At 42.7% G+C, this 117967-nt stretch overlaps 4 protein-coding genes and 3 long non-coding RNA genes across 8 annotated transcripts; 3 read left to right on the top strand and 4 right to left on the bottom strand.

Annotated features, from left to right (window-relative positions):
* Nucleotides 1-6124: 6124 nt before the first annotated feature.
* Nucleotides 6125-8315, bottom strand: LOC146444975 (high affinity choline transporter 1-like). The gene is made up of 3 exons (XM_085064981.1): nt 8153-8315; nt 7078-7295; nt 6125-6646 (listed from the first exon to the last, which is right to left on the bottom strand). Exons 1-3 carry the CDS (start codon nt 8313-8315, stop codon nt 6125-6127), a joined length of 903 nt encoding a protein of 300 aa, XP_084921107.1.
* Nucleotides 8316-12265: 3950 nt separating this feature from the next.
* Nucleotides 12266-14829, bottom strand: LOC146444974 (uncharacterized). The gene is made up of 3 exons (XR_014853181.1): nt 14439-14829; nt 13379-13498; nt 12266-12370 (listed from the first exon to the last, which is right to left on the bottom strand). It is a non-coding gene; the product is annotated as an uncharacterized LOC146444974 (long non-coding RNA).
* A 3725-nt stretch (nt 14830-18554) lies between these two features.
* On the bottom strand, nt 18555-33936 carry LOC146444973 (transmembrane 4 L6 family member 1-like). Its single transcript, XM_085064968.1, has 6 exons — nt 33785-33936; nt 30593-30772; nt 27020-27085; nt 22037-22182; nt 21078-21264; nt 18555-20572 (listed from the first exon to the last, which is right to left on the bottom strand). Exons 2-6 carry the CDS (start codon nt 30761-30763, stop codon nt 20552-20554), a joined length of 591 nt encoding a protein of 196 aa, XP_084921094.1. The 5' UTR covers nt 30764-30772; nt 33785-33936; the 3' UTR covers nt 18555-20551.
* A 6079-nt stretch (nt 33937-40015) lies between these two features.
* Nucleotides 40016-47645, top strand: LOC146444972 (uncharacterized). The gene is made up of 5 exons (XR_014853174.1): nt 40016-41156; nt 41656-41887; nt 42573-42610; nt 44277-46317; nt 46445-47645. It is a non-coding gene; the product is annotated as an uncharacterized LOC146444972 (long non-coding RNA).
* Nucleotides 47646-48255: 610 nt separating this feature from the next.
* On the top strand, nt 48256-82081 carry HEPHL1 (hephaestin like 1). 2 transcript variants are annotated; one of them, XM_085064929.1, is made up of 20 exons: nt 48256-48483; nt 56825-57069; nt 57849-58061; nt 59866-60045; nt 61011-61265; nt 62263-62431; nt 63101-63237; nt 63393-63524; nt 65983-66194; nt 66610-66760; nt 67944-68156; nt 70670-70883; nt 72454-72593; nt 73661-73801; nt 76818-76924; nt 77395-77617; nt 78338-78477; nt 79097-79256; nt 80557-80646; nt 80725-82081. In XM_085064929.1, the coding sequence occupies exons 1-20, from the start codon at nt 48314-48316 to the stop codon at nt 80925-80927; spliced, it is 3495 nt and encodes a 1164-aa protein (XP_084921055.1). In that variant the 5' UTR covers nt 48256-48313; the 3' UTR covers nt 80928-82081. The 2 variants fall into 2 exon arrangements, with proteins under 2 accessions (XP_084921055.1, XP_084921064.1); XM_085064938.1 differs by lacking the exons at nt 48256-48483; nt 56825-57069; nt 57849-58061 and adding an exon at nt 58137-58223.
* LOC146444971 (uncharacterized) lies at nt 68424-72043 on the bottom strand. The gene is made up of 3 exons (XR_014853173.1): nt 71709-72043; nt 71245-71334; nt 68424-69209 (listed from the first exon to the last, which is right to left on the bottom strand). It is a non-coding gene; the product is annotated as an uncharacterized LOC146444971 (long non-coding RNA).
* Nucleotides 82082-85160: 3079 nt separating the features above from the next.
* On the top strand, nt 85161-110319 carry PANX1 (pannexin 1). The gene is made up of 5 exons (XM_085064916.1): nt 85161-85454; nt 94952-95091; nt 103983-104206; nt 105648-106318; nt 108002-110319. The coding sequence occupies exons 1-5, from the start codon at nt 85274-85276 to the stop codon at nt 108085-108087; spliced, it is 1302 nt and encodes a 433-aa protein (XP_084921042.1). The 5' UTR covers nt 85161-85273; the 3' UTR covers nt 108088-110319.
* Nucleotides 110320-117967: the final 7648 nt, after the last annotated feature.

Below are 117967 nucleotides of genomic sequence, written 5' to 3'. Positions count from 1 at the left end.
ATGTCACTGATTAACTCAACTTGTGTTGTGGTGTTAAAAATAAAGAAAATAATAATGCAATTCCAGTTAAATAGAAAGAATTATGTTCCAGTTTGGACACCAGGAGGTCAATCATTCATGTAACCCTTCACCTCACATCAATGTCCTAACTTACTGTCTATTGCCTAAAAAAAAAGGCTTGGTTAGTGTTATACCATACACATATCTAAGAGGAGCCTTTATAACAGGTAAGATTTATCTGACCATTTTCCAAGTTTCTAGTTCTACTTTGCTGACCGATGGTGTTTATCTGTTGTTCATTAGCAGTATGAATATTTTCAATTCAATTCAATTCTGCAGAATTCAGCAGAGTGAATGGCATGTCTACCTACTGTGTGTAGAATGAAAACCATCTCAAACAGTGGCAAATGCTAAAGGGTCTTTTGTGTCTTCTCTTTTTCCATTTTTTCTCTCCCCCCGCTTTTCTCTCCATTTCTCTCCATTACCAAAATAGCACAAGCTTTTTTCATCTCAAGTCTTGGGATGCCCCAGGTGCTCAAGCCTGTTTCCCATCTCTGATTTGGTCACTGTCCAAAGATGCAGGAGTACTGATTTTTACGGACTGGGCAACAGCTTAAGTAAAATTCGACATGAGTAATAATCAAGCAAAGCAATAATTAAGTGTGATTAAACTGGTCTAGTTGAAATGGATGATTTAAATATTCACACTTTAGTCTCAACTGCACTTTTTATGTGGATCACCTGAACACCTCTCCAATTCATTTGGCCTAAATTTGGTGCAAAGAGTTTACTTTGAGCTGCCCTGTCAGCACAGCTGTATCCTCGTGTGGTCTAAGCTGTCAAAACCAGAACTCTTTTTTTCTACCACAGATGAGGCTCACTCTGGGTTTGCTGAAGCACCAAGCAGGGGATGCCGCAGGGTCTCTCTAGAGAGCCAGGCTTGATGCTCCTTGCTGCAGGCAGCCTCCTTGTCTGTGCTGGTTCCCAAGTCTGTAAGGCAGCTGGGTGTACAGAGCACTGAAAGGAATTGAATCAAGCCCATCCAGCCCTGCAGAATGGCTGCTGAAGCATGTCAGGCATGTGGCCTTTCAAATAATGACTGTGATTGAGCAATGGTGGTGTAATTGTGGTGTCTCCCATGGAAACAATTATGGCTAACTCAGGGCAGTAACAGCTCAGACCCTTGCACAGGCACCGTGGGTGGTTTCCCCCTGGAGCACCACAGACGTCACAACACCAATTATAGCCTTGGCCTCATGCCCCACCTCAGTCTGTGTGTGTGGAGGACTTAGGAATTGCTCTGAGCACACCAGAGATGGAAACTTCATTGATTTTTCAGTGCAGGATGGGTAGATGGCTGCTGGAGGAGGTCGTGCAGCACCATCACTGAGAGAAGGAGACCTTCTTCCCTCCTCTCTGAACAGACAACTTGGGGTCTAGTATACAGAGAGGCTGCTGATGGAGGACCCGGTTTAGATTTAGAAATCCAAATCACAGTTGTCTTGACTTCTCATTGTTGGAGTTCAAGAGTGGCAAGCAGGGCTCTGAGCAATGTCAGCATTAAGGTAAAAGTGGCAGTGGTTACCTCAGTGGTACCTGATTGCTCATCTCCAGCAGGGCTGGGAGAAGTAAGGAACAAACAACATCACTGGGATTTGTCAGTCTGAACCCTGGGCTGGACATCAGATACCCTAGGGCTACACTGAATGGATTCCTCTTAAAACAGGATAATTTTCAGAAAAGCTTCCAGTTTCATTGTAGCATTTTCAGTGATGACAAATCCACCTCAGTCCTTGCCAACTTGCTCTGTTTAATGGACTTTACATTTAAAATGCTGAACCTCATTTGTAGTCCTAATTTGTCTAGTTTTAACTTCCAGACACTGGATGTTGTCATAAACCCTGCCTGTGAGGAAAAGAAAAACAGACAAAGTAGCAGGAGCATGCTCTGGGTAAGATTGATCTCACCCAAATCTCAACATTGCATAGGGTAGCATCACTCAGACCTTCTTTTGAGGACAGCACAGGCAACAGTTGGTTTTAGACTATGATACACTTGATCTGTCTGTAATAGATTGTCCTGCGTTAGACTGTCTATGAGCCCACAGTGACCTGCAGCTCGTTTGACCAGCCGAGCACACGATGTGGACTGCTCCTTATTGCCCCCCCAGTGCAGCTCCATAGCACAATGCCAAGAATCAACCTCATTAGAGATACCGGATGGTAATTTCCTACTTGTAATTACATTTCAAACCTGTCAGCCAGCTGTTAATCTATCTAATGTACATGGCATTGATTTTGTGTTGTTCTTTCTTAATCAAATTTCTGTCTGATAACATCTCGGATGCTCCACAGATGAACTATCAAAATGTTAAAGAGAAGCATGACAGTGGAAGCCTCAGGGTATCTCAGTGGATCCTGCCAGCTCAGGCAACAACAGGGTGCTGCCTGGATGCTGGTGTTTGCTGCTTTGAGTAGCAGCTGTTTAGGCTGAGAAAAGTTACAGAAACTGTATAGAGTCATTAGCATGGACACTTCTAAGGGTCAAAGGAGGTAAATCCACATGTGGAGAGGTAAGCCAGGGCCCTCCAGTGACCAAGTGAATTTTTTATATAGGGGGGGAAAGAAAAATGAAGGAATACTGAACTGGAGGTGATAACCCATGAACAAAATGGTTTCATAGGAGCTGGGTCATTATCACCCATGCTAGCATCATGTCATGGCCCTTGGGTCTGCTGGACTGGAACACCTAGGCATTTGGGCATTAAGTATAGGACAGAATTACTTTTGTATTTATTTTACTTGCAGCTAATTGCTTTCAAAACTTTGCCTGACCTTGATGAATGTTTTCTTTTTAAGCTTGCTGGGGGATGTTCTGAGGAGAGAGTCTTACAAGGATGGAAAATGGTAAACATTCAGGAGAGTTACAGTAATTGTATCTTTGCCATTTTCCTCTCTTCACACAAAGCAGAGTGCTTTTAGTGGTATGAAATTTAGGGAAGCTTTGCAAGGGCCAGGTATGGCTGAGTGTGCCAGATACCCCTAAGAGCACTAAGACTCCTGTTTGAAGTCTCTGTGAGTTTCTGTGGTGACGCTGGCTGGTGACATGGTGGTGGTGGTGACACTCTGCAGCAATGTCCTTTGCTGCTCTCCCAGGAAGCTGTGGATCTATTGATTGGCACACCAAGCCTGTTAGCACAGAAAGGCTTTAATGTTGAATTTTGGGTCTCTGCAGGGTAAAAGCAGGAGAAGTTGAGCACACCAGTGTGTTGAAAAGGTATCTCCAGATGTAGGCATTTGCCTGTCAGAGCTGCTGTGTGGGATGCATCCTGGGCTGCATTAAAAGCAGCATGGCCAACAGGGCGAGGGAGGAGATTCTGCCCCTCTGCTCTGCTCTGGTGAGACCCCACCTGCAGTGCTGCATTGAGCTCTGGGGCCCCAACACAGGAAAGATGTGCTGAGTCAGTCCAGAGGAGGCCAAGAGATGATCAGAGTAATGGAGCACCTCTTCTTTGGAGACAGTCTGAGAGATTTGGGGTTGTTCAACCTGGAGAAGAGAAAGCTCCAGGAAGACCTCATTGCAGCCGTCCAGTACCTTAAGGGGGCTTATAAAAAGGAGGGAAGGGGAATTTGTATATGAGCAGATAATGACAGGACAAGGAGCAATATTTTTAAAATTAAAAAGGATATTTTTAGATTAGATGATAAATTCTTTACTCAAAGGCTGGTGAGGTACAGGAACAGGTTGCCTGAAGAAGCTGTGGGTGTCCCATCCCTGGAAGTGTTCCAGGCCAGGTTGGATGGGCTCCTGAGAACCTCACCTAGTTAGTAGCATCCCTACCCATGCAGGGGGGTTGAAACTAGATGATCTTTAAGGTCCCGTTGCAAGCTCTTTAACATTCTATGAATCTGTGGTCAGAAAGCAGGATGCTGACCTTGGCATGAGGATATTGGGATTTCACTCTTCTCTGGGCCATGCAGCAGATCTTTGCCCTGGATCAAGTGCAGCATGTCAGCTTTGGCCTGCTCCACATAGCGGGATGGACATGTCCCCAAACTAGGTCACCCCTAAATCTCTCAGGGGAGTATGCTTGAATCAGCATACAGCAACTGTGGTTTAACAACAGCCCTGCTCTCCTGGCACTGAGGTAATTACAGCTTTGCTGCCTCCCTTGGCTAAGCACAACTTCACACACTCCCACTCAAATCATTGCCGTCTGAAAGACTCCAGTGGGTGACTGCCTAGGGCCACAGGCAATGGCAATGCTTTTAATTTTGAAAGCAGGGTTTTTTCCTTTTCTAGACACATTATAATTAATATTTAATGGCAGTCTCTAGAGACACAGGAGAAAACTTCTGGTCTTGATTAACAAAATATATCAACAGGACTTCTGTGCATAGGAAGGTTAGCATGCTCAAGTGTTCACCAACACTAGCACAAAACATAAGGTTATGTGATATTTTTCTGATAAGGAGCAGAATCTCCACCTTGCTGAGGATGGATATTTTAAAAGATATGAATGATCCCCATAGGGAGCAGAGTAATCAAAACCATATCTAGAGCTAACAGTCCTCGTCCTGAGCCACAGCACTTGCTTTGGTACAGTTCAGAGTGTCTCATGGCTCCTTGCTGAGCTTGTTGTAGCCATGCATGGTGGCACCAGCAGACCTTCTCACCTTGTGCATGCACATGCTGGAGGTAAATCATGGAGCAGCACCTTGTTTTCACCTCAGCAGCTCACTTGGCAGTGAGGGTTGCTCTGCTGCAGGGTATTAGTTATGCCAGTAAATATCCTCCTTTCAACAGTGCCAGGTGCTTCCACTCACAGCAGCTCCCACCACCACTTTGGAATGGTGCTGTGAGTGTGGTTCGTGCTGGCTGCTGGGGGTGGATTGCAACTGCCCCTGGTGAGATGCTGCACAGCTTCTGGGGGAAGTATAAAATGACAGCCGTCTGTGAGCCATTACTACAGAATCCTCCTGAATCTTTAATTCAGCTCACATCTTAATGATCCATCTCACCAGGGGATGTTCTCAGTCCATCAGACTTCAGGCTAGAGTCCAGACTCACTATTTAGTTTGGTTCCTTGTCTTCCAAGCTGTTAAGTATTTATACAAGCAAGGTATTGTACTCATTTGTGCCTTGATTCTTTTGGGATCTTGCCTTCAGGGTTTTGTACTCCTGCAGGAAAGTTTAGGATCAGTTTCCAGCACCTTTCTGTCATCATAGTCCTCTGATTTCTCACACAACAGTTTGTGTATCTAACACAACATCCTATTGCTGAGCTGGGGTAAAACCTTGACACAAGTGATTTACCAGGTGTTTTAGAGAAAATTCATCCAATAGTGTCTCTGGCACCTCTGTTTTTACATCTGGTTCAGTTTTTTTAAGTAGTGGCTATGTAAAACTTTCTTATCAAATAATTAAGGGCTGTTGCTTCATCTTGCTCATCTGCTGCTGCCCTAACAGGTCATACAAGAAAGGATGTCTTACACATTCCCGGGCTGTGAGATCCACTGGGAATACTGCAATGCGGAGGGATGTGCAAAAGCTTTTGCAGTATGAAGGAACGCTTTGTAAAACTTACAAGGAATGGTGCGGAACTGATATTACTGCTGGACTGCTGTGGCTGTTGCACTGCTCTCAGTAATTTTTGTTTTCAGAGGTTTGATGTGCTCCTGGGAATGATTATGCTAAAACCCTCACTGTGTAATGGAAACAGGTCTGCTCACCTTTGGTTTTTTTTGATCAAGAATACCCAGTCTATCAAATATTGTCTCCTTTCTGGTGAGAAAAGTATGTGACTCAGGAACGCCCTAAGTATTAGTGCAGGACTTACAGCTTTGCTTTCTGGTGGAGCACCAGGGCCATCTAAAAGCAACCACTGCTGGGACCCAAGGTGTCCTGTGGTCACCACCACAAGATTGTGCTCCATCATCATGTGACTTTAATCACTGCTAACTTGAAACTCACACATTCTCCTTGGATGAACAGAATACCTCTTTATTTCTCTGTGAGGACTTTAAATAAATCAGTAGTGGAGAAAGCAAAGGGAAGAGCGACCCTGTTTGTGCCATACTGTAACTGCTGGATGCACCGTGGCCTTTCAAATGAAGCCTCACATTTAATTGTGGTTCTCTTCCAGTGCAGTGGTTGGCAAATGCTCCTGTTTCTCCACCTGCTGCAAGGGGATGAGGATGCCAGTTCCCCCCATGATATTGCAAACATCCCAGCTGCAAGGGAGGAGTTTTCTCTGAAACAAAGCCTTGGCCAGGTATGAAACAGCAAGGATCGTGCTCAAGGTGAGAAGCACAGTGAATGTTTTAAAGGGGAAGAGCTGGCTGTAGGTGCCATTCTCCCAAGAGCAGGCTGGGTAGCGGATGATGGGGGGGATGCTCAGGGCAGGCTCCCCTGCCAGTAGCCTCAGCAGGAGCCCAACCAAGAAGCCAGCAGCTGATCCATAGGTGTTTGTGCTGGGAGCAAAGAGAGCACAGCAGAGCTGGGGGAAGAGGAGGGCATACACCAGCTCCCCGCTGAGGAACCAGAGGTCGTAGACAGAGCTGGAGTAAAAAGCCAGACCAGCAGCCCCAGCCCCAAACACCAACATGGAGGTCCTCATGGCCCACAACACCTCTGTCTCTGAAGCCTGTAAAGCAGAGATTGCAGCATTACAGACACAGCATTTTCTGGCAGGCTGGCCAGCATTGCTCTGGTCTGGGCTGGTTCTCGCCAAGCCCTTGATGCTTTCAGGCACTACTTGCCACCAGCAGCCAGGCAAAGCAGGCACCCCTGGAGGTGTGCTCTGATTTTAAGGGTCATGGTTTTATGGTGTTTCCATTAATATCTTAGTCCAAATTTTGTAGTGGTCATGTTAGAATGAGCAACGCTCACCACTGTGGGTGTTGGCACCCCTACCAAGGATGTGAGCACCCCTGGCTTATGTTTGGATCTCTATTTCCAGAAATCAGTTCAGCAGCTGAAGGACACACACCTCCAGTCACAGACTGGTTTAGAAATAGCCTTGACACAAGACTGTCTTTCCTGACACCAAAATTGCTGAAAGCTGCAAACAGGTACCTTTTGTCTCAGGATTTTCCTGTAGATACTGTGAGCAAACATGGAGCCAGCGGAGAGGAGAGCTGAATCTGCAGAAGACATTGCAGCAGCAGCGATGGCTCCCAAACCAGCAATGGAGATATATGCTGGGCAGAGATGGTGTAAAACAAGTGGTAGTACCATCGCTGACTCCCCTCTCTCAAATGGACTTGGAAGACCATAGCTTGTCTGATTCCAGTCTTTAAAACAAAAGAAGGAAAAGTCACAACAAATCCTTTGTGGATGTTTCTGCTGTCTTTGAAGTTGCCTTTCACAGGGGCCAGTCACAGAAGGGCTAAGAACTGAGGCCCACTCAGTATTTTAGGACTTGGATTGATTTTTGGGGTTCTTTTGGGAACTTTTGTGATTCCACTTAGCATGCTGCAGCTAGATCAAAGATTTCCCTTTTCCTCAACAGCATCTATAGAAATAGCTGTGCATTGTGTGTTTCCAGAGCTGGGACAGCTAAAGGTCAACCTCTAGACACTGCTCATGAGGATAAGGGAGTTTTACTCTGATATTCTTAATGACAGATGAACTCATGATTTCAGCTGATTTCCTTAAAAGTTCAGTGATCTGGTTGCTCTTTAGCCCGCACTCATGGCCAACACAGGACTGATCTCCTACAAGGAGGCTGTGAGTTTGCAGGACTGAACTTCTAGATTCCTTCAATTGAGAACCTTATTAACAATCTGCAGTAATATTGCTAGGTCTTATATGTCTAAGGCATTAACAGAAGGAAGCATAAAATTTCTTCTAAAATAGGATTATACAGGGTTTTGCAGAGTCTGCCTTCATCTTTCCTCAACACAAGGTCCATGAAAAATCATTTCATCAGAAGGAAATAGATTTAAACAGGTCTTGGGGTTATTTAAATGTCTTTAGGTAGTTGTGCACTGGACCCCAGTGAGCTCCACATCTGGTACAGATCACCTATTTTGGTGTCTAGGGCCATGGGACTGGGTAATTTGAAGTCTCTATCAGGAGTTCTTTGGATCCCATTTTAATCACCTTTGCCAAAAACGTTGATTGTTCAGAGACAAATGATTTGTTTTACCTGTTGATGCTGCGACTGCCCCAATGAGCACCGAGGGGATGGCCATTGCAAAGCACCCGAGTCCAGAGAGGTAGGAGATGAGCCTTGCCTGTCCTGTCGAGGCAGCAGAGAGCACCCTTTGGAAGTAAGTCTGCCATGGGATGCTCCCAAGCACCTGAAACATTCATAGGTTACCAGTGGTACCCACCAGGCTGCTGGCTGTTGTAGGGCATTATCCATAATAATCTTTAGTGTTATCAAATTCTCATGTCAAATGCATGAATGTTGCCCAGCTCTACCTCTTGAGGATATTCTGATAGTTGAGAATTCCTTTTTCCTTTGTTTTCATTGTGATGGATGTGAAGTTTTAGTGAAAAGAAGTTAATGGTTTGGCAGATGGAGAAAACTGAAAAGTGGTTGCGTGGAATGGTGAATGAGGCACAGAAGAAGGGAAAAGGAAGCTTTTCAGGAATGCAACTTTTGTAAATAGATTTCCCAAAATTAGATATTTTGCATTTAAAATGAAAAATAAAACTGTAATTTTCACTTTCTTAGCACAAAAAATTAATTAGATAAAATCTGAAGAGTCTGTCCTCACCAAACAAGATTCTGTGCATCCTTATTATCAGTTTAATAAGAGCAGAACCACCTCCTGTAGTCTTGGCTGTACTGGTAACTCAAAAGTTGTGTTGTGCAATGGAGTCAATGGCACTGTGCTTGCTGATGACCTGCAGTCGTGTAATTTTAATCTATTAGTTTTTTTCCAAATAGAGGGAAATTTACGTATTTATGTTAAAACCACACCATTGATGCTGCAAGACCAGTGTCTCAAAAGGTAGGAAATGACTCATTTAGGTGCCAGGAGAGGAACTGGCTGCCTGGATGGTTTTACTCAAGAGGTATGTTCCTCCATGTGGGTAAAGGATGGAGTGTCCCTACTGCTTCTGTTCATCCTACAGCTGAGCCTGGATCTCCTCAGTGTGTTTAGTGTGCTGCAGGGGGCTGAGAGAAGGTTTTACACATCATCCAGCCCCTGTCAGCTGGCCTTGTGATGTCAGGCTCCTGGCTGGAAGAACCCACAAGCTTTTCAGACAGAAGTCCCTGTACAATTCCACCTCCCAACCACTTGTCCAACAAATACTCCATACCAAGTAGAAGAAGTCATCCAGCCACCTTCCAAGATACTGTTTTTCTATCTTCCCAATCCAGGGGTCTTGGTAAGATTGATGGGTTGCAGTGTAATAAATACTTTCTGTTGCAGAGTTCACGAGGGCAAAGGGGATACAGATCCACTAGGATAGAAATGGAAGTAGTTAACCACTGGGAACAGTGTCCTTGTTGTTGGAGAACAGATATTTAAATTAAGATAGATGTAGAATGTAGAGTTACAAAAGATTAAACCCAGACTTAGAGTCTTCCTTGCTCTAAATCTACATGTTTCTGGTTCATGGCATCAAGAACACGAGTCTGTTATTCAGGTCAATTGATCCTTTCTGTAGACAGATCTCTCTCCATTCAAGATGGTTCTGGACAAGCTCTGCAGAGTTTACTTTTGTGCAGACCTTTCTGTCTAGCAAGGCCAATGGATATTTGAAATGTGCAAGGTGCAAAGACTTAGAAAGACTGTAAGATTTTTCAGGCAATCTGTTCTCCTAAAGAGGAACTGTGGGTCAAAGAAGTTATTTTTGTTCTGAGACATACTGAAAAGAAGATTGCCCCCTTTAGTTAGAAAACTGGTAACAAAGAAATGCACAGGACTTGCCAGACTCAGGGTGATGAAAACCATCTGGATGACATCGGTGTAGGCAACAGAGTAGAGACCTCCCAGCAGAGTGTAAAGTATGACAGTGCATGCTGAGATGATGATAGCCAAAGAGCCTCCAATATCCAAGATGACCCTCATTGTTGCTCCTGCAGACAAGGACCACAGTAAATTATTTTAAGACAGATTTCATATGTGCAGAGTGCAGAATAAATAAGGATATGTTATGCCTGTGGTGTTGGTACAACATACTGTGTGGAAAATGCAGTCTACAGAGAGTGTGCAGAGTGGGAAATCGGGAGAGCCCATGTTTCCTTCCTGCTCTGCTTGTTGCATGGCCATTGCTAAGGCTCTTTGCCTTTTTACATCTGCTCTCCCACAGGCAAGAGGAAGGTACAAATTCACATTGCCAGACTTCTCTATTATAATATAACAAAGACATATATAACTGTCAGTTGTTTTAAACCTAAAAACATAATTTCCAGAAATGAGAAATGCTTGTTCATCTTGCAAAAGGAGACATGAAGCATAGCTGTCCATAATTCCCAAGTGTGTACTACACTCTGACAATCCACATGACCTTTAACAAATATAACAGGAAAGCAAGGATTTACCCAGGGATGCCAGGATAGCTGCAAACCAGAATACCTCTCCTAGCAGTGGTGGAATGAAGAGTAAGGCTCCCATCATGTTCCCATAAGTTTCTTGAAGGGGATCCATCACTGTCACATAATTCTTAGCTCTCATTGGATTTACAAAGAAGAAACCACCTATCAGAAGATAAGGACATTTTGGTAGAATTTTGCATGTTTCATATTTTAAGAAAAAAAAAGAGGTGAGAACAGTATGGTATTTGCATATCAGACCCACCTGGTGAGTGTGGAATTCTTACATATAATGGACCATAGAAAATGATACAGCCAACCAGACACTGGGGCTTAAATTCACTCGCTGATTTTGGAGTTTCATCCATTTGAGAGGTCCCAGTCCATAAAGGATATCTGCTTACAACTGAAATGTATGACCATCCACTTTTGGCACACCTGCACCTTTCTGGAGTGGCTGCTGGTGGCCAGGGAGGACCCTCTATGGCACCCCAAATAGTATAAAATACCTGTGTGACTGTAATAGGAACTTAGCTCAGAGGATGCCCATATATAATCTCTCCATCCCCATAGACCTGCTAATCTGAGACACAAAGTTTTCTGAAATGCATCCTGTGGAAGATGTCAGTAGGCAGAGTGAGGCATTGAAGACTCATATTTGGCTAAAAGGAGAGCCAAGTTTTGTCCTTGGTCATGTGATGCACCCTGTTGATATATGGTCCTTTTCCGATTACATTTTTGTTTTAGTGCCTTCATTGTCTCTTCCCAGAACTAACAAAATTGTTTTAATCTGCGCATTGAGCTGAGTCCTACCCACCTTCATCTAAATATTAGACTTCAGATGTGCAGCCATTTCATTAAAACCAAAGAATACGTATGGTGTCTAACCCTGAAGCCAACAGGACTGCTTGTCTGGGCACTACTGACCTGAGCAAAGATTGCAGGATCAGACCTGCACTTCTCAATTTCATTAGTAAGAATTACTCACATAAGCAATGCTGGCAATATATTTCCAAGCCTGATTCATATTCACGTCAGTTGGACTCTTTTCTTTGACTTGAGAATAAAGGTTATTGCTCTTTTAGAAATTCCTGTGTAAGGTCTGCACAGGTCTCCTTGCTTTCATCATCCTGTGTCCCTGGAGAGTTATGGTACAACACAGTGTGGCCTGGGAGCAACTTTGGTCTTGGCAAGAGAGCTGAACCTCAGCACTAGTCCAGTAATTTTCAGAGTTAGAAATGGCAACTCAGGTATAGAACACTGCATGCTTAGCTTAGTTTCAACAAGAAAATGATGAGCTATAAAGTGGGATTAGCTGGATGCATGACACATTCATCCTGGGTCATGCTCAGAAGAAAGAATACTCAGAAGAATTCATTTTAGTGGAAAAAATCAAGATACCATTTATTCATCACACAGAAATTCCAAATAAAAAATTAGATACCAATAGTCTCAATAGTCTGTGAATGAGAGACCATGTGAAAAGAGAAATATGCACATAGCCACACTCTTCTAAATTCTCAGATAAGGTTTTTGTCCTATAAATTGCTACAAGGAGGCAAAACTCTTGACTAGCTCCAAGCTACCCTAACTTGTTCAGAGGATTTCAGTTCAGAGGATAGCATTATAAATGCTTATTCTGGATATGTGGGAGATTGAAAAAACAAAATCACATTTAAAATATTCTGTTACATATCTTAGTATACTCCTATGATATATTTTTAAATGTTATATGTCTTAATTATGTGAATTATTTACCAATAACAAGAGACAAGGCAAATCCCACAGGTGCCTGGACCCACAATAATCCTTTTGAAGGCAAGTAGACAATTTCAGCTGTGCCATCAATATATGCTCCTCCAACCCAGGTGGCTGTAAACAGAGAAGATGAAATGGTCAGAATTGAGAGATGTATTCTCAACTAGTCTTGTAGAATACTCTGAGAGTTTGTAAACATTTTTCTCATATAAAGATTTAATCACACCTCTATTTTCTTTGCAAAGTTTTCTCCCAAACAAAGATGTGCTGCTGACTACAGGTAACAGTATTAGAGTCTCACTCTAAATAATTTTCCAGCTTCAAGAATGGATATCTGTGTGTGCATGGGAAAGCTCAATGTTTAAACATTTAGAGGCAATTTTAATATAGTAATCTTTAATTACATTTTTTTCCTCAGAGGAAGATTTTTGCTAGAGGAAATAGAATTGCCTTTGTAGAATTGCCCTTCTTGAAGAGCATCACTTACAAGGTCTAAGAAAATAGACATTAGGGAAAACAAATACAAGCAGACATTGCAGTCAGATAACAAACCTACAACAATGGCTGAAGTGTCTCAGTCAGGCAAATGCCACTGGGGGATGCCTTTACAAAAAACAGGTCAGGGAAGCAAATTTCACATTATGCCAGGCAGCAAGGAGAGAAAAAAGAAGTTGAGTGAAACTCTCTCTTTAAGAGAGAGACCAGTGCTCACCATGACTGACAATTTATTCCACACAGAAGTGGACTTTTCCATGAGTAAGATTCTTCTGTTATGTTGGATAACAGAAACTGGCTCACAATTAAGACCACAGTCCTCCTTAATGAAAAGTGTTGTATTCTTTTGTCACTCTTAAATTAAACTCTTAACTCTTAACTAAACTCTTAAATCCATCTCTTTAATTTAAAAGAATCTACATAAACATTATGTTCTGCTCAGTGTGAAGAGGTTTGTAAGAATCCATCCCAAAATGATTCATGAAACCATACTCCTTTAAAGTCACACTTAGGTAAAATCTGCCCTGACATTAAAGGAGTTCACTTCCTTTGAAAGAAAAGTCACCCAGATCTGTGCAATACATGTGTTTTAAGAAGAATTTTTAAAAGTCTTTTAAGAAAACTTACCTGTTGCAGTAAACAATCCAATGAAAACATTTATATTCCTGCCTCCAACCATGGCCATCTCTGTTGGGTTTGTGTTCTGCTGGTCCTTTCTGCTTTTCCAAGACGCCCAAATTCCAGTAGCTAAAGTTAAGGTAAAAAATACACTCACAGATACTAAGCCTGGTATATTTAGAGCCATTTTCTGTTGCTTAATTTAGATTATAGAGAGGAATAATGGCGTGATGGTAATGTTCTTTGATTGAGTACACAATCAGAAAAAATCAGTAAAAATAGTGGTGCCTTGTAAAGAAACTGCTGAGTATTTGCTGGACTTGGCAACAAAAGAAGCAGCATGAAACAGAGAGATAAATCCAAAAGTCTGGAGAACTGGAAGCAGAGTCTCAGTCTTAGAAGACACACTGGCAATTCTGCAGCCTTCCTCCTTCACCAGTAGATATCCAATCTTATTTTTGTGAGGAACAGCGGTTAAGAGCATAGGAATTAGTGTTGATACACATAATGGAACACTCGTGTGAGGGGTAATACCAGCTTGGCTCAAAGTAGGGGAAATGTTATGTTTTGTCTGATATTAAATGGTATGCAGATAATTCGTATTTCTCTGGGTTATAGGCACAAGGCTAAAGCAGAAGATAGGGCTAAGAATTTGTCTGTTTAAAGTTGACTGAACTAAACTCTCGGTAATGATCAAAATAAACCTAGGAAACAGTAAAAGAAGTTTTACCATTGACCAATGGATGGAATTATATCATGATACTCAAAGCAAGCATTGGAAACTGGCAGGAAAGTGAGGTGGTGTTGGACTCTTCAATGAAACTATAGGAATGATAAAGACTTTTTTAAAACTACTTTGTGAAGCTCCCTGTAACCAGAAATAATTCTGGGAAAAGCCCTCATTTATGCATCAAGGAATTAAGTTGATTACGTTTATTGTAGAGTTGCCAGACCGATGTCTTTTTAGCTGCTCTGTCAGTCTTTACCATCTGTCCAGGTATGGCTCTTTATAACCAATTCTATGTAAAATCTGCCCTTTTTAGGTTACATGTGTGGCTTTCCTGGATACCTGTGTTCATCTGTGGAGAGGCTAGCTCCTTTCCATGGGGAAATCTCAGATGTCTTCTTCTCAGACACACTCTGAGTGAAAGGCCAAATGTTTAGGATGGTTTTCTGCAGTGTGCCAGCTCCTGCAGACAGCCAGGAGTAGCTGTGCATGGAAATGACAGAGGCACAGGCCAGGCATATCCCATCAGCAGGACATAGTAGGAACACACAGCCACAAAGGATGGCTGTGAGAAGAAAGGGGATGAAGTGCAGGAACCCCATGTTTTCTGTGACACCTCTCTGTAGAACAGGAAACAAAAGTTTTGGTAAGATATGCAGCGATCTGGTGGGAAGACTCTATAATAGGTGTTTAAAAAGAAGTGAAAATTAAAAGAGATGCAAAAGCCTGACAACCAGATGGTTACTTAACCTACCTTAGGAGAAATATTCCTTTATATTTATAATCAAATGCCATTTTAACTGAGTAATGGCTTTTAAATTTGACCCAATTATTTGAGTACAAAAAGGGACACTGTGCATTTTAAAGGCACTTTTTTTTTTTTTTTTTGGTTGGTAATTAGAAACACTCCCTTCCACCTCAAATGAACCTGCTACAAGATCCTAGAAACTGCAGCTCCATTGTTGGCGGCAGTGGAGCTATTGATTTCTCTGGTTTGCCTTCCCTGCTCAAAATGGGTGTTTCCAAAACTTTCAAAACACCATACACACACTAAGTTATTTTTTTATGAACAAATGTTTTGCAGCGTATTTTCTAGGCAGGAACAGGAAAAGGTTGAAAGTGCATGTGGCTGAGGGTGAACGCATCTGGGTCTCAGCCTGCTTTGCAGTCAGATGCTCCTGGGAGGACATACCTGACCTTGCACCCTTCATGTGAGGGTCAGCTAAATTCAACATGCCCAAAGCAAGATTTGAATTTGTTCTTTGACATCTGCAGAGAATTTCTGGATTGACCCTGCTTTTTTTCAGCTCTTGGGAGAAAACACAAAAACCCAGCAGGCATAAAATTCTCCAGGGAAACTTCATTGAAAGACCCGGAGGGGTGGAGGGCAGACGTGGTAAGACACAATGTAAGGGAAAACATTGCATGATGGCATGAAGGAGACTTAAAGAAAGAGGATGTGTAAGGCAGTTCATCTGAATCTGAAGTGTTTTTGCTGATATACAGTGCAAGGAAGAAGGATTGTGGAAACATAAGCTTATACTAAGACCAGTTCCTCACTGAATCTGTTGTTGTACTCTTTTGCCATTAAATGACTCTCAGCTAATGCATCTATTTTAAGGAAAGAAAAAAAAGAAATCTCACCAATGAAGAGATTTTTGAGATGAGCTTCAGTCCCCACTCATGATGGGGGACTGCAGCTTTGGGAGCTAGCTGCTGTGCTGCTCACTTCAAGCTCCTTGAGTACCCCATGGGGAGAAATACACAATATTAGGGGGTGATTGACTGACTTTTTTAGGTCTTGTGAGGCAGGACAGGGTGAGAGATCTCAGACTGATGAAGTCAGTGCTGCTTTTAAGAGCAGCGTCACTGTGCCCACTAGATGTTTCAGAGCTTGATTTGGATGCTCACATAGAGATGGCTAGTCTCACCTGAGATGCTGTAGAATCTCTGGGATGTCCACTTGGGCAGGCAGATGTTACAGTCCCCCTGGGAGACATATGGCCTCCATAGAACAGCAGCCAGGTTCTGAGCACTTACTTGGGGGATACAAGTTCCTTCCACCACCTGAAGGGGCTACAAGAAAGCTGAAGAGAGACTTTTCACAAGGGCATGTAGTGACAGGACCAGGAGTAATGGCTTTCAACTGAAAAAAGGTAGGTTTAGGTTAGATATTACAAAGAAATTCTTCACTGAGGGAGTGGTGAGGCACTGTCACAGGTTGCCCAGAGGAGTTGTGGATGCCCCATCCCTGGAAGTGTTCAAGGCTGTTTTGGGCAGGGCTCTGAGCAACCTGGTCTGGGGGAAACTGTTCTTGCCTACGGCAGGGGGTTGGAACCAGGTGATCTTTATAGTCCCTTCTAACTCAAAGCATTCTGTGACTCTGCAATACTCAGCTAAGCTCTTACACCTTATTAGTTGACCTTGACGGAACAGACTCTGACATGGGTTGTTGCTAAGATCAGAGGAATACCTGAAAGAAAGTGAGGAGTACTGTGTACCAGTGAAGTTTTCCATCTGTTGCAGAAATGATCTGCATTGGAGTGAGCACTTACAGCTACTCAGATTTGAAGCTGACTGAGAGGAAAAAATAAAGATGGACAAAGCAGTGGCCTCTGTGCCTAATATTGCACCGTTGCTCTGCGTTTCTGGGTTAAATGTGCTACAGTCCTGCTGATGGGATTTGGGTGGCTCTCTGTGTCTCTGTAGCCCATGGGCTCACGATGAAAGGGGTGCTGCTGGGTGAGGGAGCTCCTGCAGGGAAGGACATTTCTGAAGAGTGGCTGTCCCCTGTCACTCTTCTGGAAAGGGAGAAGTCCAAAGAGGTGGTGCCCTGTAGGAGATGAAATAAAGTACTCTGAGAGTCTGGAAAGGGTTGGGGGTTTTTTAAATTCCCTTTGGGATTTTTTTAAAGTTTGTTTGCACAGAAGAGTTCACCTGGGAGTAAAGGCTCAGGACTGGTACTGGGACAGTAGAGCAGAGGCTGTGGCACTCTGAGGTCTGCAGGGATCAACCTGTCTCTGGTTTGCTTTGCTCTGCAAGCCAAGAACGAGTACTGGGACCTGAGGCATCCGAGCCATTTGCATCAAAATGAACTGACAATTACTCTTGAAATGAGAGGGTATGAACTGGGCTGTGGTTTCCAACCAGGTATTTGGATTGTGTCCTTGATCTCGACGGCTGAAACACTGGGCTTTTGGTGTCCAAACATTTACATTTTTCAGATGATATGCTTGGTCTAAAGTTTTATTCCTATCCCAAGTCAGTCCTAATTGCAAGTGGCTGATCTTCTGCATGAATTTCAAATGCAGGACAGAGGGGGAAAATTCAATGCAATCCCAACATATTTAAGTTCTTTTATCAGAGCCTATGTAGTGAGATTGCACAGTGAATTAATATCAAAATTAAACAAATATTTTTGTGTTTATGTCTGTGTGAGTTTTTGACCAATAATTATTTAAAGTTGGTAGATACAGAGAAGGCAGATTGATAGTAGATAGACAGACAGACAGACAGAATAGATAAATAGATAGAAGGAAGATGAATATAGAGAACAGATAGATATAAAAGAATATTATGAGTTCCTTAGTTTTACTAAATTCTTCCTTTATACAATACAAAAAACATTTCAAGGACAAAATTGCTCTTTTCCTTTGCTAGGAGATTTCCCTGAAAGGATTCTTTCCATTTTGGAAAAAAACCTCAAACCAATAACTTAAAATCTGTAGTAATCCTAATTCTGAAGCATGATATCTTATCTTTAGTCAAGCCAACTCTCTGTTCAAATTGAAGTTTTTATTATATTTAGTATGATATAGACATTTTCTTTTGAAGTCTTGCCCACCAGAAGAGCTTGGGTTTGCAGGTCTCCCCACAGTGCTTGGCATGAACCCCTATTGCAGAGTGCTGGCTGGCTCCTGGAGAAGGCTCTGGTGACACTTCTGAGAGGATAGGCTTTGACTCATGTAAAAGGTGATTTGGGGGACCCCAAAAAAGCATGAGCTGAAACAATTTAATCTAATTTTAGTCACCTTTATGTAATTTCACTAAATGAATATTTAGCATTTTCGTGTTTGCAAGAGACAGGTGATTGCTTTCGTCATCCACACCTTCATATTGTTAGCTCCAGATGAGACACTTGGATCTCTGGACATCTGTGGGTGGGTTCTTTACTGCTCTTCAAATGGCACCAGACGTTTCTGTCCATGGTGGACAACTGAACCTTGTCTAAAAAGACAATGTCTCCCACCTGCCTTAGGCATCTCTTTCAGTGTGGGCTTGGGGAAGGTTGCCTCTCCCCAAGGACTGTACATCTTGATGGCTTCCCTAGAAGAGACTTCTTCATGGTGGTTCAAGTTAGACAATTTAACTCTGCTTTCTCTGTTATTCCATTTATCTTCCTGTTGGACGTAGTCTGAACTTGTAAGTCCTTCAGATCACACAAATCAAGCCAGAAAATAAGTTCAGAATGGCAATATTTAATATTTACATACATCAGTGAGGCCAGTGGTCACACAGTTGGCAGGACAAGGGGTGTCCCCAGGACCACACAGACGTGACACGAAACATCCCCAAGGCAGGACAGCCTGGAATGAGCAGATGGCAGCAGCACAGTGCACTTCTTCATGCTGGAGTGCCAGTGGATATTGCTCTCTCTCCTGGTGCTGGCACAGCCCAAATTGGCTTTATCCCAGAAAAGAGAGTCAGGGAGTCAAAACTAAGGGATGAGGGAGGGTGGGAATTTAGGGACCGTGAAGAGTTCATAGAACCTCTGTGCTGATGGAGTCTCTCTCCACCTGACTACATGTGAATATCCTTATTTCTAGCTGCTTCTTTGACTCTTTTCCTGGTTTTCTGTCTGTTCTATGTGGTAGCACTGTCCAAGCTTTACTGCTGATGACAAACATGAGCTTTGTAAGCCACCTGGCAGGTTTGGATGCACCAAGTGATGATTGCAATCTTCAAGAAGTCTTACACTTTCTTCTTTACAGAAGGTGCTTTTAAGTTTTGTGGGTTAAATTTCTTGCTTCTTGGGGTGAAACTATGCTCCAAGGTCCATATGCTCCTCATCTAGGCAACTTCCCCATTTTATATAAAGGAGAATGTGAAGCATTTTGCATGCTGCATTAGAGGACAGCACAAGCAGCCATGTGTCTGCAATGTGTGTTTAAAGAGCTTGCTCCCATGCTACAATGCAGAAATATGAACAGCTTTGAGAAAACAGAAATGTCTCTCTTTGAAAAATAGGCCCCAAATCCTTTAAATGTGTTCAGTTTTTCATAGCTGCATACATGCATTCAGGATGAGTAAAGATTATTTCACAGTTTGGCTGATGGAGGGAAGACAGTTCATGTCCAAAAATTAACCTTTGAGGAAGTCACTGAAACGATGGGTTTTCTGAAATTTCCCAGTCATGGACATTAGCTCAAGATCAAGGGACTGCTTGAAAGTGGAATTAAGCAGTTCTTGGTTGGGATTATTTTTGCTGTAACACTAAAACTGATGCAATTTGTTGCCATCAGATTATATCTTTTTTTTTATTCCTAAACTGTACATGATTACTACCTATATCTTTGTTTATCTTTGGCTAGTTAATTGCTTGGTCCATGTGCTCTATTCTAGAACAGCCCTACAGACCTGTGTGGAAATTACTGAAATTCTTAAACAGTCTCATGAAGGCGAAATTGGTGGTGAGGTTCTCCACCCTTTTGTTAAACCAGATATTTCTAAACTCTTGCTCCAAATCCTACTGTCTGTGCTGACCCAAATGCCCCTCTAAGGTTCTCACATCTCTCAGATGCTCCTAAGAACTGATTTAGAAGTGCACTGGGCTTTGTCAAATATGACAGCAAACTACCAGATGGCACAAGGAGATCTGGCTCCAGGGTAGCAGAAGGAGGCTGAAAACTGTGTTCTTCAGTTGCCTCTGCAGTGTGTCAAACACTGCATGATATATGCTCTGCTCATCCTTACTCAAATCTCTGAGTGCCCTGTTAGAAAATTAATAGGAACAGACAGGTGAGCTCATGGTGGGATTTGGGGAGGATACAGGTTATTTACATCAGCCAGAGAGCGCCTGCTTCATGTGACTGATAAATGTATACATTAACAGCAGTTGCATTTCCCACATACACAACAGGGCAAGTGGTGATCTTTTATCTGAGGGCTGTTGTGCTTTATACAAAAGTACAGCAGTCAGGACCAGATAGATTAATGTTTTCACAAGTTCCTGATGTTTAACAGGTATGTTTAGAGAGATGAAAATATGGAGTCTCAGATCTAAGTGATCTAGCCCTTTTCCATCCTGACTTCTTTATAAAAAAAATTTGCTCTATGAAATGCCTGAACATTTTGGATTTTCTTTGTTGTTCCCCCATAAATACAGTACAGTCCACTATCCTTATTGTATGTGAATCGGCAGCTCGGGGCTTGTCTCGGCATTCCTCACAGGTCGTTCACATTCCAGAAATATTTGTCTGAAAGGCAATGAATGAAAGATGATTGATTAAATAATATTCCAGGGGATATCATACTGACTGCAAATATATTGTACAGTGAAAATAAACCATGAAAAGGAAGCAACAGTGATAAATGGAACTTGGAAGATGTTTTCTTCCATTCTGTAAAATAACAGTTTTACTACTGTTGACCAATGAAAAACATCTCTACTTTTTGTCTCTCACTTACAGATGCTGGGGAGAATCATTACATGTTATCAAAAAGGCTTCTTAAATAGGAACACAACCAAGCAAGTGAATATGTCAATATGTTGTACTGGTCTGCTCTTTAGAAAAACTGGAGGACCAGGTTATCCCTGACTACAATGTGACAGAGAGAAAGTGTGCAAATGCATCTGTAGTGCCTCAGCTCCCCAGGGGAGCTCATCCAGGGGCTTTGCAGGTCTCTCATCTCATGAACCATTACCAGAGCTTGAAAAATAAAACTGGAAAGAATGTAAAGCAACTTTTACTGCATACCAACCTTTCTTCTCCTCATACATGTGCCACATATGAAGCCAGTAAGTCCATTGATGACTTGAATAAAACAAAGAATAGCTTCAATCACACCAATGGCCAGGAGAATAGAGAAAAGGACAATATTCCAAAGGATGATGTTTTCAGGTTGTTTGCAAATACTCCATGTTGTCTGGTTGAACAAATAATTGTCTCTATGACAGAGGAAACAAATTGGCAAGGTATTAGAAAGTAAAAACTTGAGAATGCTTTTTATTTTTTGGCATTATATTTTCTGAACTTGATAGCACAAAGTGAGTTGCACATGGTGCTATAATTGGTAAAAGCTGATGATTCTCCCCAGAATTCCCTTTGCAGAGATGCAATTGACAACTAGAGAAGAGACTCACACCTGTACTTTGTTGCATGCACAAGAATCTCCTCTTTTCTGTATAGCAAAACTACATTAATAACCAAAGAGAACAATCCATATTGATTTTAAAATGTGTCTCTGCATTCTCCATTGCAGATGTGGTATCTCAGGCCAGTCCATTCATTAGCTCTGGCTTGAAGAGCAGGGTTGTCAATGTTAACTTTAAAGATTCAGAGAAGATTTTTGCTTTGCTTTTCGGAAGTAGGTAGAGCAGGCTGAATTTTTGATGATTTAACAGATTAATGTGGCACAGTAAGCAAACATTTCCTTTTGACTCTGGTGGGAGTCACAGCTCACCAGCCTTTTGCAAGTGTTGTGTAAATTGCACAAGGGGCTTGTGACAAGCACAGCAGAAGAAACTCGAGCAATTTGCCCAGGGACGATTCCTTGGTCAAAGAGAAGACCAGCTGGAACATGCTACTCAGAGAAGTGTGAAATCTAGGTGTACGCAGGGTGAAACATCAGTTCCTTTTGGAAAAATCCAAGTTCACTGTAAAAAGATAGGGAGGGGATCAAGGAAAGTAAAATTGGAGGAGCCTGTAAGCCATACTCACTCCAGAGTGTCATTCCTGAAAGGGTAGAGGTATTCTCCATCACCTGTGTCACACAGAGGACCCCCAATCAGCCCCAGCGAGGAGATGACTACACAATATGCTCCTCCTGCAAATCCTAGCACAGACAGGATCACTGACAGCAGCATCTGAAAGGGAAAAGACCTTCAACACTGTATGCACAGAGGTTTGAGTAGCATGGAGAGCTTACAATGAATGGGGAAGAATTCTCTTTACTTGTCTTTTACTTTATGCTGAAACTACCACTGCTACTAAATTTGTGAGAATAAAAAATAGTTGACTTTTTCTGACTGTTGTAGCTGTCCTAAATATTACAGAACTTATTCAGAATTTTATACTTAAGCTATCAATAATGAAAAATCTGGTGAATTTTTTTTCAAAAGCCAGTGTGAGGCCAATCCTGGATCAATCTGTTCCATGTCATATGCCTTGGCATTTCCAGCTCTTCACCGTTCTTGGCCCTTGCACCAACAGAAAGGAGCAAGCAACTACCAAAGCAGGTAAGAAAGCAACAGAAGATACATTAATTGTTTTTGCTAATTGATGAAATGCAAAAAAGCCTTTCTTATTTCTGCTTCCCTTCATTTTGCAACACCATGGCATGCGATCACCACTGCTTATGTTGAGAAACCCAATTGTGCTGCATGTGGCAACAAACCAGCAGTGACTTAGAATTGTATGTAATGCACTTATGTTTTACTTCAGCCACTCCCACCGAAACATTACCTTTACTCCATTTTGGGGTAGTTTTCTATTAATGAATGGGATGTATCTGGTTGCTGTTTGTATATAGAAACAAAAATCCCAGGAGGGTGCTACTGGTTGTGCATCTGGGGCAGACTTCCCAATAGTCTTGTTAAGAATCACTGTCTCTGGTTGTTCGCAACACTGCCAAGTAGGGGGAAGAAACTCTGGAGCAGACTGATAGAGCCAGGGGAAGACTTGGAGCAGGGAGAAGGCAGCAGGGCTGCATTAAAGCCAGGGCAGGTGCCTGACCAAGGAAGCACATACAAAATACTCTCATCCATAAGTCAGGTTTGAAGCCAAATATCTCAAGTCTCATAATTCCCTGTTGCCAGCAAATATTAGGTGAAATACAACAGCCCACAAGGCAGGTAGAAATTTTCTGCTAGTCTCAGTTGTTCCACAGACCTCTGCACTACAGAGTAAAATGGAAATATCCACCATCCATGCTGGAGATTTGTAACAAAGCCTTGAAAAGGCTATTCACGCTGTCTGAATATGTTCAAGCTGGTGAATGCAGTTTCCAGCTTGCCAGCCGACTGCTTTCTGTAGAATCTTGCATGATGCTGGTGTGTGAATTGACTAATTTTGTGTGTTGTTTTGCCTCTAAAGCATCCTTGAGTTAGAATTTGCTGGGATTTCTCATGGGATTTATTTAATCATAACTGATTAACAGCTCAGTCTTTTCTTGCAAAGCTGGATACTCTCTTTTTAGTCTTTATCTGCATGTTGGCTGAACTGCCCCTTAGCAGAGCTCCATTGTCAGCAAAATGGAGGTAATTTAGTATATTGTCCTGGACCAAAACAGAGTCTGGGGTGGTAGCTGATGCACTGTCTCTCACAACAAGATCACCAACCATGCCTTGCGGTGAAGGTGAGTGACTGATGCTCTCTTTGAAACGCCTACCTATGCTGAATCACTTTCCCCCACTTGTTTTCTCATTTGCTTCAACTGTGCATTCTGCTTCTTGGTTGAAGGACCTTAATTATGTTAACAATTTATTTTGGCACAAGGCATCCCAAAGATGATTATGAAGAAAAAGTCAGATTGTCTTTTGTTATTACTGTGTTTTACTATAGTAGTTAGAACTAGTAGTACTTGTCAGTGTTATCTGTGATGACTATTCTCTGTCACATGATTGTCTCATTTGACATCTCTTGATTGTATGACTAGCTTCATCCCTACTATTTCCCTTATTGTGTACAAGATCGTCAGACAAAGATTTGTCACTGAAAGAGGAGTCTGAAGTTGCTGAAGCTGTTAGATTGGCTCTCCTCAGCATTTTCCAGACATGCAGGGGCATTTCCCCATTTTATCTACTGATCTGGAGATTTTTCTGGAGGTTTGCCTCATAATCTGTGGAAGTCCAAGTATTTTATTAACCATTTCATAATCTCAAACTTTCAGCATTTTTCCTAGTTGTACTTTCCATTGAAATATTTTATTCCCTCATTTGTGTCCTTGGTTGAAACAGGAGGCCTAAGCTGGGATGCTTGATTTTGTTGAAATTCGTTTCCCACGGTGTTTACCTATTCTATACTCCTAAAAAGGTTTTGCTGATGATTTTTGCTGATTTGCTTTTAATGTTTTCCCTGCTTTATCCTTCACACAACTGAGTTGTCCCTGGTGAGTTGATGAAGACTTCTGGAATTCATTCTTTGAGCGTTTGCATCAGCTGCTTTGGTGAAGTTACCGTGTTCCTCCTGTACCATTTGTGCTGCTCTTTATTGCCCTGGTTCTTGTTCCATGCACATTTCTTTCTTCTCTGTTTCTTTGGCTGGAGGAGGTTTTTTGGTTTTGGTTTTGGTTTTTTTTAATGGAATTGTTTTCTCTCTCGTTATCTGGATATCTTTGCTTATCTAGGTTTGTTTGTCTGGAAAGCTGCTGTGGCTATTCTTGTTCTACTAGTAATTCTTAAGGAACACTTAGAAATCCTGGAGTATGTTTGCTGATGCAATGAGAGAGGCTGTATTTTGGGTGGGCCTTTTTCCTCATCACGTCAGTGCAGTGGATGATTTCAGATGTGTACGTGCTAAGCTGCAAGACACTGAAGCTTTCTAAATCTCTTACTTTCCAAATTCATTACTCCATAGTGCTAGGACAAGAAGCCATTTATGTATGTTTGTAAATAATAATTTAAAGTTGATTAATGAAAAAACTTAATGCAGCATGCAATCACTGTGAACTAAAGAGAATAAAAAGTATGAGAAATACAGTAACTATTATTACTGTTGGAGATACTTTGGCAGTGTGTAAAGGCTTTGATGAAATCTGAAACTATTAAACCAGGAATTGTCCAAAATAAAATAGAACAGAGTCTCTGCCCTGAGGAAAATGTTATGTTCTGATTGAACTATAATTCTGATCAGTAATAGTGCTTTAACTTTTTTTTTTCCTGTGAAAAGCAATTCTGAGTATTCAGTGTAAATTATCATTTTATACCTAAGATCTCCAAAGCAGAAAGGTGCCCAAACTAGCCTTTGGATTACAGATGCTCTTGAATAGCTTCATCCCTTGGCCATCAGCCACTTTGTGATATGCTTTAGTGGGCATGGTGGTATTCATTTGAAGGTTTGACTTGATGAACTTGGAGGTTTTCTCCAACCTTAATGATTCTGTGATTTTCCTAATTCTATGAAATATCACAGTGCATAATCAAATTACTTTCTCAACATCTGTTGGATTTCTCCATTACAGCAAATAAAGAAGAGGAGGAACAGCTCATGGGTAATCAATCAGTGATGGGAAGGTGCAGACAGTGTATCTGGCATTGAGGTACTGCTGCTAGGAATGGCTCAGACAGTGAAAGAGTGGGGAGAGAATGGAGGAGTGTGGTGAGTCTGTGGATGTGGGCTGCTGGATGACACTGTGCTACTACCTGTGTTGTTGGCCAGCCTGGGGAAGTTTGACTCTTGGCTCTATGATATTTAGGGCTGGGATGAGGGATGGAAAAGAGACACCTGAGATGTTGAGCGAATTCAGCTCAGTTCAGCTGGATTTCCCCTTGTGACTTACCACATCCAGCAAGTGTAGAAACCACCACAGTATGGCTGTTTATTACCACTGCTTTCTACATCCCTCAAAATCAGGCAAAGCAGCTGGCTCAGACACTGCTTGCAGGGTGCCTAGGATCACACCCCAGCTCTGCAACTGGCCTGCTTGGCCACTGTTAGCATCCTGCCTGTGCATGTGACATTTGGTAAAATCAATGTAATGGCTGTCCCTTGGGAAGTACTTGCTGATGTCATAATAAAGAATGCTATTTTGGTATTATGAATAATGAATTAACCTAAGTAAAATGTTTTAAAGAGGCAAAGGTCTTCTCATGGATTAAACTAAATATTAATTGAAGAGTACAGAAGAGACATGCTTTATTGCATGGAATCCCTCCTTCCAGACTGCTTCTGGGAAGGATGCAGACTAAAAGAAATTTCTAAGTCAGTTTATTCTTGCCAATAATGATAGCCACACAGAAGTCTGTTCCCAGGCCTTGAGGATGAATGGAGATGCCTGTATAACATGTTGCTTTATAATTTTCTTAATTATCAAGCAAAAAATGTCTCTCTGGCCTTTCTTTAGATGAAAGAGAGCCTAAATGGTGTTTGCACATTTCATGTGCAGAACATTTGGGCAAATGTGACCTACTGGTCAGAGCTGTGGGAAGCAGCGCTGGCTCCTCGGTGCCAGATGCAGCAGCTCAGGTTTTTAGCATGGACCTGCAAATAGGGGACCTATGTATCCCTACCAGGGAAAACAGGGATGAACTTGTGGAAAAGCAGATTGCCATGGAAGGGTATAGGGGAAACAGGAGTGGAACATATATTATATATATAGTGGAATATATATGTATAGTATAGTGGAAGCAGGCAGCTATCTCAGTCTTTAGGAATGCCTTGAGCAGGGGAAGCTGGAGCCAGGTTTTACTTTATGTGATGTAATCCCCTTTGCCCTCAGCATTGTGCTAAGGGCTGCAGCACCAGCCCTGGCTGATTTCCCTCATATCAGCAGCTGCAATATCATATTGTTCTTGTGGCTAACTGAGCTCTCAGCCCCAGCCCAGGGATGCTGTAGATCCAGCTCCCCTTCCACGTTTCCCTGACATGGCTGCTGACAGTGGTGTGATGGTTTGTCACTGCAACATTTGCACCTGCTGAGCAGCCATTTAAAGAGCTATTGCACAAACTCTGAAGTGCCATTTCAACACATAAGTGTCCACTTACCCCACATCTGTTAGCGCAACATCCTGCTCCACCTGCTCCCAGCATCATGAATGCTGGCAGAATGACCTGTAAGAAAAGCACAGGCTGAATTGGTGTGCAGCACTTCTGCTGGGGTGCTTTTTAAATTCTAGGAGCTTGGGCATGATGTTCCTCAAATGTAAGTCACCTCCTGACTGTTCTCTGGGAGTTACACCTGCTTGGATGTTGGTGCTGCTGAAGAGTTAATAAGAAACTCTTATTATTATAAATATCAGAAATAAGTGTGGGATTACAGCTAGAGCTGTCTGGCAAGTTGCTGGTACATTAATTCTGATTGCTGAAGCTATACTTCTTTTTTTTCAGCAGGGTATTGTTAGCAGGTTTTCTGGGGGAAAAATGTGTCAAATTTTGAGAAAATTGAATTTCTGCCCACTAAAGATACATAGCTGGACTAAGAATTATGTCAGTTTAAACCTCCTGAGAATTTTCTGCTCTGGATTATAATTGGAAAATCAGCCTTGAGCTTCCTGAAACACATCTGACTTTGGTTTGGGGATTTTTTCTGCTAAACTTCTGGAAAAGCTACAAGATGGACTTCAGTCAACAGGGAACTCCCAGTTCTCATCAGATTTCTCCATGGTAATTAATTATAAGGTGGATTTAGACCAATACAATGCAGTCAGTAACCATCTATGACTTGGGATATAATACTGCCTTACAGAGACACTCTGGAGTTAGGAAAAGTTGCCTCTGGTAGCCAGAGGGCGAGAAAGCTTTTGTGGGTCTGACTGTGCAGCCAGTGCACTCCCACTGCCTTGTCTCTGCACACCAATGCTGGTTAAAGCATCTCAAAGACCAGCACAAGTGAAGGAGTATTTGAGAAAGTACGAAATGGTTACCATAAAGTTGAGGAAATAAGGAGAACCCAAATCGATGATCAATCAAACAAACAAACAAACAAACATAAAAGATAAAAACTGTAAAAAAAAGCCTGACTAGATGCTGGTGAGATTTTTTCTCATGTAGGGCAGGAAGAGAAGAATGTTCATGATGAATGAATCCCAGGGAAATTATGTATGTAGCGTGAATATCTCTGTTAGACAGTGTAGGACAGTGTTATGAAACTTGCTTAGATTTGCAGGCTGGCTCCTAAATATTTTTCAAAGGATTTATTCTCCATTGCCTTTTATGCGCACCCCAGAGGCACCCTACAGCACCTACAGTGGTGGCTGGACCACATCTGGAAGTTTGCAGAAGTAGAATGCTCTTGAGGTTGGAAAGGTGCTCCTCTTCCTGGAAAGAAGTCAGCTCTTAAATAATCCCAAGTGGTCCCCAAGGCAGCCTCAGCCCCAGTGTGCTACTGTCTGGCACTCAGAAAAAGGGTTAATACCTCTGCCCATCAAACCAACACTCCCCTTCCTCCAGGGATGTAAGTTTCTTTTGAGGTTTCCCATCTACGCTGCAAAGACTTTTGTGCCATCTGCTAGCCTGGCTCAGGATGAAGGATTTGCTTGACAGCTTTCTTTTTATGCAGTTCCTGATTATAAACACCTGCCTTTTAACGTGAGAATGAGAATTTGCTGGATTTGGCTGTTGTCAGTAAAACAAGAGCTGCATGTGAGCCATGGCTCAGTCAGGCATTTCCTTGTGTTTCAACAGGCTTCCATGAGCAAAGACATTACTATGACACATAGTCTTCCTCTCTTTACATCCTAAATATTTGAAATAAGGAAATAGAGAGGTTTTCACATCATATAACTTCAATTAGAGATTCAGCAGAGGAGGAGGAATGGCTGGAGCTGGATAGTCAGCCATAGAGTGTGCTGATGGTCTGGGTATTAGTATACAGATGAAGTTCCCAGGTGGAGGGAGGTTTATTGGCTCACAGAGCTAAGCCAGGCTGTTCCAAAGCTTTCCCCACAGTTTTGGCTCTGGAGGCTAAGTCCTGGTTATGGGGAGATTCTCCAAGATCAGGCAACCTGCTGGTATAACTTTCCTGAGTTTCCTTTGAGAAGAAGCCAGGTGCCTGGGGAAACATATTGCAGCTTCATCTTTCCTCACTGTAGAGTCAGGATACAGACCAGACTCCAGTCTTAGGACATCCTGTCCCTTGTTTAACTCCTTAGGACACCCAGAAGCCAATCTTCATTTTCCCATGCTTCCAGCACCTGGTAGATGGAGCTGATGATAATGCTTTCTTTCCCCTTACCTGTGGGCATTTCTCATGCTGTTTTCTGGAAAACATGTGCACTCAACAGCATTGTTTGTGGATCAATAATTACTCCTAATGCTGTGTTTTGAAGGTCAATGCAAATTTTTCCTCTCCTCTGACTAGCTGTTCTCATTTTTGATGTATGTGGTGCTGGCCACAGGCAAGTCTGAGTGGAAGCCTTAAAAGAAGGCACGTTTTCAATGAGCTGGTGACGCTCTCATGTCTAACCTCTGCCTTTCCTTTCATTGAACGCCAATGACTCCTGGGCTTGCAGCGGTACGAATTTTCCACAAGGTCTCTCATGTAGTTCCACTTCTTTCTTCTACAAACTCATGCTTATATTTGAGCTCAGCCTGAGTAATAGGCCTGAGTGGTAACTGCAAGAAGCAGCAGACAAGCTGCTGGTGGAGAACAGTTTCTTGAATGATTTTATACCATGTTTCAGCTTTGGGAAATGTGAGTTTGAACCACATCCACTGCAGGCTTTCCATAGCCTTAAACGGCAGCTGCATCATAGCCTGACTGTGAATGAGATTTGCATTTTCCTGAGTTAATTATTTTAAAATATTCTTTTTTTTTTTTTTTTTTTTTTGGCCAGCTCTGTGCCCGATTGCCATCTGCCCAGGCTGCATAGCAGCCAGTGCTGGTCATATGCATGTTAGTTGCTCAGCTTTTTAACTGCACGTGGGGAGATAATTGGAAGAGCACAAAGGGAACAGGCTTTCTGATGAACTGGAAAGATAAGTATTCCTCAACATGTTCCCTTCTAGCCATGGATATTCACATAAAAGTGATTTTTCTTGAGGCCTGGAATGGAGAACTAGTTATAGAAGAGCACGTTCAAACCAGATCAAACACTAAAAGATGTGGATGGGAGTGTGGGAACATGAGGCATTTGGGCTTTAAGCTATTTGCAGCCCCACATTTGTGGAGTGTTAACTGGGTTTTGAACTAACACCTGCTGAAACATGTTTCAGTTTTTCCCTTAATATTTTTGTGAATTATGTGTACATAAGATCAGTCGCAGGAGTAACGAAGTAGTGCAGAAAATAGTGAAAACTCACCACCTCAGCTTTGCTTTGACTCTTGGAGGATGGGATGAATACTCATGTAACTTTTCTCCACAGTGAGCAGCTAGTACTAGTGCTTCCTCCTGACTTGGAGTCCTGATATTTATTTCAGGAATGCTTTGTATTTCTTTAATTAGGCACTTTTTTTTACTTTAAATGCATTTTCTCAGTTACATACCAAAATTCTCATTTAAGCTGTTCACATGTTTATGTAAAACACATTTTTATAAACCTTTTTTTTAAACTGATGTTTTCTTGGCCCAAATTTAAAACAAAACAGAACAAAACCCATAAGAAACACTCATCTCTTACCAGTATCCCAGCTCCCAGAATGCCATGGAAAAACCAGACCAAATCGGTTATCTCGCTGATCTGCAGAACTTGTCCATTGGGGAAGTACAGGAGAATGTTGGAGATGATGGCACATACTGCCAGTGGGAACAGAGTGATCCCAATGCACTTTGAACACTTCCCTGTGCACATGGCAGCTCTCTGCTCAGGAAAGACACAGGGAGGTTTTGGTTACTGCAGAGCAAGGAGCACAGGATTTCAGCAGTTTTATTCTTTAATGAAAGAAGAATCAGTTTTGAAGAAAGAAATGTTCCAGGTAAGACTTACACAGATAATCTTGTTCTACAGACCCTGTTCCCTTCAAAGAATTTCTTTTAAACTGAGTTATTCAAAACTGGGATGTTTAATTGAATTTATTTAAAATTGTAGGATTAAACCTGTGTTGGTATGAAATTAACAGAGAGTTTCATTTTCATTGTTAATGGTCAATTATCTGTCCATTGGTAGTATCAGTAACAAAACCATGTCCCCACAAACAGATACCCTGGCTGGCAGTCTTCATGGTGGGGCTAAGCCTTGAGTGGAAGGGGAAGAGGGTGCCCTGGGTTTTCTAGGACCACTGTCTTGAGAAGCTGATTTGAAATCTCTTGCACTGAAGGTCTAGAGGAGTAGGAAATAGCTACCAAGAACACCATATGAATATTTAACCCTGCCTTGGTGCTGGGGCAAATGGGGAAGCCTCCCCAGTGTGCCTACCAGCTGCATTTCCTCTGTTTCAGTCAAAAATACACTGTCAGCAAGAATTGGAGAAATATTCATTGCTGTTTGCTGTGGCATGGTTATTCTGCAGATAAGGATAGGTAAGACTGTGGGTTTCAGGCCTGTTTGGCACCCACCCTAAAATATCTGAAAAGCTGTAAGCTTGTCTAATTCTGTGTCTGTTTGCTAAGGGCAGGTCAAAAAGCCATCCCATCTCATTTTTAGAGATCTGTCATAACATACAGTAGCTTAGTAGTTCATAGCATTCAGGTTCTTTTTTTAAAATCAAAGAATCAATGTAAATGAAGCACTGGTTGAGAAATATCTCTGCAGGTCTCCAGTCCAACCTCTTGCTGAAAGCAGGACAGCCACCAACACTAGGTCACTGTGTCAGCCATGGCTTTGTGTAGCTGAGCTTTGAAAACCCCCAAGGATGGAGCCACCACCACCTCTCTGGGTGACCTGTTGCAGGGCTGACCCAATATCTTGATGAAAATGTCTTTTCTTTTCTTGTGTCTAGTCTGAATCTCCCAAGCTGTAAACAGGGCTGTTGCTCCTCATTGTATTCTCACACCACTCCATCACCTCTGTCACTCCCCAGTTTGTTGTAGGCTGCTATTAGATCCCTCCTCACCAAAGTCTACAACCTCAGCTCAGTCTGCACCCACGCTGTGATCTATAGCCAAAGAGAAAAGGCTGAGCAGTGCAAAAGTGGATCCACAGATATTTCTCCATGTCAGTCTGGAATTTTCAGACTACTAGGTCAGAGATTATTGAACTTCCATACTACCTTCAACTTTATGGCACAAACTGATCACAAATTCTCATTATGTTTTATCATAGCTTCATTCCAGCTCAAGGTTTCATATGCATAAAAATATAAAATATGCATGAAAATACAAAATAGCAATCTGTGGATTTCTGTTCTCAGACAGAACTGTTGGTTTATGACAAAAAGTGTTTTGCTCTACCATGAGTAAGTTACCAAATGGAAGAGAATGAAAAGGATGTGGACACACACCATTTCAGGACACACACCCAATAGCCATGCACACACAGATGCCCTTGCTTGTTATGTGCAAATAGTTTTTGTAATAACTGGGGCAGTCAGCAGTGAAATGTCCCTCAATTTACTCATGTGCCTTGGCTAATCCTGAAAGTTTTATGACAAAGGTTGGTGTGGAGAAGGTATTAAGCAGGCTAGGAACACAGAAATCAATCAAGACTGGGTTCCTGAGCAAGAAAAAGGCCCAGGTGAAAGGTAGCATGAAGACATTTGAAAGAGCCAGAGACAGGCTAAAACAGACTTTGGTGACAGAATGAAGACAGTGGAAGAGATACGGTAAGATATTAGGTGAGATGTCCTCAGACCTCTGTAACTGAGAGGGAAAACGGAAAGACTTTATGGGGTGCCATGTATTGCTGTGAAGCAGCTGTGACTGCCAGAGACTTACTCTGACTTTGCATTTCTGTAGCAAAAAAATGTCATCATTCTCTGCTGCTGAGTTCAAAAAGAGCGCTGTGCTTATATGCCTTTCCTTCTGAGCACTTTGCAGTCATGTTGTGCTTTTTAATTCATATTTAGATCAAGTTAACTGGCATTAATCTACACTCTAGATGGGATCATTTTTAACAGAGATACTTCTGTGTTTATGGTCATTACCTGTTGTTTATACAGTGCTCAAAATTTGGCAAAGGATTTTGCAAGCCTCTGGAAAAAGCCCTTGCTCAAAGAGATCAAAATCTCAACAGACCAACAATGTGCAAGTGAAAGATGAAGTGAGGAATGAGAATGGAGGAAAATGGAAAGAATATTGGATATTTCACCTGTTTTTCAAATAACCAATGTATAGGTTATTTTTTTTACACTGACTCTTGCCCACCTGCTTTCACATCTCATTCCAGCTTTAGCTTTTCCATTTGTTTGCCCAACCTCACCTACTTCCCCTCCCCAGAGAGAAGTAAATGAGCACAGACACAGCCTGGCCTCCTACAAAAACTAAGCCTTGTAGTTGAGTTATAAATTCTCTTCTGCATCTTTCATACATTGCCAGAAGGCCCAATTCTTGTACGGCACAAAGCAACATGATGCTGCTTTGGCTGGAAGAACTGGGGGTTCCAGCCCATTCTCTCTGACCTATCTCAATACCACTTCAAACTGCAGGCAGAGCTTACCTAAACAACAATCACCAGACCTAGCGAGAGCCTCTACCACCAAAATCAATGCCGCTTTGCCACCTGCGCACATCAGAGGATCTGCATGTGTTATTACAGCTTAGGAAAACACTCTCATTTGCCAGAAGCACTTAAAACACTTTATTAATTCACCAAACACAAGCACATTTTACAGCTTCGTTAAGCAAGGTGGCTAGAGCAAGCTTCTAATTTTTAGCGAGGTTTTTAAAAAGGTTTGCTTTTTAATGCTATGGGAAGCGTGTAAATGCTTTTGCTTACCTTCTAAACAGGGCTAAGGTGGCCTCCAGGCTCCAGAGCTCCCCACAGCCGGCTTCAGGCTTTCCAGCTCCGCTCTCCTGGAGTGTGGCAGTCTGAGCAAGGCACAGCAATGTCTTTGGGTGACGGCCTCTATTAAACAAATAGCTGTTTCTCTCTGGAGAATGAGGAAATACCCCAAGTTATCCCTGGTTGGCCAGCGCAAGGTTGGCGTGTCACCCGCGGTTATTGATTACTTTAAGGCAGTGTTCCAATGGTCAATGCCACAGCCCCCGGGACACACGGATTGGAGCAGTGGAGACTTTTTTACAGCTGCAACCATTTCAACAGTGTGGAGTTTGGCAGAAGAGGAAAGGCAGGAGATGGCAGAGGAACAATGAGTACATGGCAGAAAATGTGGCTGGAGCACGAGGTGGTGGCACAGCAAAGCCTGGCCATTGGTGTGGCGTCATCTTGTGCACATCAGGCTGTGGCTGTTAAAATTCAGTACTGGCTGTGCTCCAAAGAGTGCTCCTGGGAGAGCTAGGTGAGGAGAGTGGGGATGGGAAGGGAAGAAGAGTCACAGTAAAAGAGGAGAAAAAAGAGAAAGAGGGACGGACAGGCTGGGGAGAAAAAAAGAGAGATGTGACCAAGAGAGAGCAAGGAAACAAAACCCCACACTATTCACAGGAGGAGAGGGTGGGAATATGGAAGGAAAACTGAAAATTTGCTTTTGCAGTGGAGAAAATAAAGGTAGAAGAGACACTAGGGATGGACCAAGAAAGGGTTAGTAGTTTTTGTAAAAAACAATTTTCATTTGAAGAATGTAAGTATTAAGAAGCATTAAAATTAAACTGGGAGAAGACTCACACTGAGAAGAAGGGGAGTTTCTTTCATAGAAAATGTGATAATAACAACTGTTAAAATACTGTCCAAACTTTAAAACATACAAATATATATGTTACTTGGAAGGTAAGATTTGGCCCCAGTTGTGCTAGGAATATGCCCAGATCCCTCCCTTCAACTGAAAACATCCCCTCTCTGACAGACATCTGCATCCTCACCCCTCACTTTCATCCTCTAAATTCAGTACGAAAGATTGGTTGTGAAAAGTGGAATTCATCTCATGTGACTTTGGGTGTAGATGTCAACCTATGCTGCATTTATTTCTAGTGAGAGAAACAGACACTTCTAAGGAAAAGACTCATAAGATCTATCTCAGGAGTTATGGTAGGGTTACAGTAAATCATTAATGGTGAAAAAATCTCACCACTTGCTCAGATCTAGGTGTAAGAATCTGTGGTCAGAGGAATTGCATCCATAAGGACTGCCAGCATGGCAGAGTGACTGCAAAAGCACCAAAAATTCAGTCCCTGGGTTGCATATTTAACATAAATAGTAATATAAAATAATCGCTAACTCACAGCCAGTGAAAACATTTAGTGCTCTCTGAGTGATCTCAAGCAAAGAGTCTTCATTAAAATACAGATGGCAACTAGGAGGAAAACTGAATAACTCACTGAATTCAATGCCCCAAACTTCAGCTGACATCAGCAGCAACAGCCTTTCGCCATGTCTTTTGTGGTGTTGCTTCAACCCAAAGGGAAAGGAACAAAGTAAGTGTCATAAAATCTTCAGACAGGACAAAGGCACCAGGCCTAGCAACATTTAAAGCAGTTAAAGAATTAACTTATAAACTTGAAGACCATCAGCAGTTTGCACTGACAGCTGGAACATATGGGGGGATTTGCCAGCTTATGTAGAGAGTGAAGAAGCAAACAGGGGAATTTCATAATGATACTTAAGATGAACCCTGCCCCTAAATCTCATATCCTGGTTGCTTGGAGTTTTTATAGACTAATTCCATAATGTCTCTAAAGCACCACCTTTCCCATCCTCACATACCTAACACCCTAAGCTGGGCTCAGCATTCTTCACTTTGATTCTGATTTTCTGTGGTTTTGCCTGGCTCACACCCCTCCCGGGTGATGTGCAAACCTCACCTCTGTAGTTCCTCACCTATACTGTGTTCCCAACGTTACACATTCTTCTACTGACCTTTTTAATTTTCTTCTCTGCACTTTCCAAAGTCTGTCTATCTACTATGTAGATTTTAAACTGTTTGGGGCAAGTTCAGTGTTTTCATCTACATTTATACAACTTTTATGTGCTGTGGGGCTTAACCAAAAACTAGTGCTTCTAGTCACTACAGATAAAATAAAATACTAGTAAGCTATATTAAATTCTATTCTCTTACTGGTTCAAGAATATCTTTAGATGTGTTCATTATTGAGTAGGATCTACATTCAGTCTTTGATGAGTTCTGTACTAAGTACGGCTCACTGGGAGGCACAGGAAGAATGCCAAAAAGAAGAACATAATAAAAATCTATATTAACACCAAGCATCCTGACTCCTACCTATTTTTCTGAAGTGACAAACTCACCCAAAGGAAATGAAAGCAAGCAAGCTCTAAAACACTTAGAAACACTGAGCTTTGTCTCTGAAGTGTTTAGTGGCTAAGCTGAGTGTATACGATTGTGTACATCTATTTGTCCCCCTGCAATATTGACTTTTAAGACAATGAAAACATTTTGTGTTCCACTGATCAATGCCTCCTGATTATATTGACTTGCTGTACACCAGCTCTGATCCTCCTTTTATTTCTACCCTTTTAGCCATAAACTCTTTATTAATTTTCCAGTTACATGTAGTAGCATGGAAACTGAGAGAGGAACTGTAAACATGCGAAAAAACTTGTTCATCGTGATAGGAATGAAAATCATTCCAGCCCCACAATTTTCCTGAGTGGTGCAATGTGAGAAATTGAAGAATTACAGCCCTGTGCAGGTTTTTGAAGGGCATATCTGACTGCCCACTTACTCTATTAATAGATCTGCCCCATTTGGAGTGCGGCTGCTACGCACTAAGGAAAAATGCCCTTTTTGCTGTTGATGTGATGTGGAAAAAGGAGCAAGGCAGCTCTGTCCTCGTTTATTCTCATACAAAACTTAAGTGGCTTCTCTGAAGCCAAAGCTTTATTCCTAGTGCACAGTGACACTCCACTCAATTTAATTAATTCCATTTTGACACAAATTATCTCTTGCTGCTGTTTCCTGTGACACTGTGCTGTTAATGTTCCCTTCAACTGAGGGAAAGGGAGGTTGATTTTCCTGAGATCAAACTGCTGTTAGGAAATTTAACTAATTTATTAGGAAATTTAAGAAGCTTTTTCCGAGATAAGCTGGCTCTGAGAAGGTTCATGTGCTTGGGCCAAGCACATTGCAGGTAACCTGGCTTGGAGCCCCAGCTGCCCCTGCTTCTCATGCAGCAGGGGCCAAGGTTAACCTGCCTGCCTGTATCCAGGAGGATGCAGATGCTCTGTTAAGGCAGAAACAGCAAGATGGAAATGGCACTACCAGCGTTCTTCAGATTTTCATTTATTCAAGACCCACAAGACCCAGGCCACAAAGAGCTGATGGCATGGCAAGAGTATTGAGAAAGTTGAGAAGCAACTCAGTGCAAAAAGGCTCGTGACTTGAATAAAATCAGAGATAGCCAGAAAACAATTACTTTTAATAGCTGAGTGGTGCAAGTTATGGTGCTTATATTAAGGATTCCTATAGGTCTGAAGAGGTGGAGTAGAAGTTATTCTGAACACATTTTGAAATAGGCTCTCTGCACTCTTTGGGAGTGTATTCACTTCATTGTACCACCTTGCACTACAAGCAAGGTGCTTACACACAGCACATGCTGGACATGAACTTTGCAGCAACAACAGTCACATGGATGGATCTTTCTTTCTCTTCTGTTTTACCTATTTTTCATTCCCACCCCCCTTCTTTCTTTTCTGTTGTCTCTCCTTTTATGCATAAAAAAAGGATATTTCCCCTTTCCTACATACTTAGACTCTCTCTGCTTCCTGAGATGACATCCTGCTAAGCACAGTTTCCCCCCTGCCATGGCAGCACACGCACACATCATTGCCACTGGGGACACTAGCACGACTACCAGGAGACAGTGCTTTGGGAATAAATCCCATCATTATCACTTATTCCATGAGCCCAGGGCACCCCAAGCTTTCAGCCAACCCTCTGCAGAAGCACCTTCTGGGGAGAGGGAGAATGGTCCTGAGACAGCACCCAGTGAGCTCTACCCATCCAACAAAGCATTATCCATTGCTTGCTTGTGTGCATGTATGTTCATCTGATTTATCACAAAGCTTGTTTTATTTAATTACCTGAGTGGTTTGCCCAGGGACAGCACTGCACCAACCCCAATGTTTTCTAAAATAGCAATGAACTATGACCTGTGGCCAAGGGTTGTTTGTGCTCCCAACACAGAACAACACTGTCACTATCCAATATTAAAATAATTAGAGGTTTGTGCTTTCATTTTGCTGGTTTCATGCAACACTGCTTGCTGGTTTTGGCTGAAAGGCATTTCTCATCCGTATGTTTTGACACTGGGGTTTGCCCAAGTATGCGCTTAGGGTGAGGGTGAATTAGGAGCTAAAATAGTACTGACTGGAAAATGCCCCAATTTACCTGAGCAAATAATGGAAATGTTACTAGTGGTCCTTTTTCTCCCTTCCTCTCTCACCCTCAGCTGCCCTGGGTTTCTCAGGAAATCTTTAGTAATGAAGAACAAATATTGGGAATATGCTGAAGAAATATGTGGTTTGTCAAAAAATGCTCATTGTATTTTTTAGAGATGTTTGACATTGTCAAGGTTTCTGTAGTCCAGAGTGGTGGTTTTGGTTAGACTGAGAGATGTAGCTTGTCCAGGTAAGTGGAAAGAGATTAAAAATTTCTGTGCAGTGCTGAGGCACAAGGGGCAGTGACTCCTGCCAGAATGAAAGAAGAGGGCTACAGCCAGCAGGTCAGAAGTGACCATTAAGTGTTTTGTTATTGCAAGGGGCACTGTCCTCTCGTTCACCGTCTACATCTGGGTTTGTGCCAAAAGGGAAAAAAGGAAAATCAATACTAGCTCTGTGTGCATAGCTGTGATGTTTTGAACGTGCACATGAGGCCAGGTTTGTAGCCAGAATTACTGGTTGCTAGTAGAAGTACTTACTACTTACTTTGCCTATTTCAGAGAAATGAATACATGTGTAAAAATTGGATTAGCCTTTGGAAATACAGCTGGTTCTTGGATCCTGAGGTTTGTCTGTTTTGTTCAGCATATTCCCAATATGCTGGTGGTTGAAGAAAGGACAATCCATCCCCTTGCTGACTCCAAATTTTTAGTTTGGTCCATTGTGGGTCAGGATAGTATTTATAATCTCCACATATGCAGCAGAAGGTTCTGAGGCAATTAAATCAGTATTTCCCAAAGTGGGAAATGCTTTCAGACATTTCTTAGCACTGCATGGGTTTCTGAAAGAGGTTCTCTGCTTGCACAGACAAACACATCACAAATTTTCCCAGAAATGAAGCTATCTCTGTCTTCAAATCATTTATTCTTTCCTGTTTCTGTGGTGACTGTAAGGCAGATTCAAGGCTTTTTTGAGGGTGAGGGGATGTTGAGGAAAGTAGAGTGCAGGCATTTTTTTCCCTGCCGAAAATTAGGCAGACATAATTAAAGGTCCTTTCTGAAATGGGCTGAACTGACTGTCTCCATCCTTGGAGATACATCATCTCTAGGTTTGGAAATATTCAAAAGCCATCTAGGCATGGTATAGGGCAGCTAGCTCCAGGTAGCCCTGCCTGAGCCAGCATAAGGAAGACACCCCAAAGCTAGACTTAAAAAAATGAACAAACCATCTGGCGTGTGCTCTCGTCATTCCTCAGAGGTGTAATCCATTTTTTATATTAGGTGTGGGCCTGAACTGAGCTAAGGGCAAGACCTGCATTAACTCTGCAGTGATGGCACATCTCCAGAGGATGGGAGAAAGGCAAGAACACGGGGAAGTGTTAGGAGGGAAGATACTGGGTGGAGACAGGATCATAAAAGAGCTAGGTGAGAGATGAACCCACACACATTACCAGAATAAAAGCCTGGAGGGCTTCCTGCAGGAGGCACATCTCACCCTGTGCAACACTGGGGCTTCATGCCTGTGTGGTTCCCCTGCCATGGCACTGAAGGACAATGACCCACGATGTCTATGGCCATTAGAGGGAGGTTGGAGGAGCCCAGGGATGAAATGCAGCCCTGGAAAGCAACAAGAGTGCATAGAAGACAGCTGGTTCAGCATTTTAAATGTATTTTTAATATCCTTGAGGTGCTTAATGAGATAAGGAGGCATTTCCCTATGATCTCCAAGAAACACAGCTGCCTCTTCCCTGGAAAAAATGCTTTTTTGAAAGAGGTTGGGTTATTTGAAGAGTAGTTCAATAGTTTAATTAAAGCACATGTCTGGTGTTGTCTTCCATCAGGCATCCCATGATAAAAATGCATCAACAAAAAAATGCAGCTGATGCTGTCCCAAGCATGTTCACCAGCAGTTATTAAATGAACTGGATGCTTTTACTTGGGAAAAAACAAACAAGAAAACCCTTTGGATTCATACAGCAGTCAGAGGAAGGTTCAGCAATTGCTGAGTTCACCCAGGACATTGCAGGTCCAGCTACAACCTCATTCCATCATGGGGTGAAACAGACCCTGAAGGAGGTGAGGGATGCAGATGCCTGATGTCTGGGCTAGCCTGGTACTCACTGACCAGGATCTGCCACTTCTACCCTTCACATTCTGAAGGAAAGGTGTGGTGGCTCAGATTGGCACATCATCCCGGAGCATTCCAGTCCAAGTACACTACGGGTCTTGGTCATGTTTCCCACTCCCTCCCCTGAGCCAGCGCCAGCCCTTTCGCAGTCATGTGTGAGGGGTTTCAGCATCTGTCTGAGATCCACTTGGGTTTTTTACTTCTGTATCTGTCTGCCTGTCTAGTCAGGCATTAGATAAAGGAACAAATCACTGTGGAGCATCTCATCACTGCATGAAAACTCCTCTGTGACATACACCCAGCCCCCTGGCACCCTGGGGAGAATGAAAACTAATTATGAGAGACTCACTGGGTACACAGGAGGGAAGGGGGAAGAGCTGCCACCATGCTCTACTCCTTTCTGCTGAGCAGCTGATTGAAAGCAACCTGTTTCCACCAGGAATTTGTCCTACATATGCAAATACTTCAAACAGTTTGTGGATAATGTTGACTTCTTAATAAATGAAATATTTTCAGTACTCATGGCTGCAAAGAAAAACGTCAAAGCTTCATCTGCTCAAAAATTAGAGGGCAAATAAGGAGAGTTAGCATTTGGTACCTTTTGTAAAAAACTTTTCCCTTTTTGAGAGCATGACTTAAGATTTTTAAATACCTCAGAACAGTGATATAGTGCTTTTTTTGGCTAGCAGGACACTTGTAAAAAGCAGCTGTTGCAAAACTCAACCCGTGTGCGGTAAGTCACTACATGCACTGCAGTTTGTCTGGCTTTGTGCTCCTTTCCCCTTGCTCTTTGTCTGGTTGATCTGGCGGGTAAGATTAGGAGCACTGCAGGGCAGGGAGGATCCCTGTCTGTGTATTTGCGCTGTGTCTTGACACTTGTAAAGGAAGCGACTAATCATCACTCTTGCTGCTTTCATGTCTCCTTGCACAATAGAAATAATTAATAGTAATAGCAATGCTTTGCCTATCTGCGGCTTCTTTCATCTGAAGACCTGAAAGTGCTTGACAAGCATTAACTAAATTAGCTTCCAAATACCTGCAGAGGGAGTCAGATGTAATCATCCCCACTTTTAGATGAGCACACAGGAGGAGAAGCTAAGGTGAGTGCTTACAGTTAGTCAGCTGAAACCATGTTTCCTCCACTGGGGGAGCTTGTTCAGCACTTAGGACACTCAGGCTGCTTTTTGAGGTGTCCAAAGGTGGGGTTTGATGTCCACTTTTTACTTCCAGAGCTTACAGACTGTGGACCTGTGTGATCCAGGGGGTGGAGGAAGCACTTCAGGCACTGTCATTCATGAAGTTCATCATTCGAACTACTAACCTGGCCTGGGAAAGAAGGAAGTTCTGCTGATATCAAGCTGGCAAAGCCGGAGTGACTATGTCTGAGTTAGTCCTCATTTCAGAAATATCAGTGGACTCCAGCACAGAAACCCTCCAGCTTGGACCCACGAATGGTGCAGCAAGGTTTGCATCATGCTGCCTTTCACTTCATAACACTTTTGGAGAGGAATCTGTACCAGGGTTGGCAAATTTGATCAGCCTTGTATATATAGTGTAGGCTTACCAGACCCTGCCATGGTGTTCATAAGTCCCTACTTCCAAAGAAAGATGCTGAGAGTCCTGACCCAAATCTGAAGTCTTAAAGATATCTCTGTTAAAACAAGGGTGCTCTGCAATTCCCAGGACTGTACTCAGCAGGGGTAAGGAGAGACAAGGCAATAGCTGGGCAGAGGAGAGGAGAAATTCTCTGGAACAACTATATCAGATCTGGTACTAACATGGAATTACAAAACAAAGGCAGATGATGTTTTGAAAGACCACAGCAAGCTCTTCAAAGTGGTAACTGGGCTGGAGGTTTTTTCCATAGACTATGGAATTTCTAATGCTGTAGAAATGATTTTTGTTTTTAATATCAGACCTGAAGGTCTTCCATTCCAGGAATGGAGCTCTGGCTGTAACATAGGCTTCTTCAAATAGGAAATACCAACGTTGCTGAAGAGCAGTTGCTCCTTATTGCAAATCCTTGTAGACACAAATGAAAGACACTAATAGTGTTGGCAGCATATCCCATAAATCTCATAATTTCACTGTGGGCAATCATCCAGGTTTCCACAAGGTTGCAAAATTTTCCACATTTTCTTCTTTCCAGGCAGAGAAATTGGCCAGAAGAACTTGTCTGGACATCAGGTAACTCCTGTCAGCTCCTCCACTTCACACAACACCCTCCCATTTAATCAACAGACCCTAAGCAAAGTGTCACAATCCTGCTGGGAGTAAGCAGCTTAATATCACTCTTGAAGATGGGTTGCCTGGCAGAATTGAGTTTGCAACAGTTCAGAAGCCACTTGTGCAGATGCAATCACACCAGTTCTTTCTTTTCTGTGCACAATGCTTGATGCCTTCCTTTCTGCTACCTGCTTTAAATAGTCCTTGTTAGGTTTCCTGTGCTCAGGTTTATTACCACAACTCCCCTATTTATCCAGAGCGAAAATGAGGCAATGATCTCACAGGAGGAAAACAAAAGGGTCACGTTTCCTCTACAGTAAGTAAGTAGGTCAGTGCCACCAGACGTAATGGAAGAGAATCCCATGATGCCCATGGGGTGAGTAGTGGAGGCTGGACAGGCCAAGGAGCTGCTAAGGGAGAGCTCAGGTGAACCTTGGCTTTGGTCCTCCTGCTGGCAGGCAGCAAAGGTGTGTGTGAAAGGGTTTCACCATGCAACCAGCCACAGCATCACTGCATAAACACTGCAAGTCCAGCAAGACCCTGATTGCCATCAGCCTGGTGCTCAGGGGGAAGCCTGTGGGGCAGGAGGGCTGTTGCCTTGCTCCCAGCTCTGGACAGGGAGTCAAGAGACCTGGCTGCCTTGCTTCATGAGTGTGTGGACATTGCGTACCCTTGCTCCTTCCTCATTTGTATAATAGGGTTAATAAACATGTTCTGTCCCACAGTGCTGACGTAACGCTAAGCTCTTTCATGTTTGCTAAGTGCTACAATAGGCAGCACCATAGAAACTCATAAATAATGTACCTTGAAGATCTGTCGAGGTATTAACCTTGTTTTTACAGTGCAGATTTACATGAGGTATCACACACAAGAAGCATCTCTTAATTAGGTTCAAAACGTACTCCTTTTAGCTTCATTTTAGTGGCTTTTAAGGATGAACACTTTTTACTTGCCCAGCCTCTTTGGCAATTTATTGGAATCTCTTCAAGCTTGCATTTCCTTTCAGTACACAGTTAAATGCCTTTCTTCTCATCATTGCATTTCGTTACATTCTTCAGATTTAAATATCTTTAGGGTTTTTTTACAAACGTACACTTGGTTTCTCTGAAGACTAAATTCATCTGTTGTTATCATTCTCTGTTGTTGGTGTGAGAGATACTGGGTTTGGCTCAAAACCCTGACGGAAAAGAAAGGATCTGTGCGCTGCTTTTGATACAACAGAAGCCCTTTTTTCCATTTCACACCTTGCCTCAAGCTATGTCCACGACTGTACCAAACTATCTGTTCTGCAAGGGGAGTGCACACAGGTGTACTGAGAATATTATTCTACCCTAATGATCTCCAGACAACCATTGTGGTAAATGCCCAGTTGTGACCCTGAGCTAGGTGCACGGATGGAGCCCAAATGGCTGGAAGGCAACGCCAGGGAGCCATGCGGGCTCTGACATGGGAATCTGGAGGGATGGGTTCAGTTTCCATCCTGCCACAAAGAGCTCTGGGCAGATGTGAGTCAGGTTCACTATGTCATATGTAATATGGAGTATAACTGCTCTTCTAAGGTCTTTGCTGATTGTAGATCCTTGCCATTCTTGGAGTTCCAGCAGCTTTTTTGTCTTTCTGTCTCAAGGTGTTTCAGTGCTCAGAGATGGAATGCTTCAGGGAAATGGTGCATATGCCAAGGAAGCCTTTCTCACCAAAGTTCTATCCCAAACTGCAAACAGAAGTTGTGAAAGCTTTTTGAGATTTCCGACCTCCCAGTGTGAACTCAAAAGATTCAAGTAATTCACATGCACCTTGTATGGCTACTTAAGATTATGAGGTTTATATCCTGTTCACTACTGCTGCAACTCAGAAAATTATTAGAAAGTGCAATAGAAACTGCTTTTAAGTGATGTACAAAGATACTTTCATATTTAATATGTGTTCATATCTGGAGAGTGTGGGACAACTGCTGAAGGGAGAGGATATCTTGGTCAAAAGGCTGATGCAAAACTTGGGAAAGTTCAGTTCCCAGATGTACCACAGACACCTTTTATCACTTTGGGATGGTCACTACAGGTGCAGCTCCAGGGCTGGTGGCAAAACCAGCTGAGGGTAATCTTATGCTGGAAACAGAGAGACTAATTCCCTAACCTGGATTACAATGGAGACACAAACCAACACACCAGAGGGACTGAGAAGGATCAGCTATGAATAGGAGCTGCTACTATCAAGAAGAAGCAGAGGAAACAGAGTAGACAATCACGGAGTAGAAAATCTGCATGAACATCAGCTCATCATCTGCTCAATGGAGAATGAAAGCTAGGTTTCAGTCGTAGGAAGTCTGAATAAAGTGCTAATCTATGACATAATTTCAAGGAACTGACAAAGGTCAGCACATTCATCATCTCTCTTCATTGATCTTACAGCCATCACAACTTAAGTATTGTAGTTTAATCACTAACATTAGTTGGCACAACTCTGGGCTTTGGTGCATTAGCTTTAGCTAATTATTGCAATAATTCCTGATTTATTTGAAAAAGAAAGCTCAATTGGTGATGTTTCAGGGCTCATTCACAAACTGGTATTCAAGATGTTCACCCTTCAGACCTATGAACATAACTTCTCATTGTGAAACTTTGAAACCCAGCCATGCTCTAATTTTAGCCTTCAGAGGGACAGAAAGTCTCAGAGTAACCAGCCCCTTTGCTGGAAGGATCCTGGACAAAGTGACAAATTTAATCCCATGACCTCACTGCGGGAAGGGAGCTTCCCAGAAATTTTCCTGATGCAAGGGCAAAACAGCTGTTCTTTCATCTTTTTCTGAGTCACGCCCACAGCACCTCTCCGGAATGCAAATGTACCTGAGTTTAATGATGTGACAAGGTAATTAAGTGTTAATGTGTGGATGCAAAGGGTATACAAGTTGCCAGATCTACTAAGTGCCCAAGCCAAGCTAAGGCGTTTACCAGGCTTACAACACATTGCTGATATAGGCTGCTAATGTCTACACATTATTCCTGTTACACAAATAAATTTTACAGTAATAGACAAATAAATTAATTTCATATTTGAATTTTAAAGAGTTATTCTAACAAGAAAGCAACCAGGACCCAATCCTAGGTGCATGAGAAGCAATAGAAAAACTAGGACATAGCACTATTATTATTTAAATGACTATAATGTAGTCAGAGATGCCAGCTCAGAATTGGACACTCCTCCTTCCTATTCCCCATTAGCTTGATGCAGTTGTGTTCTTTGAGTCCACATAGACAGAGATTTACACTTATAACAGCATTCTTAAGTTACAAAAAAGCACACAGACAGAAAGTCACAGCAACACTGTCTAGATCAAATTTGCCTTGTACTCAGTCCTTAAATATCTCCAATGGCATGCAAAGAGCTGATTTAAACAATTGAACTCCACACAATCTCATTTAAAGTGCACAGTGTCCTATAAATAAACATTTCCTACTCAAATGCAAATGCTTGCTACATTATGGCAATAAATATTTGCATAACAGGCACGAGTTCTTGTAAATGCAGGTGCTTGAGTGACAGGAGATGAAGTTTGTGACTCCCCTGGGCTCAGGCGAGCTACTCTGGGCAGCGGAAGCATTCCTAGACCCTGTGCAAAGATGACAGTGGGATCCTGTTAATCTCCAAGTGTCACCTTGGACTTTTCACAGGTTAGTAGCCCACCAGGTGGCCCATGTGTCCCACCCCAGGGGCATGTTCGATGGCTGGGCCACGGGCTGTCAAAGCTCTGCCCCACAGTCATTCTGTTTTCTTTTGCTTTCTAATTATGCCTTTTAGAATCACAGTACTTTTAGTCATCATCATTTGAGTAATGCAACAAAGTGACACAACAAAGCAGTGGAAAAGGAAGATTGTTTTTAAGTATCGGTGTTTTGGAAGAGAGGATACAGATGGATGTGAGAAGCCAAGAGGCTGGGCAGCATGTGGCTTGCAGCAGAAGAGTGAGGAGATGAGCAAGGTCTCCAAGTATATCAGGAAGTCTGTAGGTGCTGCCTCTGAGGATCAGGATCTCTGTACAGCACCCGTATTGTTCCATCACCTCTCCTCTTCCTTGTTGTTCATCAATTAACTGACATGAGAAAATGAATATCAGCACGTATCAGAGAGAACCTTGGAGGCCAAGGGACTCCTGCTCCTACAGCTATGTCAAGCTAACCATTTGCAGTTGTCTCACTATCCTTAACCCACACATACTGGGCTTTCAGTCCTCATAGCTAAAGAGATGCAAAGCACAGTCTAAAACCACCAAAAGCTTCTTTAGCATGATACTGCATGTGTCTGTGTGCCTTGTCTCTTCATTTAGATGAGATCTGTCAAGGTGCAGGTGGCTGGAGCTGGGCTGCTGTGAACAGCATCTGCTTTTTTGAGGTATTCTCTGTGACTTCAGAGACACCTGCACACCAGTGAGGAGAGAGGAGCACAGCACGGCTGACCATATGTGTAGCCATCACTGCCACATGCCAGAGGGTGAACCTCACATGACTGCCAAATCAAACCTCATTCCCATCATTGAGCTACCTCTCAGCTGACAGCATCAAAGCTGTGACTTCCAAATCCATTTGTGAAGCCTCCTGCACCCCTAGTCATGGATAAACATTAGTTTCCACAGGAAGAGGTCAGATGGTTCTGGACTTGAAAGGGGAATTTCACAACTCTTAAAGCTTGCAATGAGTTTCAAGAAATCTATTCCAGACCTGCAACTTTTTTAATGCCTGTAGTCAGTTAAAAATTAGGAACAGAGCAGAATGATTTTGCAAAATGTCTTGTTGCCTAGGTGATATTTTTGGGGATGTTTCCTAAGTGATTTAGAATATCCTATCCTGTCACGTATACATTTACACTGGGCTTTGCCAAGATGGTAACAGAGATATCCTCTTAGAGGAGGTTAAGCTATAAAGGGAGGGAGTGATTTTCTAGAGAACTACGTGGGCATGTTAATTACCAAGGTTAATAAATGGGTGATCTTTGTGTGCCTCAATTCTTAGGTGTCCAAATGGAAAGACTTTATAAGGGCTCTAATTTCTAGGGATGCTTGTAAAAAGGGGCCTCATTTTTGGCACTCTAAAACTGAATATATTCAAATCACTTGCAGTCTTAATAAATGGATCAGAAAATGCTAAAAATTGCAGAGGTACTGGCCACTTCTTTTGCCCTCTCTGATAATGCTGGATTATAACTTAATGTTATGTCTTAAAAAAAAAAACAAACAGTAAAGGCAATAAAATACTATCTTTAGAAATCTCAGAAATTATAAAGAAGTTAAAAATTTTTTCAAGAATTTTTACAGGAATGTCAAAACCACAAACCCCTTGTCTGCTCCAAATGCAATATCACCTAGTCTAGAAAACGGAGGACTAAAAAGCATCCAAGCTAAAAACCACCAACTGGCTCTAGCCTGGACAGGTACGTGAGTAATTTACTCACTCACCAAAGGATTGGCAAAGGTCCTGCCATGACAGCAACCTTCTCCCTGCTCTGCATAGCCCAGCTCTCTACCTATCCCAGTCCTAACCTGCTGAAAAGGAGGAGCTTTGGTTGTCCCTTCCTTATTTATAACTTGTCAAGAGCTGGGAGGGAGGGAGGGGTGAGCTCCCTGTGGTGCATCCTGCTGCTGCCTGCCCGTGCCAGCCTCAGTCACCGCCACAAATGCCTCCCGCGCAGCGCGGTGGCTGCCTCCGCGCCCTGGGGTTCCTCTGGCTGTGGGCACTGGTGGAAGCAAAGACCAGAACTTACTACCTTGGCATTGTGGAAGAGAACTGGGACTATGCACCATCTGGGAAAAACCTGATCACGGGGCAAAGCCTCTTGGAGGACAAGTGAGTGATTGGGGGCTTTGGTAAGCTGGAGGTGTACCAACAGCTCCAAAACAAAATTGGTTAACGTGGTTAATGTTGCTGCAAATGTCTTAATACAGCCTTTTTGTAGCTTTTATTCTGATGATGTTGTTCTAGGTGGGGGATTTCAGCTTCAAGTGAAGAGTAGACTTTGACTGATTTCTCTTCCATCGTGGTGGATTAAGCAAGGTGATAGTGTGTATTTGAAGGGAATGTTTATGAAATTATATTTATCTAAAAAGTATCAGTTATGGGCTCAAAATCCCCTGTGTGTGTTTCATGGAGATGTAAGTGTCTCTGGGACTTGGTATCGGTGCAACTTTGCTATAACCAAGCTCAGCTCTTTGCAATAAGACACAAAACTCTGTTTAACTGGCAAAGATTTTAAGTACTCTCCCTGATAAAGTCAGGAAACTTGGTCTGATATCGTGAACTTCAGATGTGTATAGCACCTACGAATGAGATACAAGTCCCTATATCCGTGCAATCTATACAGCTGTGGGGACGTCCATGTTGGAAATCTATTCAGATAAGTGCTTAGATACACAACAGGGAATTGTCAGAAGAATTCCTGGTGATCTCTGAAACTGGAGAGTGCAGGTGAGCACTGTGATGAATCGTGCGTTGGCCAGTGAAAACAGGAGTCTATTCTCATGTCCACACTGCTGGGGCTGGATGTGTGCTCCTCCCACAGCAGGAGAGCTGGCCTGGATGTCGGAGGGAGATGGCTCCAATCCCTGGTGTCTCTCTAAAGAATGATTTGGATTGGAAAGGACCTTTAAATGTCATCTTGTTCACCTCCTCTGCCATGTTCAGGGACATCTACAGCTAGGTCAGGTTGCTCAGAGGCACATCCAAGCTGAACTTGAATACTTCCAGGGATGGGGCATCCACCACTTTTCTGGGCAATGTGTGCTTGTGTTTTACCATCTTCATTGTTAAAAACCTTTTTCTTACATCTGAATTGACTCTCTTTTAGTTTAAAACCATTAATTCTTACATCATGGGCTTCAGATGTGTGGGAATATTTATAACATTTCACTGATATCTTTGACACAAGAGGTATTTTGGGGATACTTCCTCTGAGTCTAGGCATGGAACTGGAATGGGAGCTGTAAGTGAGGAAGTGAGGAGGTTCTAGTCTCCGTGCCAGGTTTGGAAGCTCACTGGGAGCTAGGTGCTGCATCCCAGAAGCTGGAAATGGAAATGTACTTTCTGACTTTTCAGGAAATTCCAAGCAATGCTGGACATGTCTCTAGTGGCCAGTAATTTCAGAATCACTCTCAGATGAATTTCAAAGAAGAAATTATTTTGTCACAAGAAGGGGGCAAGAGTTTTATAACACGAATTTATGCTTAAACTTTTAATAGCTAGAGGTCCTGGATAGCATCCAAGTCAAGAGGTATTACCTTCATAGGTAGAATTAAGGGTAAGAGTTTGTTCCCAGCCCATGAAAACAAGCTTTACTGGCGAGCTTATTTTCCATTTATGTTAAATACCTGAATTTCTCACTTTCCTAATTTTTATAGCAGAGGATAGCTTTCTCCACTTACTTAATTAGAAGATCTCTCACTATAGAATAGCTCAGCTTTAACTGAAGAGCAGCTACTTATAAATCCACTTCGATGGAGAGATACCATAGAGATTGGAATCTGTTCTGTAAATTGCACTTTTAAGACTGCCTGCACTTTGTGCTCCCTGAACATCAAAAGCTTACGTTTTCGGTCATCACTGCAATGTAATAATTACAGAATGCTAATTCCAAAAGGTTTACCCACAGAGGATTTTAATGCAGTCTATACATTCAAAGCTGGGGAGATGTTTGCTGTGAATTCCCTACATGCAGAATAATTAAGAGATTTTTGGTTTTTTACTCCATTGTTAAACCCTATTGAGTTGAGCCAGGATAAAGTGCTGTATTCTGGAACAATAATGTGTCTGCATAAGCATGTGGGTTAAATAGTGAACCAGGAATAGCTATTTTGACTATTTAGTTCTTTAGGATAATCTCTAATGTAAATTCAAAGCAGGATAATAATGGTCTACTTTTCAGCTGATTAATTGGTTCCTATGGATATTATAAAAAAGCAGTTCCATAAGCAAAGTTTAAGGATCAGTTTCCAGGTAGAGACAGGAATGCCTTTTGAGCCAGCTGTGTTCTGCAAGCAGCCATGCTCAGGGTCGCTGAGCCTAGCACTTCTCACTGTGTGAAGGATCCTCACAGCACACATCTAATGGGGCACTATCCTGGCTTTTTTTGAGGGAAGTGAAGATAAAGAGGTTGCAGACAAGCTGATTATCTTTAAAAGAATTGGTGCATACACAAAAAGGAATGTTCCCTTTGATTCCAGCTAGCCCACAGAGATATAATCAAAACCACTTATTCTTCAGTACTATAAGAAAATCCTGAATTAGCAAGTGTGCAATGGAAAGTATTACATTACCTGGATCAGATAGTGACATTTAAGAGATGATTTTCAATGTTGCTTGCCAAAGTCAATAACGTCTTCCTCAACCTTTAGTTTTTAGTAGTAAAGAGAATAAAGGAGGCTTTGGTAGGTGAGGCATGGGGCTGGCAATCAGGTGAGTCAATTCTGGCACCAGACTCGACTCTGCTGCTCAGTTCCCGTTGTGCTGGTGCTGAATGAACTGCTCTGGAGCCAGGAATCCTAGTGCTGCATCAGAACCTGCCTGGGTGTGTGCTGAAAAGACTGCCTCTCATCAGAGCTGATTAGCCCAAATGAGCCCTGTCTTAGCAGAATTATTCTGCTTGGCTGATAATTTTTACTATGCCTTGTCTTACAGCAGTGCTCCAGAGGCAGCCTGCTGCTTGCACAAAATAAGTGTCTTGCTGGACATCAGAACTTTTAAAATGAAAAGACTAGTGAGGCTGTTCACCTCTGCTCTTTGTCTTGTCTAGATGAGGCCTCAAGCTGTTCTATTAATTCTCATAATATGGAGTGTTATGAGTGAAACAAAAACATTTCATTTGCTGTTCTGCCTTCAAAAATTTAACGTACATTTTGTGAAGCACATGGGGCTTTGGAAACTGCAGATCTAAATTATGGCCGCTGAGCATAGGTGAGCTGTGAAGGTGGTCAGCATCCCTTCCCACCTGATATAATTGGTGGAAGAGGTGACATCATTAAACCATGCTGGACTAGGCACACAGGATGCAAGATGCTGTCAGTGCTGCTCGATGTGCTCCAGATCCCAGCAAGATTTTGTGTGTTAGGGCATGGATATTGCTGCTGTAGGAGGATGAGCTTGGATGTTTTCTCCTTTCTTTAATGATGACATGGAAAATGGCCTTTCAAGAGGATAATACACCCAGGTTTTGTGGCTTGATATCCACCAGTTATTCTCTCCTCACTGTAGCTCAGCCCTCAGGGTTCAAGTTTAGTCGATAATCCCTTTAAATTAATTTGATACTAGTTGATATGATGGACACTTAAATCTTGCTCTGTTGGTGGTAGATTTTTGTAAGTTTTGCCTGATGTAGCAGCCCATCCCTACTTTCTAGGCCACCAATGTTATATTTATCTGGGCTGAGTCTTGCACCCACCAACACTAAGGGTTTTTTTTGTTACCACAGCATCACACACAGTTTGTGCAATTTGCTTACGAGGAGATCCCACCCAGAGAAATGACGGTGAAACTGTCGTCACAAGTGCTACACTAATAGCTGAGTCATTATGCGGCCAAATAACCCAATTGCAACAGCAGAGATGATCCTTGTGGGAAGGGTCAACATCAAAAGTGCGTTTGAGGTGAAATCCTGGCTTTAATGAAGCCTGAGAGGAACTTTGTTACTGACTTCAGGGGCAAGTTTATTGTAGGAGGGAAACCATCATACCACACCAGCGACACCTCAGAGCCTCATCTAAGATTTTATGGATTTTTTTGACCTCTGTGGCTCATATGGGTCAGAAAATGCCTAAAACATCCTTTGAGGGCTTTGTGTCTCTGTCTTTTGAGGACACTCAACTTGCTTTGTTGCTTGATGCTTTGTGGTCAGGGCAGCACCTAGCAAGGTGAGTTGGCACCACTGGTCCCCCTTCACTGGCCATCCCTCGAGCACTGACATTGCACTGGTCTGAGCATGGGAGTCATGGTTTGGCAGAGGGTTACCCTGAACAGCTTACATGACCCAGGGGTTAAAACAACTGGGGCAGTCAGGAGCCCTGTCCTGGCACTGTCCTGGCTAACTTCAGCCACAGGAAAAATCAGGAACTTCAGTGAAATGAAAGTTATAAATTCAAACATAGAGTATGTAAAGAGGGTAGAGAATAAGGAAGGTTTCATCATCTACAGATTTTATGGAATAAACCCATAAAGGTGGTTGTTTAAAGTGTAAAGTCTATGGGACTTTAGTGGAAAAATGACAATAAAAAGAATTTTGCATTTGCTTACAGTTGCACCCAGGAGTGTACAGTAACTATTGGGAATCTTAACCACAGGAGAAAATTTGGGACTCCACATTCAGTAGTTATTCTGAGTGTTGTTTTTCGGCACTCAGTGCTGATTACAGCAACAAACAAACTCAGGAGGCTTTGAAATTGTATCAGTGAGGATCTGCCTCCAGGTTACTGAAGAGGTGTTTGCTTGGCCATGCACAAGGTGTCTTTCCTTTTCTTACTGCTCACTGGAACACAGTGCTCATGTAAGCACCTCTGGGAAAACATAACCTCTGTTAGGTTGTAGCCTTGAGATCAAAGGTAACATAGACACTGTAAAAATTATGGCAAAACACTTCTTCTGTGTGGTAAAAGAAATGGGTGTAGAAATTACACTTCACTCATGGTCCTATCCTAACTCATGGCCCTACCTGGAGGTGGCAGGTTATCTGCATGTCTAGTCTTGATTTGAAGTAGAATCTCCATTACACTCTTGTTTTACTCCTTCTCTCTGTGGGAGAGTTGTATTGCTCATGTCTGCAGGGAACTGGATGTCTATAGTTATGCTTACATTTATTTTAAAGAATTAGAGTTAGTTCCCTGTTAATAACTCCCTGTTCCATTCAGGTGCATTGCCAACCTTTCTTGGAGCTTTAGAAGTACTGAGAGGGGTCAAGCAACAAAAAAAAAATAGGACACAGAAATGAAGGCAGGATTTGCATGACTTTCTTAGTTTGAACAAGATGTTTTATGCCCTGATTTGCAAGCCTGCTTATCTCTACATGTAACCTGAAGACTGGCCTGACTGAAGGAGATGAAGGAGGGAATTTGGGAAGTTTGCATTGGTGCTGACCCAGTGGATGGAGTATTCCCCTTTACTGTAGGAAGAAAGGCTATCTGAGCATCATGACTAATTACATGAAGTACAGGCTGACAACTGAGTTGGAGTGAGATAGCTAAAACTGAGAGGAGCAGCTTTTACATCTGCACAAGATCAGAATGATGGAAGAGGTTCAGACAGCAATATCACAAAGCCACCAGGAGGATAAAGTAGCTTGAAGTGAGCAGGGAAGTATGAACAGGCAGGGATAAGGTTTGTCTTCTTGTGGCAAGAGAGGAATGACAGATAGGAAACATTTTGGCATAAGCTCCAGTGTGGGTACTCCATCTGCAGAAGGACCTTACGCACTGTAATGTGAAGCAACACTTGTAAAGAGGCATGGAGCTGCCAGCTGCTTGGGTAGGAAGGCTGAGGTAAGCCCCCAAAATCCTCTTGGATGAAATGGGGCAGCCTGGGCACCTAGAATAGGACTCACAACAACCAGAGTCCTCTCCTTCCAGGCACTGAGGGCAAACAAAAGGATGTGCTGAAAATAAATCTTTGTACACACAAAACATCATCTACACTGTGACTGGCTGCAGCTGCCACCCACTGCACCCATTTGATTAGTCCTTTTTTCAAAAAGCTGCCTCTAAAAAGACTTCTTTTACTAACTTTTAGATGGCTTTAAGTAGGAGGCAAGCACGGATCTAGATATTATAGCATAGCTAAAGCACTGAGAAGATCTCCAGTGTCTAAGCCTAGAGGGTTTTCTCACAGTAATTTCTTGAACTTCAATAACTAACTGGATTTTGGGATCCTGATCTATGCATTCAAAGGAGCAAGGCTCATGTGAAGCATTTAACAAAGCCCGACTAAGAAGTGCATTTTTCTGGGGTACAATTCTCCTTCTTCAGAAGAGACAATGTATCCTAGAGGTGTTAAGGGTGAGGGTGCAATGTTGTCTGGACATAAAGACACTGTCATCGTGGGGAAAGCATGGTGCCACTGCACCAAAATATTTGGTGGCTGGAGAAATTGGAAATGTATCTTCTGAAAACAGGGACATTCTGAAAAGATCTATTTGATATATTTCTAGAGAAAATTTTTAAAAAACCATTTAGAAAAGTCAATTCATAATTCAGATTAGGGCATAGCCACAGAACTACATTGCCATGAGGTAAGGAAGCATATGCACTGCTACTGACAGCACCTCCTATACTGTGGTAAAGGTTCTGGTAAAAGCAGCTCTTTCCCCCAGGCAATGGAAGGTATCTTCTCCTTGGTGAATGTGGTGTGACTTGCCAGGTCTTGCTGTGTGCACAGACAGCTATTGCAGACCTGCTAATTCACTGAAAATTCAGATTTCTTGGCAACTCATTCCTTAACCTTGTTTTGGGGGTGTATTTATCCAGCATACATTATTTTGTGAAGTAGAATGGGAAGCTTCTGTCTCTTGCCCTCCATCCTACCCCGCTGTTTCTGCTACAACACTATCATTTGCAATGTTTTAATTTCTGCCAAAACTTTTGCCTTCTTATAAAGCACACTTTTCAAATGAAAAAGTGTATTTTTTGTAGGCTTTTATATTTGGATCACTTCAGGGGTCTGTTTTAGACAGTGATCGGGGAGGTGTAATGACCACAGGTGGGGGATGTTGTGGGTAATGACGTCATAGAAATCACAGAATCATAGAAAGGTTTGGGTAGAGGGAGTAGTGGATCTTGTGGTGAACTTCAAGCAAATCATACCTTTCAACATCTGTGACATCCACCACTTTGGTTGCTGGCACTTCCCAAAAGAATCTAAACAAAATTGGTTAAGCAAGTGAACTGACCAGTCAAAAACCTCACAATAAATATGAAATTGCTATATTTCTGCCAGTGATACTTCTGGAAATTTTAGTTCAACTTTTTAATAGTTTTTTATGAAGCAGGAAAGTTCAAACAATTTTCCGAGGATGAAAAAGCTCATGGAGCAGTCAGTTATGGTGAAATTGGTCATACAATCCACTGCTTGTTGTGTAGCAAAGCACTTAATTTCTGCCTTCATTGAGTGTAATAATTAGGGATGAACACTGTGTATCATACTTACCAGCTGTAACCTGGAGAGGATTAAAAAATGGATTTTATTTCATCACAGATAGGATGAACATGGGTCATCAGTATGAAGTTATAGTTAAAAAGGCAAAACTGATTCTCAGTTATGTAAGAAATATTGACTGGGAGCATCTCTGGCCCTAGCTGGAATATTACTTGCCTATTGTGTGAGTTCTTGTTTTAAGACTTCAATTGAGATAGAGAAATATTTGCTTTCAAAAAAGAGCTTTGCGAAAGATTTGTGGTATAAAGAATGCCAGTGTGCTTGGTTTGTCCAGAAGAAGGGTAGGAGGCAATTTAGTCAATTAATTAAAACTTATGCAAGTGTCTGCATAGAAAATAAGTTTCTGATGGGATGTGGCTCCTTTGATCTGAGGGAAAACTTGGCTGGAACCAGTGGTTGGAGTGTGGAGCTGGATGGTATTAGACTGCAAATGCAATTTAGGCTTCGAAGGAAGCAGGTATTTAAAGGCTGTAATATGTTAACCACTGACCATATGGTGGGTTCCCCATCACTTGAAGTTGCTATAAACATAGGCTCTGGAATGTGGAAGTTATACATTTCATGCAAAACGCATTTAATGCTGCTCTTCCAGGGAGTCGAGCTGGTTGATTAGAATCTTGATTAGAATCTCTCTTATTGTCTTTTGGAAAAATCTTAATTTGGTTTTATTTTCCTTCTGAACAGTCATGCTTTCAGAGGTTAGGTTTCAAAACTTCAAAAGAGGGAGAAGCTGCTATTGAGCAGCTTGAGGCTTGAGTGTCTGGTCCTCAATGAAGACTTGTAGCAACAGTGCTAAAGACTGGACCTGCAAGTGGGATGGTTGTTACAGTACAGAAATGGGCTTGGGCCCAGCTAGTCCTGTCCTGATGTACTCCTGAGCTTTTGTTCCATCAGCTGTGTGATGTGTCCCAAGGAACTATTTATCTGCACTGCAAGCACCAGTTATTTGATCAGTTATTAAGGCAGGTTTACTGTCTCTCAAATTTTCCCTTCCCAACGCTAGGTTTGCAAGTGTGTATGCAACAAGAGGAGCCAACCGGATAGGACGTGTGTACAAAAAAGCTATTTTTAGGCAATTCACGGATGACACTTACTCCCAGGAGATCCCCAAAGCAGCATGGCTGGGGTTCCTTGGGCCGGTCCTGAAGGCAGAAGAAGAGGATGTCTTTATCATCCATCTAAAGAACTTTGCTTCCCGCCCATACTCTGTGCATCCACATGGAGTCTTCTATGACAAGGACTCTGAAGGTAAAAGCTGGTTTGCCTTTTCTTCTCTTTTTCCCCTGGAGTAACTAATATCACGGCTACAAGTCTGTCCAAATATTTATTATTATTGTCATCTGAGGACCTTAGATCACCCTCTCATAAACTCATCGGTAATTGCAGCTGATGACTAAAACCAGGAACAGCCTCAGTTCTTGAAACATTTTGCCACAAAGTTTCGACATCTGGGATAAATCCAGTAGTGAAACAGGTTAGATGGGTCATTTTGCCTGAATTATTTTTCTGAATTGTAAGTCACCAAAACATCTTCCCTCCTTGCTTCTACCTGTAGTCTATTTGAATGGATGGAGTTCTTGCACCTTAATGTTATCCTCTCTCTTGGCCTATAATAGGCATGATCTAATTTTCAGAATCCCAGACCTATGTTTTTGTTAGAGGATTGTGTGGATTTGCCTACAGTCAGTACTCTCATCAGTTTTCTTTGAAAAAATACAGAGGACAAAATTCTGTTAGAGGACAAAATTCTAGATGACTGATAGGAGTAAAGAGACTAGGAAAAAATAGAGCTGGTTAATGCAGTTTTAAAGCTTCATCTACTGTTAAAAATGGATTTTAACTCCCCATATCTTTGTGGTGAGATTGACAAAAATTCTGAGTTTTTTCATAATTTCTCAGTGATTCTGTGTTTGTGAGTGCTGTTATTATTTTATGAATACATGTTAAAATAGAATAAATTACACATGCATTTAACAAAAAGAACTAATGGATGGCTAAAAGCTTCCTTTTTCCTTTTTATGTATTAGGAGCACTTTACCCTGATGGAACTGGTGGTAAAAGCAAAGAGGACGACTTTGTTGTTCCCGGTGGAAATTACACATACACATGGCCAGTAAGGAAAGATTATTCTCCAACTTTGGCAGACTCAAACTGCTTGACTTGGATTTACCATTCTCACATTGACACACCAAGAGATATTGCATCTGGTTTAATTGGGCCTCTGCTGGTGTGTAAAAAAGGTACTGAGCTAGAAACACTGATAGAGCAAGCCCCTCTGCCAAGCTTGGCATCTTAACAGTCATTTTTGCTTACAGGTATAAACATGATGGTCTAGAGTCTATCCCTACATAGCCCATAAAAAGGGGCAAGGAATAGATGGGCCATTCCAGGAGCATCCCAGGGTAGGTATTGTAGCTCTGGGACAACCCCCTTCCTGCTCCCCTTTGACTTCACCATAGATTTGCCTCGGCTGGTGGAGGGACTGCAGCATGCTCGGTGACCACCCCGTTGTGGCCGAGACCAAAAATAAAGGTTCCCTAACTGGAGTAGTTTCAGGATGAACAAAGGACTCACCACCCAGGGAATTAAGTTAGAGCTGGGCGGGTGACTTTGGCATTAGTGTTTACATATTTGAAAGCCTAATGTTTACAATTTTTTCCACATACAGAATATGTATTTATTTTTGTTTACAAGTTTTATCTCACAGCCATGTGGGGATGTGCACTGAACAGCCTGTCCTGTGTACTTTATAGCCTGCAAATGTTGATCTGAAGAGATCAGGAACCAGCCCTCTTCTCCTCATCAACTGAGTCATTGCCACCTTTCCCCATGGACACAGGTGGGGAGAGGTGGCAATGACTCCCCCTCTGCCACCTCTTTTCAGTAAATCCCAGAGTAAAAAAATCATCCCTGATTTTATATACAGTACTTCTAAAGTGAAGCAGGTTCTATGTATGAAGAAGAGAAAAACTTCAATGAGGAAAGGACAGGCTTGGTTTCCAGCTTAACTCACACAATTGAAATGTCTCAGACTTACATTCTCCTCAGGAGCCTTTGAAATCTGCAGAACCGAATATGTGAGCTGATAACTGCAACAACACATGAAGCTAGGAGATAGCATATTCCAAACACTCCTAGCCTGAAAGGCCAGGTTATCTGCATGTTTGGCCTTTAATTCAGGTGGATATCTACATGACATTACTGCTCTAGTCCTGCAGCCAGTGGTGGTACACACAGGACTGGCAGCAAGGCTCTCAGTTCACTCCCGTAGAAGGCAGAGGAAGTGAAGGTTTTCATGGGATCAGAGATAGACTGGATGATTGGATGAATCCTACACCTGCCAGTGGTTAATAACAGACCACTTGGTATCACCAGTCCTATAGTCTCAGGTTGCTTCCCAAACAAACACTGGCATAATTATACTGAACTTACCTGGGATACATTCTGTTCATCCTGTCTTCAGCCTTTTTACATTAAAGTATCTAGTCCTAGGTACTTCTCATGGGTCCTTGTTTGTCTGTGGAGAGTGAGCCACATTTAGAGGGCTACTCTGGGGGTTTGGTTCAGCATTTGCTTCCATGCAACAGAAATGCAGGCTACCACTCACCATTCCTTAATTCCTTGTCAAAAAAACATGAGTTACTGGTTTCTGGATAGATCCAGCTCACAACCTGGCTCACTGTGCAGGAACACAGATGCTAACTAACACTGACTAAGAGACAGGGTTAGGTGTAATGGGCCAAAGAGGGGGGAAACAGGACAACAGATATTGGCAGGTACTTGTTCTCATGTCGGATCAAAGAGATACTGAAATATCAGCTTGACTTAGATAGATGAACTGCCTTCTGGAGGCACTCATCTGTTCAAAGTCTGTTAGAGGAGGGGCAAAATATCTTAAAAGAGCAAAATTAGAGAGATTTATCCTGCCCTGTAGACTGTGGACAAAGCACTGTATTTCCTTGAGTGCTCCAAGGTTATTGTCACTTTTAAATTCAATCCTCTCCAAGGCAGTTTTTATCACTTTCCTTTTCGTTTGCAATTTAGGAACTGCAGATGAGACCACAATAGAAGGGACTGGTGCTGCTAATGCTTTTGCCCTGATGTTTAGCATTGTAGATGAAAACTTCAGCTGGTACCTTGATGAGAATATAAACACCTTCTGCTTAGAACCAGACACAGTTGACAAAGAGGATGAAGGTTTCCAGACCAGTAACCGAATGCATGGTAAGAAGGACTTTTGAGCAAATGGTAACCTAGACCAGTGACGAGGCTCTTTTCACTTCAGTAGGACCTTCTGTCCCCCATGCTGTCTCTCCTTTATCTGTGTCAGCAAGGAATGGATCAGAATGTTGAAGTACTGGGTTGATAAAAACCTCTCCCTAAATACAGCATGACACGCTGGTTTGCAGAAAGGAGATTTGGCTTTCATGCCCAGCTCTGACATTTGTTTAGCATTTTATCTTAGGCAACAGATTTAAGCCATTTTTTTGTCCAGCTGTGAAAAGAGCAAAGAGAGCTGCAGAGCATTTTGAGATCTGCATATTGAAAGAATTCTCAAAGGGCTTGTGGATGGTGGGCTGGCTGGTACAACCACTCCTGCCCTTCAGACATATGGTACTTTGTGTTATTTGGACACTTGTTGTAAGAGGTTAATTCCAAATATCTCTGTACATTTTGGTTGTTCCAGGGAGTCTAGGAAATAAAATATTTCGCAAAATATGAGCCTCATTCTCCTAGCGTCCTGATACATTATCAGATGTGGAAGCTGAGGAAGAGAGAGCTGACTACACTGATTTGGCTGATATAATTTTCAGACCTAAATTGCTTGAGCCTGGCATATAATGGTATATTTATGACTCAGAATAAGAGGAAATAGATTTCAGCCATGCTAAATAGCTGCAGAACAAGTTAACCTTATTATCAGGCCTTTTTGGTGATGACTTGGCCTTTGCAACATCTTGATATTATCCAGGAAGTTTTTCACAGACACAGACAGAGAATTTGGGGCATTTAATCATCCAGAGAAGTATGTTCAAAATGCTACTCTTCATCAAGGAGCCTGTGAGGGCCTCATTTAGTGTGAGCATTCAAGTAGTTTCTTTTCTGGGCCAGGAAAGGATCACCCTTAGAAATGGGATCAGAGGCACTTTTCTTTCACCTCTCATAAAGTCTCATACTTTTGTTTCTAGCAATTAACGGTTATATATATGGCAACCTCCCCGGCTTGGAGATGTGTGCTGACACTTCCATGGCCTGGCACTTGTTTGGCATGGGAAGCGAGATAGATATCCATGCTGCTTATTTCTACGGCCACACATTCACCAACAGAGACCAGAGAGCAGATGTCGTCGGCCTCTTCCCAGCGACATTCATCACGGCGGAGATGACGCCTGGGAGCCCCGGGAGGTGGCTGATAACGTGCCAGGTTAACGAGCACTTACGAGGTACGCTGCTGGAGATCTCCCTCATCAGCCTCTGTTGTGTTTGGATGAGAAAACTGGGACATGTTTCCGGGGAAGGCCGGATTTGACACTTTTTTTGTGACTTTGAAACAGTTTGTGACTGATGCACCAGATAAACATCATGAATATGAGTTTAGTCACCAGCAGAAATTATACACGTTGGGCCAAATCTTCAGCTAGTATGAATGACTTGCCTGTGTAACTCATTTGAGGAAGACTGACTAGACCCAGCACTGTCACAATGCTCCCAGCTAAACTCGAGATTTTGATGAGCAGAAGAGCTTTCATCACCAGTTTTGCTGTAGATAAGTATTTGCACATTAAGAAAAAAAAGTCATGCCAGCTAAACACTTAATAGTTTTTTGCTTTAAGGAAATCAGGCAAAACTTGGCAGTGTTTTCAGAAACCATTTTGTGGAGGAATTTGAAGGTGATGTTGTGATACTTGTGTGGTGTGAGACCCCAAAAGCATGTATCATAATCTAGGTGTCATGGCAGCAGGCAATGTAGAATTATCATACAGAGATGAGCTGGGAGAATTTTTACACAATGATTTCAGTAGGTTTTGCATCTGGCAAAACAGACTTGATTCTGGCAAGCAACAAATACATTCAGGGAAAATAAGTAGTGTGTATTTCAACGGAAGTCAGGGAGAGATGATGCCATTTTGCAGATTTCTGGGGGCACTCAGACCTCCAAAATCATTGTGCAGATTAAGAAATTGAGCAAATAAGTCCACTAAAGAGTGTCATTGATGTCAGTGGGTTTCACCTGTTACATAAAGTACCACCTTGCAAACAAAGGGTGTTGGCATCTGGCCCACTGTAGACAGAGAATGTCTTTTGAAATAGATATGGACTGTAGTAATTGTTTCCAATCCATGTAGCTCCCAGAGAGTTTTGAATGTTCATTTGTATCCACGAGATTGCTGATGGTCTGCAGCTGGTCAGGGATGGTCTCCAGACTCTTTCTCCTCCCAGGTGGCATGGAGGCACTATATGATGTTCAGATCTGCCAAAAAAACCTGTCTCACTCTTCACCAATCAGTCACAAGAGAAGATATTACATTGCTGCTGAAGAAGTGCTCTGGAATTATGGACCTGACGGTTATGATAAATTCACTGGGCAGGGTTTGAACGCCACTGGCAGGTAAGGTTTCTTGTCAACTCCTGTTGTGCTTTAATTTCAGGAGTCTGTGTTACACTGCCCCAGTGACTCACCAGGGCTAGGTCCTGCACTGTCATTAATTTTAATTGAAAGAGGCAGGGAGGAATGGATTTAAACAACCTTGCCAGGAAGCTAGATGCATAACTACGATGTTTCAAGGTGCCTTCTGGAAGCACTTATCTTACTCCATTAAATCCATGGGGAAAGTGCAGCATGCCAAGTTCAACACAGTTAATGACCCTTCATTGAGACTCTTCGGGAAGTTCTCACACTTACAATCAGTGCAGTTCAGAGGTGTCACAGAGGCAGAATTTCCCCCCTGTTATTACTGACGGAGACAAATTGCATTATTGTGTCTCCCAGAAAAGCCAGCGAGGATTAGAGACACATTGTGCACAGTTCTTGCCCTAAGCTAAGTTGATAAAGATGTTTCCCTAAGTAGATCAGGGTTAAACATAAAAGTCTTATGTACAATGAATGCTCATTTGTCAACTAATTCACTAATACCTTTCTTTGTGTGCTAGAAAAGTGCATGGAGATTAGTAACTTGGGGGTCATTTCTCCTATGTCTGGAGTAATAACTATATCTGAAATGAAGGGTTCTGCTTGAACCTTCAATTATTTAACCAGTCCAATTTGCTAATTCCACAGCGAATCTGCAACATATTTCACACAAGGGACTGACAGAATAGGAGGGCAATACTGGAAAGTTCGCTATGTGGGATATACTGATGCAACGTTCAGTAAGAAGACTTGGTCAGAGGACATGAAGCACCTGGGAATACTTGGTACAGTGAATATTTTCCCCTCCTGTCTTTACATCAGGTTTGAATGTAGAACCACTTGGACTGAGAGGAGAATTTAATGCATGCAGCCCTCCCTTCTATTGGTGGAAATATGCTAGAGCAGTCCTTCTAACACCTTCCCTCACTCTGTTTTTAAGGCCCTGTTATAAAAGCTGAAGTGGGAGATACAGTGCTGGTTACTTTTGCCAACAAAGCCAGAAGAAGCTATAGCATTATGGCCCACGGTGTAAGCTTCAGCAAGCTGTCGGAAGGTGCTCCCTACTTAGATGGTAAGTTTTGAATGTATTACTGTATTGTCTCATCCAGAATACCTGAGTCCAAACATCTGCTGCTGAGCTCTGCAGGTTTGCCCTTTTGTGGGTGCTAAGGCACAGAAAGGATGATTTGAGTTATTTGTATTTACCCTTCATGTCACAATCCATGGGACTCCACAGTCTGAAAATGTGATGGTTCTTCTCTTTGGATATGTGCCTGACAAGATGGCTAAAACTAGCTTAGGTTCACGTTTAACGAAAATCACAAGAGCAATCCAATTTCTATTAGTTTGAATCTAATATTGCTCCATTGCAAGCAATGCATCTCCCCTGGACATGCTCCAGAATTATGAATCTTAGGATCTTGCATGATGACCCTGCTGAGTCTTTGGATGTAGCTACCCACACCGTCTCAGCTGCTTCACTCCCAGTTTTCTAATCCAGGCTGGGCATCGCCCATGCTTTACTGTCAGGATAGTCAGTGTCAAAGGGAGCTTTTATCTGATTCCCCTGGAACATGAAGCAGTGATAATCCTTATTAATTCTCATAAATACATGAACGCTGAAATGGAGCATTTATGAAATTCTTCCTCTCATTTTGTGCAAGAACAGGGTCTTTATCGCCTAAGTTTAACTATTGAATGTAAAGTATCATGTTTAATTGGTAGGCACCTTTTACAGTCAGTGACAAGGAGACCCTCTGGAGATGTGATTCTATCTCCATCAACTACAGAAATCTGGAGTTTGGGTTAGGGACTAAACTTGACATGGCCATATTAAGGTGAACTGAATCCCATTCATAGCATCTACAGACATAATGCTGTGGTCTCTGAAACAGCTTCTGCTGCATTTTCAGCACTGAAAAGAAAGGTAGTTTTCTTGTTGCCTAAATTGCTTTGTTTCCACTACAACACATCAAAAGAAACTCAAGGGACATAATCCCTCTTTTGAAAACTGTGCTGAGAGAGAATTAGGTCAACATGTAAAACTCATCATACAATAAAATCAATGCAAAAGGCTTTATTAAATTGTTGGCTCTTGTTGCTGACCTTGCAACTCAGCAAATTTGCCAGGGGGCAAAGCATGAAAAAACAACTGACTTGAGTTCAGCCTTGAAGTTATCTACACAGATCCTAATGCCACCCATGTCAGAGACAGATCTCCATGGAAGTGCAGCTTCCCTGTGCTTGCAGTCCTGTCGTGCTTTTATTTAACATTGCCTGGTAATAGTGCCCTTCAGCACTGCACACTTTGGTGTGTAGCAAAATCAAACCAAAACCTACAATTCAGCAGCCATGTGAGCTGACATACCTCTGGGTCTTTGGAGAGGAATCTGACACCAGATTCATCAATAATCTTTCTGCCCCTTCTTCTCTCCTTTTAACCCTTGTGCCTTGGATTTCTATTACATCTTTCTACAAGTGTTTACATGTAGAAATCCTGTAGGTATACATGCAGAGGCTGAGGGTAAATAATTTTTCAGAGGTTGTGCATTGTCTGAGTGCAGCTTATTAATGTGAAAATACTGTAAATAAACATATCTACATCTAGAGATGTCCACAGACATGTTTTTTTCAATAGTAGTCTCAGGAAATACCCTTGCATTTGACATTTGTCAATCTCAGAGGGTTTTTATCTCCAAATCCAGTTTTCCTTATTGAGCACTGTTGCAGGATGAATCCAGTAGTATCGGATACTGTGGAAGCCATGCGCTACTTTGTATTGCAGCTTGCAGCAAATACCATGCTGTTCAGACATAATACTGCTATTTTCACTTGTGTCTTAGTTTCTTGGAATATTAGAGACTGACTGTGCTGAGAAAATCTAGACAATGGAGGCTTAAGTACTAAACAAAATCTATATCCACCCTTTGTGTGGCAGCAGACAATGGCTCAAATCCCTTAAAAGTAGCCTCCAACAAAAAGCACTATCATCCACTCTCTGGAGATGCTGACAGAGGCTCCTGTGCATTGCTACAAAATCAGAAAGAAACAATTACCAGTAAGAGATTTGTTTTGAATTTCTGAAGAGCCACAGCTACAGCTCCACTCACTAATATAATTGATTTGTTGGTGCTTAATGAAAAGCAGAGTCTGAGTTTGTGCCACAGATAAATACCATGATAGGGCAGGTAAGCTACAAACATTAGAGGAAGCCATTTAAGCACCAGGATGAGCTCTGCATGTCTTGTCTGATTGAATCCAGATAATCCAGCGTAGCGTTGGAACGTATCTGAGTAAAGTGGCTAAACTTGTTCTGCGAGGAATGGGCTTGGTTGTCCCCATGGCATGGGACTTGGTGAGATATCCCCATGGCATAACTGCCCAGACTATGGGATGGCACTTGAGCTCAGGTGGCAAGGGGGAGTTTCTCCACAGAAATCAGCAAATCTGTCTGACTTCCATCTAACTCTCGTCGTCAGGAAGACAAATCTTTCCTTTAACCTTGGTGCATCTCAACTTTCTCTCTACAGGCTACCTGAAGCCAGGAGCCCACGTTAAGCCAGGTGAAACCTTCACGTACAAATGGAGGGTGCCTGAAAATGGAGGTCCAACAGAGAGTGACCCCCCGTGCCTGACCTATCTGTACTATTCAGCCACTGATGCTGTCAAGGACACCAACTCTGGCCTCGTGGGACCTTTGCTGGTCTGTCGGAAGAACACACTGAACCACGACGGGACACAGGTGCCCAGCATGAACCTCTGCTTGTTCCTGACATCAGGGTGGTGAACTGGGGGCTCCCAAATGGGGAATTTGCCAGTTCCCAGCTCAGTTTACCGAGATTAAACAAATGTCACTCTTCAGGGTGAAAGCTGACCTAAGGGGATGGTTAAGAAGAAGAAGAAGAAGCAGCTGTCATTCCCTAATATCCTGGCTCTTCCCTAGTTTTTCTGTCTTTTCCATGCAATGAATACATCTTTTCACACCGAGTAATGGACACTTTATTTACCCTTCTGGCTGATGAAAGAGTGCCAACCCCTGTCTCTATGCAGACTTAGCAAGAAAGTGGCTTCAGGGGAAAGAAAGTTTTGTTAAAAAAGCCTATTCATTTTTATTGAATAGACTTTTTTTAATGTCTTGTCTTGCTTCTTGTCTACAGAAAGGAATAGACAGAGAATTTTACCTCCTCTTTTCAATCTTTGATGAGAATGACAGCTGGTATCTGCACAAGAATATTGAAGCATTTACTGGAGACCCTACAAAAGTAGATGAAAAGGATGCTGATTTCATGGAATCCAACAAAATGCATGGTATGAAATACCTAGTATCTGTTAATTATACCTTTTCTTCAATCACATTAGGAAGATGAGTTGACAGGTTTTATGATTCATAGCCGAATGCAGTGCACTGAAGAGTGAGGTGGAAAGCTGTCAGTCAGCTCACGGTCAGCTCCTGATGCCTCTGGAGTGCAGGTTGAAACTCCAGTCACAATAGCAATGAATGCATCCAACTACCAACTACAGCTGGAGAAGGGAACAGAGCAGAGGTCTTAGACACAATACTTAGATCTATAAAAGGCATAATGCCAGAGATAGGCATTGGCAGAGAAGCCAATGTTCACTAGTGTTTTAAATTTCACTGCTGGCCTTGGCACTGATTCAGGCAGTAAACCTTCTCTGCTCTGCCCTGCCATCTCCCATTTGGGCAGTGATCACCTCTGGAAAAGAAGAGCCAAAGACTAGGGGAATGGCCAAAAATGTTTTAAAACATAATTTCTGGATGCAAGCATCTGACTTCAGCATGGATCTCCCTGAAGGTGTCCCTGGCACAACAGACTTGAGTAAATCACATAACCTATCTTTTTAAAAAATATATATTGTTAGAGAACCCTGGGGGCTTTCTGGACCCATCTACTTTATTCTTCTGCTATGAGATGAATCTTGTACTGAAGTTTTGTTCTGTTATAACATCTTTCACACATTGATCACAGAGAACACTCAAGGATTAGGGAGCTGAGCCTCATAACACCCTTGTAAAAGACAGATACACATTTAGGAAGTAAAGGTGGATGTCAAAGGTTGAAATCACATAAAAAGGCTTCATCAGAATGGAATTTGTAACTCAGAATCTTTATGGCCCTCTCCATAGCCTTAATGACCTGGTTATACATTCCCCAGGCTGAAAGGAGGTATGTGATTTATACACTTGACTGGTGTCAGGGGTGTACACTGAAAAGCTTGGAGGAGGAGCTCTACATCACTGCAAAGGGCTGTTTCAAGATTTTACAGGCTAACACCGAAGAGGTGGAAGTTCCAAGTTTATAGGAATAGCACTTAGATATTATTTTGGTGCCCTCCAGTGTTACCTTTGCTTCACAAAATGCCCCTTTAGTGACTTGCTGAGTCATAAGTCTTTGGCCAGAAAGGTGGTAGAAGGCTCTGGGATGAGTTTCTGTGGACCTGCTGCTAACTGGGATTTTTTCTTCTCCTCCAGCTGTCAATGGCTACTTGTATGGCAATCTGCCAGGCCTCACCATGTGCAAGAACGACAAGGTCTCTTGGCACCTCATTGGGCTGGGCAGTCACTACGACATGCATGGGGTTCATTTCCAAGGCAACACCATCGACCTGAGAGGGACGACGAGGGACGGGCTGGCCTTGTTTCCTCATTTATCAGGGACAGCACTAATGCAGCCAGACCGTGTGGGTATGTGCATGAACTCATTTTGGGTGTGTGGCACTTGCAGATACCAGTCAGCCAAAACAACAGTCAGTGAGATACTCTGCTCTGCACAAGGAGGCTGAAAGCATGGAGACTCTGGGGACCCAGTGTAGCTGAGAATTCAGGCTGGGTTACTTTTCTGGGAAGGTGCTGTAAATCAAACATGCACGTGCACCAAAGAGCAGAGGCTTTAATGACCTCGGGACGGGCAGAGCAGCAGGCAGAGAGAACTAGCAGGATGCTCACAGAATCTCTATAATTCTCCAAACAGACTTTTAAAAAAGAAAATTGCTATGTGGATAGTCAGCATCACTTAGGGTATTTTAGGACTTCAAGAATAGCTTTTCAATAATAGTCAGACTTCAGGAGTTTCTTCAGAAGTTTATACATTAAAGATACTTTTAAGTCTCCTGGATAATCCAGTGATTCATAGTTCAAACTAGGAGAGGGTGAATTGTTTGCTGAAGCCACCAAATAAGCTTCATAAGATAGAGTGCAACATTACTTTGCTTTACATTGGTGCAACACTGTTTAAATCAACAGTCATCAGAGTTGTACAGGGCTACACCAAAAGCCATCCTTGGCCAGAGCACCTGATAAAAATGTACATTAGTGTTGTGTATGTGCCAGGTTAGACTTCTGTTGCAGATCCTATAAGACAACCTAAACTTTTCTTATGAATATCCCAAACATTTCCACCATCTGTGTAGGGATCACACAAAACAACTGTTCTAAGAGACTATTCATTTTTGGCTAACCTTCTACTGTCAACAAGGGAAATTGAATGAATTACCAGATCTTTACAATCACCAATGCATGTGATTTTTTAAAAAAATTACACATTATTTTATCTTTTTCATCACTTTTGCCCTAGAAGCACAAGGAATGGATTGAGATCTAGTCTGGACAGAGCTATGCTTCTAATTTTGGTTCTATCACTGACTCACATACAAAATCGCAGTGAAAGTGCTTTCGTCCTTTCCTCCTAGAGTGCTAGCAGGTGGAGCTGTACAGGACATTGTCATGGTCAGCTTCTGCCTGAGTAAATGGGAAAGAGAGAAGGAGAGTATAAATATTAAAATTTGCCCATGAAAATGCCAAAATATGCTCCCACAATCACTACAGTTTTTGACCACCAGAGCCATAAAAAAAAAAAAGCCCATGGTGTCTTGGCCTTTCATGGAGGGAATGCAAAGGGTCAGAAAGTTGCAGTTTATCTCAATTGTGCACATAGACAAATGGTTATAAGCAGACATTCCTGTATAGTGTGTCCGTGTCTGTATTGCAGAGGTCTCTGTTAGCTTGATTACAGCACACTGCAGGAGAGTCTCTTCCACAGTGGCTCTGTGCTCAGGGACAAGGAACAAGCTACTCTGAAACACACCCCTTGTTTCTCCATGCCTTTACTGAGTTTTGCAATGAATGCTTCCTCCTACATCTTCTTGTGTTCCTCATGGGTATGTCTGCAGTATGGGCTCACAGGCAATGAAAGCTCACTGGAAAGCTTGTTCCTGCTGCCAGACATCTAAGTGCTTTTCAGAGTTTCCTTGGCCAAGCTAATTGAACTCCAATAGTTAGAAGTAATTTATGGTGATTTTTGAGCAAAGATGGAGCAGGCTAGTGTTTCCTATGGAGCAAAACTAAGGCCAAATCCTACTGGGGTCCTGAACTTGGTTCTCAATAACCCCATGCAATGCCAAAGGCTGGGGGCAGAGTGTCTGGAAAACTTCTCAGCAGGAAAGAACCAGGGGGTTCAACAGCAGCTGAACATGAGCCAGGGTGTGGCCAGGTGGCCAAGAAGGCCAATGGCATCCTGGCCTGGATCAGCAATGGTGTGGCAGCAGGACAAGGGCAGGGATTGTCTCCCTGTAGTCAGCACTGCTGAGGCCACACCTCAAATCCTGTGTTCAGTTCTGGGGCCTTCACTGAAAGAAAGACATTGAGGGGCTGGAGTGTGTCCAGAGAAGGGAAAGGGAGCTGGGGAAGGGTCTGGAGCACAAGTCTGATGAGGAGTGGCTGAGGGAGCTGGGGATGTTAAGCCTGGAGAAAAGGAGGCTCGGGGGGACCTTATTGGTCTCTACAACTGCCTGAAAGGAGGGTGTAGTAGGTGGGGGTCAGTCTCTTCTCCCAAGTAGTAACAAGTGACAGGACAAGATGAAATAACCTCAGGTTGTATCAGGGAGTTTTATTTCATTGGAACAGGCTGCCCAGGAAGCGGTGGACTCACTATCCCTGGAGGTATTTAAAAGATGTGTGGATGTGGAATTAAGGGACAGCATGGCAGTGCTGGGCTGATGGTTGGCTTGATAATCTCAGAGGTCTTTTCCAGCCTAGAATATTCTATCATTCCATATAAACATCCCCTTGCTTGACTTTCCATACAGCATCATAGATTAGGTTTGTCTGAGGTCAGATCAGAGACATACACAGGATCTAATTTGCCAAGCTGCTTTTTAGGTTTTTCAATTGCTTAAATCTCATTGTGCTTTTCTTTCCAGGCACATTCAAAGTGGTTTGCAGGACTTTTGATCACTTTGTTGGCGGGATGAAACATCTCTACGAGGTCAGCAGCTGCCACAACACCACCCGAGCCCAACAGCAGCACGGAGCCATGAGGCTCTTCTACATTGCTGCAGAGGAAATTGAGTGGGACTATGCCTCAAATAAGAGTTCAGCACCAAAGATTTACAACATCAGCAGCTATGAGGAAAGGTACCCAAACCAAAAAACAATTGTGGGCACAGGACACACTCATAATGGAGGGGAAACTTTGAAGCACCATTTCATGATGCTAGCCTTGTACTTTCTAGGAGGATCTCTTCGCCAAACATAATATGAAAAAACATATTTATAGTCACAGCCTCTCAGACTAGACAAGTTCATAGGCACCAGTTTCAAATGTTTTCATTTCAGAGTGTCTTGTAATGTTGTTGAACCCAAGAAGGCTTCCAAGTTTGTGTTCCAGCCCTGGCTCAGCCTTACAATGATGCTCCCCAACTCCCTCCTCTCCCTTACTCTCCCCAGCCTTGTCATCCCCAGTGCTCTGGCTTTCATAGAGGAGAAACCCACGTACCTGTTTCAGATGTGAGCTCCTGTAGGCAATGCAGATGCCTGAAGGGGGTGCTGAGCCTGCTTTCCTGCAGCACGGTAGCCCCTGGATCCCCTGAAAAAACGAGACCATAAGTAACCCCTACAAGTGAATCACTGCACTGTGCTAAGGAATAAAAATCTTGAGAAAAAATGCACATTCCAGATCATATTGACTAGACTGGTCTCTGAGGACACTTCAGTGTAAACATAAAGGAATATACATCAAAAATAAACCTTAGAAAAGCATCTGGGAAACCGCTCTTTATAAAGAAGAAGAGCAGTCTGTGAAAAATACACCTGAAGAGTCTCAGGTGATATGCTGGGTGTTTAAAGAAAACAAACGCCAGTTTGTTTTCAAAGGCTGCTATTGCACACACAGTGCATTACTACAGTAAGCAGTATCCCTGGGGGTTTTTTCTGGTTTTATTTAGTGTGTTGTGAGCCAACCTTGCAACTCCCCTGCCAGGGGCACCTTGGAAATGAGCTGCCAGGAGACAGCTGCTCCCAGAAGAGGGTGAATGCTCTGCTGCACAGCGGGTTGTGAGTGTCCTCTGCCGGCGAGTCAGCCCTCTGGGATCCCATGGGAGCAGCAATAAATCTGGAGGACATCCTCTTCCAGGTGCAGAAGGGAAAACACATTTCTCCCTTTATCATCATGCTGGGAAAGCATCCAGCCTATGCAGTACACAACAGCAAGAGGGAAAGGTAAAGCAGCTCCCTCTTGTATCAGATGATGGCATTTGCTTTCAAAGGTCAGGCTTTGTTTATCATCTTCCTGTGGCTTACTAATAGCCAAGATAGTGAAAGCAGCCATCATGATAACAGGATTCAGGTTTCCAGAGTCATCTTTTATTGGAGTTAATGATGCAGTCAGACAGCACAGCTGAAACTGCTCTTATCGTGAACTTCACTTCTGCTCTGACAGCTCTGGTGAAGGATTTGTGTTCCCAAAAGTTCTTGGAGAGTGCAACTTATCCTCCTCTTTACCTTTTTGAAGAGGGTGTGCATTCAGTGAGGATTATCACCCTTGCTATTTGCTGTTTAAAACCTCTTGCATCTCTCAGGGCCTTCACATCAATCAGCACATTGGATCAAGCTGTATATTCTCATTAAATCTATTATGAATAACACAACAGTTACCAGCTCTTAGATATGTAAGGTTTAGTGCTTTTATTGCCTTTTTATTTTGCAGCTATGGGCGTGTTTTTCTGAGCCAAGAGGAAGACCTGATCGGTTCAAAATACAAGAAGGTGGTCTACAGGGAGTACACAAGTGGCAACTTCACACAGCGCAAAGTGAGGACAGAAGAGGAGGAACACTTGGAAATCCTGGGCAAGTAGCTCTCATGTCTCACAGACCAAGCCTGTGGTCAGTGAGAGGATTGCTTTCCAAAAACGACAAGGTTTTCCAGCTTTTTTAAGATGGAAAACTAGGAACACTGATGCCTCTTCCAGGTTATCAGCGATTTTACACAAAATTTATGTAACTGCTGAGTGAAAAGATGCTTTTTAAGCTGAAGAATTCGTTCTTGAATGTGAATAGGGAGTACTAACAGGGAGGATGTTAAAATGGTAATTTCAGGATTCACCTTAGCATCACCTTGTAACATGTGGGAGGCCCTTGTAGGAAGATTAAGACAATATTGAGGGGCTGGATTTACACCTGCAATTGGGCAAGACATAATTATACCCATCATAAAATAACCATCAGGTCATGTTTTTTAATGGGGTGAAAAGTAGGCAACAACTGGTCATAAAATAGTCATAGAATTATAGAATATAGTGAGTTGGAAGATCATTGACATCCAACTCCTGGCCCTGCATGAGTCCCACCCTGTGCCTGAGAGCATTGTCAAAGAATTTCTTGAACTCTGTCAGGCTGGTGCTGTGACCACTGCCCTCGGGAGCCTGTGCCAGTGCCCAACCACCCTCTGGGTGAAGAATCTTTTCCTAATATCGAAACTAAGCCTCCCCTGACAGTTTCATACTGTTCCCTTGGGATAACCTTCTATCCCAAGGAATATATTTACCATTTCCTTTTTTTGCAGGACAAGAGTAAAAAACAATAGTTAAAAAACCCCAAAAAACAGTGATTACCAGTTTAAGAAATAAAATTTTGAAAGATGCAAAACCATCCCCAAGAATTTTCCTTAAAAACAAGCTGACAAAGACCTGTCATCATAGCGAACAATTCTCTTCATTGATCAAAAAGAGATTATTTATCTACATGGAGTTTTTTTTAAGCTGAGATAAGGAAACAATTTTGATGGCTTTTCTGGAAGAATAGAAAAGCCCAAAGGTTTTGATAGAGACCTTGGCTCCACTCCTAGGTCAAACTATGGAAAGTTTGTTGAATTCAGAAAAGCAGCATAATCACTGACATCTCCTGTTTGAATTTAGGGCCGTTGCTCCATGCCGAGGTTGGTGACTCTGTACTGATTGTATTTAAGAACAAAGCCAGCAGGCCTTACTCGATAAGTGCACATGGTATAGAAGAAGTGGGTTGTGAAGAACAGCCTGAGACACCAATTACCCTCCCTGGTAAGGCTCCCTTTTACTTTTTTCCCCTTCTTTTCTTTAAGCTACAAAGGCTGTGTATGAAAGCATTTTAGCACATGAATGATAATCCCTCTTTCAAGCTTGCCTATGGCTGTATGTTCTCCCAGGCATGACATGCTCAACATTTATTCAGCTACAATTCTAAGTTGTTATACATGTAGGTTCTTGATCAACTGAGCATGTTTGGGCAGAGAATTAGCCTTCACTCCTATCAGGGGTAGAAACAGGAATGTAGTATCACTGGACAACCAAAATAGAGAGAAGCAGGTCCATAATCATAGCAAGAGAAATGTGAGCCAGTACCGCATTTGGCTCCAGACTGACACGCTAACAATGTTTTAAAAGCTTTCAAATGCAGAGGTAAAAATTGCAGGCAGTAAAATTAACTCTGCCTCTCTCAAGCTACACAGAATTGGCATTTGCATTCAGAGTCATGCAGAAAATGAAAAATGTAGCTGTCATGTGAATTAATAATCTTTGAAAAAGTGTACCAAATATACCTCAGTTTCTAGGGAGTAAAACAGTGGGAAATAGTTTTTTATATAGAAAAAATTCTGTTAAACTTTTTGAAGTTCAATTTTTTTGTTGGGTTTACATTCTGTTAGGAAGTCAAACTCAAACCCAGGCATTGTAGTCAATCCAAAATGTACATACTGTTGCTTTCGAACATCCATGCAATTTTTTCCATAGTATTTGTGAAGTTCAGTGTGAAACTAAATGGAAAGAAATTTTTATATAATAAAGTTCTTTGCAATCTGAAATTCCTCATGGCCAAATGTGAGCCAACATTTGCCTTGCTGGAGTTTGATGAATGATTATCTGTGATTAATACATGAGGGAGAGAAAAGAATAAAAGGAGTTGATTTATATATGATTCTCTCATTTCATTATTTGCTCCATTATATTGTTGATGCTGTTAGGCTGGCAGTTGAGGCGTAACAATTGGAACACTACTGTCATGTCTCCTGTGTCCACATGGGAGCAGGCTTGGGATGAGTTAGATGAGGGAAGATGTCTGTGTTTGAGAGTAAGCCAAAAGCATTCTTCAGCAAGATCTAAGGACAGACTTTTCCTTAGGACTTTGGAAGAAGCAATTCCAAACTGGAACTGCTTAGAAAACTAGCATGGAAAACAAATCTCTCAAAACAAGAATATTTCCTGGGAACTTCAGTCCCCATCACCGTCATCTAGAAACCCCCACTATCTGTCTTAGGCCAGACTGGACTGATCACTCCAAACTTTCTAAAGCCTTCTACTAAATCCTGAATCACTCATCGGGTAGATATATATCCTGACAAATTGTGCTCCTGAGAGGACTGTCAGGTCCTAAAGAAACTGTAGGAGACATGGTAAATGGCTGCAGAGAGCAGCTTAGCTCTTAGCCACCTATTAGCTCCTTAGCAGCCCATGATGCTAAACCAGCTCTCATCTGCTACAGCTTTGTTCTCTGCCTGTCCATTCTTCCATTTACCCAGAAGAAAAAACTGGAGAAAACATCCATTTTGCTCATGTTTCTCACTCCTTTCAGAGGTTATGCCTTATTTGCACTTCAAAGATGGGTCTTCTATGCCTTATGAAGTGCATCAAGTGCATCAGCTTTTAAGTAAGGTGGAGATTTTTTCCACCTACAACCTCCAAACATCCTGAAATGAGGAATAAAAAGTGAAGAAGGGGTGGAGGACCATGACCAACCTCCCTTCTCACATCACACCCTCTCAAAAAAGGTGATGACATGTAGGTTAGATACAGCTGGATGAGAAACTCTTCCCTGACCTATGTCTCAATGAAATAGACTTATTGTCTCCATGACATGGTGCTTATCCTGTAAGAGTAAATGACATTGCAATACTTACCTGAGACCCATCTCATATTATATGAGAGGCAAAATATTTTTTGTAGTTACCACTGTACAGTAAACCCACTGTTGCAAGATCCATCAAAACAGAGTAGTGGCTCAGTGACACAAAACTAGGCTCTGTTACTTCACAACACTTTAGGCTTGAAAACTCTCCTTGTTGAGATGCCCACAGATATTGGCAGCTGTTGGGTTGTAGTTGTGCTAAAACCATGGTCAAGAGTCCTGTGATATCCTTGTTTTCACCTTATTCTTAGCATGTCCCACGATGCTCTTGGCTGTTGTCACCCTGAAAGACTTTTGGCACAGAGATTACCTGGTTCAACATTTCCCCACCACTTAAAATGGCAAGGTGTTGACCACTGATTGGTCTCCTACCCTTTCCTGTAGTACCAGCAAAAAAACAAAGCAGGGAAACACAGCATAGGCAGTTCATCTGGATACAGATGTGTTCTCACCCAAATAGATAATTTCCTCATCCATTTGTTCCGGGTTTTTCTAAATCAGAGGTTAGGGAATTTCTGCTCGGGGAGGATGTGGCAGAGGTGATGACATTTGGGAAGGGACAGGTTCTCTGGTAATTGCTGGGGAGCAGGGGCTTATCCGGAAGAGGAAAGAGTCCCCCTGCTGCTCCCGGACAGCAGGTTGCTACGTATTCACCTCTCCTATCTGGGCCCCCAGCTGACACACTTCTGCAGCACCCTCTGCAAAATCCTTGGGGCAACTGACACAACTTTTTGCCCTTTCCAACTGAGAAAGTCCAAGAAACATTTTCTGGGCTCGGCTCCCAATGTCTCAAGTGACCTCATGCATCAGCAGCCACAATCATTGAATTACTACAAGTTTTGCCAAAAGGAAAGATAAAGAGTCTAGTCTGTACACTTCCTTCTGTGGGATGCCCCTTTTGTCAGTGTCATTTGCAGATCTTCTCCTCTGGGGCAATATGCCTTCATTTACACCACTGGAACCTCACTGACTGCCCAGAAGGCAGAATCATATCCCTATCTCATTGCTGCATGCTTCCACAGGTAGTTTTGATGCAGATAACTTTTTGATGAGGAGGGTAGCAGGTCTAAGTTAGGTACTATTCAAAGCCTCTAATACCCAGCTGCTCAAGGTAAAATTGTTCTCTCTCTGTTTCAGGGGAAATAAACACCTACAGGTGGAACGTCCCAGAACGATCCGGTCCTGGCAAAACAGATCCAAACTGTATCACTTGGGTTTATTATTCAACAGCAAATTTTGTGAAGGTAACCAAGAAATTGCTTTGGCTAACACATTCTGCCTTGTGTAATACTTCTGAAAGGATTGTGCTTCTCACCTGGGAGAGAACCACAGGCTAGAGGAACCATTTACAGAGCTAGATGCTTTGTCCTCTTTCATAACAGTTGCACATGCCTGGGTAATTTAATCCACCGAAATCCCAAGGGACACACCACAGTAATGTGATTTCCTCCTTAAAGAACACTTCAAGGGATTTGGGGTGAAGACAAAACATTACACAAAATCACAGAATTAGGAAACGGGTAAGCTTGAAAGGTACCACTGGAGGTCACTGCTTTGGTAAATTAACAGAGAGACCCACAGATAAATAAATTTTTAATCAGACTGATTTTTCCTCATCTGATAGGAAAAAGCAATTTAATCTTTAGTTAATCTGTATCTACTTCAGAACTGGATGAACTGAAGATCTCTAACACATATATTTATTTTATTTCAGGACACATACAGTGGTCTGATTGGGCCTCTTGTAGTTTGCAGAAAAGGAACTTTAGATGAAAGAGGTCTAAGGAAAGACATCAACCGTGAATTTACTCTTCTGTTTATGGTGTTTGATGAAAATGAATCCTGGTATTTGAAAGAAAATATTGAAACATATCTTCATAAGAATCCTGATGATTTTAATTCCACTGAGAACTTTGTAGAAGGCAACAGCAAGCATGGTATGTAGGACTTGGTGGCAGCAGCCAAGAGGAAAAAGGTTTATTTTTTGCAGCCCTATTAGGAAGACACTGAACTTAGTCAGCCTGCAATTACCCAACCACGTGACAACTTCATAAACTGCAATGCTGAAAATGGAAAGACTTCATAAGGCCCAGCCAAGATATTTTTCTAACAAGATAGTTTACTCTTATACTCTTGGGAAGAGGCTGCCCTGCCAGAATTCCCTTGTCATTTGGGTGCTGTGTTCCTTGTAGGCTTATTTTTTAGGAGCGTAAGGATGCTATTTTAAAACTGTGGCTGTATTAGCAGCCAGCCCAGGAGCCAGGCAGAACAGACTGGATGGGGATACACACAGCCCTGGCAAAGCAAACTTCTCCTTCCACAGCTGGTACCCATTTTAGGCAAAAATTCTATTCCCTCTTTTTCCATGTAGCTTCTCAGCATAAATCCAGTTTGTTCAAGAGTTCAATCTCAATTTGTTGCTTTTCAAGGCAGAAAAATGTTTGCTGATGTATTCTTACACAATTTGGAAACTGAAACAAAATCATGACTGCCTCCCTGCAGTGGCAATGGTCACTATGGACAGCACTTGTTCTGACTACACACATCTGCCCCCTCTCTCCTTCTCCCCTTAAAGTGCAAAGGGTGCCTGAAGTGGAGGTTATCATCATCCATATTATGGCCAGTTATTAATCATCCCTATTTTGTCATTCTTCCAGCGATCAATGGGAAGATTTACAACAGTCTCTTGGGTCTAACAATGAATGAAGGTGATATGACAAACTGGTATTTGATAGGAATGGGCAATGAGGTGGATATCCATACAGTTCACTTCCATGCACAGACCTTCATCTTCAAGGTTGGTAAAATAAATAAAAGTAAAACTTTTATAGTGTGATGGGAAATTTATGCGAAAAAAAAAATCCAGATTTCCAGCCTGGTTTTGTCACTTGGGCACAGAGCCCTGGGCTGATGCTGAGGTCAGTAAGAGTTTTGCATTTGAAGGAAATACGAAATGAATGACATCCTTGCAAAGCTTCTATTACCCTGAGCCTGTTATGAAATATGATTACAGGGCACTACTAGAAGACATGGTTAGGTGGGTTAAAATACGTGTTTACCCACGGGTATAAGGGAAGATACAGGGAGGAAATCAGAGAGAGTTATGCCTGCTTAGAGTATGGTTTTATGTTGTGACACTTTGCCACTGGCAGAACTACCTGAAAAATCTCTTTCAAAGAAACACCTATGCTCAACCAGAAGTTGGAGTCATCAGGAAGGGTCTGCTGTTATTATTTAATGGATTAAATGAGAGGTGTCCACAGACCTCAGTTTCCCTGCATAATGCTCACTAGAAATGTACAACAAGAAGCATTTGATTTAGCTTGAGGAGCTGGAAGTCTAACTGGAATATTTCAGTGCCCATGGTGGGGTATTTGAGGCACAACTGTCACAATTCTGGTTTTGCTTTGCCACAGACAGATAAGGACCACAGAGGAGACGTGTATGACCTTTTCCCTGGGACTTTCCAGACAGTTGAACTCTTAGCAGAAAACCCTGGAACTTGGCTTCTGCACTGTCACGTGGCCGATCACATCCATGCTGGCATGGAGACAACCTACACCATCAATAAATCAGGTGCAGTATCTGAAACATCCTGGGACTCAGAGGTGGTATTGCAGAACAGTTGGTTGGAAGGCAGGCAGGAAGGGAAGAGAGCTCACCTGTGCCCTGGTGGGAAGCACCTGAACTGCCATTGCCAGTGAGCAGTGATAAGAGACAGGACAATGACATGGCAAAGACAGCAATATTTGGTACACTCTGCAACTTGAAGGCAGTTGGTGCTTCACAAGTGCCCTTCGGAGACAGTAGCAGCCTAGGGACCATTTGTCATTCAAAGGTGGTGCAGAAAACATCTGCAAAGCTGTTTTTCAGCCTTTTTGCCACACTGTGTGGGAGGGTGTACAGCCTGTCATGGTGCTGGTTCCTTCCTGTGACCCCTGACAAATCACAGGGCTGTTTGGGCTCCTCTCTGCTCAGGCAGACACCAGCTCAGATAAAAGGAGTTCCAGGAAATGGTCGTTCATCTTGTGCAAGAAATAGGTGACCTCTTGGCTAAGAAAAGTTGGCAAACTTTTTGAGTAGTGCTTGTCTCTTCCAACACGTGTGAGTGAAGCCAAAAGTGTTTTGTGACCCTCTCTACATCACATAACTTCACTAAACATCTGGATCCAGCATCTCCTGCCTAGGTCCTCCCTGTGCTGGCTACACTCCTCTACAAGGGTTGGGGAGTGCTGGTAGGCACACCTCATACTTATAACCCTGTAGCAGCAGGATAACAAATGTAGTTGCCAAATGTAGCCAAAATACTCCTTCCTTGGATATGATGAATTTATTTGATTCCACATATTCTTGTGGGCTGTGAGATTTCAAATGGACAAGCAAATGCAGAACTGAATCATGGAATGGTTTGGTTTGGAAGGGACCTTAAAGATCATCTAGTTCCAACCACCCTGCCATGGACAGGGACACTTTCCACTAGACCAGGTTGTTCAAGGCCCCATCCAGCTTGGCCCTGAACACTGCCAGCAATGGGGCATCCACAATTTCCCTGGGTAACCTCTGCCAATGCCTCACCACCCTCATCATGAAAAAATGTACTCCTTATATGTCCCATCTAAGTCTACCCTCTTTCAGTTTAAAAGTTACTTCTTGTCCTATCACTACAGTAAGTAGGGGAGTAACAGTGATGTCCACAGAGAAGGGGGATGTTTTCCATGGAGCTGCCCAGAGGAACAGTTGTGATGATCTAATCATGATTTCTGTTCAGATCAACATAGTAGAAATGATGAAATAAAGTCAACTCTACTTTTTTGAAAGAGAAAAAAATATTTGTTAAGGCTTTCAACTTACCTATGCTTTTTTTCTGTCTGAGAAGAGAGAAGAGAGTGGGAAGCTCCTTCTGAAGGAGGACACACAAATGGAGCATACAATACAACTCCTGCAACAAACAGAACCACTACAAAGGGTAAGGATTTTTTAAAATGTCATTTAAAACTCTTCATATTCATTCACAGATTTCTCATTAACAACTCTCTTTTAACAGATTATGACAATAAAATGGGCAATTTTTTCGGCAAAACTTTGAGTCCTGGAGAAGCCAGCCTGATACTCGCAGCTTTTTTTTTCATTGGACTTGTTCTACTGTCAACAGCATTGATCTTCTTCTGCTTCATCACCCACCAAGGAAATAGAATCCATTACACAGCTCTGCATGATAAAAGTGCACTTCTGACAGATTCCCTGTAAATCCCCACTTTTAAAATTGTTCACGGGGACTCACTGGATTTCACGACATAGAACCATAAAATCATTAAAGTTGGAAAATACCTCTAAGATCATTGAGTCCAACCATTAACCTAATACTGCCAGGTGACATGCTGCTAATAAAACTGGAGCAGGGCATATGCTGAGAGTCCTACCCCATGGCCAATGCTCACAGGAGTGAACATGAGCTGTAGGGCTCAGCTCCAAGAGCCACGTACCACCCATCACCATTTCCACTCCTCTGGAGTTCAGCTGAGCTTTGTCCAAGATCCAATCTGGCAGCTGGGCAGAGCAGCACACCTCTTGGCATCCACAGGATTTCCACAGGAGTAAGGAGCAGGCAGCATGGCATCCATGTGCTCTGTGCACAAACATGGGGCTTACGCTAGGAAATAAACACCACCAGGGACTGGTTTAAGTTGTCCCCTTCTGAAGGAGCAGGTGCTAACCTCCAAGTCCCTGCAGTTTCCCAAAGCCTGGCTCAATGAATTCACCAACATTGAAGTGATTCTCCCTTTTTTTTCTCCGTTAAATGAGGAAACTCTGCACTGGGGACAGATTTTTGAAGACCTACAAATACATTTTAGCACCTGATGGGTTCAGCAGTGCCCTTGCTGTTAGTTTCTGACAGCTTTTATTTATCTCTAAAAATCTAGCCCTGAGCAACCTCCAAGAGATAAAATGACTTTGTAATTGCTGCTTGTTATGGTCCTGATTCTGTATCTCTTCTTTGCACTGAGCAGCACCTCATTCCCTGCCTGTAATGAAGCCATCAGGAGGCTGATCTTTGTGCTCTGTGAGGCAGACAGACAGAATCAGACCATGTTTAGTGATACTTGAATGTTTATAGCTCATTTTCAGTTAGATTGTGTTCATTCTTTCCTGCTCACACCTGTTACAGCTCTTGCAGAGGAACTCCAGAACAAACACCTTTGTGATACTGTTTATACAAATTTGATTTTTGACATAAATTCAAGTTGCTGGGGTTTTTTTTCTTTTTTTTTCTCTTCTGTATTTGAAATTATGTTCAAAGGTGGGAAATTTTACTGCACAATACTCTTACTGTAGCTTAAATGTGTCCTGCATTGATGTCCAGTCAAACAATATGTTAAAGTTTCTTGGATGTTTCTCGGTTATTTCTTTGTTTTCCTCGCTCATTTAAAAGCACACACATGAAGTAGAAATGCAGGACTGAGCTCTAACAGAATTTACATCGTAGCAAGAAACAAAATTTCCTCCTAAAAATCTTCCATTTGAACTGGCAAAAACAGGTACTCCAAACCCTTTAATCGTTCTGTTTTTCAGTCATTAAAATTGTGGACTCCTGTTCTGTGCAAAAACACTGTCTGTCTGTGCAGAACCTTTGTTCTCTGTATACATATAAAATTAAAGCCTTTCATTTAAACATGATTTAGAAAGGAAATTATTTAGTACTTCTATTCATTGGCTTCTAGGGTAGCCAATGCGCCTGATGTTTTAGAAACAGTCATAAGTATCTTTTGACTGTAGAAACCAGCCCACCGAAGTGATTACATTGATAATAAAAAATCCAGCTGTTTGTATGAACATTCTGGTGCAGTTCATTTCCTCTGGCCTGCTCCTCAGCTGGACAGTGGCTGTGAAACCAGAGCAAAGGCTGCAAAGGGCCCCAGGATGTCACTGCTGCCAGAGCAGGCGACACAGCCTGCCACAGAGATCATGAAACATCACAGAAAGCATAAAGCAATGAGTTAATCATTGCTTGCCTGGTGCAGGCAGCCCTGTGCCAGCTCTGACATCTGTGTTGAAGGACAGCATCTGTGGTGGGCTGAAGCATCAGCAGGAACAGAGTTAAACAACAAAATGAACAGGAGATTCAGTCACCAGAGCAGGCATGTTCTCCACAGAGGGCTACAAGCCCTCAAGTATGAAAAATCTGGATTGCAAACTGGGGTAGCAGTTGGGACCTAGAACCAAAAACTTGAAAGGTGACAAATGCAAGGTAAACCTTTAAAAACTTTCCAGAGCACTAAGCAGCTCTGTCAGCCATAAAATGGGAGCTGGCTGAAACTGTTCTAAAAACAAAACATGGAAAGTGTCCAAAGGAACAGAGGAGACCATGGAAGAATTTATACCTTCCCCCCATCCCAAGAAAACTGTGCCTTAGGAGGGTTTTGAAGGACTTAGTGCATAGGCAAGAGATGTGGATGAATACAACCTGCTTACATTTCCATTAGATGTTTGAGAAGGTCTTCAATTAAAGCTTCTAAAGGAAATGAAATCACCATGGGATGCGATGAAGAGTCCATGGAGGTTAAATAGCTGGTTAAAAGACAGTGAAAAATGGTCAGATTTCATGTTGAAAGACACTCAGGGGGTGCTACAAGGACCCTTGCTGTTCACTATTTTATGTAAGTGTTGTGAAAAAGGGTGGCCAAGTTGGTGACAATCTTAAGCACATGTGGCATGAAAAATCAATGAAAAAATTTACAGTACTACATGTGGAAAAAAGCAATCCTAAACTTATATGCATCATAGTATCTAAGCATCTCAGAAATTGGATCTTATTTGTAATACTTTAATGACAACATTAGCTGCAGTGTTTTTTAGTGGGCAGAAAGGCAATTAAATATTAGGAATCAGTACAAATTAAGAACAGAGCTAAACAGAAAACCACTTTGTCCCATTACATAAATGTCAGGACCACCTGCATCTTGTATACAGCATGAGTCAAATCTCCTGGCTTCATCCAGCCAAGGACACACAAAGACCAGCACAAAAAGAACAAAAAAGAGAATCAGTGTTGTAGAACAGTTTCCATAAGAGGAATGACTTCCTTGGATAATGGCTTGGAAAACTAGAAAGGACAATTGAAAGCAGATAGGATAGTGGTTCAGTGGAGAAGGGAATAGATTGTCCCTTTTGTAGAAAGCAATGATCTGGGGGAGTATTGAATGAAAGCACAGCACAGGAGGTGGCTCTTCATGGTGCAGATACTTGATTTCTGTGACTCCTGGGCTGAGAGGGCTGAGGATGCTCCAAGCTTACAGAGGTCCAGAAACCAACAGGAAAAGTACAGAGGGGCAAATGAATTAAGAGTTATGAAAGGTGAAGGCACCCCAGTGGCTCCCACAAAAAGTGACCTGAGAAGCAGCGATCAAACATTTTGTGTGGGGAAAATGTTGCAGTACATGGTGCTAGGTAGGTTATGGGCTTGGAGCATCTGTCAGACTGGGGTGGGGAGGTGTGTGCTGAGACAGCTGGGGCTCATCAGCCTGGAGAAGGTGGCTCAAGGGACCTCCACAGGGAGTGCAAATAGCTGATGGGAGCCTAGCACAGACAGAGTCAGGTTGTTCTTGGCAGTGCCTGGTGAGATGAGCCAAGCTGATGGGCACAAGCTGTGACACAAGAAGTCTCCATTCAAACACTGTATCTGGGTTGAGGCAATCGCAGACATGAGTACAGACTGGGAGAAGAACTCATTGAAAGCCCCTCTCATTGGCAGTTCTCGGGGATGAAAAAGCTGGACATGAACCAACAGTATGCTCAGTGTGCAGAAAGCCAACTTCATCCTGGGCTGCATCAGAACGAGTGTGGCCAGCAGGCCTAGTGAAGTGATTCTCTCCCTCTGCTTTGCTCTCTTGACAAACCACCTGGAGTGCTGCCTCCAGCTCTGGGGCCCCCAGCACAAGAAAGACATGGACAGAGGAGGCCACAAAGATGCTCCTCACAGGGGCTGGAGCACCTCTCCTAGCAGACAGGCTGAGAGAGTCACGATTGTTCAGCCCAGAGAAGACAAGGCTCTGGGGAGACCTCACTACGGCCTTCTAGTTCCTAGGGGGCTTACAAAAAGAGGGAGAATGACACTTTACAAAGATATGCAGTGATAGGAGAAAGGGGAATGGCTTTAAACTGAACAGGGGTGGGTTTAGAATAGATTTTATGAAGAAATTCAATACCGTGAGGGTGGTGGCACGGGTGGCACAGGTTGCCCAGAGAAGCTGTGGATGCCCGTCCCTGCTGGTGCTTAAGGCCAGGCTGAATCCGGTCAGGGGGAAGGTGTCCCTGCCCACAGCCGGGGGGCTGGGACTAGATGATCTTTACAGTCGCTTCTAACCGAAGCCATTCTGCGCCCCCCAGGGCGGCTAGCAGCGCCCAGGGTCCCTGATCGGAACCGCAGGACTCTCCCACCGCCCCCTCAGCGGGCGGGACCGCGCCGGGCTGCGGGGCGTTCCCGAGCCTTGCCGGGCGGGGCCCAGCGCAGCCCAGCCCAGCACAGCCTAACCCCGCACGGCACAGGCCACCCGGCATAGCCCAGCCCAGCCGTGCCGAGCCGTGCTGTGCCCGCCATGGCCATCGCGCACATCGCCACCGAGTACGTCTTCTCCGACTTCCTGCTGAAGGAGCCGCCGGAGACGCGCTACAAGGGGCTGCGGCTGGAGCTGGCGCTCGACAAGATCGTCACCTGCATGGCCGTGGGGCTGCCGCTGCTCCTCATCTCCCTCGCCTTCGCCCAGGAGGTCTCCATCGGTAACCCTCTGCCGGTTCCCGGCGCCTGGCGCGGCGGACAAAGGGCTCGGCGGGGCGGGAGCACAGCTCGGCGGGGCTCGGCTGCCGGGAGGGTTCCCGCTCGGGGCAGGGCGGAGGGCGCTTTCGGGACGCGGGAAGGCAAGCTGCCTTCCCGGAAACAGCCTTTCCGGAGAGCATCCCCGGCTCAGGCTCATCCAGGTGTGCTGGGCGTCCCAGCCAGCCCTCCCCGCTCTTCCCGTGCTCTCCTCCTCCCTGCAGCTTTCCCTGGCCGCTGCCGTTCTCTCAGCACCTCTGAGCAGGAGGCTTGTCAGCCCAGCCGGCGCATCTTCTGCCGTGGGGGTGATGGGGAGCGCTGGAGCCGAGCCGCCCTTTGTTTGCCGGCGCAGCTCAGCCGGGAGCAGCCAGCCGGGATGCGCCCCGGGCACTGCGGCTCCCGGCGCTCGGCCTGTTTGGCAGCAGGATCTCGGTGTAGCTCAGCAGCTGTCAGGGACAGGTGACACGGAGAAGGGCTGTCAGAGCTCTGCCTTTGCATTGTGTACCGCTCACTGGGGCTGGTCATCCACAGGATGGGCAGTGGGAAAGACCTCCAAAGCTTTCCCCTTCACTCTTGCAGCTGTTCCAGTTCAGTTTTCAATTTCTGCTGCCACTCGGGAGATAAAACTATGCTTTACAGATGAAGGGGCAAGTTTCCTAATTACTTTACTGTCCTTTTTTTACCCCCATCCCCAAGTTACAGAAGTGCTCATGCAGCATGGGGAATGGAACTAAATGATCTGTATGGTCTTCTACAACCCAAGCCTTTCTATGATTCTATAAGAATAGCACTATATGAATGAACATTTCAAAGGTGAATAAGCAGTACTATCCATTTTGGGACAGGAGTGAGTCACAGGACTTTCAGCCTTTCAGAGAGAGTTTGATTTACTGCATATACCTGCTCATTGACGTTCAGTCTTGTATACCTGATCTCCATCATCTGTAGGATTAAGCCAAGTGACTGTCAGGAGAGTGGAAGCTGGAATAGGACTTTGAATAAGTGGTGAATCTGCAAAGCAATCATGAATAGCATTAGTCAGATACCAGACTGCTTAAGAGATAGGATGCCCCACATTGCTGTATTTACAAACAGCTGTGCAGCTATTGCAGTAGATGTGGATTTGACCCAGATCACTGTGGCCTGCAATACCTGCACAGGGGAGCCAGACTTGGAATGCTGAGACCAGATCTGAGCCCTGTGGCAGCTCTGTTCATTGAGAAACTGGATGGATACAACCATCTTTCTGTACTCTAACCTGCTTCTGTTAGTTTTAGATCTGCTACTGGTATGTGCACGTTCTTCCTCTTAAATCAATGAAGAAGAGGGTTTGCATTCCCATACACTAGCTTCTATAAGGGCCTCTTAGTTCTTCTTTCTGCTTTTACTCTAGAAATGCTAGATCCAGTTTGAAACAGTGCCTGTGCATCAAGGTTTCTTTTATTTCTTTCATTTTCCCCCGTTACAAAAAGATCAAGCACAGTTGAACTTCAGAGTTCAGTAAAGTGTGTCTTTCTTTCAGATGACTTCTCATCTTTCAGTTATTTTAATATTAAAACTATTTCAGATTGAATCTGTGCTTGCAGTAGATTCATAAAGTGAGAATAAAAACTTTGGCTACATCTTGCTAGTGTTTAATTTTGCTTATAGTCCTGATAATCTGTTAGGAGAGCACATGGGGTTGAAAACTGAGCTGTTTTAGTTGAAAAATAAATATGAGAATAAGCATGAGAAATACGTCAGGCTCTGGGCATGGGTGAAACTGCACCACGTGGTGTCCATACAGAAAGTGATAGTAAATCAGCCGTGCTGCTGTTACAGCTGTCACCTGTTTCCCACAGGTCCTTGCAGCTCAACAGGCTGGCTGCTTACGGGACATCCCAAAGCTGCTTCCATTAAGGCATTTGGGGGAACAAACAGGGTTTCAGGGGCTGGAAACGCCTCATTATTTGAGCTGTGGTGTTCAGCCAGCGATGAAATAGACAGCAAGGTTTGTTTTCAAGCACTTCCTGATATAATAATGCTCTGAAAAAGCTCAGCAGTGCTAAACTGAGGGAAAATGTCAACGTCCGTTTTTAGGTCTGAAAAAGAGCAACTCACAGGTGGATGTGAAAGTGTTTGGTGGAAATACCTGCCTCAGAGTACAAAAACTGAACACCCTTTCCAAAAATGAATGCTCAGCTCCTATTTCTGTTGAGATAATTGCATTCTTACCAATTCAGGTTCTCTTGGCAGCTCATCCTGTCACCTTCTCTTCCTGCTCTGCTTTCCTGTTCCATTGCACCGTGGTATCAGACACCTGCAATTTTCCTCCTACATGTGGTTGCTCTTAATTATGCAGAATCATTGAAATGTTTACAAAGGCCATGGAGGTTCTCTGAAGCCACCATGTAACTATTAATTTTGATGGAAGTTTCAGGAAATAAATGACATTTCAGCTGCATCTCAGAGGATTTCTCTGCTGGAAGCATGGAAAACCCAGCTGCAGCACCCAGCCAGCAAGCACTGGTGAAACTCTGGGATTAGTGCCTACATCCCACTTTGGCATCCTTCAGGGGCGGGACGAGAACTAAACTGAGTTTACTTTTGGCTATATTTTAGAAATTCACGGTCAGCTGTAGTTTTGTGAGGATTTTAAAATGGTTCTGGTAATGCTTAGCAGTGATTGGGCTGTCCTCTGCTATCCCTGGGAATCTGTGCTGATTGAAATCCTGCACCTGTTATCTCTTTGCAGTTAGACCTTGTTTTATCCAATTTTACATAATTTTATGTAATTTTATATATACAGGGAATGGGAAAATGGAAATAACAATAGGATTGTGAGGCTTGTGTTGTACATGTATATTCCTTATATTATGGCTTGTTATTATTTCCTTATATTATTTAGCAGTTGTTGGGTAAATATACTACAGGTGGTCAGGTAGTGTGGTAACAGAAACCATCTAAATATAGCTAAATCACCCATTCTTATTATAAAGGAAAAAAACCCCAACAAAACAAAAGATGGGGCACCCTCAGCAATGTATGACCCACAAATTAATAGAATTTTATCTGTGCCATTTTTCCATGACCATGTTTTTAGTAAGAACAGCTCTGAGTCAGGATTGAGATTACAGTTTCTGAACTTGGTTTGTGTATGTTGTGAGATGTGCTTTCTTACTGTGAATAGCTTGGCTGAAAACATAGATATTTATTCCTTGCAGAAGGATACTGCAGCCCTAAGCAGGCACAGTCAGATGAGCAGAGAGGAAATCGAAACAAGCTGCTTCAATTTGGCCTCTGCCAAAATTCAGCTTAGTTCTGGGAAAAGTATCAATAGCTGTCTTGGATGGCAGCCGAAAAAAAAGCAGATGTGAGAGCTGTCCAGTCAACATCAAATATTTTCATCTTTTTCCATAGGAAGGCAATTGTGAGCTGCTCATCCGTGCTTGTCACCAAATGATGTTTGACCTCCTGCTTCCAGGCACAGCTGTGCAATGGGCAGCCTGTGCTGGCTGCATTCACTGCAGCCTCGTGTGGGAGGTGATGTCTGGGAAGGGATACAAGGAGGGAGAGAGTGGAGAAGAAAGCAATTTTGTGGTGATCACAGCAGCCCTTACTAAACGTGTTCTGTTTGGGTGTTGGTTGTGTGTGGCTCATATGTAGCTGGGATAAAGTAATCCACATGTTTTAGCATCTCTGTTTTATCATATAAGAAAACACCTTGTAAACCTTTCCAGGACACAGAAACCATCACATGTTGAGTAAAGACAGCTGAGAAACTTGGTTATAATTATTGTGGAGGCTTGGGTAGTGCTACTGGTTTATCAGTTGTGGCAAGATGCTGGGCTAGGAAGTAATTGACCATGGGCCAACCCACAGCATCTGCATGAATCTGTCAAAATGGAGATTTGCTGCACTAAAATCATCTTATTTCCCACTGGTGCTCTCTGATGCATCTTACCATGCTGGAGAATACCCAAAGGTGGGAAGGTGGAGCCTTGCCCTATGCTGTGAACACCACAGAGTTAATGTCCCCATTGACCACTTCAGGCTTTCCCAGTGATGACAATCCTTGCTTGCCCTACTCAATTTCCACCTAGTTTCTGGGCACGTTTTTCACCCAAATTGTTTTTTTCATTTCCATCCTTGCAGTTGGCTGTCTGTGGGACTTGAGGTGCTTTGGCTGGCAGAAAACACAGAGTGAAGGGTGTTAGTGGGGAACTTTTGAGTGCCTCTGTGGGAGCCACGTGTGGCTTCTGTGGGAGCCACGATGGCAGCAGTGCCCATCTGCAGTACCCCTTACTGCATGGGGCATGTGTCTCTTTATACAGGTTAGTAATGTATCTCAAGCAATCATGAGAGTAAAATATATAGAAAGGGGGAAAAAACCCATTTGTGAGACTGAGTCTAAGACAAATATACTGAAAAAGCCAGTCTGAACTCTTGAGTTGGACTCTTTTCCTCTCTTGCTGCTCCATGTCTGGTCCTTGCTGCTGATGTCCCTCTCCCTTTGTGTTCACAAATTCCTGGGGAGGCTTTTGGGAAATAATCCTATCTTGTGACTTCTGTAAGAGCTGGGGGCTAAAGTTGGGTTGGGTGTGATTAGACCAAAGACTATTACTCTGGCAGCTGCTGCCTGAGAGCAGGAAAAACCCCTTCCGGTGCTGCTGAAGTAGGCTGTATGCTAATAGTTGACATTTGTACACCTTGCATTTAATTCATCAGGATGCTCTGAAACCCAGGGCGTTAGTGAAGAACTGAGATAACAAGTGTGTGAGGAGCCTCAGTCCAGAGCAGCCAGACAGGCTGAGAACTTCTGTCAGCAGAGGTGCAGATCCCAGGATACACTGTGCTGCTGTTTGGCATGTAAGGAGTGCTCAGGAAAGATAAATTCCAGCATCAGGCACAGGCCTGCCTGGGCAGCCAGGACAAACTTGTAAAAACATTTCCTTTAATATTAAGTCTAAACTGTCATTGGGTGCACATCTTCAGCTGTTGGTAAGATCTTTTTCAGTTTAACTCCTGCTGAGCTAGCTTTACATTTCCTGTGGAATGATGGTAAGCTGCTATTGCCGCCAGAGTAAATGTAAAAAGCATCATGGCCCTCTGGTGTTGCCTGAGATTTCAGGTACTGCCCATGTGGACAGTGAAGCTGGATGGTCATTACCACTGTTTTGAAATGTTTCTACTTCAGATGAAGGGAATTTTTTTTGTTTTCCTTAAATCTCAGTGGTGGAATTTAATTCACAATTCTTTTTCCCCATGAATTAAAAAACGTGTAACTCTGAAGGCAATACTTGATAAACACACAGCTCTTCTCCCACTGCATGCTTTTGGGACTTCTGTGAGGGATAACTGGGAGTCCCATGGAGAGGAAAATATACTTGTCAACTCTTCTGACCCACTTCACTTAAGCACTGAATCACCTGAGCTTTACATTTTGCTACTACTCCATTGCCAAAATACCTTAGGGAAGAGGTTCTTGTCTCCAGTGCACCCATTTGTTCCATAATTCCTTCTTCAACATAGTGTCTATTCTGTTTCACCTAAGATGCCACTTTGGTCTGTGAGAAGCATCCATAAGTCCAATAAAATCATTCCTGCAGGTCTGTTCTTAATGCATGTGTATACACCTGTACACCCACATGTGCTTATGTTTCTTCTTTGGTATGCATTGGGATTTCTTTTCTCTTTTTTTATAATAATTTTTAATGTTGGGGTGGAGGATGTGCCTTGGGTGGTGCCTGGCAGTCTGTACATTGTCTATGTGTGCCTTGATTTTCTTGTTTGGGTATTTCTTTAGTGGCTACTAAAGTGCATAATTCTAGCTAGATAAAATCAGAGGTTTGGGTATCATGGCAAGTTCATTTTGCCTTGTGGAAAATTATAATAATAATTAATGGCCAGGTTTTCCTCCAAGCATATGCAAATCTCTTTGCAGTGATGGCAGTGTATTAGAATCCAAATAATTACTTACTGAAGGTTTAATCCTGTCAAGTGCGATCGTTTGATCCTGATTCTGAAAAAATAGTTAAGCCTATGATTAACATTGATTCTTGGAAGTCCTCTCTGTTAGTTGCAGTTTCTTAATTAGATGTGTAAATCAGCAGAGAGGTTCTGAGCCACTGAAGAGGAAACCAGTCTGGCTTGCTGGCTTTACCCTCTCTTTTGTAAAGGATGCAGACAGAGGGTGCTGATCCCTCAGCTCATCCTGCCTTGCACCCAGCAAAGCAATCCAGTACTGACCAGCCACTCCCCTTTCAGTTTGAGGTTTTCTTGTGGTTCTGAGAGTTTCTTCTCACACGTAGATTTCCTGCATGGGAGCTGCAGAAGAGCCAGTTGCAGGAAAGAAGGGGTATTCGTGGTACAGACGTGGAGGCAATAGCTGGAATTTTGTTGGCAGAGCACCCACGAAGACATGCCACAGCTGGGTGGAGTGACAGCTCATCCTCACTGTGCACCAACTGCAGTGACTCAGGCTGGTACTCTGCACTCAGTTGCATGCCTGCAAGTAATTCCTGCTGCCAACAACCAGCTCCATCTGATAATCTTAGCACTCGTGGAAAAGTGTAATTTCATCATATGTGGCTGCACACCTGTTGCTGCCTTAGTATTCTGCAGCTCTTCTGGGTGGTCTCTCTTTAGGACAACCATAGTAAATGGCATGTTTTTATCCTCGTTAGTTTGCAAAAGTGTAGCCAAATCCCTATTACTCCCTCTCCAAAGCTAATTTAGTACCAGGGAATGATTACAAAAAAAGTGCATTGCCAAGTGTAATGATAAATTGGCCACAGGCTGTTGTGACAACTGCTTAACAAATGCAGTCATTTGTTATTCCCCATCCTTCTTGCTGTATATTTTATCTCCCTGTTGTTATGGCCTTGTTTGCTGCTTTTCTCTTCCCCAAGCTATTACTTGTGGGAGCAAAGGACAGGAATGGCTTCATGTCACCACACCAGGAGGCTGTTCCTTTGATAGCAGATGACTATTAGCCTCTCATAAACTATTCCTGTACATAGGTGTGTGCACAGTGGGTCTGTGGAAGGCATGTAGCCCTGTGCCAAATTTCTCTAAGAAACTACAGATTTTCTTTTTCACTTCCTCCAGAATAGTCCAACATAAAGTAAATTGTCTCTATATATGTATTGCTATTACTCTTTTGGAGGAGAGAAGGAAGGAAGGAAATAAGGATGGAAAATAGTGGTCATTTTCTGAGGCATTTAATGATCTGTGTTTTGTATGGATGATGCAAAAAAACATCTTCCCTGCTTAAGTCTTAACATTACTACCATTACTGCAAAGTTGTAATTTGAATTAACAAGTGTTTACAAGCAAGACTGCAGTCATTTAGTTAAAAACCAGTACAACAACTGGAGTGTCACCTCTGCTTGATGTTGAGCTGTATCTGCTTGGCTCCCAGGTCAGGTTTCCAATGTCCCTGCTGGAACACCGGGGATTAGAAGAGTGATGTTCACTGCTCTGCTGCAGCCCTGGCATTGCTGTAGCTATTCTAGTATGAAGTTGTGCACATGACATTTTGGAGAAGGAGACTGGCTGCATTTTTCATCACTAATTTTGGAGAGGGGGCTGGCTGCCTTTTTCCTCACTCATGCCTTTTAAACACTCCATCACTTTAAGTGGTGTCTCACCCATTAACAAGAATGAGCACATGGAATGTGTTTTTTGTGGATACACAGACATGAATAAGACAAAGCATCTTTCTGAACACTTCATTGCTCTCCCTTTGAAAGGGTCACTTGTTTGCTGATCCACACTGGGCACAGCCACCAGCAGGAGGTTGGTTAAATGATGAGAGCAGGGCATAAATGGTCCCAGTCCAGTGGAGAGCAGACACTAAAAGGCTGCTTTTTAATTTGCTTCCCCCCCCCCTTTTTTTTCCTGCAATATATTATTCTTGGGTTTCCACTACTAATGGCAATCATCTGGAAAACAAAAACTCCCAAAGCTTTGGAGGAGTGCAAGTGCTTGTGTATTGCCAACTTCGCTAAATCACATGAGCTCAGCTCTGATAAACAGTAACTTGTTTTCCATAAGGGAGGCTTGTGACAGGTCAAACCATGATGATCAAACCATGTCCTTATGATTCTACAGCCTTAGAAATAATTATAATAGTGACTCATATGGAATGGCTTTTATTCATAAAGCTTCCTGACTATGCTACATTGTAAAGAGGCTGTACAAGTTACAAAGCGAGTGCAGTTGACTCCTTTTCCAAAACAAGTTCTTATTCTCTCAAAGCTAAGCTAGCAAAAAGGCACAATAAATGATATGATCTTATATTAAATACTTATTCCCATAAAGCACACAGCAATGCCATTAGCATAACTTAGATGAATATATTAAGGTTGGTTTTTTGATATTGGAGGAAATGTTGGAAGTTGCTCTTAGAAGAATTGTTCATGGAAGAGCCATCTCCACTCTCTGTAATTATTTGTTGAAATTACTGTCCTGTTACAACATTTATGAAAGTCTGGGGGAAATGTATATGTTTTTGGGGCATGTTGCTTTCACTATCAAAGCTTCAGAAAGAAAGTTGAACCCTCTCATCCTGTTCTACTGGCTTTATCAGAGGAGCCACTGATACTTCATGTCCCATACACACTCTTTGTGTTTGAGATATGCTGGAGGAGGAGTCACCTGCTGCCTGTGACTGGTCAGAGCAGAATTTGACCCTAAGGCTGAGGCTGGCCAAAGAGCTGCTCTTGCTGTCATTTAGGGCCTTGATCTTAATTTGAAGCTCCTGAGCAGCTGGAGAGGCCCCAGGAATGAATGGGGTTGACAGTGTTATTCATAATCTTGGACTGATGAGGAGGGGCCTGGCACCATTTGGAGGTGTCTGGGGACACAGTTTCTCTGCCAAAAAGTTACATGAGGACATCCATGTTTTCACAGATATAACTTGAGCCCCTCAAAGTAATTTGCAGTCTCAGAGGCAGAAGAAGTGGCAGCACCCTGGGAAAACCTGTTGTTCCATTGTTGCAAGGACTGCTGGCCTGGAAGAATGATGTTTGAGGTCTTGTTTCAATAGACATGTGAGCTGTAGATTGTGCTTTTGGGAAATAGTGACATGACGGTATGTGATGGCATTTGTTGCCTCAGGGCTTATCTGGTGACACTTTGTATCTGTTGGTTCCCCTTTGGCCAACCTGAGTTAAGTGCAAGTGAGAAAGGTCTTTGAGGTCACATTCCCCACAAAACTTATGGAAATAGGCCTAAAGATATGTGCTTCTGATGTGCTGCCTCAACCCTTATGAGACATCCTGAGATGGATCCATATGGGAATTAGAGCTTTTGGGTGCAGTGGGAGCTCAGTGACCCTCTTCCCTCCAGAACTGCTCTGTTTTGTCTGATTGCTTAACCTAATAACTTGGGACACCATAACAAGTATGTGTTTCTCTTCCTCAACTTGTTTTCTTCTTAATTTTTTGAGAATTAAGTAACTTTTGCTTTGTTTTCTCAGGTGCTCAGATAAGCTGTTTTGCACCCAGCTCTTTCTCCTGGCGACAAGCTGCTTATGTGGACTCCTTCTGCTGGGCAGCTGTGCAGCAGAAGCAACCATCCCACAACAACTTAGAAAACATACCCCTGTGGCTGCATAAAGTATGTATAGGTCTCCATCTCCTGGCACAGTTATTCCCACATGGAAACCTACCTTTGCCTCACTTTGCTTTCTCCTCTGCTCTGCTGTAGTCCTTGCCTTTGACTTGGCTCTCTGTTTTTAGTATGTTTTCTTTCCCTTATTTCCAAAGAGGGTAGTATTAGAGAAGGTATTTTTTGCTTTTAAATAAAGGGTCACCAGTTATCTGACACAAGTATTGCTGTATTGCCCTGGAGCTGAATGCTTTACTTGGCTTTAGTCAGGAACTGTTCTAAAACTGGAATACAGGACACAACAACTACTTTAATGCTTGTATCAAAAGCTTATTTTAGGAAAACAGAGTAATAACAACTTCTTATATTTTTATTGTGTTACACTTGGCCAGTTGTGTATGGAGAGAGACTTATGGCAAATAAACATTTTGGGAGAGGTTAAATTAATCACTAGTACCAACAGGTTTAACCCCTGTCTTCAGTGTGCTCTTCTACAAGTCCACAGGCTGTTCCCTTGAGAACTGTGAGCTTGCTTTCACTGCTTCAGGTGAAGCAGCATCGTACTGAATGCTTCTTATTTTGTGGGTTAAAAGTGCAGTAGGTTTGAAAGTACTTGGGGTGGCTCAAAGCAGTTAGCTGAGGTTTGGCAGGAGTTCCACACTGAGTCAATGCCATGCTGATGCCCAGAGCTGACTCAACTCGAGAGGCAGTTTTGGCCTGCTCAGACAGTGCTGATGCCAAAGTAGGAAATGCTGTTGGGGCTCTGCAAATTTGTGTTCTGCCTTCCTCAGCCCTTTTATTACTTGCCCCAGCAAATAAAACCCCTGGCATCTGGGAGCAGAGGAGAACCTGGTGTGAGAGGGAGCTCAGGTATGGGACCTGCAGCACCTGTATTTCTGGCTTTTGCTCCTGGAACCTGAGCCTCAGGTTTTATTATACAGTCATCTGGTGGTATCTTCTCTGATAGACTATTCAAGGCTGTCTCTGATTTATTTGCTGACTCAAATTATTAGTTAAGGATTTACTGCTGGCTTCTCCAGTTAGCTCCCTGATAACCTTGGCATGTGTTTAATGAATATTAAAGCCAGACTTGTTGGTTTGTAGCCTGAACTCTTTCTTGCAGTTAGGGCTCCACTTCACTTCAGCCAGACCTTCTAGAGGCCAGTCAAAGCCACTGGAGCATCTCACAGTGCCAGTAGCTTGCATGGCTGGAAACTCCACCTGCAAACTTGGATACTTTGCTGCTCCTTTCTCTTGAGGGAATGAATTCCTGTTACCCAAATTCTTTATCTTTATGTTGAATTTCATGTGATAGTCACCTGCTGATAGCACTAAGTCTGCTTGTTTGCCAGCCACAAATAGCGTAAGAGCTCATACTTTTATGATGCAATCCATGTTAATTTGCTGACTAGTGTTGTCTCAGAAATTGCTTCAGTTCCTCCCATGACAGCTTAATGGTATATGATGTAAATGCCAAGCAAACTGTCTGCAGGAAGTGCATCTGAATAGCTGAGTCAGAGGCTGTAACAGAGGCTGGTACCTCATCTTAGCCTCCTAAATCCTTGATTAGCCACCCACCCATCTGATCTAGACCATGGGAGCTGCAGATGCTCTTTGGAGGTCAACATTAACTAATATCCTTCTGGTTGTTCATCAGCCTCCATGCTTTACAAGTTTACAGGGAAGGAGTGGCATTACAGCTATTTAACAGTGAACTTTGGTTCCCACTGTGGTATCTGAAGGCTGTTCTTTGCATCCAGGGCCGACAGCTGATGGATGGCTTGGGATCACTACTGCAGAAAGACAGGGCTTGCTTGGGTTGTCTCTCCAGTGTTGCACTGCAAAGTATGTACAAGCTCTTTGCTCTGCAGATTTTGGCTAGATAATAATTTTAAAAATGGGCAGAGCAGGGCATTTTGGGAGCACAGTGATGTTAAGGAGAAAAGGGAGACTTCCTGTGCTCAGGTCAGTGGAGACCTGACTCTGCTGTGTAAGGCCAGGGATGCACACAGAGGGACAGCAGGGATCATCAGGCCCAGTTCTTCTTAAAACAACACTTGAAACTTTTTTTCTGCTTCCTGGCAAGCAGAGCTTTTATTTGCAGGGCATCTCAGGTTCCTCCCAAAACTCTGACTCACTTAGTATCTCTCTGTATTGGCATGCTGGAAGGCTCCATAAAAAACCCTTAGGAAGGCATTATATTATGTTTTCAGTGGAATGAGACTGTAGGACCCATTCTTGATTAAAGTGTATGGGTTTCCTTTTGGCATGCTCTCTGCACTGTCAGAAGTACTGCCTGCTGGGCAGTGCTCAGTGTGGTACAGAGATGAAGTAGGAACAGGAAGCTCTTTAGTGAAGACTCCAACCTGTAGCAACCTGCATTGCTTTTGTTCTCAGCGTCTGATTCCTCTGGAGGATTATCAAACCCAGGCTGCATTACAGAAAAACTGAAACCTTCCCATTTCCCTCCTATTTCAGAGTTCAAGTTTGTGCTGAGATTTTTGGTTTTTTGAATGGTAAAATGTAATTTTCAGTTCTGGGCGCTCCCCAAAGCTTGGCACCTTTGCTGGTTGTCCTTTCTGCTCCAGGAGATCTCTCCCAGGGGTTGAACTTGTCAGTTTGGAAACTGAGAATGAACATACTGCAACCTTCTGGGTTCCTTGACTCTCAAGTGGTCAGTGCACTCCTGGAGGGTGCCCAGGACCTCTCTCCATAGAGAGCAGGCCTTCTGAAATTTCCAGTGATCCTGGAAACTCTTCATACTGGATAAGCCTTAGCAGGAAGCTAAATGAGTTGTGTACTAACATGCACAATTCAATAAACAAAATACTTGCAGATAGATAAATGCAAAGAGAGACACACAGGGGTGATGGGGGATGGAGGAGTTTTGTGTTTGCCCCCCTGTGTAGAGAGTTGGCCCATTGTTTTTAAAGATGAGTGCTCCACCTGACAAGTTACTTTGGTGAAACTTGTCTTGATCCTTAAGTGGAAGGAGAAGAGAAGCTTTTGGCCATTGTGTTGGGCAGTCCTTGCAGTCTAGTGGAGGAAGAGAAGAGGAGACTGCGCTATGAAGCCTTTTTAATCCGCAGTGCACAGAGAAATCTATAAAAACTCAAGCAGGAGAACAGTGGACATCATCTTAGTGGCTCTTGATAGCCACCAGACACGATAGCAACCAGGCAAGTTGAAGGGTAGTTGAGCACTGAGTGATGACCTCTTTATAGCCCTGAAATTTGAATTGCTAGGATGGAGCTGCCTATGATCAAGAGTCTTCTAGGGATTTTTTTAATTACTGCATTTTATAGTCTGCTATTAACTGGGGAAAAACAAAGAAAAAGATAAAGGTAAGCAAAGTAGAGGTAAAGGGAGTAGATGTTTGTTCAGAAGAAGGGGATTTGTACTCGTATGAAATGCAGGCAAACAGTTCATCTGACTGACAGCAGAAAGAAAAGCTCTTCACATGTGGTACAGCCAAGAGAAGTCAGTTGCCTGGCTCAGATCTCTCAAAGTGCAGGACAAGTGCTGTGGGACTTGCTGAAAGCATTGCATATGAAGAGTGGGTCTGCAGTCTTTGTGTGCATGAAGTGAAATTACGTTGTTGCAAATGCTCACTTTTTGTAAAAGAAGTAAGATTTACCATGGACCCTTGAGTTCTTTATTGAATCACTTGTCTGTGACTACACCAAAACAAACCTTGTGGTTATTGATTATATTGATGGTATAGTTATAATCATGATTGTTGCCTGGTTCTAGTTGCTCACTGTTTGTATTATTTATTAGTTGACTGAGGGTTCTGCATGTTCCACCTGTAAACCCTGCTCAGAGGAATTAAGAGCTCTCAGAGCAAGGAAACCTGAATGCAGATGCATTTATAAATAGTTCTTTCAAAGTGTAGTGCTAGAGGTACTTCAGTCTGTTGCAGATGGAGTCATCCACTTCACTAATAACAGAGAAGAAAGGATGTGTTGATATAAAACAGTAAGTTTACACAGTTCAGTGGTAAATGCAACAGTGGTTTAACAAGATACAGTGGGAAAATACATTTCATTATTTAGTCCATGGAGGATAGAATCAGAATTATTTGGGAGACCCTCTTGTTGAGTCATGAGGTTTAGAAGGGACTCCTATGTTTTCTAAACTCCTCCTCAGCAGGGAGTTCAGGTGTGGCTGGACTCAAACTTAGTCCCAGACTTGTCAGCAGTTTGTGTCTAAAGGATTATATGTGCACTGTCAATCCTTTATATTACTTAGCTAAGATTTCGAGGTTTCGCATGCTATTAATCACTTACAGGCAGTGTGTGACAGCAGGGAGTTTCTCAGCCTTGAGGAGTATCCTTGAGAGGTATCCCTGCTCAAGGGCAGAACCTGGCATTCAGCCTGCAGCCATGCAGGAAAGCTTAACAACCCCTGGGCTGCCCACTGCTTATAGAGTATGCTTATTGACTTATAGTCATATTTGTACAGCAGCAAGAGGGCTAGGCCACTCTTCCAGACAGCTCTTGACTACCATGTTGCCATCTGTCCCCCAAAGTCCAAAACAAACTGGACACTGCCATCACAGCCCCCACTGGTGATTATGGCTTGAGCTGATTGAAACTGGAGAAATACAGTTTTGAAGCTGTATCAAAACAGAAAGTATGTAACAGGTGGGATAAAGGTCAGATAGGGTGTGAGATTCACTTGTAGATTTGGAGAGAGGATAGGATCTCAATCAGAATGATGAGTCATTTATAGCTGTTTCTGCTAAACACCAGTGAGACACCTCCCATTGCTGCAAACAGGAGTAGTGTGATATCCAGAGGCAGTTTAAAGCCTTTGCTTCTGGAATTATGTAATTATGGTCATTATCCTGTTTGGGGACTAGTGCCTTTGCTTGGGCTTTTTCCAGTGGCAAATAGAAAATTGGAACTGAAGAGGGAGACATCTCACTGTGTTCATATATTTTAATGTCAAGTGAGTGTAGGCACTTCAGTGCTTCATTCTTTGCTGAATATTGTCTGCCAATTAATTTTCTCAAAGCTGTTATCCAGACCTTTGCAGCTTAAACTTTTGTGCTATTCTATGTAAAATTAGTCTTTGACCATGGTCAGGGTATGGTGGTAGTCAGAATGCTTTCAGTCACTTGTATAGTGTTTTCCCAGAGGAGATAAGGACTGAAGGTGCAGTAAAATTAGAAAGCTGTTGTTTTCTAAATGCCATTGAAGTGATTTGTCATCTTCTTCCAGCTATTTTTATCCAGACCCTGACAAGCTTTCTGTAGATTAGGTCCTTGAAAATGCTTCTTGCGTCACTTCACCAATTACAGCTTTTTTTTTTTTTTGCTTGATAAAAGCGTATTTGAGGTTATAAAGCAGTTAATTTAAATGACCTTTTAACTTATTGCTGTGTATTTACTTCATCTTAGTACAGTTGAAGCTGGTGGTATTATACAACAGACTACTTTGTGCTTTAGTCTGATTTTAACTTTCACCTTCGGGAGAGTGTGATGCTAATGCATCTTTGAAAGATAGTTTTGTGATTCCAACACCTTATGTGCTTCTGCAAACAGGTTACTCAAATGCCTCTTCTTCTATACCCATGTACATGTTCTTGCTGAACAGTAGCTGAGCACTGACAAATTTACTTAAACGGCCTGGAACGTGCACAGGGCTCAAAGGCTTGTCAGGTGAAATGAGCTGCAGCAGTACAGAATAAGGGGCAGCAACCTCTTGACCTACTGCTCTGCTTCCCTGTGATCCTGCCCAGTGTGCCACCCAGTGTGCCATCAAAATAAGGGCCAGGCGAGGCAGGAGAACCTGTTTCCTTCATCCTTAGCTTTCAGGAGCTCAGCAATACTTAGCAGAAAACATACAGGGCGCTGGAGTTTGAGTCTCTGCTGCACACACCACTCGTTTTGTCAGTCTCATACTGAATATGTTGAAAAGAAACTCAGTAACTACAAAGCAAAGGAAAAACTGAGTTTTACTTCTAGGCCAGTGTCTTTGGCATGCATTTGACCATACAGTTTCTGGAGCTGGTGACACTTCTCATTTGACTTCAATATTGGAAACTACCCAAGACTGAAGTAGCATTTCCTCCTTGAGTATTTGGCGCCTTGGGAACAAATAAACCATAAAACCATAAACCATTAAAGAAAGGCGGATGGCACATGGTTGTCTGTGCACGAATACCACAGAGTCCTCTTGCTAAAATGGGAAGTCATTATGTGTGACTGTAAAATGTAGTCAGATGAGCTGGACAATCCAAGTTTCTTGCTCTAAAACCTAGGACTCATGCCAGATGACTTTGCATTTTCACTTCTGTTTGTCATTCAAGGCCTTATATTTTAATGATTCAAAACCATTTGCTAAGTTATCTAAGCCTACTGTTAGCAAATAGAACAAGCATATCTCTCCTTTCTAAAAAAGCCAGAATATGAGAAGGATGGAGTTGTGTATCAAGTGCTGTGGAAGAGCTGACAAATACAGGCTTTTGTTTGCAAACAAAAAGATCTGGATTCATGATCATGTTGCTGCTCTGGTTTTGAGACCATTCAGAAAAGAGTTGCATAATGTTTGCTCATGCTGCCATAAACTGCAGTTTTAGGACTGATGAGAGCCTGGCTAGGGGAAGCCCAGCAAATGCATGGCAAATGTGCCTTTTCCCCAGCAGTGTGATGCTTCCAGGTGAGGAGGCAGTGGTGAAGGAGTTGGGGAGAGGAGGAGGTGCAAGGCAAGGTGGCAGAGGCTGTTTTTTGTAAGGCAGCAGCCTAAGGAGACAGGGGAGAGGGAGACACTGGAGGACATTGGGACAGAGCAAGAGGGCTTGTGCTCTGTGGGAAAGGGAATTCATAAATCTTCTGACACCTGTAAAATTTGAAATGAGTGAGTACTAAAGCCAAGTGGTATAAACCAATGTAAGGAGCTTTGGTTGCTCCTTACTAAATCAAATGTGTCTTTGTTGTTTCTTTCCCCACCTGACTCAGATGTGTATGACAGATATAAGTGAAGTCAAACAGGCTTTGCTGCTATCTTATACAGGCAATCTTAAGCATTTGTTAAGACCTACAGAAAATGTGTTGCAGCATCTTAGAGTAGCTTCGATAAGTTTAAGATGGGTTTGTAGACAGATAGTTTATATTTCTACATAATACAGAATTCAGAGGACTGACAGAGCCTGGACATGAAACCATGAAGGTTTTGGATAAACCAAGGCATCAGGACACAGACCTGTGAGACCTGGTGACACTGTCCAGTGATAAATAAGAAAAGCAAATTCTTGTGCTGTTGGGCTTGAGTTGATGAGATGTCTGCCAAAACGCGTTGGATGTGCCAGAGCTTTACATCTCAGCTGGAAAGGCTAGAAGAAGGAAAATGATCTGAAATTATCTGTTGTGTGCAAAGAGGAAGGAGAGGCAGTAGTGAGGGCACAGCTCTGCACAGTTTTCATGGGCTGCTCTGGGTAGGGGAAGTCAGTCATTTAAGATCTAATACATCATATGCATTCATGCTGCCAATAATAACACAGGATTTTGCTCTAATGGTAGGTGGTATTAGAAGTAATTTTCCTGAATAAAATGTTCCATAACATCAAATTACTTATTTTGTGCATGCAAAGCTTTAATCTCTCCTAATTAATGCAAACACAAATTAGCATAGTAATGTTATGTCCAGATTTCCATCTTGTTAAATACCTGCAAATGTTCATGTAGCTTTTCCACTTGCACTGATTAATGACTTCAGTTCAAGCTTTCTCTAAAAATCTCCACTGGCTTTGCCAGTGAATGTGCATGAGCACATGGCTGTAACACTTGTGATGTCTTACATCTGTTTCATGTTCGTTCACCACAACTAATTTAAAGTTCCTTAAAAACTGATGCTGGATTTGGGTTAAGTGTGCTTGCTATCAAAAGCTGAATGTAATGAATTAGAGATTGGCCAAATTTGCAGTACGTTTCATTAACAAGCTGCTTGTCTAACCAGGTCTTACATCATGTCTCTGTAAGGGTAATGTTATGTATGATTTTATACTTTGAATATAATGTCAGACTAGATAGAAAACACCATCTTTCCTGCAGCTGGAAGGAATTAGAGTTAAAGTTGCATGATGAAAAACTACTTGTTGATGAGTTGAAGAGAGATGAAAATCTTCAAACTTGTATTTTATACCTGCTTCAGCACTTTCCCTAAGCAGTGGTGACCATGTAAGGGCTGACTTCTCAGTGCTGCACCAGACCATTCTGATGCTGTGTGTTGGTTTCCATTTAGGAGTTATTTGAAAATATTTAAATACCCTGAGTTATTACAGTCACACTTACATCCTTTGCAGTCACTGTGTGTCATGCACTCTGAAGAGACGTGTGTTTGCAGGCAGAGGCAGAGCTGTAACAGCTCTGTTCATTAGCCTCTGGACTGCTCATGGAAAGCAGGAGAGATTTTGCTGGTGTTTGGAGTGTTTTAGTTGCTATGAGCAGTGGTGACACTTTGGGGAGGGAGAGTTAGGTGACACTATCCTCTTCTTTCAGTCAGCCTCTCTGATAGTTGCTTTGCTTTGCTATTTATGTCTTCCCAGATTAATGCTGTCTTCCTCAGTGTCAGCTCCAGCAGTTCTGAATATGCAGAAATTGTTATCAGGATTGAAAATGTTTTTAGGATCACGGCACCTTTATTTTGTGCTTCTTTTTTCTTCAGTGGGGGGAAGCTCTAAGCAGCAGCAAGGTTACTGGAGATGTCTGAAAAGAGATTTTGCTTCCCTGCATATCCCAAATAATCACAAAAGTGTGTTTTACTAGAAGGATTTAAATGAAATTATAGGGATTTAATAGGCTTATAGGAAACCTAATACTTATGGGGAATGTTGGTGATTGGCTGACTTATTTCTTATCCAGGTGAAGCTTAATAAGGGTTTTTTTCTCCCTGCAGTTCTTCCCATACATCCTTCTGCTCGTTGCTATCCTGCTGTATCTGCCGTGTTTGTTCTGGCGCTTCACTGCAGCACCTCACCTTTCCTCAGACCTGAAATTTATTATGGAAGAACTTGACAAAGCCTATAACAGGGCAATCAAAGCTGCTAATAGCATTCGAAGTGGAGACCCCAGGGACCCTAGTGACTTGATTCCTGCTGCTAATGACAACTTGACACAGAGGTAAGATGCTGGGGCTTGGCTTTCTCTTCTCTTTTCTTCAAGTTCTTAAGAGATGTGACATCTGTACTCCCTTGGAAATTTATTGTAAAGGTTTGAATGGTGATCTGACACACTTTCAATTTTGGTTAAAAAAGAAGATATCTGAAATGATTACTTTGGCACTTGGAGCTGAAACTTACAACTTTCTTTTCTCAAGGAAGGCATTTAATGAGCTCTTCAGATCACTTATTACCTGGGATGTTCTGGTTTCTTTAGCTGCAGTGGCTGATAAGTAGTTTTGCTGGCCACAGTGTAAGAAAACAGAGATACTGCAGTCCTCAGTTCTCAATGTTCTTAACAATCACCTGCACACTGACAAGTTACTTGTCATCTCCTGTCCTTTAAGATTGAAGTCTGCAAAGCTTCTAATCAAACACCAAAAGCAACAAAAGAGACCCCTCCCCCCTCTAATCAGATTGGTGCACTGTTTTAACCAGATCCAGTTTCTGCTTTCTTCTAGGTCAGGGTAGCTGTTTCTCTCTGTATGTGGGGAGTACAAGTAGTACAATGGGGAGTTAGGTCTTGACAAGTAAAAAGCTTTCTACTGTTCTATTATTGAACAAGTGCTCGGGGAGTCTGCTTTTCCTCATGGATTTGCTTACTATTCCTGTTTTGTACTGGAAAAGAACAAAAATTTTTTTTGCTGTGACAGCTATACTTTTTTCCATTTTCCAATGTTGGAAAATTTGTCTCTTTAAATTACTTTTCTGTATAAGGGTGTCAATATTTATCTGCTATTCTGTTGATTATCTATTGATTTCAATAAAACTACCCTTGATTTACCTCAATAAGAGGATGTGAAGATCTTGGAGCAGATCCAGATCATCTAGAGGAGGATCATCAAAATGATTAGAGGGATGGAGGACCTCTCCTACAAATACAGGCTGAGAAAGCTATGTTTGTTCAGCCTGCAGGAGAGAAAGGTCCAGGGTGACCTTAGAGCACCTTCCAGTACCTAAAAGGGATATACAAAAAAACTGCAGAGGGAGTTTTTAGAGGGCCAGGTAGTGACAGGACAAGGGGGAATGTCTTCAAACTGAAAGAAGGTAGGTTTAGACTAGATATGAGGAAAAAATTCTTTTCTGTGAGGGTGATGAGGCATTGGAACATGTTGCCATGAGAAGTTGTGGATGCCCCATCTCTGGAAGTGCTCAAGGCCAGGTTAGGTGGGGCTTTGGGCAGCCTGGTCTAGTGGAAGGTGTCCCTGTCCACAGCAGAGTATGGGGATTGGCTGGAAATAGAAGATGTTTAAAGAACCACTCTAGTGCAAACCATATTGTGATTCTATGATTTTAAGAGGGTTTCAAATCTTTTAGAGTACTAGATTTTGTTGATATTTGAGGTAGATGAATCCTGCAGCATCTGATCTATGTGATTTGGTGTTTTTTTCTCTCTTTTTCAGTTTGTGGGAAATATCTGAAAGCTACTTTAAATACCCAATTGTGGAGCAGTACTTGAAGACAAAGAAGAATTCCAAGTGCTTAATAATTAAATACATTACCTGCCGTTTGCTCACACTAGTAATTATTTTACTTGCATGCCTCTATCTGGGCTACTACATTAGTCTCTCCTCTTTGAGTGATGAGTTTCTCTGCACTATCAAAACTGGGATCCTAAAGAATGACACAACTGTTCCAGAAGTGGTTCAGTGCAAGCTTATTACTGTTGGTGTCTTCAAGGTACTCAGCTATATTAACCTGATAGTCTATCTGCTGGTGATGCCCCTGGTAGTGTATGCAATGTTTGTTCCATGGAGGTGGAATTCAGGTTTTCTCAAAGTGTATGAAATTCTGCCAACTTTTGATGTTCTGAAACTTAAGTCAAACTGCTTTGATGACTTAAGCCTTTACCTCCTATTTCTTGAGGAAAACGTGAGTGAACTTAAATCATTTAAATGCCTTAAAGTGCTGGAGAACATTGCAGTTTCTGAGAAGTTTGATGTCATGCAGCTTTTGGTAAACCTTGGTACTATTAAGACTGATACCATAGATGGGAAACCAGGGACAGCTGAGCTGGAGAAACCTGAAGAAACAACTGCAGAAGAGCTGGAAAAAGATGGAACAGAGCTACAAGGTAAGCTGATCTAGATTTGTATTCCTACCAAAAACTTATTAATGTATTCTATAAGACAATGGACCTGCTTAGCCCTTGCTATGTTGTCTGCAGTGTAAGTTCTATAACCTCAGAAGACTGTGGTGGTGTAAATCAGTGGCACAGCTGAACCCTGAAGTGTCTGCTAGGTTGGTCCTTGACATCTCTGCTCTGGCACTAGGAGGCTTCAGCTGTTTGAATTTGAACTGCTTAAGACCCCCTGCACAGTAGGAGAGCTCTAGCTTGGTCTGCAGTAGGTTGTGCTTGAAGAAGCTGCAGTGAGAAAACTGGTGGTTTCAGGACTTTTACTCAAGAATTAGCTCCAAAACGTAGTAACCGCTGCTTCTGCTTCTGTTCAGGCCTTGGCAGAAGTCTTGGGTGAATATAAAAATAAGTTTGGTGCTCAGAAATGTGGCTGGCAGAGGAACAGAAAGTGACAAAAGAAGGGAAGTGAGACAGGGCCAGTGAATATGCTCCTGTTCCCACTTTCACAGAGAGCTAGGAAGATTGACTGTAAAGTGCTTTCTGCCAAAATGGTCAAAGTCAATTTGGATTAGTGCAACAGTTCTCTGGATATCCCATCAATCTGCAGACATGGTTGGCTTGAGCAATCACTCTTACATAAATACAGTCTAGGATTCTCTCCTAAGAAGTGTGGTGTATCTTAATTGTGAAACCAGTTCCTTCCTCAAGTGCAGAATTAGAGAAGCCAAAGGTCCAGGGAGAGGTATAAACCGGAAGTGACGATGCTTTAAAACCTTTAGAAGCTGACCTGAGTACATGAGCACAATGCTGAGGGCAAATTAAAGAGCTGTTTCAAAGGTAGGAAAAGAATAAATATATTTACTCTTCAGAGCTATGCCCTGTAATTAACAAAAACAAGAAGCATCGACACCCAGGGGTTAGCTGTTCCTCTTTCCTTGGGTCAAGGTAGGCTGAGATTTGGAGGAGAAGTCAACTTACACAACAGGAGAATTCAGAACAAACAAGCAGAATTACTTCTAAACCAGAAGAAGCCCTTTTGGCAACCAGGTGTCGTGCAGCAGCTTGGAGTAATTCTGACAGAATATAGTTTTCCTCTCAAATCTGTCCCTTTTTGAAATGAGGGGTGGGTTTGGAAGGAGAATGTAAGATCCCAAGGTGGAGGTGTCTGCTCAAGGAGCTGAAGAAGTTAATAGAAAATCTGAGTCATTTTTATCTGAAGGCAGAATTTTTGAGATTGTTTTCATCTCACAAAAACACTTCAAAGACTTATTTTTGTCCAGAGCAGAACAAACCTGTGCTTCAAGCTCTGTTAAAATGCACTGCAGAAAAAAGCTGCTGTTTCATGAGCAGCTGTGGCTGGTGCAGCCCTCTCCTTCTGCCTGGGGGCAGCTGCAGGCTCAACCTCCCACCAGCAAAGCTTCACCCACGGCTCATCATCTTTTCTGCTGTCCCTAGTGGTGTCATCGTGTTTTAATTAGGAGCTCTGTTAACAAACCAGTGGTAGATGCTGGCTGTGGGTGAGAGATGTGCAGGGCATCCTGCTGCTGGGCATGGGGACAGTGGTGGCAGCACAGGACAGCTGGCAGTGCAGCACAGGCATGGTGGCAATTCCTCTGTACACCAGAAGATTTAGAGTGGTTTGATGGCCCTTTCTCTTCTAAAGCTCTACTTTCTCTTCAGTTTTGACAGACCATGTTGCAAGTGGCAATGTGAATACGAGAGAAGAGAAGAGACTTCGCCAAAGACTTACAGATTCTTCATGCTGATTCTTCCCAGCTGCAGGAGAAGCTCCTCCTCTGCTCTCAGCACAAGGTGCTGCTCTTTGAATGCAACTGTTCTCAATCGATTGCCTGACAGCTCCCCAGAGGCCAAACTGGCTTACAGACTACTTGTGTAATAATCAGGAGTCATGTGCCTGAAAACATGTTGTAGACTTTTGTTATTTATTTTGAAAATCAAGCCACACACAAGGAGCAACAAGAACAAAAAAATAAATCTGTCATGAGTAACAAGTGCTGTGCATTGAATGCAGTTGAAGCTGGCAGCTCACAGGGCTTCTCTGTACAGTATAGGGATGGGAAATGTAACCCTGCAGGTAGCAAAAAGATGTGGCCACATGGCTTTGTGAAGTGTTGCTCTGCTGGGAGTGGCCATCTCAGTTCTGGGGTTTAAGTAAGGTTACTTTGGTCTCTCTGCCCTGGAAAAGGGGGAGCAGGGGTGGGTTTTTATAATGAATCTGGTTAATCTGCACCAGATGGTGGCTGCCACTAATACTGGCTGTGTCCTCATGGTAAAAATAGAGGTTATTCTGTTCAGCCTGAGATGTCTTGGTTAGTCATCCCAATATTCATGTCTGGGATTAAGTACTTGACAGTGGTGGTAAAGTAACTACAAACAGTTTTAGTGTCAACAAGGTACTGTAAATATTAGGGATTTTGAATTTTCTATGTATCAATAAATTAATAATGTCTTACCACTTTTTTTACTAAATGTAATGATGTGTAAGCTAAATGTTGGTTTAATTTCTATCTCTCAGTTGTTTTGGTCTTACAAATCTGCCTTGGAGTTTTGGACAGAAGATCAATGAAGTTGTAATTTTTGTAATGGTTTGTTGAAGTTGTTTCATAATGTTTTTATATGTGGAATTTTTCTCAACATGTCTGTAGTATCAAATGCAATATTAGTTGTGCTGTTTTTCAAACCACACTTGAGCAGACAAACTAATTTTTATTACAGTAGCACCCAAATGCCTGAGCAGAGCCAAGCATCCAATAGCCAGGGTGAGGAAGATGTAAATACTATGAAAGGTTTTTCTCCTATACACACATTGTGACTGTATTTTTATTAAAGATGTTTAAGTATCTTGAGACAGACAAAAATATGGGGGAGTCTTTTTACATTGGAAAACTGTGATGGTTTGTTATTGGACCATTTTGGGAGAGCAGAATTTAGCTTTAATGTTGTCACCCCTGCCCAGGACCTCAATTTTCACTGTACTAAAAGTATTAAAATGACCTTTGTCTTGAAGTGTTAGATGCAAGGTGAGGTGGGAGAGGGGTGAAGCACTGCAGTGGCAGTGTGTACCTTTCACAAATGTTATATACTGACTTATTTTTCTGTATTGTCCATATAAGTGAGATGATTAGCCTGTCACCTCTTCCAGGTTGTCTTTTTTAACAAAGAAGGACTTTGTTTACAGCTAGGTAGGACTTCCATTTTCCATTTCCTCTGTGTTACCCACTTTTGTGCTCTCATCTGCTAGCATTCTCCATATGGTTGTAGATGAGGGGGAAACAGAAGTGATTTGTGTTAACCATTTTTGCACAGAACTCTATGTGCTGCAGCAGATTTCAGAGGTTGTGCATCTACCTGAATCTGGCACCTGCTGTTGAATAAGTGGATCTGAAAGTGCTGCCATGCTACATTTAGGGCTACTATTACAAGACCTCTTCAGTTTTTATATGGCTTTTAGCTAAGAAAAGCCTTATTTTAAAACAAGTCTCTGAAGCCATAGTTTTATGCTACCTCTGCACAGGACAGCAGCACAGCTACCATCCTCGTGTCTCTTGCATCACCAGCACGAAATAGTGCTTACGTTGGACACTGGTGGTCCAAACTGCTGAATTTTGCTGCCATACTTCTGCCACCAAGGCTACGATCCCTCTGACCTTTCCTAGACTCTGTCTGGCTGTGCTGATGTGTTGCTGATGGTTCTTTACATGTGGGCAATGTAGGTGCACATCGTGCATTGTGTGTCTTGGACAAGGAGCTGTAGTGCAATACTAAGATTTTGTGATGTGGATGTGTTTGAACTGTTTGGTGTAAGTAGAGTTCTCAGTCTTTAAAATTCAAAGCTCGTGAAAGCCACATGTTCATGTTTCATGGTGGATATGTACCTAACTTTTTACTAATTCCCCTTTTGTATTTAAAAATATGATTTGCTGCAGTGAATCTGTTGTTGTCTTCCAAAGTGTTTAATAAAATGCCTATCAATCCTGCTTGGTTATTTAAATAAAATCAATTTTGTGAACTACAACAGCATAAGTGTCTGAAGGTTCCAGGAACAGTCACATGTTGCCATAGTGCAATACACATGGTCTTATGCTAAACCCTGAGAAAACATTGTGGATAGAGGTTATAATTCTGGGCTTTTGATTTTTGTTCTCGTGAAATTGTCAGAGCAACATGAATTAGTTCAAAATCTATTTAACCTTTAAAAACTCTTCAGAAAATGTCAGCACATGATAAATAGCATATCCGTTGTGTAATGTACAATCTCCTTGGCTACAGTCTCAGCACATTAGAACTTTTCAACTCTATCTTCCTGTTTTAATGTGTTTCTGAACTGCCCAGCTCAGTTCTACTTATGTTTTAGTTGCACTGTTCCTTCTGTGTTTTGCCATTTTCAAAAGATGGGCTGAATTCCAATTTAGGTCTTATGGAAAAGAGTCCATCTTCAGCCTCTTCATCACTGCATTCTTTCTAGAAACAGCTCCATCCATCTGTCCTCTTTTAAATATTCCAGAAAGTAAAACGTCAATGTCATGATTCAAGTTTGGTGCATGCCAGTCTTTCTTGACCCTTCTCTCTCCTCCACTTGGGTATTAATGGTCCTCCAAATGCAAGAGAGTTGCAACTAACTGCTCTGCATGCTCTTTGCCCGGCAGTGGCTCTGGTGAGATTCAAAACTTGTGATTTAAACTGCGAGAGAGTAAAAATGTCTATTCCAGTAGCAGACTGTGTGCCTCTAAAAGCAGCTGTACTCTGTTGTTTTTTTGCCTGTGGATGTTATCAGTCACTTTTAGAATAAAGAAAAAAATTTATGTCCATTTCTTTTCCTTACTGGGAATAGTGGATGTTATTTTAAGAGAAGCTTTAATTAGTTTAGTGCCTAAGCCTAGAGTCCCATTAACAAAGGATGTCCCGGCTGCACTTTGTGAACTGGAAGAGAGAAATCAGGTATGAGTAGTTTTCTGAAGATGATGGTGATAACAAGGGTTTAACCCCCACCTCCTCCACCATCACTGTCTGCTGTCTATGGTGGCTTCTGTCTGTCTCGGTTAAAACTTTCAAGGAAGGAAGTCTCTTGGTGTAAATCTTTATTTTGCAGGAATAAATGTCATGTTGCTGATATGAATAATCAAACTATTGTACCCTAGTGACTAGTTAGTTACCTAATTTAACCATACTTGTATCATCTGGATTCCCTCCACAGTGTGCACAGCCCGCAGGAAGCTTGTCATTCATTATTCCTCACTGAGTTCCCATTAAGAAATGTAAGCTGGTTTTATAATGCTGGATACTGGCTGGATTTTTAGATTTCCTGAAGGGAAAACAGCCTTGAAGCTATGCACAGCTCCCCTCTCCAGAAGGGACAGCTGTGAAGCTGGGAGTGGGGCAGCTCAGCCATGAGCTGGGGGTGGATGGGGGCACCAGCAGGAGCATGGAGGTTGATGTGGGGATGCAGGAACATGGAATTATGAGCCAGATCACCAGTCTCTAACTGCTCAGTCCCTTATCATCCTTTTGAACATGTCCATATTGCATCCAAGAGCTCGTGGAGCAGCACTGCACACAGCCTGGCATGCTGGGCTCCTGCACACCTATGTTTGCAAAACAGTCCCTGATTCACCAAAAAAAGGAGCTGCTGGTTGAATAAAATAACTGCTGAAAGACAGATAACAGATTGTGTCCCAGTGGCCAAGTCAGTGGGTTGGTTCAGTAAAGGCACAGGTGAATCTGTCATGGAATGGGGGGAAGAATCAAAGCTGTGTCATTGGAGCTAAGTTTTCTAGAAATCTTTGAGCACCACTTTGCACACACCACATCAGAGTGGCACAAATCAAAATATAGCTGTATGTCAGGGACAACTTATGTGTTTCTGTCATGCAGACCACGTGGCCAGATGCTCCAGAAGAGTGCTTTCCTCATAATGGAATATTTGACTTTATATACTAATAATGATAAAACGTATAATAGGATACATTTGTATACTGATACAATGATATAATATGTCACTATAATGATATAAGTAATGTATAATGATAAAAAGTAATTACTCCTATTAAACATTAAAAAAGTATATTTCTGAAGTGACACAATGCAATGAAAATATTACGGCTTTATATCATTAAATTTTGAAACATTTATTTGGTTCATGCCATGTTATCAATCCTCCCCTGAAGAACTGTGACACAGAACTCCCAATATAACATTATTTAATCTTTTTAGGTAGTAAAATTTGCATCCTCTCTTTTGTTTCTTCAGATTCTTTGATGTGAGTCATCCCAAACTTTTTATAATCATTGAGATTAACCAATCACCTTCATGCAAACAAAATTCCTTGCCTATGAATGAACTCCCACTCAACCCAGGGACTGCTGACTTAGTCCCCTTAAGTCAGATTCTTCCCCACAGAGTTCAGGGAAAGTGGTAGGTGCCTTTGAAGGCATTTGAATGAGTAAGCAGTCCAGGGATAAAAACAGCCTGGGCCCACTCTGTTTGTGCTACGTTTGAATTGCTTTAGCTCTTGCACACTTACAAACTTCAGGTACCTGAACCAACAGCAGTGAAATCTCCCAAGCAGCAACAAAAGAATTGGAGTTTTTGTTTGCTTTTTCCCTCTTATCTGAACTAAATTGGGATGAGAGAAATCTGTGCAGCTGCACAGTTCAGAAAAATGCCTCTGTGCTGGGAATCTGAGCTGCAGGATGAGAAACAGCCTAGGGCTACTGTCTGCTTGTCTTGGAATGTGTTTGCACTGCTGAACAGGTATGCCAGGGACCCAGCACAAGGGTTTGGTCCCTGCTGTCCTCCTTCTTCAAGTATCAGATCATTCCTGAGCCCTGTCTCAGGACTTCTTCAAGACAAGTTATGGACAAATAGTTCACTTCTAGAGCAGCTTCCAAAAGGCAGTAGGGATGAGACTATAACAATGTGATTACCACCACCCTACACGTCCCTCCAGCACATCCCACCAAGTTTTCTACCTTCAGAGGCTGATGATGTGCTTTTAGAACATCTGATACATGCCCTTAGCTTCATAATATTAAAAACTGGTGACTTCTGACAGACCTGTCACATCATAGTGTTTTTAACTGAAAAAGAAGAAGCCTACAAAAAATGTAATTATGTCTTAAAATCCCCATATCCCTGTGACCTTAGGGGCTAAGAGTCAAGCATTGTGTACCATCACATATCTGCTCTGCTCTAGATGGACCTAACCCTACATGCTGTGGAAATAGGTGAGCTGACACCTTAGAGCCAGGAATAATTTGTCAGACCTTCAGTTATTTAATTGGTGTCCTGGTTTTGTCTGGGATGTGGTTAATTTTTTCTTAGTAGCTGGCACAGTGCTCTGTTTTGGACTCAATATGAGAATAATATCAATAACACACTGATGTTTTGGTTGTTGCTGATCAGTGCTTACCCTAAGCCAAGGATTTTTCAGTTTCCCAAGCTCTGCTGAAAAGCAGGTGCACAGAAAGCTGAGAGGAAACATGGCCTGGACAGCTGAACCCAAACTGGCCAAAGGGATATTGCACAGCATTGTGTGGTATGGAATATCCCTTTGGCAGTTGGCCTGGAGGCACTGATTTATTTTGTACATAAAGGCAATTTTTTTTCCTGATCAGGCCATTGTGAAGATGACTGGATTCACCTCTGCCTCTCTAAGTATCATTAATGGCTTTGAGCCTAAGGCAAGAATTGGGAAGTTTCACCCCACCATGGCTCACAGAAATCCCTTCAAGCTTGCAAGCCAGAGGATAGTCTGTGGGGGACATTGTACCCAGAAGAAGAAAGGATAGGCCAAAGACTTTCCCAGTGTCTTTAATGCCAGCCAAAACCTTTTCCCAAGCCCACTGTGTCACTCCCAGGAAGGAGCAGGGGCTGCCCTTTTGTTGGGCTGTGCAGGACAGGGAGAGCAGGGGAGGATCCCATTCTCATTCCCCTTTGGTGGCACAAGGAAGATCAGGAAATCAGAGAGCAAGCTACCAGCCACCAGTAGAGACACTGAGGCTCTGGGGAGGCACAGCACTCCCAGCCAAACCTCTGAGAGCTGTTGGGTGCTGCAGGTGCCTTCACAGGGCAGTGTGCTCACAGCTCAGTGGCTCAGATGCAAGGCTGGCAGACTGCGTCAGCAGGGAGCTGGCTGCACTCTCCCCCCAGTGCTCAAGAGCTTTATGAATAAGGCAGATGTGAATAATAGCTACTGTCAGTCTCCTGGGAAACTGCTATTCTAAAGATCACTCTGTGTGTCCACATGCAGGTTTTAGGTCAGTCTGTGTAGTGGACTAAGACATCGCTGAAGCTCTTGAAACAGCTAAGTGCATGCATGGGTCAAGGCTCAATGCTGTGCAGATAGATCTGGTCACATCCAAGAACTGTACCTCTTCATGCAGCTGTTGCTGAGCCCAGCATAAGCTCAGTAGCTTCACTGCACAAATCTAGCCTGAAATTTGGAATAAGCAGACAACTCTGTAGCTGAGAATGATGTCATGGTCTTGTGGAGTGATCCATTAATGACTTTATGCAGTTCATAGCCAAACAGTTTTAATCATGATCCAAGCTGCATCAAAAGACATCTTGAAGTTTCACATTCAATATGAAAGTATTTAAGACTCCCCATAATACAATATTCATAAAATATCCTGAGTTGAAAGGGATCAATCAGGATCATTCTGTCCCTGCACAGGACATCACAAGAGTCACACCATGTGCCTGAGAGCATTGTCCAAATGCTTCTCGAACTCTGTCAGGATTGATGCTGTGGCCACTTCCCTGGGGAGCCTGCTCAGTGTCCAGCCACCCTCTGGGTGAAGAGCATTTTCTTGACATCCAACCTAGACTGCCCTGACACAACTTCAGGCCATTCCATTGTGTCCTGTCACTGGTCACGACACAGAAGAGATCAGTGCCTGCCCCTCTTCCCCTCACAAGGAAGCTGTAGACCACAATGAGTCTCCCCATCTCTAGGCTGAAGAAACCAAGTGACCTCAGGATAACGGAGGTCAATAACTGCTCTCCCTTTGTGGTATCAAAACATAGGCAATGGGATCAACCTCTGTTAAGGGCTTTCAGCTCCAGAGATAAAAACCATGTTTGTATCAGCTAGTAGTTGCTAGTTAATATATTCATTAAAGAAATTAGAGGTTTATGCTTCTCAGAAAACTGTGATTTTGAAATCTCTGGAATCTCCCAGCACTTTTCCTATAAGAGGGGTGGAAGTAAATAAAGATAGCTTGGAGATGGTGTCTGATACTCTTTGAAAATGCCAGAGAGACAACGGCATTAACACTCCTGAAGTTATAGGACATTGCTATATTTTAAGCAGCTACCTTCTCATCTCCATCAGCTGAGAGGAGAAATTCATACCACACTGACAGGAGAAGAGCTGGGCTGCCCTGCAGGCAGAAACAATACCAACCTAAACTGAGGCTCCTTTCTTCTGTTTGGGAGAAAATTGTCATCTTATCCTTGTGTGATCACAGCATACTTCAAAGAATTGTCTTCCTTTTATGTATAAGAACAAGAGGCTTCGACTCTGCTATGCGCTCTTAGTTTTGCCTGCACTCTGTGAAACTTCCTCTAATGAATTTGGGTACAATGCTTGAGCTATTTGTTGTTTTCCTTTGGATGAGACAGCCTCTGACTTGTCTTGCTGCTGATTTTGGCAGGGAAAGCAAAGCATGTGTGATGAAAAGAACCTCAATATATTTCAGCTAAGGAGGTGGTCCTTGCCACTTTTTGCTACAACAGAAACTTCTCTGTCCAAAAAACCCTCATGTAGTAGAATACAGCAGTAGATTTTTCCTGCTGGGCACCACAATGTCTGATGGCAGCAGCTGCTAGGGCTTTTCAGACTGATACTGAGGGTGATTGTGCCCCTCGACTTCGCTCTCATGAGACCCCACCTGGAGTGCTGTGTCCAGCTCTGGGGTCCCCTACATGAGAAGGATGTGGACATGCTGGAGCATGTCCAAAGGAGGCCATAAACATCATTAGAGAGCTGGAGCACCTCTCCTGTGAAGACAGGCTGAGAGAGTTGGTGGTGTTCAGGCTGGAGACGAGAAGGCTCCAGGGAGACATTAGAGCACCTTCCAGTACTAAAAAGGGGCTTCTAAGAACACTGAGACAGACTTTTGGCAAGGGCATGTAGTGATATAACAAGGGGGAATGACTTTAAACTCAAAGAGAGCAGGTTTTGATTAGATATCAGGAAGAAATTCTTTACTGTGGGGGTGGTAAGACACTGGAACAGGCTGCCCAGAGAAGCTGTGGATGCCCTGTGCCTGAAATAGTTACAGGCCAGGTTGAATGGAACTCTGAGCAATCTGGTTTCAGCAGAAGGTGTCTCTGCCCATGGCAGGGGGCTGGACTGGGGAGTTCATCTCTAAGGTCCCTTTCAACCCAAACCATTCCATGACTTTATCAAAGAGTCAGTGAATGAAAGCTGGAAGCTGGAAACCTGATCCAACATCAAGAAGGGCCAGAAAGGTTCAAGGATTTGTTTTCCCCTGAGTGCTATTCAGAACAGCACAAGCTGCAAAATACATGTCTTTGTTCCCTTTCAAGGTCTCTGCATAATTCTACACAGAGAAAATTAATAAAACACTAGGAATGTTTTTAGAAACTGAGAATTAATATTCATTAATTCCTGGCACCTGCAAGTTAATTTTCTTAGGCTTGTTACAATGTTTTTCAAGGAAATAGAAAAAAAAGAAAACAGTGTTGTTAATACAAATAACAATTCACTTTCAAGTTGAAAACCCCAAAACACTCTAAACCATAGAAGTTTCAGAGCCAACCACTCAAAGTTTTGGAAATGTCAGCATTAACTTTACCTTTGTAACCCTAATTGAGTTCCTTTAGTCATATGCCAAGTGATGTGTTCTCTAAATGCAGTTCATTTCCCCACAAAATTCCTTATTCTCGGGCTATGCAGATTGCCTGCAATGAACAGCTGTTCAGTGCCTTGTGCAACACCTCCAAAATTCAAAAGATAGCAAAAACTCCAGCTACAGCAGGCAAACACAAAATGGAAAATTAAAGATAATCCCCATCCTGTACACGTTGTGGCTCATTTTATCGATACTCAGATCCTCCCTTCACACCCGCCAAGATGGCATCTGAATGTAATTTATGCACTAATGGCTGTATTAGCATTTTAAAAGAACCCTCTGGTCTGCAAGGACGATGGGATAGAATGAAAAAATACCCATGAAGCCTGGATGCCCAGGGCATGTTATCCATCCTGGCATCCATCCATCCTGGATTGCCCAGGGCATGTTATTTTTGCAATACTTTGCATCATACTGCACTTTGTGTGCACAGAGCACAACCCCCACTGATTTCAGCAGCACTGGTGAATGCAAAATGTCTGTCCAGAATCCCAAATCAGATATTAAGAAAATGAAAAGTAGCTAATTTCTAAAAATTACCCTGTACCACGTTAAGCACATTGTAGCATGGTGTATGATGTACAGTTTCCAAGGACACAATTTCTAGAGCTTTAACCACATCCCCCTCTTCCAAGCTGTCCAAGTTTCTCTGAAACTTGTACCTCTGCTGGTCACCAGCCATCAGTTTGTTCCTGGACAGGCTTCTAAGGCTCACTGTCCAACCTGCCTGTCCAATCTGCCTCTT

Source organism: Lichenostomus cassidix, chromosome 1, assembly GCF_008360975.1.
Source record: "Lichenostomus cassidix isolate B80296 chromosome 1, HeHo_3.0, whole genome shotgun sequence".
Classification (NCBI taxonomy): domain Eukaryota; kingdom Metazoa; phylum Chordata; class Aves; order Passeriformes; family Meliphagidae; genus Lichenostomus; species Lichenostomus cassidix.
This window is presented reverse-complemented; position numbering and strand designations above follow the sequence as displayed.

What these genes read in the sequence shown, in the direction of transcription:
- LOC146444975 (XM_085064981.1), bottom strand. Translation starts at nt 8,315, where the DNA reads ATGTTTCAGGTGCTTGGGAGCATCCCATGGCAGACTTACTTCCAAAGG. An exon ending in GGCAGTCGCAGCATCAACAG is followed by an intron (nt 7,296 to 8,152) that starts GTAAAACAAATC and finishes TTTGTTTTAAAG; the next exon opens with ACTGGAATCAGACAAGCTAT. An exon ending in GGAAAATCCTGAGACAAAAG is followed by an intron (nt 6,647 to 7,077) that starts GTACCTGTTTGC and finishes TCTGCTTTACAG; the next exon opens with GCTTCAGAGACAGAGGTGTT.
- LOC146444973 (XM_085064968.1), bottom strand. Translation starts at nt 30,763, where the DNA reads ATGTGCACAGGGAAGTGTTCAAAGTGCATTGGGATCACTCTGTTCCCA. An exon ending in TTCTGGGAGCTGGGATACTG is followed by an intron (nt 27,086 to 30,592) that starts GTAAGAGATGAG and finishes CTTTTCTTACAG; the next exon opens with GTCATTCTGCCAGCATTCAT. An exon ending in GTTGCGCTAACAGATGTGGG is followed by an intron (nt 22,183 to 27,019) that starts GTAAGTGGACAC and finishes TTTCCCTTTCAG; the next exon opens with ATGCTGCTGTCAGTGATCCT.
- HEPHL1 (XM_085064929.1), top strand. Translation starts at nt 48,314, where the DNA reads ATGCCTCCCGCGCAGCGCGGTGGCTGCCTCCGCGCCCTGGGGTTCCTC. An exon ending in TGAACCACGACGGGACACAG is followed by an intron (nt 66,195 to 66,609) that starts GTGCCCAGCATG and finishes TCTTGTCTACAG; the next exon opens with AAAGGAATAGACAGAGAATT. An exon ending in GGAACACTTGGAAATCCTGG is followed by an intron (nt 72,594 to 73,660) that starts GCAAGTAGCTCT and finishes GTTTGAATTTAG; the next exon opens with GGCCGTTGCTCCATGCCGAG.
- PANX1 (XM_085064916.1), top strand. Translation starts at nt 85,274, where the DNA reads ATGGCCATCGCGCACATCGCCACCGAGTACGTCTTCTCCGACTTCCTG. An exon ending in TACCCCTGTGGCTGCATAAA is followed by an intron (nt 95,092 to 103,982) that starts GTATGTATAGGT and finishes TTCTCCCTGCAG; the next exon opens with TTCTTCCCATACATCCTTCT. An exon ending in AGATGGAACAGAGCTACAAG is followed by an intron (nt 106,319 to 108,001) that starts GTAAGCTGATCT and finishes CTTTCTCTTCAG; the next exon opens with TTTTGACAGACCATGTTGCA.